This window comes from Scyliorhinus torazame, chromosome 4 (assembly GCF_047496885.1).
Source record: "Scyliorhinus torazame isolate Kashiwa2021f chromosome 4, sScyTor2.1, whole genome shotgun sequence".
NCBI classification, from domain to species: domain Eukaryota; kingdom Metazoa; phylum Chordata; class Chondrichthyes; order Carcharhiniformes; family Scyliorhinidae; genus Scyliorhinus; species Scyliorhinus torazame.
In genome coordinates, this window is record NC_092710.1 from 192,957,211 (window position 1) to 193,101,389 (window position 144,179).

At 43.9% G+C, this 144,179-nt stretch overlaps 1 protein-coding gene and 1 long non-coding RNA gene across 2 annotated transcripts; one reads left to right on the top strand and one right to left on the bottom strand.

The window, feature by feature from the left end:
* Positions 1–27,082: 27,082 nt before the first annotated feature.
* On the bottom strand, positions 27,083–31,165 carry LOC140410663 (uncharacterized). The gene is made up of 2 exons (XR_011940703.1): positions 28,120–31,165; positions 27,083–27,950 (listed from the first exon to the last, which is right to left on the bottom strand). It is a non-coding gene; the product is annotated as an uncharacterized lncRNA (long non-coding RNA).
* Positions 31,166–31,307: 142 nt separating this feature from the next.
* LOC140410665 (XK-related protein 6-like) lies at positions 31,308–102,002 on the top strand. Its single transcript, XM_072499046.1, has 2 exons — positions 31,308–31,897; positions 101,795–102,002. The coding sequence occupies exons 1-2, from the start codon at positions 31,347–31,349 to the stop codon at positions 101,868–101,870; spliced, it is 627 nt and encodes a 208-aa protein (XP_072355147.1). The 5' UTR covers positions 31,308–31,346; the 3' UTR covers positions 101,871–102,002.
* Positions 102,003–144,179: the final 42,177 nt, after the last annotated feature.

Consider the following 144,179-nt stretch of genomic DNA (forward strand, 5'->3'; position numbering starts at 1 on the left):
GTTTTTTTTCTTTTTTATAAATTTAGAGTACCCAATTATTTTTTTCCAATTAAAGGGCAATTTCTTTTGGTGTGGCCAATCCACATAAGCTGCACATCGTTGGGTTATGGGGGTGAAACCCACACAGACACGGGGAGAATGTGCAAACTCCACACAGACCGTGATCCGGGGCTGGGATCGACCCGGATCCTCAGCGCCTTAGAAAGCAGTGCTAACCACTGCACCACTGTGCTACCCCTCACCTGGGGTATTTTGTTCAGTTCTGGTTGCCTTGCTATAGGAAAGATGTTATTAAACTGGAGAGAGTGCAAAAGAGATTTACAAGGATGCTGCCAGGACCCAAGGGACTGAGTTATAGGGAGAGGTTTTGACAGACTAGGACTTTTTTCTTTGGAGCGTAGGAGACTGAGGGGGTGAGCTTATAGAGGTGTATAAGATCACGAGAGGCATGGATAGGATGAATGCACTCAGTCTTTTTCCCAGGGTTGGGGAATCGAGAACTAGAGTGCAGAGGTTTAAGTTAAAAGGGGAAAGAATTAATAGGGACCTGAGAAGCAACTTTTTTACACAGAGGGTGGGAGGTATATGGAATGAACTGCTGGAGGAAGTGATTGAGACAGGGACATTGACAACATTTTAAAAGGCATTTGGACAGATACATGGATAGGAAAAGTTTAAAGGGATATGGGCCATTTGAGGCAAATAGGGTTAGCTTAGATGGGCTTTTTGGTTGGCATGGACCAGTTTGGGCCAAAAGGCCTGTTTCCATGTCGTAGATTTTATGAGTCATGAAATGCTGATTCATATTAACTAACACATATTTTCCACAATATAGATTATCCAAATTATGAGGGCAGATTGGTGGCGCAGTGGTTAGCACTGCTGCCTCACGGCACCGAGGACCCGGGTTTGATCTCCCGGGTCACTGTCTGTATAGAGCTTGCACATTCTCCCCATGATTGCATGGGTCTCACTCCCACTACTCAAGGATGTGCAGGGTAGGTGGATTGGCCACGCTAAATTGCCCCTTAATTGGAAAAAAAAATTGGGTACTCTAAATTTATTTTAAAAATAAAATTTTAAAAAGGTTTAACCAAATTACACCCAATAACCACCCATATTTGCATATTTAGGTTTGATTGCAATCTACATCGTCAATAAATTTATTATTTTCCCTTTTCTTAATTCTGCAAATGTTGTCCCACGTGACACTGTTCCTTGACAGGAACATGATGCTGTTCAATTTTAAAACCCCAGCTGATGCCATTTGTACAATTATCACTGAATATTGTAGAATGAGGTCAAATAAATTCATGAACCTAAATTCCACCCCTTCCTCTGCACACTTGTCTCAGATCCACTCAGTACAGGGCGGCACTGTGGCACAGTGGTTAGCACTATTGCTTCACAGCTCCGATTCCTGGCTTGGTCACTGACCGTGCGGAGTCTGCACATTCTCCCCGTGTCTGCGTGGGTTTCCTCCGGGTACTCCGGTTTCCTCCCACAGTCCAAAGATGTGCAGATTCAGTCGATTGGCCAGACTAAATTGCCCTTAGTGTCCAAAAAGATTGGGTGCGTTTGCTGGGTTACAGTGATAGGGTAGAAGTGGGGTGCTCTTTCCAGGCGACGGTGAGCTGAATGGCCTCCTTCTGCACAGTAAATTCTATGATCTGCATCTTCAATTGGGTTGGCTGTTTCTGAATCCAATCTTTGGATACTGTTGTAATGACATGGTGACAAATGGTTGACTTCACAGCTTTTTATTTTACCGTATGTAAAAACAACAACACATAAGTTTTGTGTTTTTATTTTTCCATCCGTAAGTAATTCTCTTAAAAAGGTGTCACTTCTACATTTCCTGGATGGAATGGGAAATGGCAGAATGTGGAGAAGGTCAGTCAGCAACTGAAAGAAACAGGCAGGCTAATGCTTCACGTAAAACCCTTCAACAGCCTTGAAACTCCAAACAACAATTCCCACAAAATGGTTCATCTTTTTGCGTGTCAATACACTGAATATCTATTGCTGATTTAAACCAAAAACCAAACCATATGTTAACGCCTTTTCTCATTAACACTTTGATAAAAGGAGATGGTATTGTTAACTCCAATAGTAAAGGGTAATGTGCGGTTGCAAGTAGATTTTGTTTTTGTGAATAATTAAATTAGTTTAAAATACAAACACTGCAAATGAGACAGTTGTGTTTCGTAACAAGGCAAAGCACAGAGTAGGAGGATTTAATTGGAATTTCTGCATCAAAATTGGAGAAGAATGCAATGCATTACAATACACTATCTGAAGAACTGGTCGCTTTAAAACAGTGGGGTGTGATTCATTGTTGTACCATGGATAATTGGCTGCTCAATAACCATTACCAATTAAAAATGAGAGATGATTGTAACACAATATGCCATTTACTTCCTCTCAGTTTTCAGAACAGTACTTTGATGTCTTCTCCTTTAAAAATTGATTTTAAAGAAAAATCAACCTTGGGATGTGGGGGCCACAGGCAAGGCCAGCATTTATAATTCACTCTTCATTGCCCTTGGCCAGATGGTGGTGAGCCGCCTTTTCATAGACTGCAGAAGGCCATTCAGCCCATTGAGTCTGCATCGACCCTCCGAAGGAGCACCCCGCCCAGGCCCCTGCCCTATCCCCGTAAGCCCACCTAAACCTTTGGACACTGAGGGGCAATTTAGCATGAGAAATCCACCTAACCTGCATATCTTTGAACTGAGGGAGGTAACCAGAGCACCCAGAGGAAACCCACGCAGACACGGGGAGAACATAGAAACTGTTCAAGTGAAGACAAGCATCCAGCAGAGGGCAGTAGAGCGGAGCTGCTGATTGGCCGTTGCAGGGGAAATTTGCATACGTCCGTGTGCTCACCCTAACTTGGAGGTGTACCTGAAATGACACCCTAGCTGTTCAAGTGAAGACAAGCACACAGCAGAGGGCAGTAGAGCGGAGCTGCTGATTGGCCGTTGCAGGGGAAATTTGCATACGTCCGTGTGCTCACCCTAACTTGGAGGCGTACCTGAACAAGAGACCCTAGCTGTTCAAGTGAAGACAAGCATCGAGGGCAGGTAGAAGTGGAAAGTTGAAGCGTGGCGTCACAGCCTGCAGGTAAGGGATTGGCTGGTGACTGGTAAGTAGTTTTTATTTATATTCCCTCAGGTGTTATCGTGTGGGGCGCAGAGGTTCCTGAGTGATTGCATGCTGGGAAGGGGAGTGAATAACAGGTAAGCTCTTTCTTTCTTTTTTTTATCTAGAGGGGATGACAGGGAAGGTAGTGCAATGTTCCTCCTGCAGAATGTTTGAGGTGAGGGATGCACAGTGTCCTTGCTGATTTCATCTGTGGGATGTGCATCCATCTCCAGCTCCTCAGAAACCACGTTAGGGAACTGGAGCTGGAGTTGGATGAACTTTGGATCATTCGGGAGGCAGAGTTGGTCATCGATAGAAGCTTCAGGGATGTAGTTACTCCGAAGAATAAAGACAGATGGGTGACGATGAGAGGGGCTGGGAGGAAGCAGTCAGTACAGGGAACCCTTGTGGCCGTTCCCCTTAGTAACAAGTATACCGCTTTGGATACTGTTGGGGGGGGACTTACCAGGGTTAAGCCATGGGTACAGGTTTCTGGCACAGAGTCTGTCCATGTTGCTCAGAAGGGAAGGGGGGAGAGGAGTAGAGCATTAGTCATTGGAGACTCCATAGTTAGGGGGATAGATAGGAGATTCTGTGGGAACGAGAGAGACTCACGGTTGGTGTGTTGCCTCCCAGGTGCCAGGGTGCGTGATGTCTCGGATCGTGTTTTCGGGATCCTTAAGGGGGAGGGGGAGCAGCCCCAAGTCGTGGTCCACATAGGTACCAAGGACATAGGTAGGAAAAGGGATGGGGATGTAAGGCAGGAATTCAGGGAGCTAGGGTGGAAACTTAGATCTAGGACAAACAGAGTTATTATCTCTTGTTTGTTACCCGTGCCACGTGATAGCGAGACGAGGAATAGGGAGAGAGAGGAGTTGAACACGTGGCTACAGGGATGGTGCAGGAGGGAGGGTTTCAGATTTCTGGATAAGTGGGGCTCATTCTGGGGTCGGTGGGACCTCTACAAACGGGATGGTCTGCACCTGGACCAGAGGGGTACCAATATTCTGTGGGGGAAATTTGCTAATGCTCTTCGGGAGGGTTTAAACTAGTTCAGCAGGGGCTTGGGAACCTGAATTGTAGCTCCAGTATACAGGAGGTTGAGAGTAGTGAGGTCATGAGTAGGGTTTCAAAGCTGCAGGAGTGTACCGGGAGGCAGGAATGTGGTTTAAAGTGTGTCTTCTTCAATGCCAGGAGCATCCGGAATAAGGTGGGTGAACGTGCGGCATGGGTGGGTACCTGGAACTTCAATGTTGTGGCCATTTTGGAGACATGGATAGAGCAGGGTCAGGAATGGTTGATGCAGATGCCGGGATTTAGATATTTCAGTAAGCTCAGGGAAGGTGGTAAAAGAGGGGGAGGGGTGGCATTATTAGTCAAGGACAGTATTACAGTGGCAGAAAGGACGTTTGATGAGGACTCATCTATTGAGGTAGTATGGGCTGAGGTTAGAAACAGGAAAGGAGAGGTCACCCTGTTAGGGGTTTTCTATAGGCCTCCGAAAAGTTCCAGAGATGTATAGGAGAGGATTGCAAAGATGATTCTGGATGGGAGCGAAAGCAACAGGTTAGTTGTTATGGGGGACTTTAACTTTCCAAATATTGACTGGAAACGCTATAGTTCGAGTACATTAGATGGGTCCGTTTTTGTCCAATGTGTGCAGGAGGGTTTCCTGACACAGTATGTAGATAGGCCAACGAGAGGCGAGGCCATATTGGATTTGGTACTGGGTAATGAACCAGGACAGGTGTTAGATTTGCAGGTAGGTGAGCACTTTGGTGATAGTGACCACAATTCGATTACGTTTACTTTAGTGATGGAAAGGGATAGGTATATACCGCAGGGCAAGAGTTATATCTGGGGGAAAGGCAATTATGATGCGATGAGGCAAGACTTAAGATACATCGGATGGAGAGGAAAACTGCAGGGGATGGGCACAATGGAAATGTGGAGCTTGTTCAAGGAACAGCTACTGCGTGTCCTTGATAAATATGCATCTGTCAGGCAGGGAGGAAGTGGTCGAGTGAGAGAACCGTGGTTTATTAAAGCAGTCAAAACACTTGTCAAGAGGAAGAAGGAGACTTATGTAAAGATGAGACATGAAGGTTCAGTTAGGGCGCTCAAGAGTTACAAGTTAGCTAGGAAGGACCTAAAGAGAGAGCTAAGAAGAGCCAGGAGGGGACATGAGAAGTCTTTGGCAGGTAGGATCAAGGATAACCCTAAAGCTTTCAATAGATATGTCAGGAATAAAAGAATGACTAAGGTAAGAGTAGGGCCAGTCAAGGACAGTAGTGGGAAGTTGTGCTTGGAGTCCGAGGAGATAGGAAATGTGCTAAATGAATATTTTTCATCAGTATTCACACAGGAAAAAGACAATGTTGTTGAGGAGAATACTGAGATTCAGGCTACTAGACTATAAGGGCTTGAGGTTCATAAGGAGGAGGTGTTAGCAATTCTGGAAAGTGTGAAAACAGATAAATCACCTGGGCCGGATGGGATTTATCCTAGGATTCTCTGGGAAGCTAGGGAGGAGATTGCTGAGCCTTTGGCCTTAATCTTTAAGTCATCTTTGTCTACTGGAATAGTGCCAGAAGACTGGAGGATAGCAAATGTTGTCCCCTTGTTCAAGAAGGGGAGTAGAGACAACCCCGCTAACTATAGACCAGTGAGCCTTACTTCTGTTGTGGGAAAAATCTTGGAAAGGTTTATAAGAGATAGGATGTATAATCATCTGGAAAGGAATAATTTGATTAGAGATAGTCAACACGGTTTTGTGAAGGGTAGGTCGTGCCTCACAAACCTTCGAGAGTTCTTTGAGAAGGTGACCAAGCAGGTGGATGAGGGTAAAGCAGTTGATGTGGTGTATATGGATTTCAGTGAAGCGTTTGATAAGGTTCCCCATGGTAGGCTACTGCAGAAAATACGGAGGCATGGGATTCTGGGTGATTTAGCAGTTTGGATCAGAAATTGGCTAGCTGGAAGAAGACAAAGGGTGGTGGTTGATGGGAAATGTTCAAACTGGAGTCCAGTTACTAGTGGTGTACCACAAGGATCTATTTTGGGGCCACTGCTGTTTGTCATTTTTATAAGTGACCTGGAGGAGGGCGTAGAAGGATGGGTGAGTAAATTTGCAGATGACACTAATGTCGGTGGAGTTGTGGACAGTGCGGAAGGATGTTACAAGTTACAGAGGGACATCGATAAGCTGCAGCGCTGGGCTGAGAGGTGGCAAATGGAGTTTAATGCAGAAAAGTGTGAGGCGATTCATTTTGGAAGGAATAACAGGAAGACAGAGTACTGGGCTAATGGTAAGATTCTTGGCAGTGTGGATGAGCAGAGAGATCTCGGTGACAATGTACATGGATCCCTGAAAGTTGCCACCCAGGTTGAGAGGGTTGTTAAGAAGGCGTACGGTGTGTTAGCTTTTATTGGTAGAGGGATTGAGTTTAGGAGCCATGAGGTCATGTTGCAGCTATACAACACGCTGGTGCGGCCGCATTTGGAGTATTGCGTGCAATTCTGGTCGCCGCATTATAGGAAGGATGTGGAAGCATTGGAAAGGGTGCAGAGGAGATTTACCAGAATGTTGCCTGGTATGGAGGGAAGATCTTATGAGGAAAGGCTGAGTGACTTGAGGCTGTTTTCGTTAGAGAGAAGAAGGTTAAGAGGTGACTTAATTGAGGCATACAATTTGATCAGAGGATTGGATAGGGTGGACAGTGAGAGCCTTTTTCCTCGGATGGTGATGTCTAGCACGAGGGGACATAGCTTTAAATTGAGGGGAGATAGATATAAGACAGATGTCAGAGGTAGGTTCTTTACTCAGAGAGTAGTAAGGGCGTGGCATGCCCTGCCTGCAACAGCAGTGGACTCGCCAACACTAAGGACATTCAAATGGTCATTGGATAGACATATGGACAATAAGGGAATAGTGTAGATGGGCTTTAGAGTGGTTTCACAGGTCGGCGCAACATCGAGGGCCGAAGGGCCTGTACTGCGCTGTAATGTTCTATGTTCTATGTTCCACATAGACAGTCACCCGAGGTCGGAATTGAACCTGGGTACCTCGCGCTGTGAGGCAGCAGTGCTAACCACTCTGCTGCCCGTGAGGAACATTGACGCTGCACTTCATGAAGTTTCCTTGCCCCTATTTGACTTTATGGAATGAAACTTCATGGAGTCCCGAGTTGAGGACTCCCAGGACCACTTTACCATCTCTGGTGGGTCAGTCCTGGCGGTGTGACATGACATACCCAGCTATGATGATAGAGGAATCTGGGAAATTGGGTTTTGTGGGACAGCTCTCCAAATTTTGGCAGAAGTCCACAGATGTTACTGAGGAGGGATTTGCAAGGTCAACTGAGTAGGTTGTGCCGTTGTGGTTTTTGGTACCTAAGTCGATGTCCCGTGATCCATCGATGTTATTCTTAGTCAATATTTCCATAGCAGTGTGAGATAACCGAATGGCTTGTGAAGCCAGTTCAGAAGGCAGTTAAGAGTCAACTACATTGCTATGGATCTGAGCCACATAGGAATGCCATAGGATATGTATTGTTCAGATCAGTACAGAAATACAGAACGTATTTGATTAACAAGAGCTCCTCACCTCCATGCAGTTTAATGTGGTTGCCAGTTCAGAAACATCCAAGGACTGATTAAGATCCATTTCACCCAGAAAAAGCAAGCTACTGCCTGTTTACACTGTGCGTTTTCACAGTATTCATTCTTGGGGGTGGAATGAGGGCAGGTACTAAATTGCACCTTCCTGGTTCCTGGAAGTAGCAATAAATCCCAATAAATCAGCAGCTGCCTCCACTCGTGTGTGAGTTAGATGTCTGAAACCCAAAGTGTGCAGATTAGTTCAGGTAAAAGCATATCTGAACTTTGTGGATGTGTTTGGAAAGCCAGAGTGCTCTTTTGGAGAAGTAAGGTAGCCCGTTGGATATGCTCCCATGACACCTTTAGGCGAGGTAAGCTACCCATTGGAGAAGTTTGGTGCCTTTTTGGGGATTGTTAAAAGTAAGCATGATTGTGTGTAAAAAGTGCATAAACTCATTGGAACTCTCCAAGCTGTGAAAGACCATCAAGCTGCCAATAAACTGCCAAAGCTCTGTCAAAGAACTGGGTTGGAAGGGAAGGATATAATGGTTAATAGGAAACAAAGCAGCAGGTCAGCATGTGATGAGAAGGTGGCGGTTAATAGGATGAACAGGCATGTTCTAATGTTCTGATGACTACGGAAGGAAAAGGAAACGTAAAAAATCAAAATGTTCGATGACAGGGGATGAGGTTGAGAGTTATCATAGATTAACCAAGGAGCTCAGAATGTGTGAATAGCGTAGTACACAAGAAATTAATGTAAGGGAAAGACAAATCAGTAGGACATATTAAAAAACCTTTTACCTAAATGCATGTCGTATTAGGAACACGGTCAATGAACTGACAGCACAAATAGTGACAAATGGGTGTGATTTGGTGGGGATTACTGAAACATGGTTGCAGGAGGACCAGGACTGGGAATTGAATGTCCAAGGGAACTCAGTATTATGAAAGGATAGACAGGATGGAACAGGAGGTGGAGTTGCTTTTTTGGCTAAAGATGACATCAGGTCTGCATTAAGAACTGATATTGGCACTAAGGGTAAAGATGTTGAATCGATCTGGGTGGAAATAAAAAACAAGGGAAGGAGTAATTTACAGGACCCTGAGCAATACTTCCAAAGTGGGGCATAGTATAAACCAAGAAACAATGAGGGCTTGTCAGAAGGGCACAACAATAATCAAGGGTGATTTTAATATGCATATTGACTGACTAATCAAATTGTCATGGGTAGCCTCGAGGGAGATTTCATAAGAGTGTATGAGGGATTGTTTCTTAGAGCAATGTGTTATGGAGCCAACCAGGGAGCAGGCTATTTTAGATTTAGTATTATGCAATGAAGAAGGGTTGATAAATAGTCTTGTCATTAAGGATCCTCTTGGAAGGAGTGATCACAGCATGCTAGAATTTCAAATTCAGATTGAGCGAAAAAAGACAGAGTTCCACACTAGAGTTTTAGCATTGGGCAGAGGTAAGTATAGAGGCCTGAGGAAAGACAGGCCAAAGTAGACTGGGCACAAATAATTGAGGGTAAGACAATTGAGGAACAATGGCGGATGTTCAGGGAGATCACAGAATTATAGAATTTACAGTCCAGAAGGAGGCCATTTGGCCCATCGAGTCTGCACCAGCCCTTGGAAAGGACACCCTAATTAATCCCACACCTCCACCCTATCTCCAAAACCCATTAACCCCACTTGGACACTAAGGGCAATTTAGCATGGCCAATGCACCTAACCTGCACATCTTTGGATATTAAATACCTATCAATTAAAGTATATTCCTGAGAAGAATGGGAATTGTAAAAGGGAGGAAATCAAGGAAATCAAAAAGGCAAAAACTAGGGCATACCAGACGGCAAAAGCTGGAGGTCTGGGATAACCTTAAGGTTCAGCAAAAGGCTACTAAAAATAAAATCAAAAGAGCTAAGATGAACTATGAAAGGAAACTAGCAGTAAACATAAACACTGATACCCAAAGCTTTTGTAAGTATATAAAGGAGGAAGAGAATAGCTAAAGTAAATGTTGGCCCTTTAGAGGACGATGTCAGTGAGATAATAATGAGGAACACAGAGATGGCGGCGACACTGAACCAATATTTTGCCTCGGTCTTCTTGGTAGTTCACTAACCATCACCAGGGACAGTAAGAAGTCTCACAACACCAGGTTAAAGTCCAACAGGTAAACATGTATAGACAAAGTCAAAGATGCAAGACAATGCTTTGAATGCGAGCATTTGCAGGTAATTAAGTCTTTACAGATCCAGAGAGAGGGGTAATCCCAGGTTAAAGACGTGTGAATTGTCTCAAGCCAGGACAGTTGGTAGGATTTTGCAAGCCCAGGCCAGATTGGGGGGGGGGGGGGGGGCGGGGGGGGGGGGGGTGAATGTAATGCGACATGAATCCAAGGTCTGTTTTTGAAAACTCACCACTATTCTTAGAAGTCCCCCTATACCAAAAAGTGCCGACATTCTAAATGGTGATCAGGGATTCTCACTTCCCGACTCCGATACAGGCTTCAGTGGGTGATATTCAGGTCAAACTATGTTTTCAAGTTATCCCCCGCTATAACCCATACCTTCACCGAAGATTTCATCTACTTACCACTTAGTAGCATCGATCCGGGGTCCCGCATTGCTAAGTAAGTAAAGTAGATTTTGGAATAACCACTATTTCAGTTTAAATTAAGTTATTTTATTATTATATTTTTTCTTTTAAAAGCTGCAAATACTTTCTTTACAGAAAGGAAAAAAATCTTGCTTCTGGATCCTTCTGGTTGGTTGAAGGTAACTTCAGGCCCATCTTGACAATCAATCTTCTATTTAAAGTCTGGTCTTCTTTAGATGTATTCGCTGGTTAGCTCGGTTGCTATGTCCTATGTTTCCCATGTACCGAGCTGTGAGAGCTGACTCTGCAGGCTGACTCTGAGCTGACTCTGCCTACTCTTTAAATTGTAGTCTTCCTTAGATGTATTAGCTATTTTAGCTCGGCTGCTTTGCACTGTCTCTTTCCCAAGGCCGAGCTGACTGTAATCTGACTCTGCTTCTCCCTCGCTCCCTCTGAGCTCTGGTTCTCGTTCTGGTTCTGGTAGCTATCCCCTTTCTTCGGGTTTATATATTTTTCTAACAGTTATTAAGTTTTTATGACTTTATTGTAAAGTAACATTTTTCACTTTGATTGTAAAAAGTATCTTTGATCTAAACTTCTAATCCAACTAAGTATTCATTTTGACATGGCTTCATCTCATAGATCTGATTACATTGTGTCCTTTGTGATATTCAAAAATGCTTTGACTTCAAGAGGTGTGAATTTTAATTTGTGTAATTTCTATAGTTTTATTTTCCAATTGTGTCCTCAGCTCATTATTTTGACTTTGATTTTGGCTTTAAATTATGTTTCTCGTAGACTGATAGTCTCCAGTTTTCTTTAATTTATCTGGTATTAGCAAATTCTCACACCTAGAATTCTTACCAAATTCAATTGAACCTCATCCATTCTTTTCCAGCTGCTCACTAAGATAGTTACTTTCAATGAAGGTGTGAGCCATTGTTTTTGGCTTCATTCAAAATCCTGTTTGTCTTGTTTGCTAAGCCTGCTTGACCAAGGATATCTGCATTTTACAATCCTGCTCTGGCAGCTGCTGTTAACCCATTGTGGGATTTTTCCCTGTATCCTCTCATGTTTCTCTCAGACCAGATATTGCCAGACTTCCATGTTTCAAATGACACATCTTTCCATATTTTCAATAACAGGTCCCGGATGAGGCCGTACTCATGTGTGCGGAACTTGGCTATAAGTTTCTGCTCGGCGATTCTGCGTTGTCGCCCGTCCTGAAGGCTGCCTTGGAGAACGCTTACCCGAAGATCAGAGGCTGAATGCCCATGACTGATGAAGTGTTCCCCGACTGGAAGGGAACATTCCTGCCTGGCAATTGTTGCGCGATGTCCATTCCTCCGTTGTCGCAGCGCCTACATGGTCTCGCCAATGTACCACACTTCGGGACATCCTTTCCTGCAGCGTACGAGGTAGACAACATTGGCCGAGTCGCACGAGTATGTACCGCGTACCTGGTGGGTGGCGTTCTCACGTGTAATGGTGGTATCCATGTCGATAATCTGGCATGTCTTGCAGAGATTGCCATGGCAGGGTTGTGTGGTGTCGTGGTCGCTGTTCTGAAGACTAGATAGTTTGCTGCAAACAATGATTTGTTTGAGGTTGCACGGTTGTTTGAAGGCAAGTAGTGGGGGTGTGGGGATGACATTGGCAAGATGTTCGTCTTCATCGATGACGTGTTGAAGGCTGCGAAGAAGATGTTGTAGTTTCTCCACTCTGGGGAAGTACTGGACGACGAAGGGTACTCTGTTGGTTGTGTCCCATGTTTGTCTTCTGAGGAGATCGGTGCGGTTTTTTGCTGTGGTGCGTTGGAACTGTCGATTGATGAGTCGAGCGCATCTCCGTTCGTACAAGGGCATCTCTCAGCATCTGTAGATGTCTGTTACACTCCTCCTCGTCTGAGCAGATCTTGTGTATACGGAGGTCTTGTTCATAGGGGATGGCTTCTTTAATGTTTTTCGGGTGGAAGCTGGAAAAATGGAGCATCGTGAGGTTATCCGTGGGCTTGCGGTAAAGCGAAGTGCTGAGGTGACGATCCTTGATAAAGATGAGTGTGTCCAAGAATGCAACCGATTCTGGAGAGTAGTCCATGGTGAGTCTGATGGTGGGATGGAACTTATTGATGTCATTGTATAGTCGTTTCAGTGATTCTTCGCCGTGGGTCCAAAGGAAAAAAAGGTAATCGATGTATCTGGTGTATAACGTCGGTTGAAGGTCCTGTGCGGTGAGGAGGTCTGGTTCAAACTTGTGCATGAAGATGTTGGCATATTGAAATGCGAATTTGGTCCCCATAGCTGTTCCGTGTGTCTGGATGAAGAACTTGTCGAAGGTGAAGACGTTGTGATCCAGAATGAAGCGGATGAGTTGCAGAATTGCGCCTGGAGATTGGCAGTTGTCGGTGTTGAGTACTGAGGCTGTTGCAGCAATGCCGACGTCATGGGGGATGCTGGTGTAGAGTGCCGAGACGTCCATTGTGACGAGGAATGTTCCTGGTTCAACTGGTCCATGGGTGCTGAGTTTCTGTAAGAAGTCTGTCGGTGCGCGACAGAAGCTGGGCGTTCCTTGTACGATAGGTTTCAAGATGCCCTCGATGTAGACAGAGAGGTTCTCACACAGGGTCCCATTGCCTGATACGATAGGATGGCCTGGTGTGTTGGCCTTGTGTATTTTATTTTCGGGAGCAGTAGAGATCTTCAACACGGGGAGTACATGGGATGAGAGCACGTAGGGTGCTCTGAAGATCTGGATCCAAGGTCTTGATCAGTCTGTTGAGTTGACAGTTGTGTTCCTTGGTCGGATCTGCGGGTAACTGTCTGTAGTGTTCCTGGTTGTTGAGTTGTCGGTACACCTCTTTGCAGTAATCCTTTCTGTTCAGTATGACGGTGGCTCCTCCTTTGTCTGCTGATTTGATGATGATATTGTGGTTGGTCTTGAGAGCGCGGATGGCATTGCGTTGTACTTGGGTGACGTTCGGGGCTGTCTTGTGAATGCGACTGATGAATCTGGCATTGACGCGACTCCTGACAGCTTGAGCATCCATGTCGAGCCTAGGGCAGCGGCCTTCTGGAGGGGTCCAATTCGACTCTTTCCTCTTCGGTTCCAGTCGGGGAACACTTCAGCAATCAAGGGCATTCAGCCTCTGATCTTCGGGTAAGCGTTCTCCAAGGCAGCCTTCAGGATGCATGACAACGCAGAATCACCGAGCAGAAACTTACAGCCAAGTTCCGCACACATGAGTACAGCCTCAACCGGGACTTTGGATTCATGTCGCATTACATTCGCCCCCCACCATCGGCCTGGGCTTGTGAAATCCTACCAATTGTCCTGGCTTGAGACAATTCTCACCTCTTTAACCTGGGATTACCCCTCTCTCTGGATCTGCAAAGATTTAATTACCTGCAAATGCTCGCATGCAAAGTATCATCTTGCATCTTTGACTCTGTCTATATATATGTTTCTGGAACCTACCTCTTCATTCACCTGAGGAAGGAGCAGTACTCTGAAAGCTAGTGATTTGAAACAAACCTGTTGGACTTTAACCTGGTGGTAAGACTTCTTACTGTGCTCACCCCAGTTCAACGCCGGCATCTCCACATCATCACTCGGGAGGCAGTATTGAATAAATTAATGGGACTAAAGGCAGTTAAGTCTCTGGACCTGATGGCCTGCACCCTAGGGTATTAAGGGAGGTTGCAGCAGAGATAGTGGATGCACTGGTTATGATATTTCACAATCCCTTGATTCTAGTAGGGTCCCAGTGGATTGGAAACAAGCTAATGTGATGCCACGATTCAAAAAGGGAGAAAGGCAAAAAGTAGGAAACTATAGAGTGGGAAGGTTTCTGGAATCAATCGTTAAGGAGGAGATAACTGAACATGTGGAAAGAGAAAGCTCATCCCACCATTGTCAGCATGGTTTTATGAAGGTTAAGGCATGCTTGACAAACTTACTTGAGTTCTTTGAGGATTTAACCAGCAAGGTGGAAAATGGGGAACTCTGTATAATAATAATAATCTTTATTGTCACAGTCGGCTTACATTAACACTGCAATGGAGTTACTGTGAAAAACCTCTAGTCGCTACATTCCGACACTTGTTCGGGTACACAGGGAGAATTCAGAATGTCCAATTCACCTAACAACACGTCTTTTGGGACTTGTGGGAGGAAACCGGAGCACCCGGAGGAAACCCACGCAGACACAGGGAGAGTGTACAGATTCCGCACAGAGAGTGACCCAAGCCAGTAATTGAACATGGGACTTTAGTGCTGTGAAGCAACAGTGCTAACCACTGTGCTACCATGCCACCCATATGTATGTGGTATATTTAGACTTCCAGAAGGCATTTGGTAAGGTGCCACATAAAAGATTGAGTGAGTGAGAGAATTGTTTGGCATAGGTCATGTGAGGGGCCATGAAAGATGGGTTGAGGGGCATAGGTTGGGATAGGGCTATGAGAGACTGTTGGGAGTGGGTGGTGGGGCATGAGGTGACATCGATGGGGCATGTGTGGGAGGGGTGAGTGAGCAAGTTAAAATAACTTCAACAAAATGCTGGAGCTCAGAGACAGGCCTTCTGCTCAGTCCGTCTCAATCCGGCCCAATCGCCGCAATTAAAATGTTAACTTCCGGGCTTCATTTTCCCAGGTTGGGTTGGTGGAGTCGGAAAATGTTCTCTCTCTGCTCTCCCAACCTGAGAGCAAAAATTCGAGCCCAAGCATTAAAAAAGCAACCGTGGGCAGGATTTTCTGCACAACCCACCGCATGTTTCACGGTGGCAAAGGCTGGCGGTGGGATCTTCTGGTCCCATCGTTGTCAATCAGGTTTCCCATTGAATGCACCCCTCGCTGTTGTGAAACCCATAAAGGTGGTGCGCTGTCTGCAGGACCGGAAGATCCAACCGGAAAATTCCGGCCCATATCATTTGTGCAATGTGATGTTAATGTTTTGCCACTGGGGGGCAGGCTTTCTAGTATTTATCGATTACCTGTTCAAGAAGTAATTGAACAAACTTTGTGTCTATTCTGGATGAGGGTAAGATTAATCATGGGAATGCTATCCATTCTAACTTGCCACTGCTTTGTTACAACATGCGGATTGCAACTTACCTGCCATAAAGTTATGGATGTTGGTTTATTCACTAAAACATCCATGACTGTATTACATTGAACTGATGCATGGACAAGTACAATGCAAATTCCTGTAGATGGGAATGTAAATGAGCAAAACAACTGTGCAATCCAACCTTCACATTAATGAATTTGGAGAGATAGAAATGTTGTCATCATGGATGTTCATTCATACCATTTAAGCAAGTTAAAAATGTAAAAACAAATTCTGATCATGAGTGAATATGGCACATCAAGGTTCATCAGAACTAAATATTTTTTTTACGTTACACTACTGACCTGCTGAATTAATACAATGCAAACTTCTTGTGGTGTATTTCAGAAATAATAGATTAGATGTCGACATTATGTGCATTTTTAGGTGCTGAAAAACAAAGTACAATCTGTTGCTGAGTACTAGCAGTGTACCACAAAATTTCAATTTTTAAACAATGCAATGCAATAAATAAAACTAAACTCTCTGGTTAGTACCCTCAACAACCTAAAACCTATCATAACCACATCAGCAACTTAAGCAAATAGAAATGTATTGCTTGAAAGTTGAATCAGAAAGTAGAGAATCACTGTTTCAGAAGAAAGCATTAATCTTTAATATTATTCAACTTGCAAAAGCTGATGCAAAATATGGATTGCCATCTGTACAGCAACAAGAGAATACCACAATTCAGTAGTATGCTTAAAAACACGATCCCTCACATTTTATCAGACTGAATCTCAGTAATCCATTTTTGGTACAGGAAGTTGGTATCAAAGGGAATTTAGAAGTTTTGTATCCTTGATATTGATTGACTGTAATGTCACATTGGCCTGCCCTAGTTAATTGCTCTCAAAAACATTGGGAATAAAACCCTCTGTTTGTACAGCTGTATCTGCTGCCAGTCATAATATCTACACTATCAACATTGGGTTGCAGGCTGGAGTCTTCCTTTCTAACAAAAATGAACAATTATTTTAATCAACATTATTTTTCCTTCACTGTACTAATAATATACTAATAATAGAATGATCAAAAGGTAACAAAGTTATTTAACAAGCCAATAAGTTAAGGAACAGACCCAACAGTCAAAACAGTTTGGGACCAATGTCTTTGCTACACTGCAACTTGTCAAGTTGGAATCATATAGCAAAACACCTTTGAATATGCTGAATGCTCCACGTAAGTGTGTTTGTCATAGGTTTTATAACAAATTTGAACGACCCGATAAGTCACTAAATGAGTCTCTGTTCCAGACATTTACAGTGCAAGATGCCTGATCACTAAAATCTGATTTACTTGGGGAATGTATGGTAGTAATTGATCATATGGACCACAAATCCTCATAAAGTCTTAGTTGTCGCTAGTCCAAAATCCTTCAGTCGAATGTCTCATGCCAAAAAGGATTTCCAATATTTCTCAGTGAAAACACGATATTTATTTCAGTGGCTATCTTGCTATTAACCCATTCTTAAAACCTAACCAAGAAACGGTATTGAGATTTAGTAACAACTTAAATGTTAAATACAATTACTTTTACTATTTTTATCAAAAATGTGTGCTTCGTACACTGGCTTTGTAAGTTTGCCTGGGTATGAGCAGCAATGATGCCATTCAAAACCACCAGGAAACCTCATTGGTATTTGGCAATAACTGCATATAATAATATGGTTGGAGAAACTATACTGTAGAGAATTATAAAATGAATTTCTTTGATTCTCCAGCCATTAAAGGTTCTATTCATATTGGATTCGTAAAATTCTAGGTGTTTTGTGAAGAATAAAATTGAGCAGACATATAATTAGCAACTGAGTCACACAGTAGGCAATACAAATTATTATTTGGATATTGTGGTGCCACAATGTGCCATTTGTCTACTTTGCTGGGTATGGCACAGGTTCAGAATTGGTCTGTTTCAGTATTGCAGTATCAAAAATCAATTGCTACAGCAATAATTTACATTGTTTTCTTTACCTGAAAAGATGGTCACACTTTCTCAAAAATATAGTCGGATGAAAGAATTATCTCTAAGAAAGAATGAAAAGATTTGGATAATAAGAAATTATAATTTTAAATTGTTTCGAAATATTGCTGACACAGGAAAGGTTTCCGAAACCAGTGCTGTTTGTAAATATTTTTGGGAAGGCACATAATTAGCTGCAGGAACAACTGAGTTTCTGTTAATGTTATGCTTCAAATGTTATTCTGGTACAGATGGAAGCTTCAAAGCATTAAGCCTGTGATAACTGTAACACTGCTGCTGATTAGGTGAGAGTTTACTGAAGTTGCTATTGATTCAACAGTTACCATTTCTACTCCTTTTAAAAAAAAATTCCAATTAAGGAACAATTTAGCATGGCCAATCCACCTACCTGCATTTCTTTGGGTTGTGGGGGTGCAAACTCCACACGGACAATGACCCGGGGCCCGGATCGAACCTGGGTCGTTGGTGCTGTGAGGCAGCAGTACTAACCACTGTGCCACTGTGCTGGCCCACTATTTGTACTTGCAACCAAAATCAAATGTATTGTTACGATCCCCGTTTACCAAGTCAAGAAATTACCGGACAATATTTCACGTTTTGTAACTTTACATTAACATAAATCTGAATTAATACAAATTAAATATGAAAAACAGGAAAATCGGAGTCAGTACAAACTATAAATTACAAGTGGAGTAGAAGATACAACAAAGACTATCTCATGGAGGTAGCAGTTAGTCCACCTGCCTGTATGGTCCCAAGTTCCAAGTCAACCACACAGTTCATTCGTGGGGCAAAGTTTAGAGGAGATGTGTAAGGCAGGTTTTTTTCACGCAGAGGGTGGTGAGTGCCTGGAACGCATTGCCAGGGGAGGTTATGGAAGCAGCTACATTAATGGCTTTCAAAAGAACAAAGAACAACAAAGAAAAGTACAGCACAGGAACAGGCTCTACGGCCCTCCAAGCCCGTGCCGACCATGCTGCCCGACTAAACTACAATCTTCTACACTTCCTGGGTCCGTATCCCTCTATTCCCATCCTATTCATGTATTTGTCAAGATGCCCCTTAAATGTCACTATCGTCCCTTAATCCACCACCTCCTCCGGTAGCGAGTTCCAGGCACCCACTACCCTCTGTGTAAAAAACTTGCCTCGTACATCTACTCTAAACCTTGCCCCTCACACCTTAAACCTATGCCCCCTAGTAATTGACCCCTCTGCCCTGGGGAATAGCCTCTGACTATCCACTCTGTCTATGCCCCTCATAATTTTGTAGACCTCTATCAGGTCGTCCCTCAACCTCCGTCTTTCCAGTGAGAACAAACTGAGTTTATTCAACCGCTCCTCATAGCTAATGCCCTCCATACCAGGCAACATTCTGGTAAATCTCTTCTGCACCCTCTCTAAAGCCTCCACATCCTTCTGGTAGTGTGGCGACCAGAATTGAACTCTTTACTCCAAGAGTGGCCTAACTAAGGTTCTATACAGCTGCAACATGACTTGCCAATTCTTGTCATCAATGTCCCGCCCAATGAAGGCAAGCATGCCGTATGCCTTCTTGACTACGTTCTCCACCTGTGTTGCCCCTTTCAGTGACCTGTGGACCTGTACACCTAGATCTCTCTGACTTTCAATACTCTTGAGGGTTCTACCATTCACTGTATATTCCCTACCTGCATTAGACCTTCCAAAATGCATTACCTCACATTTGTCCGGATTAAACTCCATCTGCCATCTCTCCGCCCAAGTCTCCAAACAATCTAAATCCTGCTGTATCCTCTGACAGTCCTCATCGTTATCCGCAATTCCACCAACCTTTGTGTCGTCTGCAAACTTACTAATCAGACCAGTTACATTTTCCTCCAAATCATTTATATATACTACAAAGAGCAAAGGTCCCAGCACTGATGCCTGCAGAACACCACTAGTCACAGCCCTCCAATTAGAAAAGCATCCTTCCGGAGACTTCCGGGTGCGGCTATGCAGAGCTAGGTCGCATATTCGGTAGCTCCTGCTTGGAACGGACGTTTGGGCTCGTTACAGGGCCCCCACGGCATTTGTTTGCCATTTCCCGGTGTGGGAAGAAGGCTGCAATATTCCCCCGACAGTGTCCCCCAGGAAGGGTATGTCTCTTGGTTGCCAGACACGGCAGAAACAGTAAAAGATTTGGCTGCAACTGCAGGATAAACAGGGCCTCTTCCAGCATGCAGGCGGGGTAAGGGCAAGCTTAAAGCTGCAAGCTGACCTGAGGGCCTGTATCAAAGGTGAATTCTAGCAGCAGAGGGAACAACTGTGAAAAGATCTCATCAAGGCCACTGAAGGGACTTCCGGTTGCGGTGATGCCTAGCTAGCCGCACATTTCGGCGGCTACAGCTCCGACGGACCTTCGGGCTCTTTTAAGAGCCCCAACGGGGAATTTTTCGACGACGCAACCCGGTGTGGGGTGTGTGAGAAGGGAATCCCCCCCAAACGAAGGAGGAAAAAACCGGCGGCGGCGGCTGCAGCGCGAGGAATCGTCGACCAAAGGGTCAGAAAGAGAGAAGTACAAGATGGCGGCGGAGAAAGCGCAGGCGACATGGGGGCCTGAGCAGGATGAAACTGTGAGACGGTGCGTGGAGCTGCTGAAGAGGGAGGTGCTGACCCCGTTGCTACAGGCAATTGAGGGGCTCAAGGAGACACTAAAGACCCAGGAGACAGAGCTCCGCGTGGTGGAGCAGAAGCTGACAGATATTGAGGACGAGATCCTGGGCCTGGCGGTTAAGACACAGACGCACGAGGCACTTCATAAAAAGTGTACTGAAAGGATCGAGGCCCTAGAAAATGGAGCGCGAAGGAAGAACCTTCGGATACTGGGTCTCCCTGAGGGTGTGGAAGGAGTGGACTGTGGAGCGTATGCAAGTACGGTGCTGAGCTCACTGATGGGTGCTGAGGCCCCTACGGGCTCCTTGGAGGTGGAGTGGGCAAATCGGATTCCGGCGAGAAGACCAAAAGCGGGAGAACCACCCAGGGCGATAATCGTGCGATTTTACCGCCTTAAGGATAGAGAAGAGGTCCTGAGATGGGCTAAAAAGGTGCGGAGTAGCAGATGGGAGAATGCAGTGGTACGGGTATACCAGGATTGGAGTGCGGAGGTGGCGAGGAGGGCGAGCTTCAACCGAGCCAAGGAGGTGTTGCATAAAAGGAAGGTGAAGTTCGGGATGCTGCAGCCGGCAAGACTATGGGTCACGTATCAGGAGAGACACCATTATTCCGAGACGGCGGAGGAAGCATGGACCTTCATCAAAGAAGAGAAATTGGATCGGAACTGAGGGACTGATGCTGCAGGAAATGTTATTGTTAATGTTATGGTTGAAGTTAATTGAGAAGTAAATTGGGAAGGGGGGAGACATTGGGGAAATGTGGGCGCCGATGAGGGGGGAAAGACGGGACATAGTTGGAGAATGGGGAAGGGGAGGGGGAGGGGAAAGGGAGCTGCGCCATAAGAGGCGGGTCAGGTAAAGGGATGTTCCCGCGCCAGAAAGAATAAGGCGGGAAGACAGGCGCAAGGCGGATGGGAGTTCCCCACACGGGGGGGTCGAGGAGTGAGCAGGAGTAGCCGGGGTCAGTTGAAGTCAGCTGACTTACGGAAGTAATATGGGGGGAGCAATCATGCTAGAAAGAGATCTAGCGGGGAGGGGGGGAGGGAGGGGGAGGGGGGGGGGGACAACTGGGTTGCTGCTGCGGAAATCCAAAAGGAAATGGCTAAAGAGTGGATGGGCGGGGATGGTGTGCGACGCTGGGGGAGCGAGCGGGAGCGCGGAGGCGGGATATGGGACTGGCCTAGAGAAGGTAATGGCTAGTCAACACGGGAGGGGGGCAGGTAGCCCCCTAGTGAGGCTGATCACGTGGAACGTGAGAGGCCTGAACGGACCGATAAAAAGGGCCCGAGTGCTCGCGCATTTGAAAGGACTAAGGGCAGATGTGGTTATGCTCCAAGAGACGCACCTAAAGGTGGCGGACCAAGTTAGGTTAAGGAAAGGATGGGTGGGACAGGTGTTCCACTCAGGACTGGACGCAAAGAATAGAGGGGTGGCCATTTTGGTGGGGAAACGGGTAGCATTTGAAGCAAAGAACATCGTAGCAGATAGCGGAGGTAGATATGTAATGGTGAGTGGCAGGCAATGGATGTCGTGTTGGTTAATGTGTATGCCCCAAACTGGGACGATGCGGGATTTATGAGACGGATGCTGGGGCGTATACCGGACCTGGAGGTAGGAAACTTGATTTTAGGAGGGGACTTTAATACGGTGCTGGACCCGGGGCTAGATAGATCCAGCTCAAGGACCGGAAGAAGGCCGGCAGCGGCCAAGGTACTTAAGGGGTTTATGGACCAAATCGGGGGAGTGGATCCATGGCGATTTCTTAGACCTAGGGCTAGGGAGTTTTCCTTCTTCTCCCATGTTCATAAAGTGTACTCCTGGATAGATTTTTTTGTTTTGGGAAGGTCGTTGATCTCTAGGGTGGAAGAAGCTGAGTACTCAGCCATAGCGGTTTCGGATCATGCACCACATTGGGTGGACCTGGAATTAGGAGAGGAAAGGGAGCAGAGAACACTCTGGCGATTAGATGTGGGACTGATGGCGGATGAGGGAGTGTGTGCAAAAGTGCGGGGGTGTATTGACAGATACCTGGAGGTCAATGACGACGGCGAGGTCCCTGTGGGAGTGGCATGGGAAGCACTAAAAGCGGTGGTCAGAGGAGAGCTGATCTCCATTGGGGCCCACAAAAGGAAAACAGAGGCCAAGGAAAGGGAAAGATTACTGGGGGAGATTTTAAGGGTGGATAGGGAATTTGCAGAGACCCCGGAGGAGGAATTGTACAGGGAGAGGAGACGACTCCAGACGGAATTTGACCTTCTGACCACCAGAAAGGCGGAGGTACTGTGGAGGAAGGCACAGGGGAGGAGGTATGAATATGGGGAAAAGGCTAGTCGCCTGTTGGCTCATCAATTGCGAAAGAGGGCAGCAGCGAGGGAGATAGGAGGAATTAGAGACGAAAGAGGAGACACGGTGCGAAGGGCAGGAAAGATAAATGAGGTGTTCAAGACCTTCTATGAGGAACTGTATAGGTCTCAACCCCCAGAGGGAGAGGAGGGGATGCGGCAGTTCCTGGACCAATTGAGGTTCCCGAAAGTGGAGGAGCGGGGGGTGGTAGGCCTGGGGGCACCGATTGGGGTGGACGAGGTTATTAAGGGACTGGGAAGCATGCAAGCAGGGAAGGCCCCAGGACCAGACGGGTTCCTGGTAGAATATTACAGAAAATATGTGGACTTGTTGGCCCCGTTGATGATGAGGACGTTCAATGAGGCCAGGAAAGGGGGGACTCTACCCCCGACGATGTCGGAGGCGACGATATCGTTAATTTTGAAGAGGGATAAAGATCCGTTGCAGTGCGGGTCCTATAGACCCATTTCATTATTGAACGTGGACGCCAAATTGTTGGCAAAGGTACTGGCATCGAGGATAGAGGACTGTGTCCCGGGGGTGGTGCACGAAGACCAGACAGGGTTCGTAAAAGGGAGACAACTGAATGTTAACGTGCGATGACTATTAGGGGTGATAATGATGCCCCCAGTGGAGGGGGAGGCAGAGATAGTGGCGGCAATGGACGCAGAGAAGGCATTTGATAGGGTGGAGTGGGAGTATTTATGGGAAGTGTTAAGGAGGTTTGGGTTTGGGAACGGGTTGATTAGCTGGGTTAGACTTCTTTATGGGGCTCCAACGGCAAGCGTAGTTACAGGTCGACATAGATCGGAGTATTTCCGACTATATAGGGGAACAAGACAGGGATGCCCGCTGTCTCCATTGTTGTTCGCGTTGGCAATTGAACATGGCCATGGCGTTGAGAGACTCCAGGAAATGGAGAGGGGTGATTAGAGGGGGAGAAGAACACCGAGTCTCGTTATACGCGGATGACCTATTGTTATACGCTTCAGACCCAGCGGGGGGGATGATAGAGGTTATGCGAATTTTGAGGGGGTTCGGGGATTTCTCGGGGTATAGGCTAAACATGGGGAAGAGTGAATTATTTGTGATACATCCAGGGGACCAGAGTAGAGAGATAGAAGGCTTGCCTCTAAGGAAAGTGGAAAGAAACTTCCGATACCTGGGGATTCAGATCGCTAGGAGCTGGGGAACCTTGCAGACTTAATCTGACACGGTTGGTCGAACAAATGGAGGAGGACTTCAAGAGGTGGGACATGCAGCCTCTATCGCTGCAGGGCAGGGTGCAAGCAATTAAGATGATGGTCCTCCCGAGGTTCTTATTTGTATTTCAATGTCTCCCTATACTAATCACCAAGACCTTTTTTAATAAAATAGACAGGAGCATCACGAGCTTCGTGTGGGCAGGGAAAGTTCCGAGAGTAAGGAGGGGGTTCCTTCAGCGTAGTAGGGACAGAGGAGGATTGGCACTACCGAACTTGGGCGATTACTATTGGGCCGCCAATGTGGCAATGATACGTAAATGGATGATGGAGGGTGAGGGAGCGGCGTGGAAAAGACTGGAGAGAAAGTCCTGTAAAGGGACGAGTTTTGAGGCGCTGGTGATGGCACCGCTACCGATCTCACCTAAAAAGTTTACCACGAACCCGGTGGTGGCAGCAACATTGAATATCTGGGGACAGTGGAGGCGACAGAGAGGGGTGCGGGGAGCCCTGGTGGGGTCCCCAATCAGGAACAACCATAGGTTCGCCCCAGGAAGAATGGATGGAGGATTTCAGAGCTGGTACCGGTTGGGAATTAGGAGGGTGGGAGATTTATTTACAGATGGGACTTTTGCGAGCTTGGGAGCATTGGAGGAAAAGTATAAGTTGCCCCGGGGAAATTTCTTGAGATATATGCAGGTGAGGGCGTTTACTAGACAACAGGTGAGGGAATTTCCGTTGCTCCCGACACAGGGGATACAGGACAGGGTGCTTTCAGGGGTGTGGATCGGAGAGGGCAAGGTGTCAGAGATTTACCGAGAGATGAGGGAAGAGGGGGAGGAGTTGGTGGGCGAACTAAAAGGAAAGTGGGAAGAAGAACTAGGGGAGGAGATAGAGGAGGGTATGTGGGCTGATGCCCTAAGCAGGGTAAATTCCTCTTCCTCATGCGCCAGGCTTAGCCTGATTCAATTTAAGGTGCTACATAGAGCACACATAACGGGAGCAAGACTGAGCAGGTTCTTTGGAGTGGAGGACAAATGTGGGAGGTGTGGCGGGAGCCCGGCAAACCACGCACATATGTTTTGGGCGTGCCCGGCACTGGAAGGATATTGGAAGGGAGTGACGGGAGTGATTTCGCGGGTGGTGAAGGCCCGGGTCAAACCAGGCTGGGGGTTAGCTCTATTTGGAGTTGCGGAAGAGCCGGGAGTGCAGGAGGCGGAAGAGGCCGACGTTGTGGCCTTTGCGTCCCTAGTAGCCCGGCGCAGGATCCTACTCATGTGGAAGGAGGCAAAACCCCCCGGACTGGAGGCCTGGGTAAATGATATGGCGGGGTTCATTAAACTGGAGCAGATAAAGTTTGCCCTGAGAGGATCGGCTCAAGGGTTCACCAGGCGGTGGCAGCCATTTCTCGACTACCTAGGGGAACGTTAGAGGAAAGACAGATGACCAGCAGCAGCAACCCAGGGGGAAAGGGGGGGGGGGGAGGGGGGGGCGGTTAGTTTAGTTTAGGTCAAAGATAAAGGGGTTTTGTTACTTGTGTAATATTGTTAAAAATTTCTGTATTGTTATTGTTGTGTTTGCGTTGTAAGAGGGGAAAAATTGTTGTTTGGGAAAACATTTTCAATAAAACATATTTAAAGAAAAAGAAAAGCATCCTTCCACTGTTACTCTCTGCCTTCTATGACCTAGCCAGTTCTGTATCCACCTTGCCAGCTCACCCCTGATCCCGTATGACTTCACCTTTTGTACTAGTCTACCATGAGGGACCTTGTCAAAGGCCTTACTGAAGTCCATATAGACAACATCCACTGCCCTACCTGCATCAATCATCTTTGTGACCTCCTCGAAAAACTCTATCAAATTAGTGAGACACGACCTCCCCTTCACAAAACCATGCTGCCTCTCACTAATACATCCATTTGCTTCCAAATGGGAGTAGATCCTGTCTCGAAGAATTCTCTCCAGTAATTTCCCTACCACTGATGTAAGGCTCACCGGCCTGTAGTTCCCGGGATTATCCTTGCTACCCTTCTTAAACAGAGGAACAACATTGGCTATTCTTCAGTCCTCCGGGACATCACCTGAAGACAGTGAGGATCCAAAGATTTCTGTCAAGGCCTCAGCAATCTCCTCTCTAGCCTCCTTCAGTATTCTGCAGTAGATCCCATCAGGCCCTGGGGACATATCTACCTTAATATTTTTCAAGACGCCCAACACCTCGTCTTTTTGGATCTCAATGTGACCCAGGCTATCTACACACCCTTCTCCAGACTCAACATCTACCAATTCCTTCTCTTTGGTGAATACTGATGCAAAGTATTCATTTAGTACCTCACCCATTTCCTCTGGCTCCACACATAGATTCCCTTGCCTATCCTTCAGTGGGCCAACCCTTTCCCTGGCTACCCTCTTGCTTTTTATGTACGTGTAAAAAGTCTTGGGATTTTCCTTCACCCTATTTGCCAATGACTTTTCGTGACCCCTTCTAGCCCTCCTGACTCCTTGCTTAAGTTCCTTCCTACTTTCCTTATATTCCACACAGGCTTCATCTGTTCCCAGCCTTTTAGCCCTGACAAATGCCTCCTTTTTCTTTTTGACGAGGCCTACAATATCTCTCGTTATCCAAGGTTCCCGAAAATTGCCGTATTTATCCTTCTTCCTCACAGGAACATGCCGGTCCTGAATTCCTTTCAACTGACTCTTGAAAGCCTCCCACATGTCAGACGTTGAATTTACCCTCAAACATCCACCCCCAATCTAGGTTCTTCAGTTCCCGCCTAATATTGTTATAATTAGCCTTCCCCCAATTTAGCACATTCACCCTAGGACCACTCTTATCCTTGTCCACCAGCACTTTAAAACTTACTGAATTGTGGTCACTGTTACCGAAATGCTCCCCGACTGAAACTTCTACCACCTGGCCGGGCTCATTCCCCAATACCAGGTCCAGTACCGCCCCTTCCTTAGTTGGACTGTCTACAAAAGGCATCTTGACAAACACATGGATAGGATGATATAGAGGGATGCGGCACAAGGAAGTGTTGAGGGTTTTGGCAAAGGTTGGTATCATGACCGGTACAGGTTTGGAGGGCTGAGGGCCTGTTCCTGTGCTGTATTGTTCTTTGTCCTTTGTTCTTACAAGCAGAATTCCAGTCCCTTTCTTGAAAGGATTTAGCCAATTTTTTGCAGGCAGCATCTTCTACATGGACAGGGGGTCCGCTTATGCAATCGTATCCATATGGCACAGTTTGCTTCAGCCAGCAGAGACTTTTTTTAAAAATAGGCACAGTTCTTTCTGGAACATTCTGAACTCGCAGATCCTCTCTGTTCTTATCTACGTGCCACATGGTTTCTGTATTTTAACTCTCTTCCTGATGGTACTGATTCCAGGTCAAGCATCGCCAGGTCATATGGACCAGTATTTCTTCTTATCTAAAAATTACAGACGATTCCCTTGCAAACAATACAAACTCGTATAATTTATTTTTGAACATTTAAGACAATAAGTAGAGATTCTCACAATGTTTTAAAGTTTTCGTTAGTATTAGTGCTTACTGTCACATGATTGACACCACTATTTCAGCCACTGAATTATAATTTGTTGTGATTTCTGGCAAACAGTCTATTTTACAACAAACAAAATCTAATACATTACAGAAAACAGTGTCTATTTTTAAAAAAAGTCTCTGCTGGCTGAAGAACGCATGACTAAAACAACACCAATGCGTACCAATAAAGTCAAGATGATCACAAATGCATATGTACACAATATAAATTGATTGTTTCCCTAGCAAAATGCAAAGAGTGGTCAACAGTTACATACAATTTATAAATGTATGATGAATTCCAGTCACTAATAGCAGGATGAGTTGCACGTGTGATTGACAGGGAAGTAGCCAACCATTTCCATTCTGGTTGCAAATAGGGGTGCCACTATATTCAGCTAACACAATCTACTATTGTGAAGAGTTGAGGGGAAATATAAATGTAGATCTTTTATTGTTGTTGGCTTCATTCTTAGCAATGAGAATATTTGCTTTGGGTTTTTAGAAACCAAGCAAGATTATTTAAAATTTAAATTACTTGCTAAGTGATAATTAGCAGAAAAATTGATATATGTTCCTTAAATCACACAACTTCAGTTTTGCTTCGACTGTTATATTTTCAATATCTTCCCAATACGTTAGCGACCTTTAAGACTTATCTGGATAAGCACATGAACAGACGGGGTACAGAAGGATACAGGCAGTTGGTCTAGATAGGACACATGATCGGCGCAGGCTTGGAGGGCTGAAGGGCCTGTTCCTGTGCTGTATTGTTCTGTTTTCTTTGTTAATAATGAAAAAACACAAATATGTCGATAATATTTGGGAACTGAAGATTTAGCCAATAATTTAGCAGAATGCCTTGACTGCCAAGTGAGAATTTATGAATATATTCATCAATTGTAATTCATGAAAAGAAATGTAACTGCCAAATTATATTTAAAAACCAACCTTCAGACTGCTAGCTTCCATGGTGATCCACCTGTTCTCATTTCTCACTTCTGTGCCTTTTACACATGGCTTCGGTTGGTGTTTTCAGCTTCTCTCACACGTTTTGATCTGCTAATCTGTCTCTCGTTTAGCTTTCTCTTTCTTTTCTCAGCCCCTTCGCTCTTTTCATGTGCATGTAACAGAATAAATCGGAAAGAGAAAACAAAACCTGCGCTGTTCACTTTTACATAGATCCAATTCTTGCAGCATCAATCTCCTTTATCTCTCTGTTTCAGAAAGCATCTTTGATCCTGGATGAATTCAATGATTTTATTTTAGGTCTTTTAGATTAATTGATGGGGTGACAAGCAATTTTTAAAAAATGATTTGAGGACACAATTTATTGTTTTGAAACTGCTGGCAACCTGCATTGAACAGAGGTAAATTCAGCAATAAATGAGTTGAGTGGACGCTAGAAGAGGAGATATGTGCCTTTGTCACAAATAGTTCAAGTTACAGCTCTTTTTTTGTTTGAGCATTCAACGATAGAACTGCATAGAAACATCCAAGAGGTCAGGTTAAAAAAACAACAAATTGTTTTTATGTAGCATCTTTGGCATAGAAAACTGTACCGAGGTGCTTCACAGAGGAATAAATAAAAAATGACATCAAACCAAAGAAGCAGATATTAGGATAGGTAATTAAAAGCTTGGTCAACGAAATACGTTTGAAGGAGTGTCTTAATGGGAGAGAGAGCTGGAGAGGTCACAAGTTCAGGCAGCAAATTCCAGAGTGTTGAGTCCAAGATGGGGTAAAAGAAAATGGATCAGAGATCATAGAATATATATTGCAGAAGGAGGCCATTTGGCCCATCGAGTCTACACCAGCCCTTAGAAAGAGCACCCTACTCCATCCTATCCCCGTAACCCCACCTAACCTTTTTGGGCACTAAGGGATAATTTAGCATGGCCAATCCACCTAACCTGCACATCTTTGGACTGTGGGAGAAAACTGGAGCACCCGGAGGAAACCCACGCAGACATAGAAAGAACGTGCAGACACTGCACAGACAGTGACCCAAGCCGGAATTGAACCTGGGACCCTGAGCTGTGAAGCAACAATTCTAACCACTGTGCTACCATGTCGCCCACAAATGGAGATTTCCAAGACACCATAAAAGCGTAAAGAGCACAAGAAATAGATGGGCCTGGGTCATCAGCAGATATGTGAAAGATGATTCTGTGTAATAGATAATATCAGTCAAGGGAAGCATTATGATTGAGGAATAGGAGAGAGCCAAGATTGAATCTTTGGAACTCCCAAAGTGATGTTGGTAAAAAACGTCATTGCTTGAAATGCTTTGGTTAAGATTAAATAGACTAGACTTTAAGCAGCTGAGGGCAGTCCCACCAAGCTGAACCATGGAGAAACTTTGGAAAAAACAAAAAATTCTGGAACTACACAGGCCAGTCAGCATCTGGAAAGAGAAAATACAGGTTCAAATATCCAATGTAACCCGATGTTGGAGTAGCTCTGACTGAAGGATCACACCTGATGTGTTGACAAAGTAGTCCTGAAGCGTATAATGTGTCTTTTCTCTGTACTGATACTGGTTGACATGCTGTATATTTCCAGCATCTGCATTTTGTTTTAATTAATTGAATCATAATTTGAGTGACAATTGTATTGAGTTGTATCTATTAATTAAAGTTTGAAGGCTAATTAGAAATAGAGAAATAACTCTTTAAAATGACAGAACTCTAATGGTGCAATGTATACAAATGTCACCATAGTCCCAGAGGACCGTAGGCTGTTCTCCGCTTTGAGCGCTGACTGGTGGTGTTTTAACCTGAGGGTCACCACACTTCAGGTGAGGAGCAAGGTTGAGAAGGCAGGGCCTTCATGAACAAAACCCACGCTTTTGGCATCGCTCCCCATCACAAACCAGCTATCTAGCCAACTGAACTACCTGACCACCTGATTCAATGTATGATAGCACAAGGAGATACACGTCTGCCTTAGAGAAGGGGATAAGAATTTCAAAAATGTATTGTACAATACTCTCTTTACTCTATTCTATACTCTTATTCTACACCCTTTCCATAGGTTGTTCTACACTATGCCCACCCAAGCTTCCAGATCAGGTCTCTAACTGATTAACTGTCATTCATACATCAATTGGCAGGCCTCATCTCTGAATCGAAATGTTCAAGTCCTGCTCCAAGACTTAAAACATAAAATTCAAGGCTGACACTCCAGTGCAGCACTTGAGGGAGTGCTGCACTGTGGAGGCGACGTCTCTGAAATAAAATATTATATCAAGGTGTGATTAAATCAAAATATTCAATCTCCTTCCAAATAAAGAACAATATTAGGCTCGAAACATTAACTGATTTCCCTCTCCACAGATGTTGCCAGACCTGCATTTACTGTTTTTAATAATAAAGTATCGAAGTTGTTTTGTAACAAATTGCAAGGTGTGCAAGCTAGACAAGGAGCCAAGGTCAGAAAGTACAGCGAGTGAGAAAATCCTGGTCTGCAAAGCAGCAACTTGTTACTTTTTGCAGTCAGTCTTGCATGACTTTTGTCGCACACTCCCATCGCAGTTCCCACGATCTCTTACTGTATTTTAAGATGGCTCTGTCACCATCGACTGGTGCAAGGCTTTTAATCCGTTGTCCCGCAAGTATGAGGGAAGCGATTGTATCTTCGCAGTGCTTGGTGGGCGTTTAAGCAAATCAATGCCACAAGAATCACAGTCAGTGTAGTTCAACACGGAATGAGATATACCTTTTTAAAATAAAAAATCGACCTCGGGTGCATTTCGCAAAGAAAAAAACCTCTCAAAACGCGGCACCCTCCAACTTTGCAGTCTCCATTTTTCTGAATGGGAAAACACCTTGGGGGTTCAACGCAGTGCACTCGATGACAGTAAAGGTGTACTGGGGTAGGTGAGTTGGGGCTGCCCTGTGGACTCGGCTTGCTGCCACTGCGAGGGCGCGCGGGCAGGTTACAGGTGCGAATAGGGTGACTGGGTAACAGTGAAGTCCCTGAACTTGTTGTGGCTGATGACCCGACCTGCCCCACCCCCCCGGGGGGGTCTGAGTCTCCTTCACCGGCAGCCCCGCCCCCGGCCCCGCCCCCTCCCTGCGGTATCCAGGAAGTGAGATCAGCCGCCCCCTCCCCCCCCCCCCATTTCCGCTCGGCCGGGTAACCCCGGAAGCTGAGAGCGCCAGGCACCCGCCAAGATGGCCGCGAAATCCGACGGTGTGGGGGTTACCGGTTTCGCCCAGCTGCACAACCTGGACGAATCGGTGACCGAGGGGGGCGACGAGCAGCAGCTGGACGGGGGGCCGGAGGCCAGCAGCTCTTTCCACATCTGCCACTGCTGCAACACCTCATCGTGTTACTGGGGCTGCCGGAGCGCCTGCCTGAGGAGATCGCTGTGTAACCTGAAAGGGGGCGACCATCCCGTCCTGGACTGTCTCTGGATCGTTATCGCGCTGCTCGTCTTCTTCTCGGACGTGGGCACCGACCTCTGGCTGGCGGCCGACTATTACCTGAAGCAGGACTACTGGTGGTTCGGCTTGACGCTCTTCTTCGTGCTGGTGCCGTCCGTCCTGGTGCAGATCCTCAGCTTCAGGTGGTTCATGCAGGATTACGCCGGCGGGGGGCTCGGGGGAGTGGAGGGACTGAGCAGCAGGCGGCCCGGCGGCACCGGCTACAACCGCTGCTGCAGGACCTCGGTGTGGATCTGGCAGTCGGTCATTCACATCCTGCAGCTGGGACAAGTATGGAGGTATTGTGTGTGTGTGTTTGCGGAGGAGGGTGAAAGGGGAATTAAAACAAAATGTGTGCTTCTGGGGGGTGCGGAAATGTTGGTGGAAATGTCCCTGGGTCTAAATTGGTGGAGGAGGGTCCTCTCCATCGAGTAAATGGGGATCAAGGTAATGCAAGATTGGCTAGGAGGAGCGTTGGGCGTTCGTGTCCTCCTGCAGCTGGAACAAGTGCAAAGATACTGAGAGAGATGAGTGATGGATTTTTAAAAAAACCCCTCTCATCGCGGGTCTTGTCTGACCGAAGTCAATGTGTGGCTTCGTATCTATCAAAAACGGCATTCGAGTTTATAGTTAGCTGTTCTCACCACAGGTGCTGAACGCTCTGCAGTTAGCATAAAAATGGCGCAGCGGTGAGAATGAATCATATGAGATGATCGGTGCCCCCCCCCACCCCCCGTTCTAGCTTTTGGAGTATTATGGGATGACTTCCATTGAGAAATGCTCATTGATCCATGCAATCCTAATTGCGTTTACCGTAAATGGGTATTAATAATACATTTTGGAGGTGAGATGAATATGAAGGTAATGCGAATGCGTAATATTGCATCGGTCTCGGATTTGCCTTTTGGCGAATGGAGCAACGATGTTTCAAAATGAGTCCACAGCATTTAATCATTTAAAACCGGCGATTGTGACTCTTAAAAATTACATTGCTGTTATTTTGAGGAGGATTTGGACAGATTGAGCAAACGATTTGTGAATAGTCACAATGCATTTGATATAAGAATTGCAGTAAGTTATTTGCATTAGTCATTGACAGCATACTATTGGGACAAGAATGGCAGTACCGGGAAAACGCAATTCTCTGCCACAAATTTCGTTAGCTACAATGTATGATACTGATTATTTGCCCCAGAGTCAGGTGGGGGCATTACATACACAAGTTTAAAAAATTAAAAGTTTGATGGATATGTGTGAAAATGCATCATCCTGGCTGATTTCTGGAAATACGTGGGTGGCACACCCATTGAGAATAAACTAAAGAGCACTGCTGTTGTGTTCTTCGATTATTTCACGGTATATGTGGAGTGAGTGTGTGGGAAGAACATTCTGACTAGTTCTTTGAAATAATCAAGGTCACATCTGTGGAGGAGTGTCGTGATATCTTCTTATCATGTTACTTTGTATACAATATAATGAGTAAAGGGGATCTTCTATGAAGATATTAAAATTGTCAGACGTGTCTCGAGAGTAATGGGGCATTTTTACCGACTGAGTTGTATTGAGCAGTATATCTAGGAGAGGAAATGGCTAACTGTAGAATCAGCCATAGATGCACTGGACATTTTAGCATCCGAAAGTGAAATAAATTGAACATGACTGTCTGACAGTGTTCTGTGTTGCAACTACAACAATGCAAAAATTTGATCTGGACGTTTTGTGCAAATATTGCACTATCAGTATATCTTTCTGAAATGAAGCTGCCTTTGTTGAATATTCTGTTCCTGTAGGTAAGACAATTCAAATGAAATTGGAAGTGCTGGATTATGCATTGCATTTGTAGATAACATGGATTATCAAAGAATTTTGTGACTTGCATGTATTTTCTTTTCAGTTTAACGACTGAATCCTAAAAATAAATGTTGGTAGGACAATTTTTGGTGAAAGTGTGTTTTTCTCTTAGCGGTTAGATGCTACAGATATTTGAGTTCATCTTACTCCCAGTGATTTTTTTTTCCCTCAAGTAAATTAAAGGAGATAATTTGAGGGAGGGAAAGGGATTGTGGCTGGTCTCTGCTGAAGCCTCAGAAATATTTCTGTAGTCATGTCCACTCATGCTGCAGGTACAGGCTTGCTTTTATACCATGTGAATTTGCATTTGGCTGCTGTGCTATTATAGTTATTCTCTGCAGTAAACTTAACTATATGGGAGAATACTACATTCAGTACATTCAGTAAGAAGGCCTTGCAAATACTCTGCTGTTAATATATAGATGTTATAGATGACTCAAGTCTTTTAATGTGTAATCAACATTTTTTTCAATACTGCATGACTGAAGGGCTGTTGGGAAGTAGAATAATAGCGATTTATGCATTCACTCATATTATTGCTTGTATGTATGTATCTTAGCTGAACAGAACTGTTTCGAAGGTTTGTATCACGGTTTAAGTTACATTGAGTGCATCATTTGTTGGCTGCTTTGTGAAACCAGAATGTTGTCTTTTTTTAAATTATGAAATGACACTTTATTTTCAAGCTAATAGGCCACATGAACCGTGAGCCTTGATTCTTTTTGTTTCCCATCTTTCGTACGGGAACCATTCTTGTATACCATAATTTCAAAAATTATCAAAATGTATGGAGATAGTAATAATTGAGTAATTTCTCGATCTTTAGTAAGAATGATTGCCAATCTCAACAACAAAAAAGGAGGGTTTTGTGGAGATTATTTTAGCTATCTCTACATGGAGTAAGACGTGTTACCTTTCCTCCTGAGAGTTTCACATTTTGCATTGCTTCCTCCCATTTGGACCCTTGTGTGGATTTCTCTGATTTGCATGCTGGCAACACACCCACCTCAGTGCTTTCACTCTGCTCCATTAGCTCTCCTTGCCCCATAACCTGGGATCCTGATGCTTTTTCAAATCTTTTCATACCTTTATCCCGTCGAATTTGAGAGAACGTCTTTAGCTATATTTTAGGTTTTTGTGACTTTGGATTTATATTTGACCTCAGCCTTTTTATTCTGTTTCAGTATTGGAGGCCAATTTTTTTTCAGCCATTTTTTCAGCCACTGGAATTCTCATTCAAAAGCACTACCACTTGCTACATAGATTTTGGTCTTCATTGATTTTCTTGCCCCTAAACACTTTGTGTGTGTGTGTGTGTGCGTGCGTGTGTGTGTGTGTGTGTGTGTGTGACGAGAACTGTTATTTAAGCAACAATATAAGAATTCAAAATTATGTTGTTACTTTTGAGTTGGTTGGGTGAATGCTGATGAGTCCATTGACCCCCCCCCCCCCCCCCATCACTCGAACCCATCCCTTCTGTATACAAGCTTCTGTCCGATTCTTACTGCTGTCACTTACAGTTAATGAGAATCTTGAAATTGAATGAATGAGTTCTCTGCAGAATTTGTGTAAAATTTTTGTACTTTTCCAATTAATGGTGTACTAGTAAAATATTCTTCTTGATCGTCAAGTGACCACCTGGCTGAGCAGATACTATTAAATGGCTGCTGCATGTTTGACACTTTTTGCTTCTATATAAATCGAAAATTACATTTTTAATTGACTCACCAGACACAATTGCTAATATCAGTGTTGGCATGTTCTGCAAAGAAGTTCGGGTCAAGTCTAAGTTGAGGCTTACAATGCAGAATCTGGAATACAATGTGGAGAAATGTGAGGTTATCCACTTTAGACCGATTTCTCAAACGTACAGGTACAGCAAGCAATTAGGAAGGCAAATGATATGTTGGTCTTTATTACAAGAGGATTTGAGTATAGGAATAAAGATGTCTCACTACAGTTACGTAGAGCGATGGGTGTATTTAGTGCAGTTTTGGTCTCCTTTTCTAAGGTAAGGTATACTTGCCACAGAGGGAAAATGAGATGTGATCTCATTCAGGCACACAGAATTCCTATAGGACTTGACAGGGTAGGTGCAGGAAGCATGTTTCCCTTGGCTGGTGGCGAAAAGTGTGGTGAAAGAGGTAGGTTTTCTGCAAGCTCCTAAAAGAGGAAAGAGAAGTTTAGGCTGGCTATTTCCGAGATTAGAACTCCAAATGGCTGATGGCACATACATCATTGGTGGACCAGTAGAGTGGGCGGATGCACTTACAGCAAAAGTTAGAGGAATGCAGAGTTTTTGGAGAGTTGTATGACTAGAGGCGACAGACAGGGGGACCAGTCCATGAAGGGGTTTCAATATGAGAATTTTACATTTGAGGCTTCGGTGTTCTTCAAGTTTGATTGGAGAAACATGTTACTGATTCAGGGCTAATCAAACTGACCTTACGGAGGCTGTGTAAGATGAAAGTGTTATGAGCGTACTTTAGAACCTGATGGTTGTGCCTTTGAATGTTGTCCCTGTCGAGTACCACATAAAAATGGAGATTAGGAAGTGTAACTTTTATTTGGGTCTGTTCATAGCTGTAGAAGGGTGAAAATCTGATTGACGAGGCTCAAAAATACTGTTGCATAAAAGATGGGCACAAACTTTGAGCCAACAGCACTTCAAGGACTCGAGGACATACATACCTTGTCATGCACTTCTTGTCAGTTGTTTTGTGGCTAAATCTCCAAATATTTATGTTTATCAGTCAATTTGATCTGCATTAGCACTTCACTGTTCTAAGGTGACAAATTGACACTGTCACCCAACAGTAAAGTGTATGTTTATCCTTCCCATTGTCTATAGACAAGCTCATGATCGCAGGCACACTCTTTGGGATTGACTGAGAGGAGGTGATTCCCCAGGGGGCTGATTTAGCACAGTGGGCTAAAGAGCTGGCTTGTAATGCAGAACAAGTCCAGCAGCGCGGGTTCAATTCCTGTACCGGCCTCCCCGAACAGGCGCCGGAATGGTGCAACTAGGGGCTTTTCACAGTAACTTCACTGAAGCCTATTTGTGACAAGTGATTATTATTATAAAAGTAAAATGTAAAGTGCTTCATCCTAAATGTGTTGAGCACCTTCTGATGCTTATCTAAAATAAATCTAATCTTTTGTTTCTTCAGACTTGACTATTCCAATTCTCTCCTCCCATCCTCCATCTCCCACCTTGCATAAAATTCACCCCATTCAAAGCTCTGCTGCACTGCATGTCATACTTGTCCATCAGCAAACCTTGGTTTTTAAAGTTCATGTTTTCAGATCAGGTCCTGGCCTTGCCGTTCCCTATCTCTGCAGCTACCTCCAGCTTTGTGACTCTTGAATTCTGGCCAACTGTGCATGCATGATTATTCACTGCTCTATTGGCAGCCATGTTTTCAGCTGCTGAGACCCGTAGCTCTGGAATTTCGTTCCTAAATGTCACCCTCTCATCCTTTAAGACCCCCCATAGAACCGACCTCCATGATGCCTCCTTACAGGCCTCAATGCTGAAGTTTGCTTGATAATGCTCCTCTGAAGCGCCTTGGGTGTTTTACTATGCTAAAGGCATTGTATAAACGCAAAGTATTATTTTACGATTACAGGTAGAATTGAACAATTATTGCTCCAATTCTACCAAACTGTCATTATCTGTTTGGGGAACAGTGCTGTGTGCACATTGGCTGACCTATTATCGTATAGAATAGTTTCAGTGACTACTCTTAATTGCCTATGAAAGGTACGAGATGAACTCCTATATGTTCCTCAATGCACTTCTCTTCTTTCAAAGTGCCTTTTGTTCAGCAATGTGTATAAGGATTCCTTACTGAAAATTGCAACCAAGCATCGTATAATGCAAACCCTTTTACTGTTACCTCTTTCAGTGGAATTTATACATTGCATCATTGCAATCTCACGGCCTCAAGTACGGAATGAATTACCTTTTGAAGAATAGTCACTGTTACATAGCCAAAATGTTGTAAACTGATTTGAATACAAATGAGGCCTGGCAAACAGCAACTGAAATAAATGACGTATTCTGTATTTGTGATATTTCGAAGGGGAATTTTGGTCAGGATACTGGGAAAAGTTCTTTGAATTATTCCATTTTGTCTATTATATTCAACTGAGCCACCTATATTGGTTTCCGCTTCCTTCTAAAAATGACATTTCCTCAATACTGCATGAAGAAACATCAGAGGTAAGGTTCTCGTGTTCTGGTATAGTGCTTGAGCACACTAACTTCTGACTCGAGAAAGGATGCTACCAATTGAGCCAAGCTGGCACTTGGGTGCGAGGTGGATAATTACTGCAGCTACAGAGGAATTCTCAATTTACCTGAAGAGTTATTTGTACGGTACTAATGTGTCTCCGTTGCTCTGCTATAGATAATATTCTTTTAAGTCTAGTTCATATTTCCCAAAGATCAGTCTTGCCAGTATATAGTATATAGACCTCAAAATGACCTCAACCTCTGGTATCAGTGTAACTGCAATTCCTTTTTTTTGTCAGGAGTATTCTAGTTGCACCAACCTTCCTCAGTCTATACTTACCCAAGGCTTAAAATGGTTCATTGCAGGATCTTTCTAGTTGCTATTACCTTTCTTTATCTGTTACCTTTCTCCATGCTTAACTTTGGAGACTGTGAAACGTGTCTCAGCCTTTTCATAGATCATACAATTTACAGTGGGTACAGTGAGAAATAGTGACATAATGAAGATGACTCTTAAGCAGGCAATGGCTGGACAACAGGAGTGAGCATTCACAATACCAAGCAAAATAACAAGTTTTGCAGATGGTAATTTTCCAAGTTTATTCAGAAGACGCCATATTAGATTTTGGAATTAAACCAACATTGGATCACTCATTGGGTCATATTCTGCATCTTTTTGTTCGATAGTGGCAGCATTTGTTTTTTCCAGCATCCAAGGTCTTTGTGTCAATATATACCATGGCTACTTTGATTCTGTAATGTGGTGGAGTGTATCACAGGCTCAGGCCCAGACCAGTTATCAAGTCTGAAGCACAAGCTGAGAAGTTCATTCATTGACAAATCTCTTGCATGAACACTTACTTCTGTATTGCTGATTAATCTCTTGTGTTTTTCTGTTTTGTTCCTCTCCTCCTGTATCCATACAAAAATGTTAACTACTCTTTTAAAGATTAATAGCTAATTATTTTGTCCAATAATTGACTCTGCTGGCTACTGCCCGATGTTGGTTTTGAGATTGTGCAGGTGAGAAAACCTCTGGCTATACGTCTCTCAAATGGAACACCTCAACCATTCAAAGAAAAAATTGTCACCTGTGGTTTCAGACTTGGCTTACTGTAAATGTGCTCTCTCTACCTGTGGAAGTTTTCAATATCTGCTTCCATGCTTCTAACAGAAACAATGTCAGCTATATTTGCTGTGCATCTTCTGCTATTTGAGATAGATTCTAAGTTAAATTATTTGAGTTTTCAACATAAGAGGAGAAAGGGGAGTCTTGGGTCTTCAAGGGTGTTCAGTAAACTATTGTGGACAGATCCTATTGACTTGAGAGTGCCAAAATAATTTGGGTGTAACTGTCTCTCCAGACGCTGTAAATGGCTTCAGTTCCATTCTTCTGACTCTTGCACATTGTCGCCACTTAGCCCGCCTTTTAAAAAAAAAAACTTCCAAGACTCATCCTTTAGACCATTCTGTTCACCTTTTCTAATGTTTTTCCTCCCTTGCAAAGCATGTCTCGAGATCTTCTATTTCAAAGGTTCTATTGTGAAATCGCGATGATTCAAAGGACTCAAAATTCCGACTACGTGGACGTTGTCAACCATTCCCGATGGCAAAATAGCAAATCCCATTGAACGGTACCTGTGATGAGCCAAAATTCTGCACTGGTAACTCTGATTAGCCTAAATTGTCTGAGCTTGTCATGTGACCATGCTGATCAATCAGTGCAGAGTTAGACTGTACAAGAGCGGGAAATCGTGGAGCACTGGCAAGCAATCTTCTGGCATCGGGATCTCCCAGTGAAAGGATGTACAAAACCTGCGAGTGTGGCTAAACCTGTGAGTTTAAAAGTACTGTTGACCGGCGAGTGTGTGAACTGGTCACAGCGAATGGAAAACAGTGGTGAAAAATGGATATTGTAAAGGAGCAGGAGATTCTACCATCAGGCTGTCCACCATTATGAAACATAAGGTGAACATCTTGATAGAGTTCGGCAAACACACAATCTCTCCAGCAGTAATGAGGATAAGATGTCTGCCTATCCCAACGTTGTAGCTCTGCAAATGGGCTCATGGCAGCCTGAACAGTGAATATGCTCATTTCCGGTCCAATTCTGCAGGAAAGGGGAGTCACCCTGCCAAAGAAGCTACATGGAGTTCAACTACAGTAATGAATGGCTGGACCGATTCAAGACCAGCAATAGCATTGTTTTCTGCATCGTAAGTGGTAAAGATTCAGTGGTTACAGCAGCAATGACAGTTGTTGGCTCCAAAATATTGGCTGATGTCTTGACTGAGTATGCACCAGAAGACATTCTTAATGAAGATCTAACTGAACTGTTCTACAGCTCTTTGATGTTTAAAGGTGAAACATGTAATGGTTAAAAGTAGAGCAAGATAGGTCACTGATATGGTCTGCGCAAATATGGATGGAACCAAAATGTTGCCGCTTGTGAAGCGATGTTCACAAAGCCAGGTTGCTTTGCAAATGTCAAGACACTACCTGTGCAATACGAGGTGAATCAAATCGCCTGAATGACCTTCAGCGTTTTTTTGAGGTGTTAATCAGGAAGGTGAGCAAAACATATTAATGAAAAAAAATCATTATCATTATGGACAACTGCCCAGTGCACCTTGACATTTACTAGCTTAACAGTGTCAGATTGACATTAATGTCCCCCAACACAATGACAAAGCTCCAGCCAATGGATTGGGGTGATCAGGAACCTGAAAACACAGCGGGTCTTTCAGATTATCAAGGCCATCGATGAGAAGTAGAGTTCAATCTAACTGCACTAGATGTCATGTTTATAATGAAAAAGGTGTGGATGATGGTGATGGAAGCAACAGTTGCCAACTGTTTCCATCATGCCCACTAAGATTTGTTGTCCCCTTGAAGAGCTCTGGCTGGACCCTAAAGACCACCACGTTTGGGCATGGCCTCAAAGAAGGACGTCCAGTACATGACTAGTCTGGGGCATGACCAGAACATGTGGGTGTGGTATGCCTGGCCTCCCGGGCACCGTTCACTCTTGCCCTCCACCTCAGGGAAGAATCCGCTCATTCTAGTTCTAGTTAGGCCTGCCCTATAACCACCTTTAGCTGCATTGGGCTCCGCCCTATGCACACGGAGATGAAGTTTGCCCTGTGAGCGTCCTCTGATTTCCCTGCCTAGTTCTTCCTCCCATTTCTTTCTTGTCTCTTCTAGGGTTGAGCGTACCTCCTCTAATAGACGTCCATGCATGCCTGCACAGTCCCCCGCCTCTAGTTCCCCCATGTTCAGTAGTCTGTTTAATAACGAGTGTCCTGGTATTTGGGGAATGCCGTTGTTTCCTTGTGGCGGACGTTTTTGATCTGTATGTACGTTAGTTCGTTCCCTTTCAGGAGTTGGAACTTATCCGTGAGTTCCCCCAGGTTCCCTGCTCTGCCATCCGTGTACATGACCCTATCCGTCAATGTCCACTTGTCCTGTCTCCTCCGTTTAAAGGTGCCATCCATTATTGCGGGGGTGGACATGTGGTTTTTGCAGATGGGGGCCATGGTGAACATCTCGGTCAGTCCAAAGTACTGTTGCATTTGGTTCCATGTTAAAAGTGTGTCCACTACCATTGGGCTTTGAGTATCTGGCTGGAGGGAATGGGAGTGGGGTTGTGGCCAGCACTCGCAGCGATGTCCCTGTGCAGGAACTCTCTTCCATTCTGACCCACTCTGCTCGTGGTTCCTTGACCCATCCTTGTACCCTTTCTGCAGCAGCTGCCCAGTGGTAGAGCTGGAGCTTCGGAAGGGCAGTCTCTCATCATTGGTCAACTCTCTCATCCCAAGAACCAATCTTGTGAATGTTCGCTGTACCGCCGTCTCCCAGGCAAGTTGTCCTATGGAGATTAAAACTGCATACAGTACTCGTGGTTTTGTCTCACAAAAACCCTTTGTAATTATCGCGAACTCCTTGTTCTTGTACTCCAAACCTCTTGCAATAAACACCAACATGCCATTTGCCTTCGCAATTGCTTGTTGTACCTGCATGCTAACTTTATGTTTCTTGTGTGGGGACACCCACATCTCTCTGAATATCAACATTTACAAGTTTTGTGCCTTTTAAAAATAGTCTATTTTTCTATTATTGCCAAAGTGCCTAATCTCATTTGCTTCATTATACTCCCACCTTTCTACCCACTCAGTTAACCTGTTCACCACCACCTTTCAAGGGCAACTGGGGATAGGCAGTAAATGTTGGCCTAAGTAGCGATGCCCGCATCCTATAAATGAATTTTTAAAAATCATGTTGCTTTGTAGCTTCTTTGTCTTGTCCTCCTCATGGCTTACATTCCCAATTAGCTTTGTATCATCAGCAAATCTGGTCCATCACCGTCTGTCTGTTCGTCTGTCATTCATGTAGATTGTAAATATTTGAGGCCCCAACACTAATCCTTGTGACACTCCACTTGTTGCAGCTTGCCAACTTAAAAATGCCCCATTTATCTGGCTTATGAGACTTCCTGTCGGTTAACCAATCCCCTATCTATGATGTTAGATTACCCCCTACTCTATGAGCCTTTTACCTTTTTGTGTAACACCTTATCAAGTGCCTTCTAAAAATCACCTACCACCCTGTTGTTCCCTGTTTCTCTCCTTCCTTTCTTGAGTAACATTGTCACATTTATAAACTTCCAATCTGCTGGGATTGTTCTAAGGAACTTTGGAAAATCATAACCAGTCCACCCACCATCTATGCAGCTACCTCACTTGAATGTAGGCCATTGTGAATTGGAAATTTGTTGGCCTTCCCTCCCTTAAGTTTTTCTCTTAAGTTTTCTCTGATATTAGAGGCTCTTGTGAGCCTCACGGTTATCTCCTATTTATGTTGTGTCATATAATATATTTGATCAGCGGGATTAACCCGGTAGCCGTTTCATTATTAGTACATAGAGAATCATCTGATAAGATTTAAGATTGCTGCCTAAAAAATCAGAACCCTTAGACCACAGTACTAAATTTTGATCTTGCTTTGTTAAACCTTGTATTCTCGTGTCATTTTTGGATTATGACAATATCTCATGTAGATTTCAACATGTAACATGAATGCCATAATGTGTGTTATGGTACGTGCTTGGGGATCTTTTGGTACTAATGTGTAGAAACTGAAAAATAGTTTCATTTTGGATGCAGAGAAACATGACTTGGAGGATGGTTAGTTTATGCTTAACAAAGGAGGTTGTGGAGTGATAGCTCTGTTGCATTGCTATAAGCACATCCACCATGTGTCAATAAATAAGGCAGACTCACGATAACACCATAGAGGATTACATGATAACGTTGGGGAAACTTTTTTATTCCTCATGTCTTGATATGCCATATGTGACTGCAGCTTATTTGTTTTATTTGCTAGAGATGCAGAATATCCCTGCACTTGGTTTCTGGCGGAATGTCCAAGTGCACAAGCAGACTTTGGAGATAGTTTAGACCAACAGGTCAGTTTTCAAAGAGAGGGCAATTTAGCAAGATGCTGAGGCTTTGCTGCAGGCAGAAGTTGAACTGTAAGAGTTAAACCTCAGTCTTGTACTCCAGCAGGCCCATATTTCTCTGTTGTTTGAAGCTAGGAGTCGAGCAGAAAAGAGTACAATTGTCACTGTAACCCTAAAATGGCCTTGTCAGACTTTGTTGTACCTTAATGAGTAACTCATTAAGATTTTGCAGAGTTAGGATCATGGCCATTTCACTGCTCTTTTCAGCTGCCACTTGACAACTTTTCTGTTGATGGAGCATCCTAACTATGGAAAACTCATTTTGGTTATTGATACAGCGCAACATGGCATGTACTCACATGATGCAGTTTGGTGCCTGTCTCTAGAGTTTATGTTCAAAGTTTCCTCTGTGGTCTCGGGTGTGGAAGAACATGACTATTGCAGATCTTTTTGTGTTGAAGAAAGAAAAGGGCTTATGTAAATTCGATCATTGAAAAAGAATTAACATTTAAAAAAAATTGGTCTAACCAGATATTTGAATGCCTGTTGCTCGTGTTGCAATTCCAATTCTAGTATTTCTGGTTTGAAAAGTTGTTTTACTGTTAGAACAGAATCATTTTTTTTAAGCGACTTTATAATTGAATTGTAACCTTGAGGCGACCTAAGCAGGTGAGTAACTGGCGCTGTGTTGATTCTCATTTTGTTTGAAATCTGTCGTGAATAATGATTGCCATGCCTCAACCTTGGTCGTATTTGGGTATTCTGCAGAATGCCACCGTATTTTTGGAATAAAACATAAATGTCAAAATATTGGCCTGGTCATCAATTTATTCTCTGGACAGACACCTAACCAATGATGTTACAGTTCAGCTTAATTATTTCCTGGCAATTGGCTGCAGTCAATGTAAATCAAACTCTAGCTTGCTTTCCTGTCTTTGTACAGCTTTGTGGTGAGCTCCCTCATGCTGCACATAGGCATTCAAAATGTTAAAATATTAAAGCAGAGTAGGAATTTGTTTGGCTGTCTCATTAGTGCTACCGATGTTAATGTGTATTGAATAAATTTACCTTGTTCACTTGCGAATTCTGTGTGCATGCAGAAATGTGCTAATCTTCCTGCTTTGCTGCACACGTTTTCGTGTTACAATAGAAGGAGCTACACAAGTAATATATGTCTTGTATTATAGGTTCTATTCTGTTCGAATCCTGGAGCAAACTCTACAGTGTCACATAAAGCTGAGTGGTTGGCTCGTAGCTTTTATATCCACCTTGCCAGACATTGTAGATGGTGTATTGGCAGTTTTGATTTGTAACTTAGAAATAACTGCATTTATACTGTATTTCTGGCATTGTTAAATCTGCCCCAGTATGAATAGGGTGGGATACTCCAGTATCAGCAACCCCTTCCATATTTAATATGGTGATTGCTTAGCAATTATGATCATTAGATAGAATATACTCAATGTTTTATCACTGGACTTTCGGAATCTCACTGAGAATTAAAGCTGGCTGGAACAGTCATACTTACTGTTGCAAATTATTCTTGTCTCTCCTTCTGGTAAAACAAGCTTGAATCAAGCGAAGTTGTAATTGCAGAAGGCAGAACAGAGTGCCAGTTGGACCATTAACTTGATTTTAATGCTATAACAGGCATGAAATTCATCTGAGACATCTCTAGCTCTTTCAAACATGTCACAGCCTTAATTAATGACATCTGGCATGGTGCAAACAAGGTAAAACTTGCTTGTATGTTTTTGAACTTCATGTTAGAAGTTTGCTTGTTAATTGTACCTGGAGTTTTACCAGAAGTGGTCAGGGTTACAATTTTATATTAGTGATTTCAAGAACAAGAAATTGGTATGCTGCCTTGATATTGAAAAATTCAAGCATGTTTTAAATGCGCTATCTGCAATTTGGAAATCGTGCAAGCACCCAGGCCCCTTCTATTGCACAAAATTTAGTAACATGAATATGTGTGTGAAAGCAATTTTGCAACCTATTAGATCCACCATGTGCCTCTTGCATCCAACAGTTTGTGGGAGCTACTTTGTATTTATTTTAGTCAAGGAATATGGGCATCATTGGTGAGGTCAGTATTTATTGCCCATCTCTAATTGCCCTTGCGAAGGGGACGGTGAGCTGCCTTCTTGAACTGCTGCAGCCCATGTGGTGTAGGTACACCCACAGTGCTGTCAGAGAGGGAGTTCCAGGATTTTGACCCAGCGACAGTGAAGGAATAGTGATACATTTTCAAATCAGGGTGGTGAGTGGCTCAGAGGGGAACCGCCTGGGGCTGGTTTAGCACAGGGCTAAAGAGCTGGCTTTTAAAGCAGACCAAGGCAGGCCAGCAGCACGGTTCAATTCCCGTGACAGGCGCTGGAATGTGGCGACGAGGGGCTTTTCACAGTAACTTCATTTGAAGCCTACTTGTGACAATAAGCATTTTTCTTGATCAGATGCAAATTTACCAATCAGCGGAAAAGAAGCATTTTACATATGTGCTTAGATGGGGCAGTAGAGGCAGTAAAGTGGAGAGATAATGAACTAAACACGTACATGCCAAAAGTCAACACGCAGGTGAATAACATCAAAGGGAAATAAATTATGTATCTGTTGAACTCTAACTATAAGGAAAGATAGAGACCGCTAATATCTGAACTGTATCAAGTTGCAGATATAGTCTCCTTAAAGAAACAGCATTTTCCCCCCTAGTTCTGAACTATTTCTCAGACGTGGCCATCTTAATCTTGATCTGGTAATCGTTTGCTGGATTTAACTGGAAGTTACTTAAAATTGGATGTTGTTAACTTCTGGTGGCGGCCATGGAGTGAGCGGTCGCCCATTTGGTAGCTCCCGCTCAAGGTTTAATTTTTTGGTCCTTTCCCCATCTGAGAGGAGAACATTTGGATGGAAAGGTGTAGGAGTGCCAGGAAGTGTGGTGTGCCTGGTGGATGGATCCACAAACGAGGAGTGGGTCGCGAAGAAGGAAACTGTTGGAGTAGGAAAGTCTTTGTGCGCCACAGGTTAAGATGGTGGAGGGCAGAGGGCCTGCTCTGCCTGCCCAGTGGTCAACGGAGCAGCTGGTGGACTTCTTAAATGAGAAGTTCAGCCAACAGAGAAGGGAAGCCCTGAAGGTCCTAGCCAAGGTGGCAGAGCTGCTCTAAGCAGGGATAGACCGAGTGGAGCAGAGGCTGGAGTCCCAGGGCCAGGCGATCCAGAAAGAGCCGGAGGCGTGAGGGAGCACAAGGAGCTGCTCGCCTCGTTGGTGGCCAAGGTGAGGGTTGGTGGGAGGCCCAAAAGAGGCTGAAGAAGAAGTGGAAGATCTGGAGAACCATTCCAGAAGGCCAGATTTGCGGTCGTGGGGATGTCCGAAGGCATCGAAGGAGCAGAGGTTGGCTTGTATGTGGTCAAAATGCTGGAAAAGCTGATTTGGGGGGGGTGCTTTGACTGTCCTCTGGAGGTTGACCGAGCGCACAGGGTGCCGATGAAGAGGCCACAGGCGGGGGAGCGGCTCAGGGTGATGTACGTATTTGCACCGCTTCTTGGACAAAGAGAAGATTCTTCGGTGGGCAAGGCAAATGAGGAAGTGCACCTGGGAAGGGAACGAGCTGTGGGAATACAAGATCTGGGTGCAGAACTGGCAAAGAGGAGTTCTAGTTTTAACCGGGTCAAGGCTGCCCTCTTGAAGAAGGGGGTGAGATTTGGAGTGCTGCACCCGGCCTGTCTCTGGGTGACTTTCCAGAATTGAGGGCACTATTTTGGTACGCAAGAGGAGGCGATGGGAGTTTTTGAGGGACAGTGGACTGGCAGGATAAGGAGGTCATTGAACTTTTGAGGAGTTGTTTTCTTTTGGTCGTTTTTGGAGAGATGTGGCTCATTTCAAATGTTTTTGTTGGATTTGGTGGTGGGGTGCTGGGAGAGCATCAAGGGTGCTTTTTCAGTTTCTTGAGGGAGTGTGGATGGGTATCATGGGGAGGTCGGAGGCTTCGAGGCCTTGGGCGGATGCTGCCATGCTAGCTGGGTGGGCTCGTTAATGGGAGCATAGTGGGGGGGGGTGGTCAGGTGGTTGGTGCAGGGGAGGGGGTTAGGGTTGTTTTTTTTCGGGGAGGGGGTATATGGAGCTGAATGACAGGGAAGGTCACCGCTGCCACGCTATGGGAGGCACTGAAGGCAGTGGTTCGGGGGGAGTTTATTTCAATTCGGACACATAAGGAGAAGGCATAACGAAGTTTAGGGGGTAACGGTAGGCAGGGATTGAGTGATTTGGTGACCTGTTCATAGGGGGCAGCTTTGTGAAATTAGAGGACCTGAAGGATGAATACGAGCTGCCCAGGGGAATGGTTTTAGATACTTTCAGGTACTGGACCTCGTAAGGTTGGAGGTGCCTTACTTTCCCGGGTTGCCACTCTTGGGCTGCAAGATAAGGTGTTGCTGGACCAAGTTGGGGACCAAGGGGTAGTTTAATGTAAAATTATGTGTACAGAATCATAGAACCCAATGCAGAAGGAGGCCGTTTGGCCCATTGTGCCTGCACAGACCCTTTGAAAGACCATCCTACCTCGACCCAATCCCTTGCCCTATTCCTGCAACTGGAGCACCCGGAGGAAACCCACGCAGACACGGGGAGAATGTGAAAACTCCACCCAAGTTCGGAATTGAACCCGGGTCTCTGGCACTGTGAGGCAGCAGCGCTAACCACTATGCCACCCTGCCACCCCTATAGTCATCAGTGTACTTAAGTGTCATAGCATATTATAGTCCTCCTTGGCGCATGTGTGTGTTTGTTTGTTCCTCACTCGGTTGTACATTGTTCCTCACATAATACTAAAAGAACACACAACACCACTATGAACCTGTGTTCTACTTCTGCGTTTTGGGATGCCCTTGCAATTCACATCAGCGTGGTTCGTAACAGCACTTATCCATTACATGCCTGACTTTTGCCTTGTAGACTGTGGACAGGCTTTGGGGAGTCAAGAAGTTAGTTATTCGTCACAGGATTCCCAGCCTCTGACTTCGTCTTGTAGGCATAGTGTTTATATGGCTACTACAGTTCAGGTTCTGGTCAATGGTAACTCCCAGGATGTTGTTAGTGGGGCACTCAATGAAGATTATGTCATTGAATGTCATGAGGAGATGTCAGATTGAATATCTCAGCTTAGATATTGTTCATGTCTTGCGAATTTGGATATGGACTGTGGGTAAGTAAATTAATTGTCGCCAATTGTTGTAAGGCTTGACTGATAGCTTCCAGTTTTTCACTTTTGCCAAGAACTTTATTTGCTGCTTTTCTATATAGCTGACCTAAATGTAAAGAAGAAACAAATTAATGTCATCACTGTTCCTACCTAGGTTTCTGGAGTCGAGAGGGTCTAAGTGTTAAATCTACAATTTATTTTTACAGAGCATTACCAAGTGCATTGTGTTATTCAAAATGAACAGTTAACTATAGTTGGACTTAATTAAAATGGCGTTCGTAAGGGATTTTCTAGCAGAAGGTTTTGTTATATTCATTCGAGAATTCAAGTGTTGGTAGGTAGGAAGACACTGTCACACACCTTGAGTGTTGTTAAGTCTGTAACATGAGATGGATAAGATGATGACCCTCAGCTCAGTTAAATTCAGTTTAAAAAAAATCTTGTAACACAATTAGATTTTAGATCTTGCCCATCATAACTTAGTCTGTTTTTAAAAATAAATTTAGAATACCCAATTATTTGTTTTCCAATTAAGGGGCAATTTAGTGTGGCTAGTCCACTTAACCAACACATCTTTGGGTTGTGGGGGTGAAACCCACGCAGACACGGGGAGAATGTGCAAACTCCACACAGACAGTGACCCAGGGCCGGGATTCGAACCCGGGTCCTCCGTGCCGTCGTCCCAGTGCTAACCATTATGCCGCCATATTAATCTGTTTTGTTGAGAGCTGGGAGCTATTGAAGTGATCAAATGTAAATGTCTCACAATTCCTGTATTGGCACATTGTTATATCATGTTGGTTGAAGTGCTTCTTAAAGCATTACTGTTAATATGCTAAATAAACTTAGTAACAGCACTGCTGCTGGCCCATCTAGTTTCAGAGATTCACTGATGACATATCAACACTTAGTGCTGGCTGGAAGTATATGTTTGGCAACCCTTCCAAATTCCCCAAGGATTCATCTCTTTCACTGCTGTGAGCAACGTGAGAGAAACATTTCAAGGTCGGCATTTGCTGTTTCTTGGCACACCTTATTCTTTGCCAATCTTTGCCCAAATGAATGCAGTTGCTTGCTGCCAGTCCAGAATGCAACTTCATCTAAAGCTTCTCTGCTCACGTAGATGACCTCAGTGGCATGATGCATTCTTGGTATCCGGTGTTACCAATGCAGCCTCTATCTTTTTTGTTGCATTAGAAAGCGCTTCAGCAACAGAGGGAGTCAATTGAATGTGGGAACACATAATACTCAGTTTAAACAATCAAACATTGACTGAAAAATAATGAGTGACATTATCTCTCTCGTACTCATTGCTCAATGACTTCTTAAGAACTTAAATTCATACTACTGATGATCCCACCGCTGTGCTCTGTATGTCGAAGTCTGCACTGTTCCCAGCTCAGAGCTTTATATCTCGCTTCATGCCAAGTAATTGTATCCCTTTAAAGAAAATCTTGACTGTACCATGCCACCATCTCTTAACACTTATACTGAATCCAGCAAATGGCTCCTGTGTCACCTCAGACTTTCTGTTCACCTTCTTGTACTCTCTTGTTTCAATTGCATCTTTTTGTCTTTCTTATGAAATGAAGGTATATATATCTGCACTGTTTTTCTTCTGCTTGTATCCACCTTCTGCTGAAATCAAGCAGCACGCCTCCACATCCGCACTCCTAATTCCTTCCCAGGACCTCATTACTTTAGCACTTAATGTCTGTATTTTATGCATGTGCGTGTTCTTTAGATTTAGATTTATTGTCATGTGTACCGAGGTGAAAAGTATTGTTCTGTATTCAGTACAGGTTCCATACATGAAAAACATAGGATATATGGTAAATACATAGACATCGGATGAGACATATAGAGTGCTACAACAGTAGAGAAGATGTGTAGAGAGATCAGTTCAGCCCATAAGAGGACCATTCAGGAGTCTGGTAACAGCAGGGAAGAAGCTGTTTTTGAATCTGTTAGTGCGTGTTCTCAGACTCTTGCATCTTCTGCCTGATGGAAGAGATTGGAAGTGAGAATAACCCAGGTGGGAGGGGTCTTTGATTATGCTGCCCATTTGCCCAAGGCAGCGGGAGGTGTAGACCGAGTCAATGAATGAGAGGCGGGTTCGTGTGATGAACTGGGCTGTGGTCACACTCTTATGGTCTTGGGCTGAGCAGTTGCCAGACCAGGCTGTGATGCAGCCAGATAGGATGCTTTCTATGGTGCATCTGTAAAAATTGCTAAGAGTCAATTTGGACATGCCGAATTTCCTGAGGAAGTATAGATGCTCTTGTGCTTTCTTGGTCGTAACATCGACGTGGGTGGACCAGGTCAGATTGTTGGTGATGTGTGCACCATGGGAATTTGAAGCTGTCAACCATCTCCACCTCGACACCATTGATGCAGGCAGGAATGTGTACGATACTTGTGGTGAACCACTGTATTAGGGGATGTAAGGTAGGACCTGCACTACAGGTTCACCGGTAGCCCCTGCCAGCTGGCTCCGCCCACTAAGAACTGTATAAATATGCATGACCTCCATTGCCATGCCATTTCGCCAGCTGCAGCAGGAGGCCACGCATCTGACTGCAATAAAGCCACAGTTGTACCCAATCTGCGTCTTTGTGCAATTGATCGTGCATCAATTTATTGCAGTCCGACTTTTCCACAGAATGGATATAAGAATCAAACCCGATCGCCTGCAGCTGGATCCGCACTCGCCCGGCGCCAGAAAAGACTTTACTCACTGGCTAGCATGTTTTGAGGCTTACATCAATGCTGCGGACCCCACGCCAACTGAGGCTCAGAAGATAAACGTCCTGTACTCCAGACTGAGCTCCTGTGTTCCCGTTGATCCAAGACACCTCGAATTATGCAAAAGCAATGGAACTCCTTAAAGAACGCTATGCTCAGAAGGCGAACACACTCTTCGCCAGGCATGTACTCGCCACCCGCTCGCAACGACCTGGTGAGTCCATCGAAGACTTCTGGCGCGCCCTAATTCCACTCGTCCTGGACTGTGACTGTCAGGCCGTTAAGGCTGCTGAACATGCGAACCTCGTGCGCGATGCTTTCGTGACGGGGATTGCGTCGGACCGCATCCGAGAACGATTACTAGAAGGGACCACGCTCGAGCTAGCGGAGACGAAAACCTTGGCGCTCTGCATGACGGTCGCACCCCTTAATGTACAATCTTACCCCTTCCGCCACGCTGCCCACCCTCCTACCCCTTTGGACCCCGCCGACGACCTCCTCAGCTGGGGCCCTGCCTTCGCAATATGCCTGCGCCGCATGCCGATCCGTGCACCCTGGGGGTCCCCGCTGCTACTTCTGCGGTCAGCAGAAGCATCCCCGCCAAAACTGCCCAGCCCACACTGCCGTTTGTAAATCCTGCAGTAAGAAGGGCCACTTTGCGGCTGTGTGCCAGGCCCGTGCAGTCGCTGCGATTGCGCCCGCTATCGCCCCCTCCCAAACGCACAATGGGAACCGCCATCTTCTCCTCCTGGGGCCATGTGCGACCAACGGGCGCCGCCATCTTGTCCCCCTTCGGCCACGTGCGCCTCATGGGCACCGCAATCTTGTCCCGACCCCGCAATGTGCGCACTATGGGCGCTGCCATCTTGTCCCAACCACGTAATGTGCGCACCATGGACGCCGCCATCTTGTTCCCCACAGGGTCTCCGGACATCCCGAGATCGGAACCGCACACGCTCGACATCCGAAGCATCCGATTCCTACCCGCAGCTCGCATCGATGACGCTGGACCAATCTCGCCCGCACAACCTGGCCACCGCGTCGACGATGGTGAAAATCAACGGCCACGCGGCCTCATGCCTGCTAGACTCCGGGAGCACCGAAAGCTTTGTTCACCCAGATACGGTAAGGCGCTGCTCCCTCGGGGTCCATCCTGCCAATCAAAGGATCTCCCTAGCCTCCAGATCCCACTCTGTCCCGATCCGAGGCTTCTGTACAGTCACCCTCACGGTCCAGGGCGTAGAATTTAGTAACCTCCGTCTCTATGTCCTTCCTAATCTCCGCGCTGCACTTCTGTTGGGCTTGGACTTCCAGTGCAATCTCCAGAGCCTCATCCTCAAATTCGGTGGGCCCTTACCCCCCTTGCCGTTTGAGGCCTCGCAACCCTCAAGGTCGATCACCCCTCCCTTTTTGCCAATCTAACTGCGGATTGCAAGCCCGTTGTCACCAGGAGCAGATGGTACAGCACCCAGGACAAGACCTTCATCAGGTCCGAAGGCAGCGGCTGCTTAAGGAGGGTATTATCGAGGCCAGCAACAGCCCCTGGAGAGCCCAAGTGGTGGTGGTTAAAACTGGGGAGAAACACAGGATGGTCATGGACTACAGCCAGACCGTCAATCGGTACACGCAGCTCGACGCGTACCCCCTCCCACGCATATCTGATATGGTCAATCAGATTGCGCAGTACCGGGTCTTCTCAAACATTGACCTGAAATCCGCCTGCCACCAACTCCCCATCCGGAAGTCGGAACTTCCATACACGGCCTTCGAGGCGGACGGTCGCCTCTACCACTTCCTTAGGGTCCCTTTCGGCGTCACAAACGGGGTCTCGGTCTTCCAAAGGGAGATGGACCGAATGGTCGACCAGTACGGTTTGCGGGCCACCTTTCCGTACTTCGATAATGTCACCACCTGCGGCCATGACCAGCAGGACCACGATGCCAACATCGATAAATTCCTCGGCACTGCCACTCTTCTCAACCTGACCTATAACAAAGAAAAGTGTGTATTCAGCACGACCCGGTTAGCCATTCCCGGCTATGTAGTCCAAAACAGACTTCCCGGCCCGACCCCGACCGCATGCGCCCCCTCATGGAGCTTCCACTGCCCCAAGGCCCTCAAACGCTGCCTGGGGTTCTTTTCCTACTACACCCAGTGGGTCCCAAACCATGCGGACAAGGCCCGCCCACTCATTCAGTCCCTCTTGCAGCCGAGGCACAACACTCTTTCGCCCGCATCAGAGCAGACATCGCCGAGGCCGGGATGCGTGTAGTGGACGAGTCACTGCCTTTTCAAGTAGAAAGCGACGCTTCAGATGTCGCCCTTGCCGCCACTCTAAACCAGGCAGCCAGACCCGTGGCATTCTTTTCCCGCACCCTTCATGCCTCTGAAATTCGACACGCATCCGTCGAAAAGGAGGCCCAAGCTATCATTGAAGCTGTGCAGCATTGGAGGCACTACTTGGCCGGTGAGTGATTCACTCTCCTCACTGACCAACGGTCGGTAGCTTTCATGTTCAATAACATACGGCGGGGCAAGATCAAAAATGATAAAATCTTGCAGTGGAGAATCGAGCTCTCTACCTATAATTACGAGATTTTGCATCGCCCGGGTAAACTCAACGAGCCCCAGGCGCCCTCTCCCGAGGCACATGTGCCAGCGCACAAGTGGACCAACTCTGGGCCCTACACGACAGCCTTTGTCACCCGTGGGTCACTCGATTGTACCACCTGGTCAAAGCTCGCTATCTGCCCTACTCCGTCGAGGAAGTAAGGGCAGTCACCAGGGATTTCCAGGTCTGTGCGGAGTGCAAGCCGCACTTCTACCGGCCGGACAGTGCGCGCCTGGTGAAGGCTTCCCGCCCCTTTGAACACCTCAGCGTGGATTTCAAAGGGCCCCTCCCCTCCACCGACCATAACACGTACATTCTCAGTGTGGTCAATGAGTACTCCAGATTCCCCTTCGCCACCCCATGCCCCGATATGACGTCTGCCACCGTCATCAAGGCCCTCAACACCTTATTCGCCCTGTTCGATTTCCCCGCTTACATCCACAGTGACCGCGGATCCTAATTCATGAGCGACGAGCTGCGTCAGTTCCTGCTCAGACTCCAGCAGGACGACCCCCGGGGAAACGGGTAAGTAGAACAGGAGAATGGGACGGTTTGGAGGGCCGTCCAGCTGGCCCTATGGTCCAGGAACCTCCCAGCCTCTCGCTGGCAGGAAGTCCTCCCTGACGCTCTGCACTCCATCCGGTCACTATTGTGCACCGCCACTAATACCACACCCCATGAACGTGTTTTTACCTTCCCCAGGAAGTCCACATTCGGTGTGTCGCTCCCGACTTGGCTCGCTGCTCCAGGACCGGTCCTTCTCCGTAGGCACGTCCGACTCCACAAGGCGGACCCCTTGGTGGACAGGGTTGACCTGCTCTACGCCAACCCTCAATATGCCTACGTGGAGTTCCCCGACGGCTGCCAAGATACTGTCTCACTCAGGGACCTGGCACCGTCAGGTTCCACCCACCCACCCATGCACCCCCCTCCCACAGCGCCGCCAACACTGACCCCACCAGACCCCCCCCCCCCCCCTTTTCCGCATAAGAGGACGAAGAGGATTTCGGCACGCTCCCGGAGTTCCCTGATGGCTGGCCAGCATCAGCAATGCCACCACCGCCATCGGGGCCACCGCCAGCACCGACTTCGCCATCACTGTTACGTCGCTCCCAACGAAGCACCAAAGCACCGGATCGGCTGAACCGTTGACTGACTCCGGACCGTCAGCATGGACTTTTTCTTTTTTTCTTCTTAGCACTGTACATAATTACACTAATTGTATATAGTTTCACATCACCCCCGCCGGACTCATTTTTAACAGAGGGCGAGTGTGGTGAACCACTGTATTAGGGGATGTAATGTAGGACTTGCACTACAGAGTCGCCGGTAGCCCCTGCCGTCTGGCTCCGCCCACTAAGTACTGTATAAATATGCATGACCTCCAGTGCCCTGCCATTCCGCCAGCTGCAGCAGGAGGCCACGCATCTGACTAATAAAGCCACAGTTGTACCCAATCTGCGTCTTTGTGCACTTCCTGAAGTCAGTGACCAGTTCCTTAGTTTTGCTGACATTGAGGGAGAGATTGTTGTCATTGCACCATGCCACCTAAGTTCTCTAGCTCCCTCTTGTACTCTGACTCATCGTTTTTTGAGATCCGACTCAGTACAGTCATGTCATCAGCCTTGATATGAGTGGCAGGAAATATAAAAAGCCATGCTGAAGGCCTTTAATTGGAATTTTAATCCTTTTGAATCTTGCCACCGAATTTCACTGCTGTCGTTTTTCAGCCCTGATTTGTGAAGTAGAGTCGGTGGCTGCAATGTGAACTGTGAACATTACAGAGTAGGAAAACCATGAGTTTTATACCTGATTTGTGCTGAGAAGAAATGAATAAAAAATGAAATAAAAGCTGTTTTCCCCCCATTTTTTGTAAGTATAATAAATGTAAGCCGTTCCAAAGTAAGCAATTACTCTTGCAGCATGTTTCGTAACAATCTGTGTCATGTCATATGGGGGTCATGTCAACAAAGGTTATTCTTATACGCAAATGCAGAAAGAGTTGGTTACTATTACTGCAATTAGTTTTAATTGCAGTAATTACGTGAATTAGGTGGCTCATGATATCCAGCTGTGACAAACATTGTTACTGTGGTAAATAACACATTGCAGTGCTTTTTCTCAGCTGAATAAGAACATTTTTTAATGTTTTCATGTGCGGGAAAGTGGTGACTGATTTTTGTACAGCTTGAATGAGTAAATCAAGACAAATTGGTTCTGTATATTCTGGGACTTGGCTAAGTATAGAGCAGGTTACTTTAAAAAGTGACAACCCGAATATTTTCTTGTACATGTGTAAACACAGATCCAAATATAACACAATTTCATGCCTTTTAGGAATAAATCAGTTTCCCTTGAACTATTTAACTTTTTTGGAAAATTGAGTTACATGTTTGTGCTGTGTGCTTGACATGCATTTTTGCTGTACTTCTGGTGGCCAGCCATGTTGAGAATGGTCGTTCATTTGGCAGCTCCCGCTCGAGGCTGCAGGAGAAGGTGGAGGTCCTTGAGAACCGCTCCCGGAGACAGAACTTGAGAATTGTAGGGATGCCTGAAGGCATCGAAGGAGCAGGTGCTGCCACGTATGTGTCCAGAATGCTTGAAAAGCTGATGGGAGAGGGGGCCTTTGGCTGACCCTTGGAGGTCGACCGAACGCACAGGACACTAATGAGGAGGCCATAGGCTAATGAGCCGCTGAGGGCAATGGTGGTACATCATTACCGGTTTCTAGATAAGGACGTGATCTTGAGATGGGCGAGGCAGACGAGGAGATGCACCTGGGAGGGGAGTGATCTGCGAGTGTATCAAGACCTGGGCCTGGAATTGGCGAAGAGGAGGGCTGGGTTTAACTGGGTGAAGGCTGCCCCCTCTAAAAAGGGGGTGAAGTTAGGGATACTGTACCCGGCTCGCCTCTGGGTGACCTTTAATAACAAAGAGCACTGTTTTGGAACACCGGAGGACTGGTAGGTGAAGGAGGACATTGAATTGTGGAGGAGGGCTGTGGAGAGGAATGTGTTTTTTTTTGTGCTGTTCTCTGGTAATTCTTGTATTTTTTTTTTTGTTCAGTGGGTGGTTGGGGAACTCTCTTACTCCGAGATGTTTCGAGGCAATGAGAGGGTGAGAGTACGTTTTTGACTGTTGTTTTTTTTTTGTCTTCTGTTGTTTATTGTTGTACTGTTGTGAGTGGAGCTTGCAGGGGGGGGGGAAATCGGTGGGAGGTGGGGGCAACTTGGGCAGGGGCTGCCAGGCTAGCTAGTTAACGGTAGGGAAGTGGGGGTTGATCAGGTGGCTAGTGCAGTAGTGGGGGATGGGGTTGTTGTTTTTGTTTAGGGGAGGGGGGTTGCTGATGAAGGTGTTGTTGCTGTGACGTTATATGGGAGGGATTGGTGACGGTGGACATCTGGTGGTGGGCCCAGAGGGTCGCCTGGCACGGCTGGGGGGGGCTGGCCTAAGAAGGGGTATGGTTGACTGGCAAGGAGGGGTGCAGTGGTGGCGGGAAACTCCCTGAGGGGGATGAATGGGACAGTCAAACGGTCATGTGTTTCTGCGCATGTGAGGGGTTTGAAGGAGGATGTGGCCTTTTTGCAAGAGACACATTGGGTACCGGACAAGGCTAAGGAAAGGGTGGATTGGACAAGTTTTCCATTCGGGGTTGGATATGAAGACGCGTGGCGTGGCGGTGCTGGTCAATAAGCGGGTGGCGTTTGAGGTGGGGAATATTGTAGTGAATTTGGTGGGGGAGGCAGGGGTTGTGATGGTGAGCAGGAAATTGGAGGGGATGCCAGAGGTTCTAGTTAATGTTTATGCCACAAATTGGGGCGATGTGGAGTTTGAGGCGAGTGTTGGGGAAGATCCTGGACCTGGACTCGCACTAGCTGATTATGGTGTGGCGACGTTAACGTGGTCATTGACCCGGGGATGGTCCGGTCGAGTTCGAGGGTGTCGGCGGTAGTGAAGGAGCTGAAGGGGTTTATGGAGCGCATAGGGGAGTGGAGCCGTGGAGGTTTGGGGGGCCAAGGGCGAAGGAGTTTTCATACTTCTCCACGTGCGAGGTCTACTCGCGGATTGATTTTTTTTTGGGGGTGTGGGTAAGTCGTTGCTGGCGGAGGTGGTGGACTCGGGATATTCGGCAATCGTGGTCTCGGACCATGCCCTGCATTGCGTGGACATGCAAGTGGATCGGGGTGAGGGGGGCTTAGTGCCTGCAGTGGAGGTTGGATGTGGGGTTGCTAGCAGAGGAGGAGGGATTGTTGAAGGAGAGGCAGAAGCTCCAGATGGAGTTTGGGTTGGTGTCCACAGGGAAGGCAGTGGGGCAGTTGCGAAGGGCCAGAGGGGCAGTGTATGAGTACGGGGAGAAGGCTAGCCGGATGCTGGCCCACCAACTCAGGAAGCAGGAGGTGGCGAGGGAGATTGGCAGGGCAAAGGACGGCAAGGGTAGAGTGGTATTGGATCTGGTAGGGGTGAATGGGATGTTGAGGAGTTCTATAGGAGGCTTCATGAATCAGAACCCCCGGCTGAGGGAAAGCGAATGTGGGATTTTTTGTACGGGCTGAAATTCCCCAGGGTGGAGGTGGGTCTGGTAGAAGGGCTGGGAGTGCCTATTGGATTAGTGGAAGTGTCGAAGGGTATGGAGGAGGATCTGGTAGAAGGGCTGGGAGCGCCCATTGGATTAGTGGAGGAGCTGAAGGGTATGGGCAATGCAGGCATGGACGGCCCTGGGTCCGGATGGTTGCCCAGTCAAGTTTTATAAAAAGCTTTTGGGTGGCCTGGGGCCCCTGCTGGTGAGGGCATTTAATGAGGCAAGGGAGAAGGGTGAGCTCCCCCCTATGTTGAATCAATATCTCTGACCCTGAAGGATGGCAATTTGCTGGCGAAGATTCTGGCCTCGCGAATTGAGGATTGTGTGCCGGGGGTGATAGGCGGGGACCAGAAGGGAATTGTAAAAGGGAGGCACATGTCGGCCAATGCCAGGTGACTGCGAAATGTCATAATGATGCCCCCGGAGGGACGAGATGTGGAGGTGACGGTCGCGATGGACGTTGAGAAGGCCTTTGATTGGGTAGAGTGGGAGTATTTGTGGGAGGTGCTGAGGCGGTTCGGGTTTGGGCAGTGGTTTGGAGATTGGATTTGATTGTTGTACCGGGCGCTGGTGACGAGTGTAAGAACGAACCGAGTGAGTTTGGGGTACTTTAGGTTGTACTGGGCGACGAGGCAGGAATGCCCACTCTCCCCGTTGTTTTTTGCCTTGGCAAATAGAGCCACTGGTGATGGCGCTTATAGCGTCTAGGAGTTGGGAAGGGATTGTGTGTGTGGGGGGGTGGTGGAGCATAGGGAGTCCCTATATGCAAACAACCTGCTGTTGTATATATCGGAGGCATAGGAGGTATCATGGACATTTTGGTGAAATTCGGCTGGTTTTCGGGGTACAAATTAAACGTGGAAAAGAGTAAGCTCTTCCTGATTCAGGCAAGGGAGCAGGCGAAGAAGCTGAGCAAGCTGCCGTTTCAGGCTGGAGGAAACTAAATTTGTCTCAAGGGGGTCAATGGCAGGGTTTGCCTGGAGATGGAAATGGTTCATTGACTTCTTCCAGGACAGTTAAGTCAGCGGGAGGGAGGGGTAGGTGTAGGGTTAACAAGTGAAGGCAGAGAGGGTGGGGGGGGGGGGGGGTGATAGGGACAGTGGGATACAGTTGTTGGCTATTTATTGAGTTATGCTGTGTTCTCCTGTTTGTTATTTTTTGGTTATCTTTTTAATCTTGTTTGTGATTTTATTTGATTATTTATAAATGCCTTAATAAAAATATTTTTTTAATAACATGCATTTTTGCCAACTGTTATAACTTTAGCAGCGTGGACTTGTCAGTAGGTTTAGTATAAATGCACTCTTGTGCAAAAATTGCATGAGGTTGTACAGCAAATGACACGTGAATGAAAACAAAGATTAAAGGGTGGGCCAAATACAGTCAAAGAGAAATGTTTTGAAAGCTCAATTTGGGAACTGTTAAGGCGAAGGTGTTTAAGGAGCAGAAAATACTGCCAATGGTTCAACCAATTGCAAAGCTCAGTCTAAGGCTAGAGTTTCTCACTGGAATGAAGGAGGTTGAGGGGCGACCTGATAGAGGTCTACCAAATTATGAGGGGCATAGACAGAGTGGATAGTCAGAGGCTATTCCCCAGGGCAGAGGGGTCAATTACTAGGGGGCATAGGTTTAAGGTGCGAGGGGCAAGGTTTAGAGTTGATGGACGAGGCAAGTTTTTTTACACAAGAGGGTAGTGGGTGCCTGGAACTCGCTACCGGAGGAGGTGGTGGAAGCAGGGACGATAGTGACGTTTAAGGGGCATCTTGACAAACACATGAATAGGATGGGAATAGAGGGATACGGACCCCGGAAGTGTAGAAGATTTCAGTTTAGATGGGTAGCATGGTTGGCACAGGCATGGAGGGCCAAAGGGCCTGTTCCTGTGCTGTACCTTTCTTCTTTGTTCTTTGAGTGAATAGTAATTTGCACGGTAAAGGTAGGAGCACTAATGACAGTGATAAGGCATTTGAATCACAAGGTAACAAATTATTAAAAAGGAATATTTGAACCGATATAGGGAAGGAAACAGCACATAAACTTTAGCAGCATATCAAGGTTCTTCATGAAATGTCAGGCAATTGGTCAGTCCAGGTGAATGTGATACAGCTTTTGGGAGCCCAAGACAATGGTTTTGCTGAAATTGAGAAAATGTTGGTTCTTCCACATTATTATGGTGGAGATGAATTTGGTGAGTGCAATAACAGGGGTGAAGTGGCAATGATGACATATAGGTGTACTAAGTGTAAGGATCCTTCCTGTTGATTCTTCTATTTCCCCTTTAATTTTTTTGCAGTTATAATTTTGATCCATGGATGTTTGATGGACATGTATTTTTCAGTCAAGCAGCAGAGACTATGAGGAATTCAAAAAGTTACAACATAGTATTTTTGGTGCTAGTTTTCGAGCAACAGAATTCAGACTTTGTGGCATCTGAGAGATTGGGTGGGACTCTGTTTGATTGGTTGACTGGTGGCCAATGAATTGGCCAAAATGCTGTTTTCTGCCTGGTAACAGGTGATGATTGGGTCCTCTCTGAGTGGGATGATTTCCAGAGACCAAAGAAAAGCAGAGCTCAGTCCCAGATGCTCAAGGAAGAAGAAGTTGTCGGTGCCTGCTCTCCTCTCTTCCTCTCTCTCCAGAAATGCTCTGAGCATCTGTATTTCTGAACATCCAAGAGAACCTGAATGAATGAATGAATGAATGTAGAGTGAAAACCATTACAGATTGAAGACTGAGACTTAGACCTGAAAGCCTAGTTTGAAGGAAAATGTGTTTCAAGACAACCAAGACATCGGAAACAAAGACTTTTTATCCTTTTACTTACTATTTTCATCCTTTTATTTCTTTGTGTGTGTGTGTGTATAGAGGGTGGGGGAAAGTTAAAGTGGTGGGATTAGGTGTTAGATCACAGATAACCAGTTGTATTTGCTGTATATTTCATTATCAGTTTGTTATTTTAAACAAAAAGTAATCGTGATTAAATGTACACAACTGGTGATTGTAATTATTGGGTAGCCAAGAGCCAAAGACTGTTTAATTTTCTAAGAATTATTGGTTAATTCAATTGTGCTGTGACTCCGGTCAAGTGGGGCTGGAATTGACCAACCCCACCCCAGGGTGTCATAACATAAGAGAGTGATGGAATTTATTGTCTGTAAGAGCAAATTTGAAGTCTCGTAAATGTGATTCCTCCCTTAGTTTATTTTGCAACTAAAAACTGGAAAGTAGCAAAGACTGATTTTTTTTCTATTGGCCTTAAGAGTAACAAGCTGTTTAATTTTCTGAAATAGGATATGGAATCAACGAAGCATTTTAAGATTAATGTTTCAATAAAATGTAGCTTATTCTGACAAAATGATGCTCGAAATCTGAAATGAAACCGAAAATTCTGGGAATATTCTGCAGGTCTGGCAGCATCTATGGAGAGAGCAAGGAACAAAATCAGTATTTCAGGTCTGTGAAAGGTCACAGACCTGAAACATTAGCTCTGTTTCTTTCTTCACAGATGTTGCCTGATTTGGCATTTGGAGCATTTCATGTCTTTATTGTTTATTCCTGATCCCGGACTGTCCATTCGAAAGAGTTCCTGCACTATCGATAAACAATATGAGTATGAAATAAAGGAACACATTTGCCAAGATACTTGAGATAAAATTGGTCCTCTGTACTGATTACCGTGTGGAGCAGTAATAGGAGTCTGCACAGACTGGACTAATGCATTCAGAAGGATCCTCACAGCATTGTAACTTCTCGACCACGACCGCTAAGTTATGTTGCATGAGATGGACCAGTGAGTTTGACAAACACTGATCTAACTCGGGTATAATTTGAGTTTGGAGAACCATCTTGATGTAATTTATTGAAATGAGTAAATGACAGATTTATTTGGTTTTGCATAACCTGTTTTTCTGCATTATGCTGCTTGCATTCTATTGTGTGCTATCAGGATAGTTCGTCAAAATATTAGACTTTTTAATGAAATGTTGGAGACCTGCATAAGTGTTAGCTAATACATGTACCTAGTGAATTTACCACTTGAAAATGGCCACGTTATAGTGCTGATGGCGTTTCCTTCCTTTTTACGTGAAATCTTAATTTCTGTAGGATGTTGCATGGATGGTGAAATGCTGTGTCAAGCACTCGGATAACAATGAAAATGATTTTGTTTCACATGGGTTGCCTTTGATCTAGTTGTGTCCAATAATGTAACTCAAGGATAGATTAAAAAGAATTCTGTAGATGACACCAGCTATTCACTTTTCTTTTAATGGCTCTCCATGTTTACAATTAATGACTGTTCAAAAGATGTGTGCTTGATCTAATAGGATTCCCAAAGGTTTCAAATGCAGTGCCAACATGCCAAGATGTTTAATTGCAGCAATCTGTGTTTCAGTTTATTTTGCTGGTAGAGGTCCTTCTCATTTTAATTACAATTGTGAAAATCCTATCCCCTTACAGGCTTGGTGTCAGTAATTTTAATTGCACGTTAGCACAGTGGTTAGTGCTACTGACTCACAGCCCCAGGGACATTTCCGACCTTGGATGACTGGATGTGGAGTTTGCACCTTCTCCCCATGTCTGCGTGGGTTTCCTCCGGGTTCTCCAATTTCTTCCCACAGTCCTAAGATGTGCAGGTTAGGTGGATTGGCCATGCTAACTTGCCCTTCAGTGACCAAAAGGTTAGGTGGGGTTACGGAGATAGGGCGGGGGCACGGGCAAAGGTGGGGTGCTCTTTCAGAGGGTTGGTACAGACTCGATGGGCTGAATTGCCTTATTCTGCACTGTAGGGATTCTTATGACTTCTATGTGGCTTCTCTTCACTGAAGCAGCAGCTGTACATCAGAAGCTCGCCCAGAGTAGTGGAAATCTGGAACACTCTTCTTCCCCAAGAGCTGTTGAGGATCGATCAGTTGAAAATGTCAAAAGTTGTGAATAATTCTTTGTTAAGTAAGGGTATTTGTTAGCTAAGTTGGCTAGAGTGAGGTGCAGAATGAGGTCAACAATATGGGTGTGATATTTCCTGGAAACCTACCTCCTTGCCTTGCCCTATACTTTATGTGGATCAAACCCAAGGAGCTGTATGGTTTGTCCCTGTTCCCTTGTTCTGAGTTGCTGAAGTCACTATCTTGGTTTTTCATTTCCATCTTGAGGTTTGTTTTAATTAGCTGGTTTCTATTTAAATCCTGATTGGTTGTGTTGGGTGCCAAGCCACACATAACGTTAATATGACATCAAGAATTTGACACAAGCTGTAGAAAAGGACAGACTGTTCAGTACTAGCTTCATCAGTGACATAATTTTCTAAAACCTGTAATATGATAATGCTGATTTTTCTATTTTGGATATCTTAAAGCTCATTTATAGTTTGTGCTTGTGAATTGTTTCCCCTGAAATGGGCTGTACACGATTATATGTAGTCCATGTTTCCAATTATCATGGCCATTTCATATAACTGCTTGTGTACCAAAGAACATTTGTTATATTGTTTGGTAAAATGCAAAATAGCTCTTATTTTTTAGAAATACATGGAAAAATTCATCTGATTTCCTTATTAGACTTTATGTATGAATGTACATTAGTCACGTGTACATACAGAGTTGACACCCAACTGAAAGCTATCAAGCTTATCATTACTGGGACACCACGCTCAGCACCACTTCTGTGGTTCCCTTTCCTAGCAAACTTCACTCCTCCATACATCTGCCGACTTGCAATAAACTACAAAATGATAGGAATGGTTTGCAATGCCCCCCACCTGCCACTACATTCTGATATATACAGTCCACCAAGGTACAGTTTCATCAAGAAGGCTGATCTGGAAAAAAACACCCACATAGGACTTCAGTGCAAATTCCACCTGGACAAATTAATGGCAATCATTGGATGTGACAAACAAGGACTTTGTCTCAAACCTAACCCCAAAATTGCCTGGTTTTAACCTACCAAGGAAAGAGTGGTCCACCCGTAACAGGTTCAGGATCAGCCACGGACCATGCTTAGCCTACCGCCACAGAAGGGCCATTAGTGCCAGCCCTCTGTGCCTGTGGGAGAGAGCAAACTGTGCACCACATCATGGAAGAATGTCTAATCCACAGACTCAGTGGAGGCTTAGCCCAACTTGGTCTGTCTTTACTGAACAGTGTCCTGCTCTAGTACCTTTTAAGATCAGACTGCTTGGAAACTTTTCCATTTTTTTAACTTCCTCAACCAGCTACCTTTCAGACCTCTGCACTTGTTTTTATTTAACCATTACTCCATGGTATGGTGTTTCTTTTAGAAAAGCTGAGAGAGATGTTCCCCCTCTTGCCTTCTAAACCAACTGCTTCTAACAGAGCTGTGAGAGCTGCCTTCTCTCTCACTACCTATCCCCAGCTGCCCACAAATGAACTGAACTAAAACTAAAAGCTTCTCTACCTTAGGAGGCCCCGGTTGCTAAGCAACACCCACAGGCTTATGCCTTTTATTTATTCTTAATGCTGTAGCTCTCCCTAAGCAGAATAAAAACACAGATGAAACTTAACCAACCCCCACATACTAACACCATTGCCCAGCATGAATTTAGCTGCAAGTTTTACCTTTCCAGACACAGAAGCATTAAATTAAACCCATTTAAAACTACACCAATTTCTAACATTTACCAATAGATATATAAATTCCTTAAAACTACCTTTGTTTTCCTAACAATGCTTTGTTCTTCTGCCAGTACGTTCAAATGTGATGTACTTTGTTGCCTCAACTGCTTACATCACAAGGCAGACTTCTAACTATCTGTACTGTACATAAAACGTATAGTGGTCAGAATGCTTTCTCCAAAATCAACCCGTGTTTCAATGGACAAAACCTATGAATACAGTAATGGGAGTTTTACAGTGTGAATGGTTGGGATCAGGGAGGAGGGGGTAAAAAATATATGGACTTGCATTGATATATTTCTAATCTTAGGATGACTCGGAGCACTTCACTTTTGAAGTTCAGTCATTGTCTCCCAACTGAGTTGTGTGAGCATGATCCCACAAACAGCAGAATGATGATGACCAGCTACGCTGTTTTCAGATGCTGGTTGTGGATCTTTTGCATCTGCATGAGACCAAATCGGGCTTCAGTTTAATGTCTCGTGCATCTTGCACTTTACTGAATTTTATATCTTAAAACTCTTGTCTTTTTATGCAACTTGTTGCTTATTTATTAGGCTTTTTCAGTTAACTCACAGAAGCAGAGTTGGCATAAATGGGTAATTTTCAGGTTGGCAAGATGTGACGGGTAGTGTGGATCAGTGCAGGGGCTTCAGTAATTACAGTTTGTATTAATGATTTGAATGAGAGGATTGAATGCCGTGTTGCTAAATTTGCTCATGACACAAAGGTAGGAAAGTAAATTGTGATGTGGATATAGGGAGTCTGCAAAGATATATAGGTAAGTTAAGTGAGGGACTTCCGGGTGTGGCTATGCAGAGCTAGGTCGCATATTCGGTAGCTCCCGCTTGGAACGGACTTTTGGGCTCTTTACAGGGCCCCCACGGCATTTGTTTGACATTTCCCGGTGTGGGAAGAAGACTGCAACATTCTTTTGACAGTGTCCCCCAGGAATGGTATGTCTCTTGGCTAACAGACCCGGCAGAAACAGTAAAAGATTTGGCTGTAACTGCAGGGGAGAGAGGGGCCTCTTCCAGCATGCAGGCGGGGGAAGGGCAAGCTTAAAGCTGCAGGCTGACTTGAGGGCCTGTATTAAAGGTGAATTCTAGCAGCAGAGGGAACAACTGTGAAAAGATCTACCAAGGCCATTGAAGAAGCGGGGACGAGACTTCCGGTGGCGGCCATGGAGGAGTAGGTCGCGCATTCGGCAGCACCCGTCTGGAACGGACTCTCAGACCTTTCTCAGGAGTTTCCACAGACTTTTTGGGGCAGATTGGTGAAGCGAACACTGCCAAAAGGATTCCCTCTCGAGACTTCCGGTTGCGGCTATGCGGTGCTAAGTCGGCTCCCACAAAAACGGACTTTTGGGCTCTTTTCAGGGCCCCCAAGGGCACTTTTTCGACATTTCCCGGTGTAGGAAGGAGTTAATAATTGCTCCCCATCAGTATATGGCTTTAACTAAGAGCGGGGCGACAGAAAAGGTGGTGGTGGACCAGAAGAAGGGAGGGAAGAAGGACAAAATGGCGGCGGGCGGAGACCAGGCAGCGGGCGGAGGAGCAACAGGAGGGTATCCAGCGCTGCCTCAGAGAGATTAAAAAGGACCTGCTAGAGCCGATGAAGGCTTCTATTGATAAGCTGCTGGAGACACAGACGGCCCAGGGGGTGGCGATCCGAGAGGCTCGACAAAAGATCTCTGACAATGAGGATGAGATCTTGGGCCTGGCGGTAAAAGTGGAGGCGCACGAGGCGCTCCACAAGAAATGACAGGAGCGGTTCAAGGAGATGGAGAATCGGTCGAGGCGGAAGAATCTGCGGATTCTGGGCCTCCCGGAGGGGCTGGACGTGGGGGCCTATGTGGTCACCATGTTGAATTCGCTGATAGGAGTGGGGTCGTTCCAGGGGCCCCTGGAGCTGGAAGGGGCCCATAGAGTGTTGGCGAGGAGGCCCAAGGCTAACGAGCCTCCGCGGGTGGTGCCGGTGCGGTTCCATCGGTTTGTCGATCGGGAGTGTGTGCTCAGGTGGGCCAAGAAGGAGAGAAGCAGCAGGTGGGAGAACGCGGAGGTTCGGATATATCAGGACTGGAGTGCGGAGGTGGCGAAGAGGAGGGCCGGGTACAATCGAGCGAAGGGGGTAAAGTTTGGCATGCTGCAGCCGGCGCCACTGAGTTACCTACAAGGACCGGCACCATTATTTTGAGTCTCCGGAGGAGGCGTGGGCCTTTGTTCAGGCCGAGAAGCTGGACACAGACTGAGGGTCGGGATGGGCGATTGGGGACTGCGGTGGATATGTTATGCCTTTTTTTGGTTTGGGGGGGGGGGGGGGGGGGGGGGGGAAAGAAGAGGCTGGAATTCTGGCCTTTGCGTCCCTGGTAGCCCGGCAAAGGATTCTCCTTCAGTGGAAAGATGCAAAGCCCCCAAGCGTGGAATCCTGGATCAGCGATATGGCAGGGTTCATTAAATTGGAGAGGGTGAAATTTGCCTTGAGAGGGTCGGTACAAGGGTTCTTTAGGCGGTGGCAACCGTTCTTAGACTTTCTGGCAGAACGATAGACATTGGTCAATGGCAGCAGCAGCTCGGGGGGGGGGGTTTACTTTATTTTTGTATGTTATTTACACTGGAGGGTTTGAGGGGGTGTATACACCTGTTGTCTTAAGTCGGGGTGTTAATGTTAATTTATTATTTATGTGCGGGGGTTGGGGGGTTGTTTTTTTAGATTGTGTTTTGTACTTAACCCTGTTGGGTTCTTTTTTCTTTCTCATTTTGTCATTGATATTTTAAGAAAACCTTTAATAAAAATTATTTTTAAAAAAGTGGTAAGTTGAGTGAGTGGAAAGAAATTTACCAAATGGAGTATAACGTGGAAAAATGTGAACTTGTCCACTTTTGCGGCATGAATAAAAAAATCAGCATGTGATTGCAGAACTTTTGTGGTACAGCAGGATCTGGGTGTCCTGGTACATTAATCTCAAAAAGGTTAATATGCAGGTACAGCAAGTGATTAGGAAGGGAAATGGAATATAAAAGTAGGGATGTCTTGCTATAGTTTCATTGTTTAAACCACATCTAGGGTGCTTTGCATTGTTTATTTAAGAAAGGACGTAATTGCACTCTTAAGTAGTTCAGTGAAGGTTCATTAAACTGATTTCTGGAATGAGGGGGTTATCCAAAGAGGAAAGGTTGGACATGTTAGGCCTGCATCCATTGAAGTTTAGAAGAATAAGAGATGATCTTATTAAAGTATTTAAGATCCTGAGGGGACTTGACAATGGATGCTGAAAGGACGTTTCTACTTGTGGAAGAGACAAGAACTAGGGGATATGGTTTAAAAATAAGGAGCCTCCTATTTGGGGAGATGGGAATATTTCCTCTCTGGGTCATGAGTCTCTCTTAATAATCTTTATTATTGTCACAAGTAGGCTTACATTAACACTGCAATTAGGTTACTGTGAACATCCCGTAGTCGCCACATCTGGCGCCTGTTCGAGTACATTGAGGGAGAATTTAGAATGTCCAGTTCCCCTTAGTAAATCTTTGGGGACTTGTGGGAGGAAACCAGAGCACCCGGAGGAAACCCACGCAGACACAGGGAGAACTATGCAGATTCTGCACAGATAGTGATCCAAGCCGGGAATTGAACCTGGGACCCTGGCGCTGTGAAGCAACAGTGCTAACCGCTGTGGTACCCCTCCCCGATAATGGCGGAGGCAGGGTCATTGAATATTTTAATCGTTGAATTAGATCAATTCTTCATTAACGGGGAGTGGAACAGTCTAGGAGTTAGGAAGGAAAGGAGTTGAGGCCACAATCAGATCTATCATGACCTTATTTAATAATGGAGTGTACTTGAGGGGGTCAAATAGTCTATTGCTGCTCCAAATTTGTATGTTCATTTGTTTAAGAGTGATTGAATAATATGGAGATTATGAAAACTTGCCTGTGTTCTACACACAATGCTCTGCATTCATCTGCTTTATTATCTCACCAGGATGTCTGAAATTACTTCACCAAAGCATTGCATTTCAATTTCAGTCCCTGTCACTTGGGCAATGTTACCAGCAATGTTCAAAGCAATGTCCAACAAACAGTAAATGAGATGAGAGACTGGTAATTTCTATTTTGTGGTGGTTGATTGAGAGAAGAAAGTTGGCCACTATACTGGGGGAATTCCCTGCTCTCTTTTTAATGATCTGATAAGATCCTTTGCATTCAAATAAATCTTGTGCATGCCTGCAAGTTTAATGTCTCATCAGAAGGACTGTATCTCTGGAAATGTAGTACTGAGGGAGCCAGTGTTTGAGAACTCTTGGAAGGGCTGTTTATGGGAGTAATGAAAGAACAAAGGCTTTGAAGGGACTTTGATTGTGGGGTTTGTAAATGGGAGGTTTGGGTTGGGAGAAAAGGGTCTGCTAATTGGCTTGGTTTGAGCTTGATCGTGAGGGGAGAAATGCTACATTGGGGGATGGAATGGGTGAAGTGGTAGCTCAGGACAATGGAGATGCAGCAGCATGGGAAATTGCTGCACCCGCGGGCCTTATTTCAGTGATTCAAAGGCAGATGGTATACTGGGCAACAGGACATTCTGATCTGGCGATATTGCTGGATGAATTTATTGGGAGGTTACTTAGAAAACATAGGTTTTTAAGCATAATAGATGTGTACAGGCAGTAAATGTGAAACTTCCAGGAAAACTTTTATTTAGGTTTTTTTATTATGGAGGATATACTCATTCTGTAACCATATTCAATTGGCTGTGGAGCAGTTTGGGGTATCCTTGCATCATGCAAGGTGCTATTTTTTTTAAAAAGGAATTAAACTCGGTGCTGGAAAAACTCGACACGCCTGGTAACACTTTTGGAGTCATTTAACTCAAAATTCTTTCTCGCTCCACAGATGCTGCCAGACCTGCTGAGTTTTCCCAGCATTTTCTGTTATTATTTCCGATTTACTGCACCCATATTGTTTTCTCTGTTACATATAAATTTAAGTTCCTCCTTTACAGATGTTCTGCCAGGCGCTATCTATTTTCAGGGTCATTTGTTTTTAAATTAACAATTAAGTTTGAGGAAGTGTTGGAAGAAGGAAGTGCGGCTCTTATGAAATGCACCGTGTGTGTTATATGTCTGGATTTCCTGTGGCATTGTTTCTGATAGGTTGGAGGATATGGTGATTTTCCTGCTTGCCTGCATTATTCTTATTGCTGTTTCTGTCTTTTGTTCTGCTTTCTCTTTCCCTTCCTCTTGTCTTCTAACTCATTCCCCTTGTTGTGTTTTACTTTTATATCTGCAGTCTGCTAATTTCTGTCTCTTGCCAAATAAAAGATGATGTGGTGTTACTTGGTTCAGGAGGAGGTTGTTGAGACCTCAAGTAATGCACGGACAATGAGGTGAGAGGAAAAGCTAAGATAGAAGCAACACAAGTGATGTGATAAGTTACTGGTGCACTGCAGCATACACGTCTAGAGCACAGTGCACTTTGCTCCACTGTTTAATATGTAGTGTGAATTTTATCAGACTTCTCAAACCTAGATGAAAAACTGTTCATAAATTACAAATTTGTCAATTAATCATAAATTACTATTAGCCATCAAGTTTATTTGCAGTGGCATTGTCAGTTCCATATTTTAATCTGTGGGGCAGGAGCTTGGGATCGCTGAACAAATTGCTTATTAATAATCTTTATTGTCATAAGTAGGCTTACAATAGCACTGCAATGAAGTTACTGTGAAAAGTAATGCAACGCTTCAACTTCCTTTTAAAGTGAATTTAACCAAAACACACGTCTTATGCTAACACCATGAAAGTTAATGTAGTAAATACATTTGGATAGTTTTATAAATCTAAAGGATTGACTGATTCAAATTTCAGGCACCGTGCCACGGATTGATGTCGAGGCTTCTTTTGGTAGGTGAATTCCAGCTTTCAGCAACTTCCAGGAAAACAATAAATGTAGATTGTTTTGGATAATAAACCGTCATTTGCATAATGACAGAGGGCTGAAAGGAGATGACCTCCCAGTCTGCTTGCATGTGTGATGTTGCAGAGTACTTAGACAAGAATGTTTCAATTTTCAGGAAAATAATCTTCATGCTGAATGGGCCAAAGATATGTTAGTTTGGCCCTTTTAGGTTTGTTTGGCTTAGCTCTGATTCCCAGCGTATGAGATAATGTTGAAGAAACCATCAGGTCTGTGATATCCTATTGAGCTATTACTGTTTCATAACTGCTGCTCACAGCAGGTGCTTTATTGCACATTTTGGTTTCAGACCGCAAGGAGCATTGATCAGTTGCCTGGTGAAATCTTGTGGCAGCTACTTCGCTTCCCACTCATGATTAGCTGATAATTCTGAAAGATTTAGTGTCTCTGACAGCTCTGATACTTAATGGTTTGTTTCACTGTATGACAGATTAATTGGCAATTAAAATGTGAAGCTGTTTACATTTTAAGTTTACTGAAATTTGACATTTGAGTTGAAAACTTGAAATAATATTTTCAGTAGTATTTGCCATTGTAGAAGTTAATATAATGTAATATAATGTAAAGTTGAATAAAATAATGAAAATCTTTTTAACATTATGGAGTGAGCTGAACTGAGGTGTGGTTTGATTGACAGAAGATTGTTGCTATTAGTACATAATGGCTGTTCTGGAATGTGGAGAAACAGCTGCACCAGGAACTGATGTGTCACCTAATTTATGCTGGGATCATAACTGAGGAACAAAATATCTAAGTAATGGATTTTACATGAGGAGGAGGTCTTGTGCATTGGGTACTTCTCTACCTCTGAACCAGAAGCTCTGGGGTTTGAGCTGCAATTCAGGACTTGATGGCCACGGAAGATGCGTTCATAACGTCATCAAGCAGGTTGAATATCAATCTGTAAATCCTTCCAATTTGCCTGTGGCAGGTGGTAAGAGTGGGAGAGTAAGTCCTGGTCAGCCATGCTTGACATGGAGTGGTGCCCCTCAAGCTATAGCCTCTGGTGACAGATTCACAACCGGTTTCAGGAAAATGCTCTCCTTTAGACACCAGAAGGGAATCAAAAAGAAGATTTCACAAGCTAATGCATGCTCCTTTTTGAAGTCAGTCTGTGCGAGGACCAACTATATTTTGAAAAACTTCAGATCCAGCAATTTTCCCCACAGATGTTTTGCCCAAAACCGGGTACACGCAGACTCTCCACTTAAGTCCTTGGTTGCAGATTGACAGAGTCAAGGCAATAGGTTAGGGATACTGATAAGAGTCTAACAAGTTAGAATCAGCATTTAGCACTTTTGAAGAAGGAGATTCTCCCAGTAACCAAAAGAGAAAATGCTGGAAAATCTCAGCAGGTCTGGCAGCATCTATAAGGAGAGAAAATAGCTAACGTTTTGAGTCCCGATGACCCTTTGTCCCAGCTGAGATTCTCCCAGTATCCTGGTTAACATTTATTTCTTGACCAACACGACTGAACATAGCAATAGTAAAAGGAGGATAAGGTCATTCGGCTATTCGAGCCTGTCTGTTGCAATTCCATCTAACTCTGCCTTGAGATTATCCAATGACCCAGCCTCCACTGCTTTCTGGGGAAGAGAATTCCACACAAGGTGAAGCTCTGATAGAAACATTTTTTTCTCCATCTCCGACTTAATAAGGAACACTTTTTATTCTTAATCCGTGTCCCCTAGTTCTAGTCTCAACAAGAGGAAACAGCCTCCACCCGGTATCCATCCTAAGAAGTCCCCTCCGGATCTGCTATATTTCAATAAAAGCATTTGTCTATCTTCTAAGCTCCAGTGCATAAAGGCCCAACCTTCAACCTCAAATAAGCCCTTCATCCCACAAATGATTCAAATGAACCTTCTCTGAAATACTTGGAATACAGTTATATCCCTTTTCAAATAAGGAATCCAAAACAGTACATGGTATTCCAGATGTGATCACACCGAGGCCCTGTACAGGTGCAGTAAAACTTCCCTACTTTTATAATCTATCCCTCTTGCAACAAACACCAACATTTCATTTGCCTTCCGAATCACAAACAGATTACTTGCTCTTTTGCTTTCGCAAGTATCTGTCCCTACCTTCTAATAATGGCTACACTTCAGAAGTGCTTTGCGACTACCATGAAGTATACAGTGCAAATGCAAGCTGGTTCTTTCTTGCACTAGTAATCATACCAATGCTTGCCATGACAAGTTAATCACAAGGTGAGACGAAGGTCTTAGTTTATGTGGCAGCAGTAATCCCATATGTTGCTATTTACTTGGAGAATTGGATCTACAGCATACATTTCATAACACTGGAATGTTATGAAACTAGCGGTGCCTTCACAAGATCTTCCAAATCTGGTAACAAGAAAGATGGTCCAACAACTCCAACCTCTCCAAAGTTAACTTGCCCAACACCAAGGTGCTAATCACTCAAACCTAGCTCTGCTAGTTGGGACATGTAGTTTGTCATCAGACTCGCAAAGCAACTGCTCTTCATTGTGGCGCGAGGCTCATGGTAGTGCAGCAGAAATGCATTAGGGATGTCCTCAAATTAACTCTGAAGAGATCAAACACCCCTGTAACTCATGGTATCCCAGGCTTGTGACCAACCAAAGTTGAGAAGGTACTGAACATCGAGAGACTTGGTCAGGAACATGCAGAAATGAAGTCAAAATGTTGGAGGAGCACACCAACCTCCAAACAACCCATCCACTCAACCCTTTGAACACCACCTGCCCCTCATGGCAGAGTCTGTGCATCGTAGATTAAACTTATCAGCCACCAGAGGCTGCAAGAACGTGAAACTCCTAGGGCGAAATGAACACAGACCTTTCAAGTTGGTATGGCAGGTTCAGAAAGTGGTTAAAATGGCTTCTGGGATCCTGGGTTTTATAGAAGCATAGAATATAAAAGTATGGAAGTTGTGATGAACCTTTTATAAAAATAGTTTCAGCATCAACTTGGAATATTGTCTCAAATCTAGGCCTTGTGCTTTTAGAAGGATGTGCAGGTATAGAGGGGATGGAAAAGAATGGCTTCATGGATGAGGGAATACCTTTATGTGGTTCCATTGGAGATGCTGGGATTGATCTTCTTAGAGCAGGGAAGGTTGAGAGAAGATTTGATGTGTTCAAGATCATGAAGGATTGCAGTAGAGTAAATGGAGAGAAACTGTTCCCAGCTCCTCAATCAAAGGTGTACTGAACTAAACCACTGAGTGGATTCTCAACACACAATCAGGAAGGTGGCATTGTTTTGCCATCATTGCTTTTGCATGGAGAGAAACTGTTCCCATTCGCAAAAGGGTTGAGAGCTAGAGGTCACAAATTTAAAATTATTGGCAAAAGAATCGAAGGTGACATGAGGAAATATTTTTGAGATCCTGGAATATGGCTGAGTACCTGAAAGGGAAAAATATATTTGGGGCTATTTAGAGAAGGTTGGAGAAGTGAGACTAGCTATGTAGCCACCTGGGTTGGCCACTTCCCAACTTAAAATGGAGAACCGCAAAGACTGAAGGGAAATTCAGCCAACACAGGCAAAATTGAGCAAGTGCAGAAATAGTGTGTATTGAAACTTGCAAAAACCAGACAGCACTGAAACCAGCAGCCATCTGCATAGTAATGAGCGATTCCAAGGCACAATCGCAACACTTAAGGTGAATAAAGCCAAGCCAGACTCCTCGGCGCCAGCAGGAGCCAAGACAAAGGAAGGCCAACGGACATTTATGGACCGCCCAGCCATCAGGGAACAACTCCAGTATTGGAGAAATCGATCCAAATGATCGGAACGCAGTCCTATCATTTGGAACCAGGTACGTGGTCTGCCCCGAAGGGCGGGAAGCCCCTGGGGACTATAAAGTAAAGCCCCCAAGTTCAAATTGTCCTTCTTTGGCAGGGTCACTCAGCAACTTGAATCAACCCGCGAGAGTGACCTGCCTAAGCTGCCGCATCAACCAAGTAAGTCTCCAGTGAATGCTTGCTACGAGATAGGCGCTCCTAGCTACCAGTCCATACCAGCTTTTGAATCCTGCAGACTCAGGACCTGAACGAAAGGCCATTTGTTCCCCTGACCTGGTGGGCCAATTCCGCAGCTAAGTATAGGCCTTTTAGTGATAGGAATAGTCTAGAAAGTAGAGTGTATGCACGAGTAGTGATTTACTGTGTATAATAAATGTGTTTTGATTTGCATCTTACTAATTGGTGTGTTGAGTTATTGATCATTATTTGAACTTGAACCTCGTGGCGGTATCATAAAGATACCTGGCGACTCTAGAGCAAAGGTTAAACAAACAGAGCAAATTACGAATTAAGAGCCAACCAAAAGTTAGCAACAGCTAAGTTGCTGTCACAGAGAGCTGGCGTTGGTTGGCCAGGTTGAATGGCCACCCCCTGTGCCATAACCATTGCTTCTATCTGATTAATTACTTATACAAGAGATTTTTGTAAACATTGCATGAGCAAAATTAATAATATTTGAAATTACTCCATGTCATTCATGGAATACTAACACTGATTTGATGTCAGTTTAATGTGTCATGCAAGGGTTATTTTCCACCCAGCATGAGTTAATGGTGCTGGTAATAAACGGCACCATTATTTGTCGGGATCTTTTGTATTTACTGTAATATTTCTCATGCAAATAAATGCTTGAATTAAATAAAGTTGTAAAAGGAATTTAAGAGGAAATTAGATAAGCACTTAAAGAAAAAATTATTACAAGACACCAAAAGAAACTGTCTTTGGCATGGGATTAAAGCAGATAGCTTCAGTTTCACATAATGCAGTATTTGACGATTTCCTCTGCCTAAACTTCAGTTCTGTCAGTGACATCTTTGATATACTGCAACATGCCACAATGGATGAAGATGTAGTCTTGAAAAAGAACCACACCGGTATAAGTTGTCAGCTGACAGCTTGTTGATCAACCTGCTATAGCAATAAAATAAATGGTTCTTCATTCGCAATGATGACACCATTACCGTCAGGTTTTGCACAATTCTGGTTTGGACATATTTTTATCCCTTCATTCTTGTTGGGTCAACGTTTTGGAACTTCTTAACTAGCAAGCAACTTTACCAAACTTTGCCAAATTGCCTGCAGCAATTCACCACCATCTTATCCGAGCAGTTGAATGCCCACATCCCGATAATGAAAACTGTTGATGTATAGCTGAAGTTGTATTTTGCACCAATGTGTATTTAATTAGCAGCTTGATTTAAAAGTTTACAGCAACTGCAACATTAGAAAACAAGAAGTTGCATTTGTATCGATCCTTTTAAAACCTCGGGATGCCCAAAATGAAATACTTTTAAGTGTAATAATCACTATTGTAATGTGGGAAATCATGGCTAACAATTTGCACGCAGCAAAGCACCGAAACCCAACGATGTTATGATGACCAGATAATTTTGTTTTTAATGATGTTGGTTGAGTGAGATATTGGCCAGGGCACCAGAAATCTCTCGCACTGGTGCCATGGAATATTTTATGTTCACCTACGAGGGCATAGTTGTTTGACACCCACTGCAAAATTGATTGTGGTGTTGATATTGTAGATATTATGCTTTAATACCATTGTAACACCGGGAATAATATTCTCAAAGATTTCAGCATGCTAATCCTTTATTTGCTGAATCAATTGCTTTGTTGTATTTGGGGTGCTTGTTGTCGAGATGAATGGTAATATTCTTTGTCGTATATTGCAGTCATTTGGTATAGTGGGGACTGAAACCAGATTTGATTTCAGAAGCTAATAACATTTGCTGTAGGTTAGTGATCCTGCTTTCTGAAGCAGTATTCCAAGTCCCCATAGAGTTCAGTTCCTCTGACCTTGTGTGGAAAGAGCCTAACCTGAGTATCACAGCAAAACCATGAATGTGTTCCATGTCAATAGCAAATGTATCATTTTTTTTTAGGGCAGCAAGTGACGATATTGTCTTGTTGCTTGACTCTTCACTTACTGAATGTTCTTTATGAACATGATGGTCACTCTTGGTCAACGCCCCTCTAAAGTATCCTGGGGGTGGAGGAGGGGGATTCCAATTCTGTAAAAACAAAGATCATTGTAAACTCTTAATTTTGCAAATTACTTTTGCAGAAATCTTATTTTCATCTGTTAATCTACACATGGGAATGTTAGCAGCAGAAGGGGTCAGTTAATGTTACTTGGCTCTGTTCAATTCAGGCTCCCCTCAGGAGCTGATGTTGCATGATCTCATTTTTCATGCTTTCTCCCCGAACCATTTTATAGCTAAGTAATTATTCAGTTCTGTTTTGAATGCTGTAACTGATTTAGAATGACCCCACTTGTGGCAAATCATTTCATGTTTCCCAAACTACGGATGGAAATACCTTTTTCTTATTTGCGACCTTGCCACGGCTCTTCGTGTTCAAATTACTCCACAATTGAAAGTATCTGCTTATTGTATCTACTTTGTTTATAATTTTGAACATTTCAGTCAGCCACTCCTTTCGTCTTTTCAGTTTTGAAACTTTCTTTATAAGCCAAATCCTCATCTCTAGTACCATCATGATACATCTCCATTTATTTCCACTGGCTATTATACAGTTTGTGAGTAGCTCCAAAAGCAGCTATTTCGAATCTGGCTTAATGGGGATTGTGCTGCCTCCTTTTCTAAGGATAATTTTACATATAACCTAGCTGACGAGGTTATATGTAAAAGGGACAGTATGGTAGCACAATTGCTTCACAGCTCCAGGGTCCCAGGCTCGATTCCCGCTTGGGTCACTGTCTGTGCGGAGTCTGCACGTTCTCCCCATGTCTGTGTGGGGTTTCCTCCGGGTGCTCTGGTTTTCTCCCACAAGCCCCGCAAGACGTGTTATTAGGTGAATTGGACATTCTGAATTCTCCTTCTGTGTACCCGAACTGGCGCCAGAGTGTGGCAACGAGGTTTTTTTTCGCAGTAACGTCATTGCGGTGTTAATGTAAGCCTATTTGTGACAATAATAACAATTTGGAAAATCTCTGTTGGACTATGAAGTTTATAAGATTACCCAAGTTCTTGTAAATTTCATTGAATTGAATTGAGTTTGGACTAGCTGCTGCTTGTAAGGGATAGATTTGACACAACACAACTGGGGACAACCCCAGTTCCTTGAGTTGTTTGCAGTACTTATTGACCAGCTTGGCCACAATGCGGGTATGGTTTTCTGTTTTGTTAAGATCTCCTTTAGAGGCCAATAATTTTTAAAAATACGTTCAAACATTAGTTAATAGCTGAAAGATTTCATGTTTTTAAACTTTTACTATAGCAAATTACAAAACATGTTATTTACTAAATATTTTTTGTAGGCAATTTATTCTTTATCCCCTTTCTATACGTGTCACACATCACGCTCTGATAGAAATCCGATTTCTCTCTCGCTTTCCACAAAATTACAATTCTCAAGGCAACGAGTCCACCGTTGCACCCAACTTCCAATGGGTTCCCATTTCCCCCATTTTGCCTTGATGTGTAGTAACACATGACCATTTAGAAGCATTTCCTTCAATTTTCGACGAGCTCCTTAAATCCTTTGCCACGAGCAGTAAAGCCTGTTCTGATGATGCTTGCCTTGGCCCGTGTCAAGATGAATCTTCCGGAACCTTTACAAGGCTGTAGGATGCCTAGGATGCCTCTTCAAGTACCTCCCACATCTGGGTGTTGTAGCTCACAAAGCCAGACATCACCCCTTCCCTCTGCTGACCATACAGAACTTCTGCTGTTTGTCTGATGTTCATTGATTTGTCCGGAAGCCTTTAACTTGATCTGAATAATAACTTCATTTGTCCTCATCCTCGTGGCAACTTGGAAACATTAACCTTGCAAGGGCTGGTTTAGCTCAGTGGACTAGTCAGCTGGTTTGCGATGCAGAACAAGGCCAGCAGCGCAGGTTCAATTCCCGTATCAGCTTACCCGAACAGGCGCCGGAATGTGACGACTAGAGGCTTTTCACAGTAACTTCATACTTGTGACAATAAAAGGTTATTATTATTATTAGGTATATCTGCTCATTAGTTATTCTGGATCCCAACTCTATTTCATCTTAAGTAAGTTAATATTTTACAGCATAATTGTTTACAACCTGGTACCAGCAACATCTTTCTGGGACTTTGGGAGTCTCAAGAGTTAACTCATTGTAGAAATCAGAGACCGCTGCCATTGCCTCAATTTACCATGCACCTTTTTCTCAGTAAAACATTCTAAGCCTTCATTTGATTTCGAACAATCAAACCACTCAGGCTTGCTGTCAGGCAGACTTCATAACTTAACACATGGAACCCTTCAATTACCTGAAATTTAAAGCTACAGTTTCAAAATATGATCTCATAAACCTCATAATTGTTGCTCATATTTCAAATAATCCTTGATTTAGTATAAATTACTCTGTTTCAGAACCATTTAGTAGTATTATAAATCATTATGTAAATTTCAGCTAACCAGTTGGATTCGAAAGGTGATACCATAAGGGCATCTTCTCGTACCTGTTCAATTAGTATTTGTGGCTTTGTTCTATTGCATGCATGCTTGTTGTGCTTCTGAATTTTCCATATTGATCTAATCCTGCCAATGGAACATAACTTGAATATAATGCAAGTTAAAGATATAATAATTAAGTGAAATTATTATTTTCCGCCTACTCTACTTTTGTATTGATACTTTGTATTACATAGATAGGATATTCGACTGTCAGAGCAAAGCAAGGGTATGTATGTACTGAAGGCACTGTTGCTAAGTTTGCAGATGATACAAAGATCTGTAGAGGGACAGGTAGTATTGAGGAAGCAAGGGGGCTGCAGAAGGACTTGGGCAAGCTAGGAGAGTGGGCAATGAAGTGTCAAATGAAATACAATGTGGGAAAAGTGTGAGGTAATGCATTTTGGAAGGAGGAATTTAGGCATAGACTATTTTCTAAATGGGGAAATGCTTCAGAAATCAGAAGCACAAAGGGACTTGGGAGTCCTTGTTCACGATTCTTTTAAGGTTAATGTACAGGTTCAATCAGCAGTTAAGAAGGCAAATGCAATGTTAGCATTCATGTCGAGAGGGCTAGAATACAAGACCAGGGATGTCCCTCTGAGGCTGTATAAGGCTCTGGTCAGACCACATTTGGAGTATTGTAAGCAGTTTTGGGCTCTGTATCTAAGGAAGGATGTGCTGGCCTTGGAAAGGGTCCAAGGGAGGTTCACAAGAATGATCCCTGAAATGAACAACTTGTCGTATGAGGAACGGTTGAGGATTCTGGGTCTGTACTCGTTGGAGTTTTGAAGGATGAGGGGGGATCTTATTGAAACTTACAGGATACTGCGTGGCCTGGATAGAGTGGACGTGGAGAGGATGTTTCCACTTGTAGGAAAAACTAGAAGCAGAGGACACCATCTCAGACCAAAGGGCCGATCCTTTAAAACAGAGATGAGGAGGAATTTCTTCAGCCAGAGGGTGGTGAAACTGTGGAACTCTTTGCCGCAGAAGGCTGTGGAGGCCAATTCACTGAGTGTCTTTAAGACAGAGATGGAGAGGTTCATGATTAATAAGGGGGTTATGGGGAGAAGGCTGTAGAATGGGGATGAGAAAATATCAGCCATGATTGAATGGCGGAGCAGACTCGATGGGCCGAGTGGCCTAATTCTGCTCCTATGTCTTGTGGTCTTATGGTATAATTTTGTTGAGATTTCAATAACTTCTCTGAAATTGAGAATTTCAGAAATCACAAACTACAAAATGAGTTTATGAGCAGTGACCATAACCATGGTGAATGGATATATTTTCTCAATATATTAACTGATTCACACCATTTATTGCATCGTGACACCTGTAATTAAGAGCTAACCCGATTGCCTCTGTTAAAGCTGCATCACTTCTTCTTAGCCCCACCTAAGCTGCAGCTGCTGGTTTAAGAGCGGACTTTATTTGCTCCTGAATCAACTGTGTAAGCAGCTGGACTACTTCCCTTATGAAGAGCTACTGGACAAAATCATTCCTGTGCAATGTTTGTGATGCAAGGATTTCCAATTAGTTTTATTAGCTTGTGGTGTTAGTTTATGCTGAATATCTATTTTATGATATACTGCAGCTGGTATTTTGATGTGTTCCATGTCATTATTACATGATGGTTACACAAGCAAGTACCTTGAAACATAATTACGCTTTAGAAAAATGCACACGGGGAAGTTACGTTGCTTGTGTACTTGTCTTTCATTGATACCCGTTCAACCAGTTGTTTGTGGATCAGTTTCCTACGTTACAGCTGTGACTACTTCTCAAGCACTTAGTTGTCTGTAAAGTATGTCCTGAGAACCTGAAAGTTGCTAGATAGATGCAATCCTCTTTATTTCAATAATTGAAACTCTTAGTGGTTAAGTGCAAATCGTCTGTGATATCAGGCATGCTATAGAGGCATGTGATTCCTCTCTGGGAAACCTATTTTTCATTAAACATAGAAATACTACTAACTCTTCCAAGACGACAGTTTTTAGGACATTTTTTTGTTTTGAGCAGCAAGGTGGTGCAGTGGCTAGCACTGCTGCCTCAAGGATCTGGGTTCAATCACGGCCCTGGGTCACTGTCCTTGTGGTGTTTGCACATTTTCCCTGTGTCTGCATGGGTCTCACTCCCACAACCCAAAAAGATGTGCAGGGTAGGTGGATTGGCCATGCTAAATTGCCCTTAACTGAAAAGAAAATTAATTGGATACTCTAAGTTTTAAAAAAATTGCTCTTATTTCTGAATGTATACTTAATGGAAGAGAGTTGGAAAAATAGATTTATTTTAAAATGTGGAGGGGTACTGCAGGTGTCTTGGTGTTAAATTTATAACATCTTGAACAGTGACCTGGTCCCCAAACTGTCTTGAAATGTTACTCAACAAGTTTGTATTGAAACTCCAAAATTAGCCAGTACATAATTTTTGCCAAATTTGTGGTTCACATGCTGTGTTGAACATCATGCAACCACTTGGTGAAGGAGGAGGCCAAAAACCCATCTTCATTCAGTTTTAGATTTATTCACCAAGTGAGACATTACAAATGTTAGCTCCTAACTCTACAACCCATCACCATTGTTGATAAACGTTTCTCTATCCGAGTACCCAATAAACTAATTAACAAATAAAATTAACATCCCTTTAATGGGACACTAACAAAAAAAGACAAAACTTATCAAATGAAAGTAAAATAATATTCCTGGTGCTGATGATGCACTCCCGCCTTGTAGAATGTTTCTTGATGTAAAGAAGTCAGTGTTCAATGAGTGCACTCGCCTGTGGACACTTGACCTTAATTTATACAATTAACCCTGTCTTGTGTTGTGACTGTTTGAATTTGTTTCATGTCATATCCTGTTACGTCTGGTTCCCAGAAAATTGACATAATCACACTTTTAGACTTAAAATGCTGGAGGTTCATCAAATGCGTTTCTTGCAGCTCTCTCTGTGGCTGGTGGACTGCTCAGCACCTGATTGCAGTGCACCAGTAAGTTTGGCATCCCAGATATACATTCTCATAACTCAACATCCTGGGGGGTTAGCATTGACCAGAAACTGAACTGCACCAGCCATATAAATACTAAGAGCAGGTCAAGAGGTTGGTAATTCTGTGGCAAATAACTTGCATCCTGACTTCTCAAAACTTGACCACCATCTACAAGGCACAAATGAAAAATGTGATGGAATGCTCTCCACATGTCTGGCTGAGTGCAGCTCCAACAATACTCAAGAAGCTGCTTGATACCACCCAGGGCAAAGCAGCCCATTTGGTTGGCACCCCATCCACCACCTTTTAAAAGTTCACACCCTCTGTACCATCTGCCAGGTGCACTGCAGCAACTTGCCAAGGCTTATTTGACAGAAGCTTCTAAACCTGCGACCTCTACTGCCTAGAAGGACAAGGGCAGCAAATGCATGGGAACTCCACTACCTGTAAATTTCCCTCCAAGCATGACACCATCTGAACTTGGAACCATGTTGCAGTCCCTTTGCTATCGCTGGAACTCCTTCCTGTCAGCACTATAGGTGTACCTACTGGCCAATAATAACTGTTTATGGTCTGTAACCAGCAGAGGAAATAGGTTAGTTTGACTCCATTGCAGTGTTTCACCATTGTTTGGCATCTTTGAATTTGTCTATATATGTGTTTCTGGAACATACCTCTTCATTCACCTGAGGAAGGAGCAGCGCTCCGAAAGCTAGTGACATCGAAACAAACCTGTTGGACTTTAACCTGGTGTTGTAAGACTTCGTACCATATTAGAAGTAACTGTCTATCATTAAAATGCATTATATCTTGTGAGCTCATGGGAAAACACAATTATTGTTTTATATATGTTGAGGAACATAGTAACATTTCTCATTAAAGTTACTCTTGCACTAATACTGTTCATTTCATTGAATCATGCAGAAAAGAAGGAAGCACTGTGGCCCATCGTGCCTGTGTGGGTCTTTTAAAGAGCAGTCATGCCTAGTCTGCTGGGTTTTGTCCGTAACCTGGTAAGTTCCTAATCCTTAAGTACCTGGCCGACTCCCTGGTAAAATTAGTTATGGAATCAGCTTCCACCATCTTTTCAGGCAGTGTGTTCCAGACCCTGACAACTCAAAGAGTGAAAACTTTTCCCATTATTTCCGTTCTGGATCTTTTGCTAATGATTTTAAATCTAAGGTCTGTGGTTGTTGACCCACTGTCCAGATGGAATTGTTTTTCTCTGTCTACTCTTATCAAAATCTCTCTCCATCTTTAAGCCTCTATTAGATCATCTCTTGCACTTCTCTGTCCAAAGGGGAGCTGTCTTATCTCTTCCAACCTCTCCTTGTAACTCAAGACATCCTTGTAACCTCCTCTATATCTTTTCTAAGGCCTCTACATATTTTCTGGCGTGAAATCCAGAATTGCCTGCAATTCTCCAACTGAGACCTGAACCATGGTTTAGCGTGATCTCTTTGCTTCTATATTCTATGCCTCAATTTATAAACCATAGTAACCCATTTCTCTTTTTTTAACCACCACATCAGCTTGATCTGCCACCTTTAAGATTTTGTGTATATGGACACCAAAGTCTCGCTATTCATCTATACTTGTAAAAATCATGACATTTATGTCTTTTTTTGTTAAAAGAAATTATCTTTTGGTTTATAGGCTGAATCTCAGTCTATTGGTGTGTATATTCAGTCCACCAACTGAAGATGAGGAGAAATACAAAGGGGCATGTGATGCAATTAAACCAGAATACAGCAGCAAGGGTTCTCTATTTGATTCTTAGATCGTACTATTGTTGATCAAGATACCAGGAAAGTGAAGACAAACCTGAATCATAAGGTATGTGAGGTCTGCTTATGAGTGGTCAGTAAGGCTGGACCTGTGTCAAATATTTAATATAAAACCCAAACACGTATCCATGATCTTAACATTGGCACAGGCGATGCAAATTCAAAATTTGTAGATGGCCCAAAAATATGACTGTGGTTCACAGTGAGCAGGAGTGTAATTGGCTTCAGGAGGGTAGGTTAATAAATTGCGTAGACGTGCATCAAATAAATATTTGTTTTGGGAAGAAAAATAAGATTGATGATTTTCCACCTCATTTGTTTTCTTGCCTTGTGGGAAAGCAGTAGGTTTCCACTGAGGCAGCATAATTCAGGGCTCGAACATTCCTCGCCTGTTTTTGGCGGGCAGGAATGGTGGCGAAAGTCCTCAAACTAGTTTTATGCCGTTAGGGTTTAATGTTCCAATTGTCCCCAACCCCTGCAAATGACATGGGGTGTCGCCCCCCCCCCCCCCCCCCCCCCCCCAACCACAAAAGGTTGGGAACCCCATTACCATTCTCTTAAACACTATTAGTGGCCTTCCCCACTCTGTTTGCAACACCTTTTAACAAACGGGGAGCTGGTGAAGAGAAATCACTGGGGATGCACATGTACAGCCCCCGGGGCGAGAGGATCATTCTCAGGGCGGGGGCGTCCCCAATAAATCCAACCCTCTTGTGCAGTAAAGGGTTGTGTGATGTCACAGAAAAGGCAATTGATACCTCCATGCTGGAATGATGCTGACAAAAATGCAAGGGAAGATTTGGTTCTTCAATATGGATTTTTTAAAAATGGAAGTAGAATCTATGCTCTTTGGATTTAGATTGGGCATATATTTAATATTTCAATAATTCAACTTGCAATCCAATTATGCATGTTTATGTTTGGATGGGCCTTTTCAACAGAAGAAGGATTTTGATTGAGAACTTGAAGAGAAAAGCCACTGATGGTTAAATGGTTTAACAGAAAGGAGCTCAAGACAGATTATTGGCAGTCAATCCCATTTTGTCAGGGTGAAGAACATTATGTTTGAATGCTCTCTTTTTAAATTAACAGCTATCTGATTGATGCCCATGCCACACTCGCAACAGCTTAGAGCAGTTATTGTTTGGCACATAACAGCCAACTCTGGAGCCAACTGCATGTAATGTGAGTAATTTAGTTTAACAAAAAAAGAAGTGCTGTATGGGGCATCTTTTGTTAGATGAACTAAGAACAGTAGCAAGAACATGAATGGTAGAGCAGATTGGTAAAACTGGTTAGTTTAATAGGAAGGATCTGACTTGCATTACTACAAAGTAAATAGTGCAATCTCTCATGGATGATTGTGAATGTGCCAAGTACATGCATACTAGTGTCTTACATAACTTAACAAATATACTTCATGTTCAATATTAGCTAGGCAATGAAATCTCATTTGCTTTACCTATTATGCAGCTTTTAGCAAATAATTGACAAAGAAGCTATATCTCTATCGTGGTCTGTTCCCAGGCATCTGTTCAGGTGTAATTTGGGACAGCATTGATTTGTGAAGGGAAAACTTGTGTTTAACTTGCTGGAACTTTTTCATGTGGTAGCAGAGAGGTTGATGAGTATATGTTTGTCGATGTGGTGTATGTGGACTTCCAAAAGGTATTTGATGAAGTATCAGATAACAGACGTTTGAGCAAGTTACAGCTTTTGGAATAATGGATATGAATTGGCTAAACTCAGGAAACCAAGAGTAGTGGTTCGTAGATGTTTTTTAGACTGGAGAAAGATTTATAGTAGAGTTCCCCAGGGGTTGATGTTAGGACCTTTGCTCTTCCTGATGTGCATTAATGACCTAGACCTTGGGTACAGAGCACAATTTCAAAATTTGCAAACCATATAAAACTTTGAAGTATTGTGAACTGTGAATGGGGCAGTGTGGACCTTCAAAATGACAGACAGGTCAGTGGAATGGCAGATGAAATTCAATGCCGAGCTGTGCACAGTGATCTATTTTGGTAGGAAGAAGGCAAAGACACCATATAAATAAGATCAAGACAAAAAATGAAGGGGCAACTCGGTGCAGAACCAGAGGGACCTGAGAGTGGCTAATAAAGCGTACAATATCAGAGGCTTTATTAATAGAGGCACAGAGTATAACAGTAAGGAAGTTTTATTTGATATTGTCTCAAACACTGGCTTGGCCTTAACTAAAGTATTGTCCAGTTTTGGGTGCCAAACTTTAGGAAGGGTGTGAAGGCATTAGAGGGAGTGCAGAAACGATTGACAAGGCTGGTCCCAAGGATGAGAAACTTCAATTGCAAAGTTTGAACTGCTTTCCTTGGTGAAGAAAGGGTTGAGAGGAGATTTGACAGAGTTGTTCATAATCATGAGGGGTCAGCAGAGTGGATAGGGAAAAATGATCCACAACGGTGAAAGGCTCGAGAACAAGAGGGCACAGATTTAAAATAATTGGCAAAAAAAGAGTTGGCATCATGAGGAGTAACTTCCACACGATGAGTGATTAGGGTCTAGAATGCACTGCCTGAAAGTGTGGCGGAGACAGGTTCAGTCGAGGCCTTTGGGAGGGAATTGGATTATTATCTGAAAAGGAAGAATATGCAGGGCTAAGGGAGGGGGAGGCAGGTGAGTGGGGTTAGGTGAATTGCTCCTTTTGAGAGCCTGCACAGACATGACAAATTAAATGATCTCACTGTGCTGTAATTGGTCTGTGATTCTGTAAATGTACCTGGCATTTTATAATTCCAGCGCACAATGCTGCACTGGTCCATCTGGTCACCTAATTAGCCTGCAGCATATTGATTAGAAGTGTTTATCCCATATACATTTTCGTATTGTCTGTAAATTTAAATGTAGTTCCATTTAAGAACTTTAGAGGAAAAATGTACAGTCATCATCCAGTACAGAACCACGTGGAATTCTTGCAACCAGACCCTGGTCTGATTCCTATAAGAAACCAAAAATGCGGGAAATACTCTGGTCAGGCAACATCTATGGAGAGAAACAGAGTTAACATTTGGCACTTTATCAGAATTGAGAAATGATAGAAATGTAAAGCGGAAGAACAAAAGCAAAGCTCTAACAAGGTGGAGGATAAGGAGACCTTCTCCTTTATTTTATCTCTCCCCTCCTCCCTTTCACTTGCTCAAAACCCATTACATTTCTCTCTTCAGTTTTGATGAAGGGTCAGAGTTGATGAAACATTAACTCTTTATTAACATTAACCTGAAAGATTTTTCTTCTCAGATGCAGCCTGATTTTCAGCACTTGCAGGAGTTTGCTTTTGTCCCAGTTTGATCCATCCCTATTAATAACCGCTCTCTGCATATGTGCTTTTATCCAACTAATTATTTTAAAACCTGCATGTGAGCTAATTGTTTCTGATGGCAAACTGCGCAGTATTTAAGCAAATTATTTTGGAAATCTGAGTGTACTACATCAAATACCTTTGGGCTCATCCACGATTAGGTTTGTAATGCAGAACTTGTTTTTTTAAGCCACATTGGATACTCTTCATAATCACTGAAGTCTCCGAGCAATCATCTATCACTGCCAGAGTAATCTTCAACAGCTTTCCTACCACTTTCACTGGCTTATAATTTTTTTCAGTCAATTTCTTCCCATTTCTAAATAATGTAGCTACATGAACTGCCTTCATTTCATGGGAGCCAACCGTAGCTATATATTTAACTCCAAGCATGTTGTCATATCTAGTACAGACATGAAAATATTACAAATTTTAAAACACTTTTTAAAATTGACAGAACAGCTTTTAAGATGGCTGACAACATATCACGTGACTTCGCTTTATTAACTCCACATACAACTGAAACTCGAGCAGTGCTTCATTAAAATATGAACAATCCCAGACACTTGAGACTCGAGTCCTTTTAAGTTATCTGGGCTATAAAGCCATCCAAACTCATTGTTCTATTCATGAATGGCATTCAGGTAGTGGTTTGAATTGAGTAGGTCACTGCCTCAAAAGCTCTCTGCATATGAAAGGCTAAAATACAAGATGTGAAGAAAAATAACTCGCTACCCTTTTTTGGGAAAAAAAGATGTGGACTCATAATTGGCCATATGATTTCAGGTGGAGGCATTAGCTGCTCAGGTTAGAAACATCATCCGAAAGGCCATCAGATAAGCTGTTAGACAATACAGCCAAGGCAAAACAGCTATATCTTGAAAGAGAGAGAAGGAACCTCCTCCAATCTGTTCCAACTTCAAATTCACCTGAACCGGCTTCCTGGAAATTGAACTATAATAAGCATTGCAGCTTACTGGAATTCCTATAAGACACAGGAGCGTAATTAAGCCATTTGGCCTATTGAGTCTGCTCCGCCATTCAATGAAATCGTAACTGATCTGATATGATCCTCAACTTCACTTTCCCACCTATTCTCCATAACCTTTCATTCTCTCACTGTTTAAAAAAATCTGTCTATCTCATGTGATGAATGTAAGAAATTGTTATATTTTATGTTTTTTGCAGTAATGTTATTAGAACTTGGGTTAAGATACATACAGACAATATGGCTGCTACAGCTGTGATTAAGGTGTTATAATAGTGAGGTAATCATTGATTTGCAGGTGAAGTGTTCTGCTATTAGACCTTGAGAAACATTTACTTGTTTACAGATAGCTAGCTAATGGAATATTACATTTGAAATGTTTACATTTGAAGGAACCCGAGGGTGTAGATAATTTGAGGGATAGTGGTTTGGTCTTGGCTAAACCATGGTCCTGGCTAAACCAGTCAAGGAATATCTTGTAAGAAGAGACAAGAGAATACCTTCTGCTTTGGATGCAGTTGGGTACAGATTATGTAATTAATGGAAGGAGCCAGATCTACCTGAAAAGTCCGTTCGTCCCAGAATTCCTGAACAAAGGTGTTAATTTTGTCCTGAAAGGTTCTCTCCAAAGATTCTACAACGAGAAAAGCAAGTAGAAACCTGGTTGTTAACTTTATTCATGAGTGGTATTTGAAATATATATTGGTTTGATTAATTGGGATATAGTGGCAGGCTTAAGCAGTAAGTTAAGTTTTTTGCTTTCTCTCAGAATTGTTGTAACTGTTAATTCTAAAGCTATTTCCTTGTTGCTAATGTGGTGAATTCTGTGTTTTGTCTTAACATAAAAGATAATTATGGGATCGTGTTATCACGCCTGTGGTGCTGTAACATTTCCTTAGTTTTACAAAATGCAAATACTTGGTTCTTGTCCGTGATCCTAGTACTCTTAAACATATTTAATGACCCAGCCTCTACAGCTCTCTGCGGTAAAGAATTCCACAGATTCAATGCCCTCTGAGAGAAGAAATTTCTCCTTATCTCTGTCTTAAATGGGCGACCCCATACTCTGAGATTATACTCTCTGGTCTTAGACTCATCCACAAAGGGAAACAGCCTCTCAGCATCTACCCTGTCAAACCCCCTGAAAATCCTTTGTCTCAATAAGGTCACCTCTCATTATTTTAAACTCCAATGAGTACAGACACAACCTACTCAACCTCTCCTCATAAGAAAGTCCCTCCATACCTGGGATCAACCGAGTGAACCATCTCTGGATTGCCTCCAATGCCAGTATATCTATTCCTCTGCTTTTTAAAACCTCCAATTCAACTCAACTGAGAAACTAAGGGCATGCTGACTGAAATCTGAACAACTTGTAATTGTATTGTTTGCTTCTACATCTGTATCCCATCTTTGTGAGAGTGGGTGTACAGCATTGCATTAAAAACTTCCAGGACAAGTGTGACAATTTTTTGATTTAAAAAATGTTTACAAAAGCTTGCTGCTGAAATTTATTTTAAATGGGGCAGCCACTCTGAGGGGAAGTAAATACACACGAACCTCTCACATTAAAACATTTTGATCATGGACAATAATAAAACACACAATATCTGTCCGTGCCATGTATACCCCATACAGGATTGCAACAGAAGGCTGTTGAGCAGCAGAAAAACCATATAAACCTAAGGCTCACAATCAGTTTCATAGAATTTACTGTGCAGAAGGAGGCTGTTCGGCCCATCGAGTCTGCACCAGCGCTTGGAAAGAACACCCTACCCAAGGTCAACACCCACCCTATCCCCATTACCCAGTAACCCCACCCAACACTAAGGGCAATTTTGGACACGAAGAACAATTTATCATGGCCAATCCACCTGATCTGCACATCTGTGGGAGGAAACCGGAGCACCTGGAGGAAACCCACGCACACACGGGAAGGATGTGCAGACTCCACACAGACAGTTCTGAGACTACTGCACAAGGAACTAGAATGCTAGGATCTATTGCCAGGATGATAAAATACAAAACAAAACTAATATAATTGACACTAATAAAAATGGAAAATGCTGGATAAACTCAGCCAGTGCTAGCATCTGTGGAGAGAAACAGAGTTAACATTTTGGGTCCAAATGACCCTTCTACAGAACTGTATAATCAGCCTTGTGCCACACCTTGGTTGGGAATAGTTTAGAACATTCTGCCCACTTTAGTCCCCTCATGGTTACTTTAGAGCCCTGGAATAATTTGAGGCAACCAAAAAATTGGGACCTAGTTTCAATATCCTTAACGACCACAGCATGCTTAGATCAGGCTGTTTACTCTTGAAGTCACAAAAGGGTTGGAGACCTGGTGCTTGCGGCTCTAGAAAAGTGCAAATTTGGATTTCATTGTGGCCTTTGAAATAATAAACAAGTGCATTTGGTGTGTGTGGATGAAACATTTGAAAATATAGTTTTGTCTCAGTCAAGGAGTGATGTACTTGCAGTTGAGGCAGTTCAGATAACACTCACTAAGTTGATTCCTGGGATGAAAGTGTTGTTCTCCGAGGAAAGGTAGAGCAGGTTGGGCCTATTCTCATTGAAGATTAAGAGAATGATGTGAGCTTATTGAAACATTTAAGATTCTGAGGGGGCCTGACAAAGTAGATGCTGAGAGCAAATTTTAAAATGAGGGGTTTCTCCAGAGGTGGACTTGCAATGGAACACGAGGCCCGGCCAATGTGGCGGGGGTGGGGGGCCCATACTGTGTGTCCCCAAAAGTGTAAATCCGTCTCTGCTGCGAGACCTTCAGCGAGGTGAGGACGAAGCACTGACTATCAACCTCCAGGCTAGGGCTGAGGAAGGTGGCTGGGCAACCAACCAAAAAGAAGAGAGGCCACCAGGCCAGATGACCAGCAGTGGCAACCAGCCAGGAACACATGATCCAACGGTCAACATGTGCAGGAAAAGCAGCTCGCCGCGGAGCAGAGTGGACGATAAAAGCCGCGAGATCCCACTCCTCGGATCTGCTACATGGGGAGTTCCGGCAACCGGAGCTCCCCACTGTACAAAACGGGGCTATGTGCGGCCTCGGTCATGCGTTTCATGCTGAGGACCCTTATACAACGCGTGTCACGTTGAAAAGCCATGTGTTTCTCAGCACTGCGGAAGCACACGGCTAAATGCACTCGCTATGGGACTTAATAATAAAATAAATAATCTTTATTATCATAGTCGGCTGACATTAGCACTGCAATGAAGTTACTGTGAAAAGCCCCCAGTCGCCATATTCCGGCGCCTGTTTGGGTCACAGAGGGAGAATTCAGAATTCTCAGCTGATACGGGAATTTAACCCGTGTTGCTGGCCTTGTTCTGCATCACAAACCACCTGTGTAGCCCACTGAGCTAAACCAGGACTTTATTCCCATTTGGTTGAATCGAGCCCATGGGGGGGGGGGTTTGCACCATACCGATTAATGGGATAGACTGACTTGAAGGACCAGTGATTTCTTTCTCTTTGTTTTTACATGTTTGTATGTTAAATGGCAATGTATCTGGATCATCGCTCAGTGCGACACCACCTGTCTGCCTTGTCGTAATTCATTTTAATCCTTGTGCGTGTACATTGATGTGCCAAAGTAACGGGAAACTATTGGCCTCTAAGTGGAGGCAGACCTCTGTTTAAAAATAGAAGGGAAAGTTTGGATGTGATGGGGTTTGGGTGGGCATGGAAAGTGTGAAAGTATGAAGTTTAAATTCTTGCTTTTGTGCTATCATTCAAGCTTTCCAAAAAGGCTGAGGAATGTGTATTGCTGATATTTAAGCTGCCACCATTTAAAAAAAATTATTATTAAAATTAATTATGGCACAGATTGGCCTTGTAGAACCATTTTTCATGTCATTTGCTCACTTTAGTCAAGTGTTAGCAATTGTATTAACAATTTATTTGCAATCCTAAAATTCATAAACCACTATGGGATAATGCTAAGACTTGGGTGACAAGTAATGGCTGTCATGGGGAGTGGAGGGGTTAGCGAGAACTTGGGTTCTGAAAATAAATGAAAATCTCTTTGTCTGAGGCTCCAGATTATTTACTTCTTCCATCCCCTTGTGTTTTGCTCGAGGCACAGAATGATTAGTATTACCACAGGTCGAAAACGTTAAAAAAAACAAAGCATTTTTCTAGTTTTGGACCTTGCTACCGGGTAGCAAATGCCTGGAGCGAAGAGAATTGATGTGTTTTTTAACAAGACAGCTATCCCCTCAATCTGTTAAAATCTTTCGTACTCCATCCAGATTTGCTAGTTTTAAATGATTCTTCACAGTGTGTTCTGGAGTCTTGTCATGATATTATTCTACATTCTTCAGGTAATAGATCAAATAACTGCAGTTCTTTCCAGCCCACTACCACTGTGGGCTCAATTTACTCTTTACAGTTTCTCCATTTCACTACCACCTATGTGCAATGGATCACCCTCTGTCATTTCTGTTACCTTCTCATTACCAGACACACATTCCCCTCCCCTTCGGCATTTTGAAGGAATCATTCCCTCTGTAACAACCTGCTTCGTTCACTCGCTGCAAGTGCGCTCTCCTCTTCCCATGCAAGCACAGGAAATGCAACACCTGCCCTTTTAGGAAGGGAGTTCTAGGTTTTTGTGACGATGAAAGAACAGTGCTACCATTCCAAGTCAGGACTTTATGTAGCTTGGAGGAGAACTTGCAGATAATGGTGTTTTCAGCGTCTGTTGCCCTTGTTTTTCAAGATGGCAGCAATCATGGGTGTGTAAGCTGCTTTTGAAGAAGCCTTGGTGAGCTGCTGCAATATGTGTCACATGCTGCTGTGCACCAGTGGTTGAGGGAATTAATATTTAAGGTGTTCGGTGGGGTGCCAATCAAGCAGGCTGCTTTGTCCAGGATGGTATTGAGCTTCTTGAGTGTTCCTGGAGCAGAGCACATCCAGGCCAGTGGTGAATACTCCATCACAATCCTGCCTTGTGCCTTGTAGATAGTGGACAGGCTTTGGGAAGCTGTGACATAAGATATTCAGAACTCCCAGCCTCTGACCTGCTCTTCTAGTCACTAATATTGTGATTGGTCCAGTTCAGTTTCTGGTCAATGCCTTAGGATGTTGATGGTGCGGGATTCAGATTCATCCCATAGAATCCCTACTGTGCAGTAGGAGGCCATTCAGCTCATCGAGTCTGCATTGACCCTCCAAAAAAGCACACCTAGGCCCACCCCCACCCTATTCCCGTAACCTCACCTCACCACATCTTTGGAGACTAAGGGGCAATTTAACATGGCCATTCCACCTAACCTGCACATCTTTGGACTGTGGGGGGGATACCGGGCACTCGGAGGAAGCCCGCGCAGACACTGGGAGAAGGTGCAAACTCCACATAGTCACCCAATGCTGGAATCGAACTTGGGGCCCTGGCATTGTGAGGCAGCAATGCTAACCACTCTGCCACCATTTGAAAGTCATGGGGCGATGATTAGATTATCTTTTGTTGGAGTTGGTCAAAGGCAGTCACTCTCACTTCACCGCTGGGATTCTGCTCATTTGCCCATGTTTGGACCCAAGATGTAATGACATGAGGAGCTAAGTGCCCCTGGTAAAACCCAAACTAAGTATATGTGAGAAAGTTATTGCTGAATAAGTGTTGTTTGATAGCTCTGACGAGGGTGCCTTCCATCACTTTGCTCATGGTTGAGAGTTGACTGAAAGGCAATTGGCCAGAATGCATTTGTCTTGCTTTTTCACATTGTTGGGCAGATGCATGTGGATCAGGTTGGGAACAGGTTTGGCCAGTTCTGGAGCAGAGTCTCCAATACTACAGCTGGAATGTTGTCAGGGTCCATAGCTTTTGCGATATCCTGTGTCTTTGGTCATTCTTGATGTTGTGACGTTAATCAAATTGTTTGAAGACTGGCAACTGTGATGCTGGGGACCTCAAATGGCCGAGATGACTTATCCACCCAGCATTTCCAGCTGAAGATGGTTGTAAATGTTTCAATCTTGTCTTTTGCACTGATATGCTGGCGACCCCATCATTAAGGATGCGGGTGCTTGTGGAGCGGCCATCTCCTTTAGTTAATTGTCCACTGCCTTTAAAGACTGGAGGTAACAGAACCTGGAGACTTGATTTTATCCATTGATTGTGCAATTGCTTGCTCTGTCCATGCGTACTTCGCTGTTTAACATGCATGTGATTTGTGTTGTTGCTTCACCAGGTTAGCACCTTTTTTTTGGTTTATCTGTGCTGCTCCAGGCATGCTCTCCTGCACTCATTGAACCAGGATTGATCCTTTTCTTGCAGAAAGCTGGCATGAGTTCAACAGGCCACATGGCTACCCCCTGTATGTACTATAGTAATTCTGTGACATGATGTTTTTTGCCAGAGATTGTGACTGCCAGCTGAAGACAATCCCTGCATCCTTCTCTTGTGCTGTGAATTCTCAGCTTTAAAACATTAAGGAAATAAAAATGTATATAAAATAAATGCCATTCATTTGACATTTTCAAAATGATGGATGGGATGTTGGCCTACAATCCCAAAAGGCCTTATTAAAATATCCAAGGGCACCAGGTAGAAAACATGGAATTTTTCATGTTCAGTCACAGTAAATCAGTGACCTGATGTTATGTTATCCTTTAAGTTAAACTTTATATTTGTATGAGTGTATTCTGAGTTATTGTGATAAAGGTTGTGAGAATCTTGCACTAATACTGCAGGTGCTTTGTAAATTAAGCTTGAATCCAGAATCGGGGCCTGACTGACTTTAGAGTGAAGAGTGGAAACCCTGAGAAGAGAGAATATCGCTCTGCTTCACTTCAGAGTCTGTTCAGTTCTTGACGTTCAATTTTCACTGCAAAAATTTAATGCCATTGTTAAGGTGAAATCATTTCACACATTGGTGTGTATATTCCGTTCTCAGATTAATATATTTCAACATTAGATTTTCATGCCAGACCCTATTGACTTGCAAATTTAATTTTAAAGAAACATACAGGTTCTGATTTATGCATGCACAATTAAGTCAATTGTTTCAATAGGGCAATAATAAAATGTTACTATTAAGCATGTTTTAGAATGGTACAAAAGTGCCAATCTATTTCTTTTACTGGATTATAAATATATTTTAGGCTAGTATTTCTTATTCAAAAAAATCTTCCCCACTTAGTTTGCATTGATATTTGATGTGACTATTTGGCAAAAATATTTCCAGAATTTTTCAATGCAAGCATGATTAGTGTAAAGATTAAAGGTGGTACAGCAATAGAAGGAATACAATTTGAGGGACTGCATCTCTTAATGCGGACTTCACTTTTAAAAAAAAAAAAAAGAAGAGCCATATCAAGACTGACTCAAAGGAAGGGAGCTAGTTAGTTTATATGATTTGTTTCATTGTGATTTGAAGTTCAGACATATTGGGCGCGATTCTCCACTCCCACACCGGTTGGGAGAATCGCCTGGGCCGCCAAAATTTCCCGGGACGCCGGTCCGACGCTCTCCCGCGATTCTCCCAAGCGGCGGGAACGGCCCGGTCAAGTTTCGCGGGCCGCATGGCGCAGAATCGCCGGAGACACCGAAAATGGCGATTCTCTGGCACCCCCGCTATTCTGAGGCCCGGATGGGCCGAGCGGCCAGTCCAAAACGGCGGGTTCCCCCCGGCGCCGTCCACACCTGGTCGCTGCAGTCGTGAGTGGTGCGTGAATGCTGGGGGGCGGCCTGTGGGGGGGCGAGGGGAGGATCCTGCACCGGGGGGTACCTCAGATGTGGGGTGGCCCGCGATCGGTGCTCACCGTCCTCTCTGTCCTCACCGTCGGGCCGTCCTCTCTGAAGGAGGACCTCCTTCCTTCCGCGGCCCCGCAAGATCCGTTAGACATCTTCTTGCGGGGCGTACTTAGAGAGGACCGCAACCACGCATGCGCGGGTTGGCGCCGGCCAACCCGCGCATGCGCAGATGACGCCCATTATGTGGCGCCGGCCGCGTCATCTATGCGGCGCCGCTTTTACGCGGGCGACAGGGCCTGGCGCGTGTAGATGACGTGGCCCCGATCCTGGCCCATTGTCAGGGCCTGAATCGGTCGGGACCGGGGCCGTTTCGCGCCGTCGTGAACCTCGACGGCGTTCACGACGCGCGGCCACTTCGGCGCGTGAGTGGAGAATCCCACCCATTCGCTGCGATTTGATCCTCCGTTATATGAAGAACCACTGGCTTCATTGATTTTAATTACAGCAGCTGATGTATTCTGTTGGTACAGTGCTACACTGCTCCACAATGATATTCATTGGGGAGCTAGTTATTGCATGTACATAAATCAGACATGTCCATTCCTGCATGAGCAGCAAGGCTGGCATATGTTGTGCATACTTTTCTAATTTCTCTCTGTTGGGCCTAGCCTTATGTAGGTTCTAAAAATCTATTGCAGATGGTCAAAAAAGTGTCTACATTCAAAGGATTCTCCCAGATGACATTTAATTTTTTGTGACTCATCTTCTGTCTCCATCAGTACTTTGGCTGCAATTTACATGCCAGAAATATGATGGTGTGCAATAATATATTTATTGTGGTCACACAAGGTTAGCGGTGTACTTGCTTTTAATGTTTTGTGTGCAATATTTATGTTGTGATTAGTGTGAATATCTGTATGACGTTTAGATTTTGGACTGCCTAGTCAATGTGCTATCATTGCAGTGGTCATGTCTTTGCCAACATTTGAAATTGAAGCGTCTTATGTAAATATTAAAGTTGAAATCCTGCCTGTGATGTGATTACAGTCTTTGGCACATAGGTATTACTATAGAGTGAGTTTCTGAAGTTTCCCTCCAGCTCTGGTCATCTTTTTATATTTAAAAATCTTATCAACTGGCTGGAGAGCACCATGAGAAATTTTGAAACACACGGTAGGTTTAATATCATTATCAAATGTTTGTGAAGGCATTTTCATTTAAAGCATCTGAGGGTGAGCAGTGGGCCTTGGCAGTAGGGAAAAGATTGTGCTGAAGGAGGTTACATTGAACAAATTTTTAATCTACAAGTAGTCATTTAAATGGATGTATCTTCTTGATGCAAACAGAAATCAAAATAGTGCTACTGGGCTTTGTGCAGGAACATGAATTGACCCATCTACCCTGGAAAAAGAAAACCTTCAAGTAACTGATAATTTTGGTAATTGAGTTGCAGCATGTATCTGAAGTGAAAATTAAGAAATATTTCAGTGTCTTCCATTGTTTTTCCAATGTGTTTTTGCAATTGTTAGTTTCTGAAAATTTGATGTGACTGCAAGGTGCTTAATATGGATAAGGAATTATCACTTGAATTGTTCTGCAGTTGTACTCAACAATTATTGGAGAGAAGGAAAAGGAGGGCACATCAAGAATTGATTTGCGAACTGTAATTTGAAGTTTTTGTTGTCTTGGCTGAAACAAATGTGACTTTTGCGACAGAAATTCGGCAGCTTTTTTGTATTTCAATTGGCTTTAGTTGGTACAAATTGTGCACGCTTATTGAGGATACCCTTGTTGAATCTGTCTCTAATCTAGAATTTTGTTGCTTCACCAACTTCAGCCCTGTCTGCTTTGGGGGAACAACCTGCCTGTAAGTGTCTCTGCTACATCACAAAGGCGATATGCAATCACCTCACCCAGACCGTACACAACATAGAATAACAAGAACTAATGTTGTCTGTTAATTAACCTGAAGAATACAAAACCAGTGCTGATTTCAGTGTTGTAGATTGGTGTTCATTGTAATGCAGCAGAATAGTAAATTAAATTATTACATAGTTTCTGGAGATTGGTTTTGTTCTTGTTTACAATGAAGTTAAAGATACTTCTAGATTTCTCTCTCCTTCCCTTCCGAACATATTTCAGTGACTTCTAATGTTTTGTTTCATTTTGGCCAGCTGATGATGACTACAAAGCTGCCAGCAGTTCTCTTGTATCTTAGCTTTACTTTTTACACGTTGCATGCAAGCAGGATGTCATCAATGAACTTCATCTACCACAAGGCTCACTATAAGAAAGACAAGCATGTATTTATTTTGCACTTTTCAGATTCCCGGGATGCCCCAAAGTGCTTTGCAGGCAAAGAATTTAAAATTGTAGTCATTGTTGTTATGCAAGTATATTGCACATCAATTCGAAACCGAGATCTTGACTTTTTTTTTACAGTCAGTCCAAAGACAAAGGAGAACCAGTGGACATGATTTATTTAGATTTCCAGAAGGCCTTTGACAAGGTGCCGCATAGGAGACTGTTAAATACGTAAAGAGCCCATGGTGTTGAGGGTAAGATCCTGGCATGGATAGAGGATTGGCTGACTGGCAGAAGGCAGAGAGTGGGGATAAAGGGGTCTTTTTCAGGATGGCAGCCAGTGACTCGTGGTAAACCTCGGGTCTGTGCTGGGACCACAACTTTTCACAATATACATTAATGATCTGGAAGAAGGAACTGAAGGCACTGTTGCTAAATTTGCAGATGATACAAAGATCAGTAGAGGGACAGGCAGTATTGAGGAAGCAAGGGGGGCTGCAGAAGGATTTGGACAAACTAGGAGGGTGGGCAAAGAAGTGGCAGATGGAATACAATGTGGAAAAGTGTGAAGTTATGCACTTTGGAAGGAGAAATGGAGGCATAGACTATTTTCTAAATGGGAAGATGCTGAGGAAATCAGAGGCACAAAGGGACTTGGGAGTCCTTGTTCACGATTCTCTTAAGGTTAATGTACAGGTTCAATCAGCAGTTAAGAAGGCAAATGCAATGTTAGCATTCATGTCGAGAGGGCTAGAATACAAGACCAGGGATGTCCCTCTGAGGCTGTATAATGTCAGACCACATTTGGAGTATTGTAAGCAGTTTTGGGCTCTGTATCCAAGGGAGGTTCACAAGAATGATCCCTGAAATGAAGAACTTGTCGTATGAGGAACATTTGAGGATTCTGGGTCTGTACTCGTTGGAGTTTAGAAGGATGAGGGGGGATCTTATTGAAACTTACAGGATACTGCGTGGCCTGGATAGAGTGGACGTGGAGAGGATGTTTCCACTTGTAGGAAAAACTAGAAGCAGAGGACACCATCTCAGACCAAAGGGCCGATCCTTTAAAACAGAGATGAGGAGGAATTTCTTCAGCCAGAGGGTGGTGAAACTGTGGAACTCTTTGCCGCAGAAGGCTGTGGAGGCCAATTCACTGAGTGTCTTTAAGACAGAGATGGAGAGGTTCATGATTAATAAGGGGGTTATGGGGAGAAGGCTGTAGAATGGGGATGAGAAAATATCAGCCATGATTGAATGGCGGAGCAGACTCGATGGGCCGAGTGGCCTAATTCTGCTCCTATGTCTTGTGGTCTTATGGTATAATTTTGTTGAGATTCACAAGAATGATCCCTGAAATGAAGAAATTGTCGTATGAGGAACATTTGAGGATTCTGGGTCTGTACTCGTTGGAGTTTAGAAGGATGAGGGGAATCTTATTGAAACTTACAGGATTCTGCGAGGCCTGGATAGAGTAGACGTGGAGAGGATGTTTCCACTTGTAGGAAAAACTAGAAGCAGAGGACGCACTAAAGGGACGATCCTTTAAAACAGCGATGAGGAGGAATTTCTTCAGCCAGATGGTGGTGAATCTGTGGAACTCTTTGCTGCAGAAGGCTGTGGAGGCCAAATCACGGAGTGTTTTAAAGACAGAGATAGATTGTTTTTTAAACAATCAGGGGTTATGGGGAGAAGGCAGGAGAGTAGGGATGAGAAAAATATCAGCTATTATTGAATGGCGGAGCAGACTTGATGGGCCGAGTGGCCTAATTCTGCTCTTCTGTCTTATGTTCAGCCTTACTGTAGCATCCAAGTTCTGATCCGGCTGAAATCAGGTAGTCTAGCATATACCAAAAGTTGAACCCCAGTCTTTATGACAAGTGTGCATTATTTTTGTATTGGGCAATCCTTTTCGGGAGCGTTCTTCATTCTGTCTGAAGTTGCACTTGAGTATTACTGCCTCAAATGCTCCTGGACCCCACATTGCATTTGTTTTTAATTTTAATGAAATTTTTAAAAAACTCACCTGTGATCTGGAATACTTTGGATCTCTGTGGAGTCATGCTAGTGTTTTAGATGGCAGGTACAATTGTAATCTTAACATGGATGTTTGTGTCTTTGAGTGATGAGATGCATGTAACATCTGTATATTTTGTACATTTACTTGATATTCATGTGAAATTTGAAGGTAACAATTCCACTTTCTGCAAACAAATTTGTCTTCTCATTTATATATGAAATTCCTTGTATTAACTATAAAGTTGGCGAGCAAAACGTTGTTAGAAACTGGCTGCAAATTCAAAAATCTGGTACTGCTACAGAATATCCAGATAGCAAACTCTACACATGGTTATTTTTTGTCAATGGTATTTGAAAGTTTTTCAGGGAATTGCACATTTTCAGAAACGTAGTGTATTGTAGAATGTTAGAACACGTGACATTTTTCATCTCTGGCACCCTCATATCAGTGTGCCTGACCGTTCCAGTTGCTCGTTAAAATACTGTTAAAATACAGTATTGTATTGAATTAAGATGGTTAATTCAACATTCTGGTGCCAAGTTCAGTTTTGCAGCATTAGCTGGATTCTGGTTTGTGTAACCCTGTTTTGTGATGGGTCTTGTTAGATGGGATACTTTATAGCATGTCACATCCTGCACGAGGGTGTTGGAACCACCCAGATTTGTTTCGGCAGCATATGCAATAATTTCTGCCTTATATTGGCTGATGACAATATTAAACTAATATTAAAGCTGTAGGCTGGCACACATGGCTAGCTCAAAGAGGTTGCTTAGAGCTTGGAAAAGAAGGGAGAGTTGAATCTGGTGGTTGGAAAGATTTCAGAATTTTTTTTAGAAGTTGACTATTTTAATACTTTACAGCATTTATACAGGGCATCATTAAACCATAAACCATATAAAGCTTGAGTTTGTTGTTTTTATTATCCATTTGTGGTTGGTTACTAAATTTATTTCAGCTGGGCCTTTATGCCAAGTGGAACTTGATATTATGAGTGAAAGCTTAAAGCAGTGGTTTGGCTTCTGTTTATGTGCCCACATTGACAGCATAAAAGAGATTTATTTTGCCACAAAATATATGGAAAGCACTTGTGATTTGCTGATAGTAATGTTTTCACTTTAGACAAATGTATCTTTGTGAATTGCTTCCCCCAGAAACATTTTTTAGTCTTGAGTATTTTCATTCTTTCATCTTAGTTTTAACATTATTTTTATTTGCTTTAATTTGTCTCTTTAACTATTTCCTATGCCAAATTCATTTTAATTAATGTTTTTGTTTTCCCTTTTTCTCTCCTTTCAGGTTTTGCAGAGTTTCACTGATGTCCACTCATAAGAACATGATGGCCTTGTTTGTTTTAAAAGTGCAAGTGTTATAGGTTATACAAGACGTTGAATGGCAAATGGATATTAGGTGGTTGAGCATTCCGTAGTTGAAATTGAGGGTGTAAAGTTATTCCGAAGTTGCAATATATTACTTTCTACCAATAAATAACGTCATGATCCATAAATGCCTCCATTTGTCACTTCTGTGCATAAATTGACATATTCACTTGACCCTTTTCGAACTTTCACACTGATGATTTTGTTTTTAGACTATATCAGAAAATTTTAAAACTGAGTGGTTGGACAATTTGGGCAGCATCATGAAATGCATAAATGTAAGCGGCCAATGAACAATTTTCAAAGATGAGCTGAATTTTTAAGCTCTGGAACTTGGTATTGTAGTGCAAATTCTGAACCTCATTTCTCACGTTTTTTTTTAATCTGTCCATTTCCTTTGTGACAGCCTACAGTTCCAGATAGAACAAGCAAACTGGACTGTTAATTCAAAACTTTAATTTATTTTGGAAGGAATTTTAGAAAGTAGTTGGGTGGTATTTTTTAAACTAAGAATGTGGGGGTTAGATAGATTTCTTCCCATTTCCAAAACCATCAATGGTGAACCCTTCCACACGTGGCCCGAAGTTACCATAATGTCAGTTGGAATGGTGTGGTATGGACTTGCATTCTTTCATAAAGACGTTTAATTGATTAAAGTAAAGATTAGTTTGGAAGAAACTGCCTCTTTAGCTACCTTTTCTTCAGTTGTATATGATTTTACGGACAAAGTATGTGATTATATAAAGTTGTATAATTTATTCAAAAGCTGCAGATTTGTGATTGCTTTAAAAATCCGTTAGTAGTTGATTTCTTGAATTTCATAAAGTTGCAAGTATTTTAGAAAAATGCAACATTTTGGAAGTCATATCTGACACTTAAAAGGCTGATGTAATTGCATCTGCTTTGAAATGAAAGAAACATCAAACAGATTGACAGACTCCTTTTGAGTTCAATCACTCATTTGCAAAAGCAGAAAGACCTCTCAAATTGGCTAATGCCTAAACATTATTACAACATCTGTAGTCATGTATAAATATTGAAGACACTCAACTTTGATTATCCAATGTAGTCACTTTTAAAAATGTTATTCGCTTGTCAATTGATTGCATGTTTTCAAAGTTACTGGCAGTGGCAACACCAAGAATAAAGTGAGTATTGTCAAAATTCAGATAGGCAGAGAGTGAAGGATAGAATGCTGGAACCTAACCTTTTAGGTTTATTTATTTATAGAGAGATACATAACATACTGTGCACTTCCAACAGTCTGCTCCTGTCTAATATCCACCCCTTGAAAACCATAAATACCCAATTGATACAAAATTCTTTCTCTTCAAAAAACACTTTTTAAAAAAAAAAAAAAAATAATAAAATTATACGTGCAACCAAAATTTCAAACAGTTTGTCTCTTCAAGCGTCTTTCCATTTAGCAAGATCATGGCTCATCGTTCTACCTCAACTTCATCTTCCCACCATATCCTCATACCTCTTGGTTCCTTTAGTAAGCAATATTTTTATGAATCTTGGTCTTGAATGATGCATGTGACTGCTTTCGCAGTCCTCTAGGAAAGAGATGCCATTTCTCCTCATCTTACCAATGGGCAGGGGAATGGTACAAAGCCATAATGCATGTTCAGAGAGCTGGTGCAGATATAATGGGCCAAATGGTGGCCTCCAGCACCGCAATGATTCTTTAATAATAGTCTTAAATGGCCGACCCCTTATTTTGTGACTATTATCCTTATCCCTATTAGCTCCTTTAACTCCTCATCAAGCACACCTGCATCTTTTAGCAGGATTTATCAAGTAAGGTAGACAAGTTACCTATGAAAATAAAAGGTAATCTGCTGTTTCCCCTCATTTTCATCACCTGATTCAATTATGACTTGGCTAATACTCCTGATGAGAACCACCAGATTTTGTTAAGGGGATACAATAATGTCCTGACTAGGTAAATTGCAGATCAAATGATTTCCCCAAAATAATTGCCTTGTCGTGTTCCATGTCCAGTTTCACTTATGACTTTTTCATGGAAGTTTTTACTCAACAGCATAGCTTTTTCACCAGAGACTGCGTCCATAGTTAAATTATATCCTCCAGTTATTTTACATAGAATCTGTGATCACTGAAACAAAAGCAAATAATACTTATATATTTCATAACCTTATGTCGATCATCAATGCTTAGAAAGTTTAAAATATTTTAACTAATCTATTGTATTGCATACTGGAATTAGAAGATTCCAGCTCTGATTTTGTCACAATTCCACTTTGTTGTGCCTTATTGAAGGTTTATTGAAGTCCAGATATTACATGTACTGAATTATCCGTGACTACTATTACATTTTCAAATAATTCAATAATGGTGGTCAAATTCGAGGATTCTAGGAATATCTACAGTGCAGAAGGAAGCCATTCGGCCCATCGAGTCTGCACCGACCTGCTAAAAGAGCACCTTAGGAAATCTGTGTTGACCATTCTTTATTATACTTACTAGTTTCTGTATGTTTTTCTCTTTGATCTTTGAGAAAAGATTCTACCATTTTTCCTGCCATCAATGTTAAGCTAACTGGTCTTTAGTTCCCTGAAGTTGTTCTATCTTCCTGTAATATTAGTTGCCTAAGGTCCTTTTCCATTTAAAAAAATAAAATAAAATGAATATCTATGTAATAGCAATTCTATTATATTTCCCCTAGCCGATGCGTTTTAACCTCTCTAAATTTGATTAGTTTATCAATTAGTTCTCCACCCTCCCTTTATCGCCAATGTCTTCATATCTTTTTTGATCTCTGCTCCCACTGACCGCCTTGTCCAAAGTTCTCCTCTGATAATCTGTCCAACCTCCTCTTCATTCCTTGCACCATTTTAAATACTGTGTTCATTCTTGCCATTTCATCCTACAGGCACATTTAGCAATTGATCCTTTTTTCAGCATTTCCCTTTCGAATGTTTGATCACTCATGAACAAGTGTCAGGGCTGGTTTAGCACAGGGTTTATAAACAGGGTTTAGCTGGCTTTCAAGGCAGGCCAGCAGCACAGGTTCAATTCCCGTACCAGCCTCCCCGAACAGGCGCCGGAATGTGGCGACTAGGGTTTTTTTCACAATAACTTCATTTGAAGCCTACATATGACAATAAGCGATTTTCATTTTTTCATTTCATCAAGACTTCATTATAGATGATTGCATTGACATTGACAGAAAGATGACTTGTGGTTAGCATTTCATTGCTTCTTAATATTTGCCAATACATTTTGTTGTCTGTCTTGCCAAAACAACTGCACAAATGTCATGTCATAAATAGGACGTCACGGTGGCACAGTGGTTAGCACTGTTGCTTCACAGCACCAGTGACCCAAGTACTTTTCCCGGCTTGGGTTGCTATCTGTGCGGAGTCTGCACGTTTTCCCTTTGCGTGGGTTTCCTCCGGGTGCTCCGGTTTCCTCCCACAAGTTCTGAAAGACATTCTGAATTCTCCCTCTGTGTACCCGAACAGGCGCCAGAATGTGGCGACTAGGGGCTTTTCACAGTAACTTCATTGCAGTGTTAATGTAAGCCTATTTGTGACCATAAAGTTTGTAATTATTGTTACTTGTGGCAACAATGAAGATTATTATTATCAGTTGCATCTCTAAGTTATGCCTTTGGCTTCTTCACTTCATTTCAGCATCTTTCCCCCATCTGAGCTTTGTGCTTTTCCTTTAAAAGGTGAGGATTTCAAATTACCACAAACCCAATAATTTCATCTAAGCAGCCTTCCCTCCCCACTTCTCTTGACCTCGACACCCAGCAACTCCTCATCCTTGGTGATTTCAATCTTCAACTAAATGTCACAGTTAAATTTCCAAATCCTTCACCTGCCACTCAAATGCAGCAGCACCACTGTCAACTTAATCACTCGCTCAGCATTGTCTTTTGACGTCCCTAGTTTCCAGTAATATATTTACTGTCTCCCACCCTCGCTATTCCCACAATACAATCTCTTCTTCACTCATTCGTGGCCCAAACTTGAACAAACCTGGCATATATCTGACCAAAATATTAATTGCAGCATTTGTCAAGACTGATGTATAACAATGCTTCATTATCCCCAGCTGATCCCTAGCTATTACAGGATAATTCTGCTGTCCAATCTCAGTGACCGACTGGCACCTTAATCTGCTCACTCTTTCCATCCACATTACACATCCAATTGTGAGGTACCCATGGATTTTCTCATCACCAGAATTGAAACTATTCATACATCTGTCTTGACTTCATTCTCATGTTCCTTCCTATTTTCCACCAATTCTAGCCTTATCTCATCCTCATCTCATGTATCTCCTTCCCTATTTCTCCTCCCTCTTTCCCATTAAGATGTTGTAATTGAGATCCATCTCCTGCGTCCTTTATCCTTTCCCTACTCAACTCCTTGATCTCTCAACTTGCACCCATTTAAATGCTTGGTTTTTATTCATCTGCTCCCAATCTGAATTTTGCCAGTGCAAATCTAGCAATGGTTTGTTTTCGCTCCTTTGTACCGTCATAGCCAGAGACCTCCCAGGATCAACCACGTACTCCACCATGTACTATCTCCACTTCCTCACCTGATAGCAACTGTAGACATGGAGTCAGCTTGACTCTGTGCTGGGCTAGGGCAGCATATCGCACAGTGGGCAGCACTGTTGCTTCACAGCTCCAGGGTCCTAGGTTCAATTCCCGCCTTGGGTCACTATCTGTGTGGAGTCTGCAAGACCTCCCCGTGTCTGCGTTGGTTTCATCTGGGTGCTCTGGTTTCCTCCCACAAGTCCCAAAAGATGTGCTATTAGGTAATTTGGACATTCTGAATTCTCCCTCTGTGTACCTGAACAGACGCCAGAATGTGGCGAATAGGGGATTTTCACAGTAACTTGATTGCAGTGTTAATATAAGCCTACTTGTGACAATAAAGATTATTCTTATTAATATTCAGCAATATCTCTTTGAACTTATTGTTTGCTGCTCTTTGCCAACTTAATTGACAACATCTGCATTTGATTGAGTCTTCAGTTCAACATGAGAGAATTAAAAGCCATTCAATGGCCCCAGCTGCAAACTCCCCGGCTTCCCATGGGTTGAACCAGGCCATTTGTAGCTATGTTGTCCCACTCGATCCTTTTTAAAAATAAATTTAGAGTACCCAATAATTTTTTTCCTCCAATTAAGGAAGCAATTTAGCGTGGCCAATCCACCTATCCTGCACATCTTTGTGTTGTGGAGGTCAGACCCACGCAGACACGGAGGATGTGCAATCACCACACAGACAGTGACCCGGGGCCGGGATCAAACCCAGGTCCCCCGCGCCTTGAGGCAGCATTGCTAACCACTGCACCACTGTGTCGCCCTAGTCCTCCTCAATCCTCAACCAACTTTTAAACTCTATATCCTTTCCATCAACATTGCACTGCACCCACAAATGCACTGTCCCACTCAAGCCTATCTGACACTCAAACCCTGGAAGATGTCATTAACTGTCCAGTTCACCTCATTTCTCCAATCTGATACTGGATGACAAAAAATGCAGTTTCACACCCCAACTACATGAAAGAGAAGGGCAAGTGATCACTTTTTTGAACTGGGAGGGAATAAAAGAATCTGCTTCAAAGAAAACTTGTGGATGCAAGATCTTTGGAATGAATCATTCCAAGTTGAGTGGCAAGGTAGCACAGTTGCTTCACAGCTCCAGGGTCCAAGGTTCGATTCCCGGCTTGGGCCACTGTCTGTGTGGAGTTTGCATGTTCTCCCTGTGTCTGCGTGGGTTTCCTCCGGGTGCTCTTGTTTCCTCCCACTGTTTAAAGATGTGCGGGTTAGGTGGATTGGCCATGATAAATTGCTCTTGGGTTCGGTGTGGTTACTCAGCTAAGGGGATTGGGTGGAGGGATGGCCTTCGGTAGGGTGCTCTTTCCAAGAGCTGGTGCAGACTCGATGGGCTGAATGGCCTCCTGCTCTGTAAATTCTATGATCTACTTATGAGCCCAGGTATGCCGAAGTTCAAGTAAATGAAGTTGGGGAAAAGATTGAAATTGCAGGTTATTCCACACCCATTGGCCAGTGTTATATGGTAACCGCTCAAGTTTGATTTTCCAGGAAGAAGCTTCTCTGAACTTACAACAACTGTCAAAGATGGAACTTCACACGGATGGATTTCTGTGGGAGGTGTGAAATTACATAAGGGCCAGTATCCAAATGTGTGTAAATAACAGGCATACTATTTCAGGGTTGGAAGTCAGGAGCTTGTTGGAGGATAGAATTTTTTTATTCAGACAAGAATATTTGAGGAGAAAACAAATAAATTGTTCATTTTTTTTTGGAGGCGATTAATAGATTATAGAATGGGCTCTTATGCTGAATAATCTGCAAATAAAGAAAACATTCAATTGTAACTTTGCTTCATTTTATTGTATTTGAAAATCTCAGTTGTAAAAGAAAATCAAGAGCGTAACAAGCTAATAAGCTCTTTTTAGAAAAATATAGAAGTGTAGGAGATAAAAGAGAAGATTACAAAAAATGACACTATGCTGGGAAGAGTTTAATCTGTGATTCCAAAACATCATTCATAAATTGCAGTCCAGTATTGATTGTGTGCAAATAAAGATTACTTCACTTGAAGATTTATATTCGGTTACGTTACCTGAAAACAGAAAAAATTTGTATGTTAACCAAACGCATACATAAGAACCTTTTTAGGAAATTTTATTCACTGTTCCTTAGTTCATTTCTGATTTCTCGCTGCTCATTTTTTAAGTGTCTGGAACCCCTCAATTCCCTCGTATTGGACGGTAAGTGTTGTTTAATGTTTCATCCTCAATAAAAGACACCCATCTAATCTTTGTAACAATAAAGGAGTTAATTTTCATTGATTCAAAATTGACAAACACATGTAATTTCTAAGTTGGAGGATCAGTTCCAGAGGACCCAAGATCTGAATAAAGCAGATATTTGAAACATAAGGATAGTTTCAGAAATTCCTGTTGTGACTGGTAATCATTCCACATGTCGTAAATTAAAGGTACTTTGCATGCCGGTTTGGAGCATCAAAAATATAAGCTTGTAGTGTTTCTCATCTCCGCTTCCTTTCCCTACTTTGACTATGCTTGTGGAAACTGCTCCGGTTTCGGTATGAACAGCTGAAGATCTTGGTGTGCCCTGAGTTAGCTGAGCTCGAACTGTAGTGAAATGGGTGCTACAGTTGCTGTCATCACCTCATGTTAGGGAGGGAAGAAAGGAGAGTGCCAATTTAATCAAGCTGATTTTGTACTGAAGTTCCTTGGTGCAGCAAGTGTACCTAGCACCCGTGTCTTGTTCTGTATTAGATTATGTGATAGTGGTGAAAACAAGAGAATATTTGGAATCTTTTGCAAAGGGATATTTTTCACTTTCAAAGTGAGCTCTTCATATTTCACTAAGAGATTGAGTTTATGTGAAACCAGTTTTCTTTGTTCAAAGGGTCTTACTCCTCGAGCAAGGACTGCAACAGATGCATGGAAAATAACATGCCATTGACATCAATTTATATTTTTCATTTGAAAAATATTACATGGGACTTGAACATTGGTGGCAGGTGCCACTCAATACTGTATCTGTTTATCCTCCGACCTTAGGAGAGAACTGTTAAGAAATCTAAGGACGGTATCTTTCAAAGCCTGGAGTAATGCTATATAGTCGTTCCAATTGAAGATTGCTATCCCAAGCAACGTCATTAAAGGACTTCACTATTGTGGAATGAGAGTGTGGCAGTCAATCCTGCATAGCTATTTTTAGGTAATTAATTTTAATTGTGCCAATGTGGGCGGTATTGGATCAGGCATTTCCTACAGGAGCAGAGAGAAAGACTGTGTACTATTGGGGCTCATTTACTTGCGTTATATGAGGTTGCATAACACTGCATTAAAAAGACATTTATGACTACCTGCGTCACCAGCACTGGTACAGGCTGTGAATGATGGACTGTAGTCTGTTGCGAGGAAGGCTGCTCTTGACTCCCAGGCAATATAATGAGCATCTCTGCTTCACACCAGTGCTTGATTCTTGTAATGGCAAAAATTCCCGTTAATTCTTTTTGATTAGGCAAGATTGTGGAGCCTTTGGGCAGGATGTCACTGTTTCCAACAGGGTGAGGAAGGTTCAGCGGGAAGTGTGATGACTGTTCCTGTCCCTGCCATGTGAACATGGCAAATCAAGTTTTGAAAGACCAAATGGTGCATGCCTGGTGGAAAGGTGATCAGTTAGCCTTGGAAAGGCGGGCTCCGTGCGCAATCTGACATCTGGGGCAGGACGTTAGGTGGGAGAAGGGTTAGGCTGTGAATCACTAATATAAAGGGTTAACAGATGGGACATCATGATGAAGCAATGTCATCAGTCAATCATGTGTTAGCGACTCTTAAAGGAGAGGCTGGAACACCAAACTCAGGAACAACATGCCTACTCTAACCTGTTTATACTAGTACTGATAAATCAGTGCTACACAAATACCAGAGTACGACTACAGTCTGTGCAGTAACTTAGTACCACTTCTAGAATCTACACCAGATGGACCATCTCAGAAGATGGAGGCAACAGTGGAGAATACATCTGTGCTATTGAAGGGCAAGCGTGAAGCAAAACTCTATAGCAGCTCGTACTTACAAAATTGATGGAAGGAGGAGGTGCATTAGAGGTGCATTACCTGGTGAGCAGTATCTACCCCTACTACGGCTATTCGGCTGTCTCGTGGACCGGGGAGAGGCCAGAAGTGGGAACTATGGAAATGCCATTTGCTGTAGAAGCATCGTCAGTTTCTTTTATGATTGTAAGTCGGTTGCAGATGGCATTCTCGTCACAGGGAGTGGAGGAGTCCATCACGGACTTTGAGACCATTCTCAAAGCCGTTGACATTTATTTAGCATTAAGCGAAACTTAGTTAGGGAATGAGCATGTTATAAACATAGATCACAACAACCTGGGGAATTGATTGAATTATCTCAAAACCACCTTTTACGTGTAGCTAGTTTTTGTAGAAACGGGGTGCTGAAGAATTAGCTAATCTGTGATTGCTTAGTTTTGGGTGACTGAGACGAAAAGCTCTCTGACCTTCTGCAGACCAAAGATGGCCCTACTTTAGATCAGGTGGTCCAGTATGCCAAGCAGGCCGAACTTAGAAAGTTCAACCAGGCTGTAAGTCAGTGCGACTGCACATAACCCCATTGACTGGCGAGGCCCACAGGCAATGGCTCCACCCATAAGAAAGCCCATGAAACCAGTTTGTAGGGGCAGGAAACACCACACCACAGCATGTTTTGGCTACTTGCATTGTGCTGTAAAAAAACAACATAGATGGCAGGACTGCCCAGCAGGGGGCGTGGAATGCTCCCCATGTGGGAAGACAGCATTTCAAGTGTTTCTGCAAATCCAACAACTTCGGTCCAGCAGAACACCATGAAATATTTATGAAATATGCTCCATCCAAGAAATTGGAAATCAAGATAAAGAGGAAACTATACAGTTTCCCAGGGGAATTTAATGGCCTTAGTCCAGACTATTGGTCAGTTAAAGTGCAATTAAAGGTTTCAAAAGCACCTTTAATTGATTCTGGCGCTATTATGATAATAGCTGATGGTTTCATCTAGGTTCAGACAATACACCTTCATCCATCACACATCAAATTACAAGATCCAGATGACACAGACCTTCCAATTAAAGGCAGGATTATTGCTGCTCTTCATTGCAAGAGTGTGACAGATCATTGATTCCATCAATCAATCAACATACATCTGTAATAAGTGACAATGTTGGCATCTAGGAATCTTCGAAAAGACAGATGCTGCCCAGCATTTGAACAACCCAGTGTCATTCCTGGAACAATCTTCAACCTTTTGCTCAGAACGAGTGGAACCTCAGCCTAAAACAACGAAGCAAGTTTATTCAATCAGGAGTTTAAAGTTTTATTTTCACAGACATCATCCACTAGACCCCCGGTGGAAATTGAGGTTTTGAATCTGAGTTCATTATGAGATTAAGCCAGAGGTGACATATACAGAAGGCAGTGTGGCATCGGTGACTATCCACTTGAAGACCTGCTGGACCAGAATGGGCTCTTTCTGGAAGAAAGTGATGAGGGAAGAAGCCATTATAGCACTGAATGATGATGACGTTCTGGATGTGGTTCATCTTTCCAATTGATAGATGCATCTTATGAAGACTCTGATGCCTTTTTTGATGAATCAGCTGGGTTTCTAATGGCTAAGCAACTTTCAGATCTTTATTCCACTGAACCTACCCAGGTAATGCACAATCTTCCTCTTGTCCATGAAGGGTTTACCAGAGAAAACACCTTTCCTGGTTCCATGCTGGAGTCCAGAGAGGATCATACTCCCAAAGAGCTGGTGACTTGCAGGAATAAAATTCAAAGGACACCCTTACTTCAGTCCTAGCTGAATGCCTTCTTCCCGCTAGAGTCTTCTGTCAGCACAGAAGCTGAAGCAGGATGTTTAGTACCTCTGAAGCTGCACAATTCTGTACAGCAGTCTTGTCCCTGAGTTAATTGTCCACAGAAAATTTACCTCATTACAGAAGATGGTGCTTTTTTTATCTGAATATCCTCAGCAATTACTCTCATTACCCAGAAGCGAACAGTTCCGTACTAACAGTAGTGTGGCTCGCTTATCACTGCTGACAGAAAGTAGACAATCCTTCCGAAATGCCATGAAGAAATCATCTTTTCATCTTTTCCTGAAAGGCAAACAGAAATGTTGCCCTTTTTTCCTTCATTGTTTATGTTCATTGAAATCTCAGATTTTTCCATTCCTCTTCCGTCTTCGACGCAGCAGTGAATGATATGGCTGTGATAGTCTTCCCTGGAGTTGTAGATCACTTTTAATAAGTCTTTCCCAGTGTGCCTCAAGGGAGCAACACATTCTTCAGAGTGATGAGTTCTTCTCTGCTGGTCTCAAGGAGTCCTAAGGTCAATGCTCGTCTTCTCTCTTTCATTAGTCTTTTGTTGAAGTGTCCTCATTTTCATTGCAGTTCAGTTATCTTGACACCTACACTTTGCATGCCAGTAATGATGCTAAAAACACTGTCCTATTCTGATGATGATGTCCTCCAAGACGAGGAAGAAATCCTGCACATCTCAAAGATGTCTTCCCTCAGGGCTAACAATACTGTAGAAATCTGTAGTTGAAGGAAATGACTTCCATATTGTTGAAAATTAGATGGTATACTGGGGGGGGCGGCGGTTACAGGAGATGGAGGTGTAGCATTAAGGGTTAACAGATGGGATATTGGAACATAAGAATTAGGATCAGAAGTAGGCAATTCAGCCCTTCGAGCCTGCCCGCCATTCAATCAGATCATGGCTGATCTCTTCCTGGTCTCAAAGCCACCTCCCTGCCTGTTCCCCTTTAACCTGTTTTTCTTTTAATCAGAAATACATCCATCTCCTTCTTGAAATCATTAAATGATTCAGTCTCCACCTCACTATGGGGCAGCGAGTTCGACAAATTCACCACTCTCTGCGAGAAGTAGTTCCTCCTCATCTCAATTTTAAATCTTCAGCCTCACAAACTATATCTGTGACCTCTCGTTCTAGATTGCCCCAAAAAGGGGAACATTTGGTCTTTGTTTACTTTATCAATCCCTCTTCGTATTTAATATATCTTGATCAGGTACCCACTCATTCGTCTAAACACCATTGAGTGTAAGCCCAACCTGTTCAGTCTCTCCTCATACCCATTCATCTTTGGAATCAATCTGGTGAATTTCCTCTAAATTGTCTTCAATGCCACCACATCCTTCCTCAAATAAGGAGGCCAAAACTAGGCACAATACTCCAGATGTGGTCTCACTAACACCCTATACAATTGCAACAACACTTCTCTACTTTTATATTCCAGTCCTTTTGCAATAACCGTTAACATTCCGTTTGTCTTTTTTATTACATGCTGTATCTGCATACCAACTTTCTGCGATTCATGAACAAAGACACCCAGATCCTTCTGCCCATTTTGAATCTGCTTTCCACTCAGATATGTGCCTTTTTATTTTTTGGCCAAAATGGATAATCTCACACTTATACACATTAAACTCCATTGGCCAAATTTTGGCCCATTCTCCCAGCCTATCTATATCTGTTTGTAAACTCTTTACCTCCTTTTCACTGCCTACTTTCCCACCAATTTAATATCATCTGCAAATTGTGCTATGTTGCACTCTGTCCCTGATTGCAGATCATTTATATACATTGTAAACCATTGAGGTCCAAGGACTGACCCATGGTGCTAATATACTAATGTGTGATGTAGATGATGATGTAGCACTGATATTAGTCAGTCATGTGCTTCTCTTTCTCTCACTCTAAGAGATAGAGATCAGAACAACATGCCTACCCTGTAACCTGGTCAGATGGAGTACTAATAAACAAGTGTTATGCCAGTGCCAGAGTAATTACCACACCTAGAGCCCACAGATGAGAAGAACCATCTCAGAACATTTACAACCTCCAGTTTTAAGGCCTAACCTCTTGGTTTCTCCTTTTTGGAAAGCCAGCCTATAGAAAACTGAAGAAATGATGTCTGCTACCAGTCTAATGTTTCCATCTTCGCCAACAGACTGCTGCTGCATATAGCCATGGCTCTGTTTGCAGTCCTTTTCATCTACCCTTGTGCCGCCTCATACCTGGTGTAAATCACTCCCAATGCTTTCCCCGTGTGACAACCAGCAATGGACTGGGCAGTGTAAAATTGCAATCAATTGTCTCATTAACAAGCTCAATAGCTTGGTAATTTTCTTTACCAAAATGTTAGCTGGGTTCCCAATTTTGGCACCTTTCTAACCTTTAAAATCGGAGATTGGTGGAATGACATCATGCTGTATTTTGCATAAGCATGGAGGGTGCTGCAATTAGGCTGTAAAATCTGGCCTTATGTTTCTTCTTTAGGACAAATATGTGTTCAGTTCTCTTTGTAATTGCAACATCTGTTTTTGTTTCCAACATTCATGTTTTGCGAACAGTAATACTCCAGTGCCGGAGTTTTCTTATAGTTTGACGTGTTTGTAGTTCCTTTGGCTGAAACCGACATTCGGTTTGATATCCCATTGCAGTTTTTCTCTTGAAATTTTAGTGACACTCTGCATTAAGCCTTAATTTCAACAAAACAAAGTGTTTTTTCATTAATCTACATCTTGCTTCATAACCTCGTAAGTGTCTTTTGGTGTTTAGCTGAGGTGTTTTCTTCATCCAGTACACTTCTAGGCTCGTATAAGCATGCCAGTTCTCTAAGCTTCTGTTGACGTATCCTTTCTATTTTGAATTATTCTGTTAAAGGCTTTATTGTTTCATTTTGATTATTTGGGAGAAAGTGAAATCTTCTTCCAAGTTTTGAATGCAATTTTGTGCTTATCAAAATTTGCTTCTGATATGATGGCTTTGTTGTATTTCTGAACTGCAGCGAAGCAAATTTGACTCATCCTCCTTTGTGGTTTCCTATTTTTTAAATCTCACAAGCACACTAATTTGTCTATGCAAAATGACTGTTATTTCTGCTTCTCTATACCTATAGTGGAGTGTATTTGCACCAAAGTAGACAATTCACATGGTTATGCTTTATGAAGAGGTCCCAAAGCAAATATTGGGCAATCCAAAATGTAACTAGATCCATTTCATAAGACCAGTTGAAATGGCAGAGGCTGTTACTCTGACTATTTAAAAGTTGGATTCCTATCTCCCTTCTTTTCATGAATTAATCAGACCTGGATCGCAAGAGAGAAGAAAAATATACCAGTTCTGAATAAATTAATTTTCTTAGTTCTTCGCAAAATAAATGTCAGATTTCCTTGTAGTCAGACCAGCTGTGATAGCAGTTCCTCCCCACTATGTTACTTTTAACTGCATCCTACTGCTGTGAGTGTGATAGCACTTTAAGATAGAATCATAGAATCATAGAAGTTTACAGCATGGAAACAGGCCCTTCGGCCCAACCAGTCCATGCCGCCCAGTTTTTACCATTAAGCTAGTCCCAGTTGCCCGCACTTGGCCCATAACCCTCTATACCCATCTTACCCATGTAACTATCTAAATGCTTTTTAAAAGACACAATTGTACCCGCCTCTACTACTACCTTGTTACCAGATATTTTGATGAATCCCTTTAGTCTTGACTTACTTGGAGGTAGCTCTTGTATCATAGAAACTCAAGACTAGCACTGTGACTTTCTGCTCCTGCAATGATTCTTATGCCCTTCAGGTCTTGAATAATACCAGTTGCTCATTGGAAACTGCACTTTGTCTGTTTGCAAGCCACTTCAGAAGTGATGTAATTAACACAATGCACTTGAGCTGGGTTCAGATTCCAAATTAACAAACTAGATTTATTTATAGTAATTAAATGAGGAAGGTGATTACTGAGCAAAGTAAGCCATGATATTGTGACAGGGATAAAATATCTGTTCTCTGGCCATGGTGACACTGTGCCTACAATTTTGGTTTTGTTTGCCTGGACCATCCTGCTACCATACTCATTTGCTCTTTTTGTTTAACACAAGTTTAAATAATCTCTCAGTGTTTGAGTTTCTTGGAATCTAGAGTATACATTAATGATGTGATGCTTCCTCTAACAAATCTATATCTTGCTTGAATAATCCATAGGCCCCATGTCACATCCAAGCTAAGTCTTCCTCCCCAATTAACATCATAATTCTGTTTGGAAGCAAAAGACCCAAGCCAACTTCTATAGCCAAACATACTGTAGCCAGATTACAATCTGTGATGTCTTACCCCTTCTACACGTGAACTCCCCCTCCACTCTTTCCTTCCCACCCCACCCCACCAGTTTCTATTGCAGATACATTCCGAGTACAATGTCTGTAATTCAGATTTGTAGCCATAACTAACTTTATCTCTCTCTACACAGTGGCAGTACTAAGGCAACGTGCATATATATTGCATCTTGAATGTGATAAGATGTCCCAAAATATTTACTGACATATTACCATCTGAGCCACAGAAGGAAATATTAGGACAGGCAGCCAAAAAATTTGGTCTTATAAGTGGAGAGTCAGAGGAGAAGGAGAAAGGAATTCCAGAGCTTATTACTATTAAATGTGTCACAATGTGGAATATCTTGTTTATGCATAATGTCTTTGCACCATTTCTGATTATTATACCTGCTCCCGTTTTTTTTCAGTGCCACTGATAAAAAGTACATGGAAGGCACTGAACAAATAGAATTAAAGAACAAACCACTTTTGGATGGACACTATTACAAATGAAATATCTAATCAGATGGTGTTGGTGTTAATTTGGAGACTGAATATCATATAATTGCAAACATGGTATGAAATACAATGTCACATGAATTATCCAACATCTGATGTACACCATGACTTCTAAATTTTCTCTTCAATGAATGGACCATTCACAATGAGAGAGCAGAGACAAATTGTCAATTAGTTATTCAGTTTAAAGGAGGATACCTGGTTGACTTTGGTAAGATGCAGAGCATTTATTTCTGTGTTGATATGGAGTTTTTAATTGTTTTTGTCAGTCATGCAAACCAGGAGATTGTGTATAGATGCCTCATTTTAAACCCAACCTTTTAAAAAATTTGTTGCATTCATAGAAAGGTCAATCAGGCAATTGTAAAACAGATTGCCAATTCACTGTTGCCCATTTTACCCTGCCAGTGCTGACCTGCCTTGCCACCATGGTCATACACTCAGGTAATAAGGCTCTCTGTGACAAGTGATGAAAATTAAATAATAAAGTAGCAGGCCCATTTTCAGGCAGTAAACTTTGACTCTTAACCAAGAGTGGAATATGGCAATAAAAGCATGAATGGCTGAATCTAGTGTGCAGCCAGCCACAGACTGATATGATTTTAGGAATGTAACGCATTTCAGAGTAATGGCTTTAAATAATTAAAACTCACTCCTAAACATGATGAATGCAAAGCAAAAATATTGAAAACTTCAGCTTGGATCAAAGTATAGCCCAGGTTCTGCAATAATCGGGACAAGCACCTGAACGTGATGAGTTTCTATTTATATGTATGCGCTATATTATTTTCCTGCTTCATAAGATGGAGAAGGACTACCAATTTCATTCCATGTACATTAAACAGACATTTGGTAGGACTGAAAATATGTCCTGCAGAATTAACATTGGCCACAAGAAAAGAATGGTGACTTTTACCTACTGGCAAGTAGGAGTAGAAACCAGCAAGGAAATTAAAGATAGCATAATGGGTTAACCATAAGAAATGTGCAGTACCTTGGCATCTTGGAGCACGAGGTTGTCCAAAGGTGGGAGGAGAAGGAGGGAAGTGTAATGTAGTTAATTCAATAATTACCGGAACAGATAGCATCCTTTGTAAATTGAGTCCTGCATAGTACGCTGGTTATCTGGTGCCAGGATGAGATAATTCCTTGATTTTTTTTGAAAGTGTATTAGAGGGAGGGTTCAATCACTGTGGTCCAAAAACATAGGGTTGAGTAACCAAGAGGACCTGTTTGGAGAGTACTTGAAACTTGGAACCGAGTTAAAGAACATAGAAAAAAAAATACAGCACAGAACAGACCCTTCGGCCCACAATGTTGAGCCGAACCTTTGTCCCAGATTAATCATAGATTATCATAGAATTTACAGTGCAGAAGGAGGCCATTCGGCCATTGAGTCTGCACCGGCTCTTGGAAAGAGCACCCTACCCAAAGTCAACACCTCCACCCTACCCCCACAACCCAGCAACCCCACCCAACACTAAGGGCAATTTATCATGGCCAATCCACCTAACCTGCACATCTTTGGACTGTGCGAGGAAACTGGAGCACCCGGAGGAAACCCACGCACACACGGGGAGGATGTGCAGACTCTGCACAGACAGTGACCCAAGCCAGAATCGAACTTGGGACCCTGGAGCTGTGAAGCAATTGTGCTATCCACAATGCTACCGTGCTGCCCTTAAGAACAAATTAATCTACACTATATCATTCTACCGTAATCCATGTACCTATCCAGCTGCTTGAAGGTCCCTAATGTTTCCGACTCAACTACTTCCACAGGCAGTGCATTCCATGCCCCCACTACTCTCTGAGTAAAGAACCTGCCTCTGACATCCCCCTATATCTTCCACCATTTACCTTAAATTTATGTCCCCTTGTAATGGTTTGTTCCACCCGGGGGAAAAGTCTCTGACTGGAGGGCCGAAGGGCCTGTTCCTGTGCTGTACATTTCTTTGTTCTTTTGTTCTTGTCTATCTATTCCCCTGATCATTTTATAAACCTCTATCAAGTCGCCCCTCATCCTGCTCCGTTCTAATGAGAAAAGACCTAGCACCCTCAACCTTTCCTCGTAAGACCTACTCTCCATTCCAGGCAACATCCTGGTAAATCTCCTTTGCACCTTTCCCAGAACTGTACACAGTACTCCAAATGTGGCCTTACCAAAGTTTTGTACAGCTGCATCATCACCTCACGGCTCTTAAATTCAATCCCTCTGTTAATGAACGCTAGCACACCATAGACCTTCTTCACAGCTCTATCCACTTGAGTGGCAACTTTCAAAGTGTATGAACATAGACCACAAGATCTCTCTGTTTCTCCACATTGCCAAGAACTCTACCGTTAACCCTGTATTCTGCATTCATATTTGTCCTTCCAAAATGGACAACCTCACACTTTTCAGGGTTAAACTCCATCTGTCACTTCTCAGCCCAGCTCTGCATCCTATCTATGTCTCTTTGCAGCCGACAACAGCCCTCCTCACTATCCACAACTCCACCAATCTTCGTATCGTCTGCAAATTTACTAACCCACCCTTCAACTCCCTCATCCAAGTCATTAATGAAAATCACAAACAGCAGAGGACCCAGAACTGATCCGAGGATTTAAAAGGTTACAATCTGTGAGTTATTTCCCAAGCCATGTGCAATTAGCCTAGAGGTAAGCAGATTCAGGTGGTGAGCACATGGCTGAAGGAGGAATGTCAGAAGTGTTACAATCCCAGTTGGTATTACTACTGGACGAGAAGGACCCAGAATGGAGCCCTGGCTCAAAAGACTAACTTTTACTTTGTTCATCCACGTTTTCTAAATAAAAAGCCACAGGACTGCCAATTGGCTTTGAACAACAATTTGACTATAATACAACACTCCTTCACTCCCATTTATCTTCACATATATACACAGATTTAAAGGATCACACGGGTTACAAAATATTGTTACGAGAGGGAGATATAAGGACATTTGGTCCAGAAATGGGATCCAACATGGGGTTAAACAGACTGAGGAGGAAAAGAACCTGCTTAAAGACGGAGTCAGAGGAATATGCCCATACCTGGCCTGAGTTACGTTGTCCCATTCATAGAGGGATCCTTTTAAAAAAATGTTTCCAATTAATGGGCAATTTAGCATGGTCAATCCACCTACCAGGCACATCTTTGGGTTTTGGGGATGACACGAGGAGAATGTGCAAACTCCACATGGAAAGTGACCTGGGTCCTCGCCGTCCTCTTATTGTCCCATTCAGACTTAAACTCATTAATTGGGAACACACAGAATTCCCCTGTTCAGTCAGGGTGACTCACTCGAGGTCCATTGCCCTTTAGGACACTCCAGTCTGACCAGCCATTAGCCCATTACAGAGTCTGATGGCCTCTTTGTCCATCAATGGGAGGTTAGTTGCATATCAATAGCATAGTTCTGTTTTGTATAAATGGGAGTGGGAAATAAAACAGCCAAGGTAACGATGATAGGTTCATTCCAGGAGCGAACTCTGAAACCAAGGAACTTCTGTGGAGTTCTCCTCAAATCCGCCCACATGATTCTTACACGGTGAACCAACATTTCTCACTGGATCCCTGCTTCCATATACGTGATTTCAAATGTCACTCTCAAGAAGATAAGTGTTAGAATCTTGTTTCAAACAATACTTTTTCTCAACTTCCCAATAAGGATCCACTTCCAGGTTTTACAACTTTCCTTTCAGTATTCTTGAATGCATTCAAGTAAAGGGTAAAATGATGGGAAGGAGGATCTTAAAAGTAAGTGAGAGTAAGATTTGTCTTTGGGCACTATAAGGGCAAACTAAAATTCTAAAGTACTTAAAGTGAGAGAAATATGAATTGTGAGTATAGCATTAGGTATATGGGTAGATTAGAGTTTGTGGCCCAAATTAGTGTTCATATACAAACACATGGCGTTAAAGGAATTGCAGGCATACATTCAACTTGGAGGGTAGGGCATGATCTGACGGGAACTAAATATGTCCAGTTCTAGGGAATGCAGTAAAGGTAGAGAGGAGTAATCCGCATGATTAAAGATGAAATCACTTCATTGGTAAGTGAGGATATTATGAGAAGTAAACCGGTAGTGGAAACTTTATATGAGTAGAATTCAGTAGGACAGGATCCAAGACTATAGGGGGAGTTGTGTATGGTTCACCTAGCAGCAATTATGAAGTGGTGAATTGAGTAATCTTTGCATTTAAATGGATTTTAATTTTGATACAGATGGGGGAAGCAGATGAGCCCATGTGAGAAAATGGTGAATTTCTGGAATATATCCAAGATAATTTTACATAATATGTTGTAGTAAACAAGGGGACAGGCCTTATTAGAATTTGTAATGTTAAGAACCAAGCTGCCATTAAAAGCTAGGGTATTTGAAATCCCTGAGGAGAAGCTTGGAATGCCGGTTTCTAACCATTTTTTGCAATTTGGTATAATGTGAGGAAACAGATGAAGACTAATTAGGAATGTTCCAGTCTTGTAATAATTCAACAAACAAATCATTTATTAAAACACACACCGGCAACAATAAAAAAAATACACAACTACAAAAATGGCTGCGAGCAATATCATTAAATTGACACAGTTCCAAACCCCTCTATTTTTCTAAACTCAGAGCTAAATCTCCCCAACAACATTTCATAGATTTTAACACAATGGACAACATCCAGCAATAATTACCACACTTGGCACTTGTATCTCTTTTGCAAATTTCTTCCAGTTTAGAAAAGCAATAACTGACGGTTCAACAGAAGGCTCCAGGCAATGGCTTGTTTGGGAGGGAACATAGCTTATGGCTGTGTAAGGCTGTGATCTTGGACCAACTCAGCTCTCCACTTATACAATGAACTCTGCCATTGATATACTGCTTTTTCTTTTGATCTTTTCTCATCCGAACTACTTGCCTTAGACGTCTCAATGACATTTCTTACATGATCTCACCCTTTTAGAATCTAGGTGTGAAATTCACCCTCATTCTGTCCTTTGAACTTTTACCATCTGTGCTTTGAATTCCTGAAATTATATGCCCGATGTTATCCACTTTGCTTAGGTAAATCTGTGTACAATGTTGCTAGGCTAGTCCATGTAACAAGACCTTCAGTCCATTTGTCTCCTTAACCAGTTGCATTTTATTAGATTCCTTAATTTTCATTTCATCAGAACTTTTCGACAGTAATGAGTGATTAGACAGGATTTTTAAAAGCCTAACAGCGCACCAACGTTTGTTTCATAGTGCTCACAATATGATTGAGTTCAAACTCCGAGTGGAATTTTCCTAAAAATAAGCAGAGTGGTGCAGTGGGCAAGAAATTGGCGAGGAATCCGCCAGCCCCAAAAGGCAGCAATCCCCGCCGTATCATTTGGCTTGTAGCTGAAAGAAATATGAAAGGGTGAGTCCCAGGGCAACGCTGGGGGGGACAGTTTAAAGGACACCCCGATGGAAGAAATTAAAAATAGAACACCTCACCCCCCTTGCAACAACTCCCACCCTATGAACTCCATCCTCCTGACTCCCCCTCCCCCAATGGAATATTCATCCATGCAACATGACACCCACCCCCATTCCCCCTCCATGCACTGCAGTGCCTGGGCATGATCCTCTTTCTACCCCTGAGCGATGCACTCAACAATATGATTGATCAACTCCGAGTGGAATTTTCCTAAAAATAAGCAATAATGCAATCTGCGCTGGCAGATTCTACTCACCAGGTGCATGCTCTGGGTGACCTCTCAGAATTTGCCATTGTGAATGGACAATCTAACGGGAGGGGAGGGTGGAGGGTTAATCAGGCGTAAAGACCATGTAATGACTTGAATGTATTGAAAGGGGGATCCTGATGTCGAACCAGTGTAAGCCACGTTTTGGGATTCCCATGGGTTTCCGTCCCCGTCCCCCGCTGATCCTGCCTCCTGAAAACCATAAGACATAGGACCGGAAGTAAGGCCATTCGGCCCATCGAGTCCACTCCACCATTCAATCATGGCTGATTTCAACTCCATTTACCCGCTCTCCATAGCCCTTAATTCCTCGAGAAATCAAGAATTTATCAACTTCTGTCTTAAAGACACTCAACGTCCCGGCCTCCACCGCCCTCTGTGGCAATGAATTCCACAGACCCACCACTTTCTGGCTGAAGAAATTTCTCCTCATCTCTGTTCTAAAGTGACTCCCTTTTATTCTAAGGCTGTGCCCCCGGGTCCTAGTCTCCCCTGCTAATGGAAACAACTTCCCTACATCCACCCTATCTAAGCCATTCATTATCTTGTAAGTTTCTATTAGATCTCCCCTCAACCTCCTAAACTCCAATGAATATAATCCCAGGATCCTCAGACGTTCATCGTATGTTAGGCCTGCCATTCCTGGGATCATCCATGTGAATCTCCGCTGGACCCGCTCCAGTGCCAGTATGTCCTTCCTGAGGTGTGGGGCCCAAAATTGCTCACAGTATTCTAAATGGGGCCTAACTAATGCTTTATAAAGCTTCAGAAGTACATCTCTGCTTTTATATTCCAAGCCTCTTGAGATGAATGACAACATTGCATTTGCTTTCTTAATTACGGACTCAACCTGCAAGTTTACCTTTAGAGAATCCTGGACTAGGACTCCCAAGTCCCTTTGCACTTCAGCATTATGAATTTTGTCACCGTTTAGAAAATAGTCCATGCCTCTATTCTTTTTTCCAAAGTGCAAGACCTCGCACTTGCCCACGTTGAATTTCATCAGCCATTTCTTGGACCACTCTCCTAAACTGTCTAAATCTTTCTGCAGCCTCCCCATCTCCTCCATACTACCTGCCCCTCCACCTATCTTTGTATCATCGGCAAACTTAGCCAGAATGCCCCAGTCCCGTCATCTAGATCGTTAATATATAAAGAGAACAGCTGTGGCCCCAACACTGAACCCTGCGGGACACCACTCGTCACCAGTTGCCATTCCAAAAAAGAACCTTTTATCCCAACTCTCTGCCTTCTGCCTGACAGCCAATCGTCAAATTATGTTAGTACCTTGCCTCGAATACCATGGGCCCTTATTTTACTCAGCAGTCTCCCGTGAGGCACCTTATCAAAGGCCTTTTGGAAGTCAAGATAGATAACATCCATTGGCTCTCCTTGGTCTAACCTATTTGTTATCTCTTCAAAGAACTCAAACAGGTTTGTCAGGCACGACCTCCCCTTACTAAATCCATGCTGACTTGTCCTAATCCGACCCTGCACTTCCAAGAATTTAGAAATCTCATCCTTAACAATGGATTCTAGAATCTTGCCAGAAACCAGAGCAGAACATCCCCCCCCCCCCCCCCCCCCCCCCCCCATCCCCAGAGTTTTTGAAACAGCGACTAGGATTCTAGATTTGACAAAGGCTGACTTCAATGGGATAAAACAAAGCCTATCCATAGTAAACTGGGTAAAGTGGTTACAGGTAAAATAACAGACGATTACTGGGAGATTTTCAAAAAGAAGTTAAATGTGATACTGAACTAGTTTATACCGACAAGAGTAAAAAAAACTCTAGTTGTCAGAAAGACAGCCATGAATGGCTGAAGAGATAAAAGGCAACTTAAAACTAAAACAGATGCAAAAAAACAAAATATGGCATTGATCCTAGTGAATAGGAAAGATATAAAGAACACACAGGTTGATAAGCACAACTGCAAAAAAGAGAGTATGAAAAGAAACTTGCAAGGGATATGGTCATCAAAAACTTTTACAATTAGGTCTGTCGTAATGGTGACCCCTTGACAACTGATAATGGTGATATTTACAATGAAGATAACATTAAAAAAGTTAAAATAACTACTTTTCATCGAGGAAGGGGTCAGCATGTCAAATTTTCAGGAATATAAATACTGATTCAGGGGCAGGAGCTCATTCAAGTTAACATAAGAAAAATAGCAGCAATGAAGAAAATTATGCAGAGTGACAAGTGCCCAGGACCAGATCGTTTCTATTCCAGAATTTTAAAGGAAGCGGTTGAGAACATTGCAGATGCCCAAGCTATATGAAATTCCGATGTTCTGTCGATTTGTGAATGGTTCCTTTAGATGGGAAAAGAGACTCAATTCAGGGGATCGAAGCATAATATTGATCTGGTTAAGAAATTGGCTGAACAGCAGAAGGCAGAGATTAGAAATATAATGGACAGGTTCTCTATTTTTCAGAATGTAATCAGTGGTGTCCCACAAGTTTTTGCTTTTAGGCCTTATCTATTCACTGTATTCATTAATGATTTAAATGATGGGATAGAAAGCCAAGCATTAATCTTCCAGTGACACAGGGATGAGCAGCATTGTAAACAGTGTAAATAGACACACAAATTTCAAAGAGATTTATGGGTTAAACAAATGGGAATAACCATTACCAGAGGATTTCAATGTAGGCAAATCCCACTTTGGACCTTAAAAGGATAGAACAGAGTACTTTCTAAATGCTGTAAAGCTAAACACAGCGAATTTTCAAAGAGACTTGGGAGCCCAAGTACATTGATCATTAAAATGTAATGAATAGATGCAGAAAATAATCAAAAATGTTAATAGTCATTGACTTTGGTGGGACCAGAAGACCTGCCAATGTCTGATGGCAAGCTGCCTCAACCGTGGGAAAACCAGCCGCGGGGGAGCTGGAGAATTCTGCCCAATACGTGGGTCGGATTTCACCAGTCGTTCACTGGTGGCGGGATGCTCTGGTCCCTCCGGCAGCGCATCCCTGCCCGTGGATTTCCCAACGGTGTGGGGTGGCTTCAATGGCAATCCCCATTGACAGCCGCAGGAGCAGAGAATCCTGCTGCCAGCAAACAGCATGCTCCCTCCTGCTGCCGTGAAACACGCGGTTGGGAGGCTGGAGAGTCCCACCCATGGACTCCAAGGAATAAATTCTGTGAATTTCACAAGTTAGGGTTGTATTCCCTGGGACAGAAAGTTAAAGGATGATTTAGTCCATGTTTTCAAGATATTAAGGATAAAGAAAAGGTAGATGGAGAGAAACCATTTCCACTAGTTGGGAGAGTTGAGAATAGGAGGATTATTCTAAAAATGAGAACCAGACCTATTAGAAGTGAAGTTATGAAGCACATCCTTATGCAATAGTTTGTAGAAGTTTGGAACTCTATTCTGCAAGTAGTAATTGTTAATTTTCCAATTGACATTGGTAAATTATTGTTAGCCAAAGGTATTAAGGGTATGGGGCAAAAGGTGGGTATATAAAGTTAGTTTGAGACCTCCCGTGTGAATTTTTAGAGAATCTCTAAGGTGATCACAAAGGATCTAAGGACACCCTAAAAACACCCTTATGAGCTTCTGCATTGCGGGCAACCTCTGTTGGGAAAACACTGCATGTGACATCAAGTATGTTTGAGGACATTCCTGACAAACTCGCAACATCTGATATGCCTAGAGAAAGGACAGAGGTGATGTAACTGCAGAGGATCTTCCAAGCACCAACAATGACAATGTTGCCAATTCTGTGAACATCCGTGTCGATCCCATACTACTGGACTCTTCAGTCTTAAGAGGACCATCAGAAGATAATGAAATCATTTATAGTTTGGATATATGTGAACAACGAGGAATTTACCACGATTCAAATCAGCCAAGGTTTCAATGAATGTAAATTAATTCATGTATTATGTTGTTGTTGAAATAATTTTTCTAGGTGAAAGGGAACAAGAAAGAAGCCTTGTGTCTTCAGTTGCAGTATCAGTTAGTCTACTTTCAATATTGCTCTCCATTTTAACATTCTCCGCCCCTATTTACTACCAGTCACAAAGCTAGAAACCAGGAGTGAAGTTCTGATTTTTGATATCACATGTGAGCTGGGTTATCAATATCAGTTGCTGATTTAAATGATACATAAGTAGATTAATATTTTATTATGATCTCTGTAGAAATGGATACGTTTTAAAAAGAGAATCAAACTTCCAGTTCCTAGCTGAAAATATGACATCGCAAGAATTCACATTTTAAAACTTTTACTGCAATAAATGACCAAAAGCACAATTTTTAAAAATGTCGAGAATCCAATTTTTTTTTCCAATTAAGGGGCAATTTAGCGTGGTCAATTCACCTACCCTGCACATCTTTCTAGATTGTGGGGTGAGACCCACACAGACATGGGGAGAATGTACAACTAAAAGCACAATTGATTAAACATTATTTGCTTTTTGTAGACAGCTTATACTTTAAACTACAGAGAGAAACATTCCCTTTATGTGCTTATCTCAAATTGCACTCCATAGAATTACAATCCTTAAAGCAACCTTTCCATAGTTGCTCCGCACAAATTGGTTTCCTATCCCAGTTTCATTGAAACATTAAAAAATAGGAGCAGGAGTAGGCCATTGGCCCTTCGAGCCTGCTTCCCCATTATGATCATAGCTGATCATTCAACTCAGTAACCTGTTCCTACTTTTCCTCCTTACCCTTTCATCTGTTTAGCCTCAAGGGCTATATCTATCTCCTTCTTCAAAACATACAGGATGCGATTTAGCGGACTCAAGTTAAAGTCTGCTGAATGGCATGTTTAGCGGGGTGTTTCTCGGCGCCTGCAACACTGAGAAAGCCGCCACTTTTCAACGGTGTCTCACACTTCCCTTCCCTGATCACCTGGGGGCCTCAACTCCCCAGCGAGACCCCCGATGTGCCAGCACCACTGATTCACAACTTTACCCAAATGGTGCCCGCTTGAGGCCTCGCTGGTGAGGCCAATGAATTCCGGGCCCCAGGTGAATTGGACAACCTTATATTTAAATTAGCCTACTAGATCATTTAAATATGCTCTCTTGGATTTTGCAAAGCGTAAGCCAGATCCAGATCCCGCTACGCCTCATGATTTTGCTGAATCTCGCGAGACATTTTGAACGTCGTGAATCTAGATGCAGGCCTCTCGCGAGATTGAATGGCCTCATCCCGACTCCATGTTGGGCGCGACAAAGCCGCTGAATTGCACCCACAATGTTTTGGCGTAAACTGCTTTCTGTGGTAGAGAATTCCACAGGCTCACCACTCTCTGGGTGAAGAAATCTCTCCTCCTATCAGTCCTAAATGGTTTACACCGTATCCTTAGACTTTGACCCCTGGTTCTGGACTTCCCCGTCTTCGGGAACATCCTTCCTGCATCTACCCTGTCTCGCTAAGTAGTAGCTTTGAGCTAAATTCACCACCAGCAGTAAAGCCTGTTCCAATAATTCTTCTTCCCCCAGGCCAAAGTCTCATGAAATCTGTAGAAGGGTGCAGAATGCATTTCTTCAACTGGAGATTGTCTACTTGCCTCATTGTCTGTGGCACCTCACAAAGTCAAGCAACCTTTTTTCTGCTGACCACAGAAACCTCTGATATTCGTTGGGTTTGTAGGGAAGCCTGTACCTGATCTCAAAAATGGCTTCCCCATAAGATACATTAGCCTTGGTAGAAATGCTAATTAGTTATCCTTGATACCAACTCCCTTTCATCTGCACAATACCAACAACACCTTTCTGGGACACTGAGAAACTCAAGAGTCTACTCACACTAAACACAAGAGACTGCCATCATTGTCTCCAAGTACAAATGGATTGCACATTATTCTCAGTAAAATAATCTGTACCTTTGAACTCTAACAATCAAAACCACCCAGGCTGACTGCCTGGCAGACTGCAGAGCAGGTTAAATTACCACCTTAATTTACTCTAAATTGAAAGCTACGGTCCAAAAATATTATACTCTTTTACCCCTCATAATTGCAATAATTTAATGTTATTGGATTTTTTCAGACAGCTTTATATTGTTGATTGTGAAACACAGCAGCTCTACCATAGGCAGGTTTATACATAAACAGATATTTGATCATTTGAATCCCTTCTGCTCCAGAGTGACGAGTAATCTAAGAGCATGCATTTCAGAGCTCAGGCTTATGTAAAATTGTTAATTTGAGTTTGAACTCTAAACCCCTGTCATTGCACTATCACTTCGAAGATTGCCTATTTTTACCTCCATAACATTGCCTGATTTTGCCTCTGCTTCAGCTTATCTGCAGTTGAAACTCTCATCCACGTCTTTGACACCTCCAGCTAGACTTGACACCTCTGGCTAGACTTGACTATTCCAGTGTACTCCTGGCTGATTTCCTACCCTACATATACTTGAGTTTGTCCAAAACTCTGCTCTCTCTGTCCTTTCTTGCATTAAGACCCTTTCATATATCACCCCTGTGCCAACAGAACTACAACTGTCGCTCCCAGTCAAGAAACAGTTTGATTTTAAAATTCTCATCCTTTTTTCAAATTGCTCCATTCCCTATCCTCCCCTCCCCTATCTCTGTAATCAGGTTCTGCCCCATAGATACTCAAAATAATTGTGGTCTCTTGATTTTAATTGCTCCAGCATTGCTGTCTGTGCCTTGAGGGCAGCACGGTAGCCTTGTGGATAGCACAATTGCTTCACAGCTCCAGGGTCCCAGGTTCGATTCCAGCTTGGGTCACTGTCTGTGCGGAGTCTGCACATCCTCTCCGAGTGTGCGTGGGTTTCCTCCGGGTGCTCCGGTTTCCTCCCGCAGTCCAAAGATGTGCAGGTTAGGTGGATTGGCCATGATAAATTGCCCTTAGTGTCCAAAATTGCCCTTAGTGTTGGGTGGGGTTACTGGGTTATGGGGTTACTGGGTTATGGGATTACTGGGTTATGGGGATAGGATGGCGGTGTTGACCTTGGGTAGGGTGTTCTTTCCAAGAGCCGGTGCAGACTCGATGGGCCGAATGGCCTCCTTCTGCACTGTAAATTCTATGATACAAAGGCCCTAAACTCTGTAATTCCTTCCCTTAAATCTTTCCAACTCTCCACTTTTGTTTCTTAATACTCCTTTGATCAGGTTTTTGGCCATTTGCCCTAATATTGACTTATGTAGCGCAATGTCACATTTTGCTTTATGTTGCTCCTGTTGGATTGGATTGGATTTTGTTTATTTTCACGTGTACCAAGGTACAGTGAAAAGTATTTTTCTGTGACCAGCTCAACAGATTATTAAGTAAAAGAAAATAAAATAAATACATAATATGGCAACACAAGATACACAAAATGAATGAAATGAAAATCGCTTATTGTCTACATGTACCTACAATGTAACTACATAACACTGGCATCGGGTGAAGCATACAGGGGTGTAGTGTTAATCAGGTCAGTCCATAAGAGGGCCGTTTAGGAGTCTGGTAACAGCGGGGAAGAAGCTGTTTTTGAGCCTGTTCGTGTGTGTTCTCAGACTTTTGTATCTCCTGCCCGATGGAAGAAGTTGGAAGAGTGAGTAGGTCGGGTGGGAGGGTCTTTGATTATGCTGCCCACTTTCCCCCGGCAGCGGGAGGTGTAGATGGAGTCAATGGATGGCAGGCGGGTTTGTGTGATGGACTGGGCTGTGTTCACGACTCTCTTTTTGTCTCTCTCTTTCCTCAGTTAGGGTTCTACAATTATGCTCTTTCTTTCCCTTTGATGTTATTCACCCTGTGGAGTTGGCTTTTGGCAATTTCATTATTCCTCCACTGAATTTACCACATCTATAGTCCCATTGTTTTCTCAAATCATTGTTTTCCTCTAATAGGCAAATTTGCATCTCATAATTTCTCCAGAAGCCTGCCTCTAATCCACTCCCTGTTTTACTTTGTTTCTTTTTATATCTTAATTTTCCCCATTTCTTAACAGGCACAAAACATGCCTCAGAGGGAGGGATTTTAATGTTAATCCCCCAGAGTGGCTCAGGACAGTCACTACTGACCACACTGGCTGTGTTTTAAAGGATATAATGTGGAGGTGCCAGCATTGGACTGGGGCGAGCACAGTAAGAAGTCTTACAACACCAGATTAAAGTTGGTAGGATTTCGCAAGCCCAGGTCAGATGCGGGGGGGGAAAGTGAATGTAATGCGACATGAATCCAAGGTCCCAGTTGAGGCCGTACTCATGTGTGCGGAACTTGGCTATACGTTTCTGCTCGTCGATTCTGCGTTGTAGCGCGTCCTGAAGGCTGCCTTGGAGAACGCTTACCCGAAGATCAGAGGCTGAATGCCCTTGACTGCTGAAGTATTCCCCAACTGGAAGGGAACATTCCTGCCTGGCCTCATATCACATTACATTCACCCTCCACCATCTGGCCTGGACTTGCGAAATCCTACCAACTGTGTTGGTTTGAGACAATTTACACCTCTTTAACCTGGGATTACCCCTCTCTCTGGATATGTAAACACTTAATTACCTGCAAATGCTTGCATTCAAAGTATCGTCTTGCATCTTTGACTTTGTCTATGTATCTGTTTCTGGAACCTACCTCTTCATTCACCTGAGGAAGGAGCAGTGCTCCGAAAGCTAGTGATATGAAACAAACCTGTTGGACTTTAACCTGGTGTTGTAAGACTTCTTAAATGGTATAAGCACTGGACTGGACCTGTGACAGGCGGTGAGAGAATCAAAATGAGACAAAAGGCTTATTTGACTTCACCCGTACCAATCTACCTGTCACATAGGCACCTGTTCAACACAGTATCTGTAGGAATGTTCACTGCACATTCCTGTGGAAACAAAGCTGTCTTCACGCTGAGGATACCATCCATCATATTGTGTCGTACCAATACTGTGCTAAATGAGATAGATTCAGCAGATCCATCAGCTCAAAATTAGGCATTCAAATGATGCTGTGGCCCTTCAGCAGCAAAATTATATTTGATCATAATCTGTAACCTCGTTGGATGGGATATCCTAGCTCTACCATTATGATCAAGACAGGGTATCAACCCCAGCACAATGAGGAATGTTGGAGAGCAGGCGAAGGACAGGACGAGCTGCACCCAAAACTAAGATGTCAAACGAGTGAAACTGCAATACAGGTGTACTTGCACTATAAAGAGCATAAGCAGCATGCTATAGAGAGAGCTAAGTAATACCACAGTCATCTGATCAGATCAAAGCTTTGCAGTCCTACTACATCCAGTCGATACTGTTAGTAAAAATTAAATAACTGACGAGAGTTGGAATCTCCATAAATATGCCTGTCTGCCTCCCTCCATGATGGCAGAGCCCAGCACGTCAGTACAAAAGGCAAGGCTAAAACATCTTAAATTAGCAAAGTATCGATATCAGAGGCAACCATTGCTCAGCTTGAATTCTTGTCCTACCAACTCCATCCAGAAGTGCCGAGTGGATGATGCATCTCGGCTTCCTCCTGATGTCCCCAGTACCATCAGCCAATTCTCCATGCTTTTGAGAAATGGCTGTAGGCACAAAATAGCAAAGGTTATGAGCCTTGACAATATCTCAACTGTAATGCTGAAAACCTGTGATTTAGAACTAGCCACAGCCCTAGCCTAGCTGTTCCTATACAGATACAACATGACCCAATAAAATCTCAATTTGCCCTGTTCAAAGAAAGCAGGAAAATCCTACCAGACCATTAGCGCCTATCAGCCTACTCTTGATCATCAGCAAAGTGTGAAAGTTGTCACCGAAAATGCTATCAAGTGGAACCTGCTCAGCATTGCTCAGTTTGGGTTCTGCGACTACACGACTCCGGATTTAATTGCAACTTTTGTCCAAACATGGAAAACAGCGCTGTAGTCTAGCGGTGCAGTGACAGTGACTTCCCTTGGTATCAAGGCAGTATTTGACTGAGTGTGGCTTCAAGGAGGCCTGGTAAAATTGAAGTCAGTTGGAATCAGAGGGGGGAACTCGCCATTGGGCTGAGTCATACCTAGCATCAATGAAAATGTCTGTGGTTGGTGGAGGCCCATCATATAACCCCAGGCCATTGCTACAGGAGTTCCTCAGGGCAGTATCCCGGGTGCAACCATCTTCAGCTGCATCGTCAATGGCCTTCCCTCCTAGATAGTGTCAGAAATGGAGATGTTCAGTGATGATTGTTCAGTTCCATTTACAATTCCTCAGATAATGAAATAGTCTGTGCCTGTATGCAGCAAGACCTGGGCAACATTCAGGCTGGCTGACAGCAGTTGTACCAGGCGAACACCAACTCCAAGAGAGAGTCCAGCCACCTCCTCTTGATATTCAGCAGCATTGCCACCATAGAGATCCCCAGCCATCAATGTCCTGGGTTGCATCACTGATCAGAAACTGAACAGGACCCACCAAATAAATTCTGTAGCTACAAGAGTGAGTCAGAGGCTGGATATTCTGTGGTGAGTGACTCATCTCCTACCCCTCCAAAGCCTTTCACATCTACAAAGCAGAGTCTAGGTCGGGAATCAAATGGAGTTCTCTCCACTTGCCTGATTGAGTGTCACTCCAGCAGTACTCAAGAAGCTCGCAGCCTCCAGTTCAAAGTAGTCAGTTTAACTGGCAACCCATCCACCACCTTAAGCATTCCCTCCACCCAACAGCGGTGCACTGTGGCAGCAAAACACCAAGGCTCCTTCAACAGCACCTTCCAAACCTTGACATCTCGCACGATCTAGGATGAGAACAGTAGGCACATGGGAATGCCACCAACTATGTGTTCCCCTCCAAGTTGCAAGTCATTCTTTTTTTTAAATTTCCAATTAAGGGGCAATTTAAGCTTGACCAACCCACCTATCCTGAACATCTTTACGTTGTGGGGGGTGAGACCCACACAGACACTAGGAGAATGTCACACGGACAGTGACCCGGGGCCGGGATCGAACCCAGGTCCTAGGCGCTGTGAGGCAGCAGTGCTAAGCACTGCCCCACTGTGCCACCCAAGTTGCATGCCATTCTGACTTGAAAATATATTGCAATTCCTTCATCATTCTTGTGTTGCACTCAATGCCTCTTTGTTTTATTATTTTATTAGATTAATATGCAGAATTCTAGGTGCTCTAATTTTGTTTAATAACCCTTGTGTGGGACCTTATTGAAAGTCTTCTTAAATCCAAATACACTACATCCACTGAGTCCCTTTTATCTATTAGCTATTTACATCCACAAAAAATGCATTTCTGTCTGAATGTACACAATATTTGTAACAAGGGAAATTAATTCCCCTTCAAAAATCCATGTTGATTCTGTCCTATCCTACCATTATTTTCGAAGTGTCCAGTTATCACATCTTTTATAACAGAGTCTAGCAATTTCTGTACTACTGATGCCAGGCTAACAGGTCTGTAGTTCCCCATTTTCTCTCTCCCCCCTTTCTTAAAAGACTGGGTTACATTTGCTGACTTCCAATCTGCAGGAATCATTTCAGAATCTACAGAATTTTGGAAGTTGATCAATGCATCCACTATCTCTGCCGTCACCTCTTTCTGGGACTTGGATTATCGGGTGCAGGGGATTTATCAACTTTCAGTCCCATTAATGTATTGAGGCCCGTCAATTTCTCCAGTATTACCTTTTTACCAATAGTTTCTTTCAGTTCCTCTGAGACAAAAGAGGAATGCGCCAAAGAGCATGCTTTTTAAGTAACTTTATGAGCTAAATCCGGCAAATAATTACCACAACCAGGTTAAGGTGGCCACGTCTGGGAAATAGTCTTCGGGTTTAGCAAAGGAAAAAATGGTGGTTTCTTTCTTGCTGCAGTTCTGATGTTACCTGTCTCTCCCTCTTTTCTTAGTTAGGGTTCTACAGTTATACTATTTCTTTCCCTTTGCTATTTACCCATGGAGTTGGCTTTTGGCAGGTACGTGTCAATTATCATATCTCTCCCCTTTAAGTTACCGCATCTATAGCCTCATTGTTTTCTCTAATCGCAAATGTAAAATACTTGTTTTCCACTGATCAGCAAATTTGTATCATCATTTTTTTAGATGACTGCTTCAAATCAACTCCCTGTTTTACTTTGTTTTTTAAAATCTTAATATTCCCCCTGCTTAACAATTTATATTGTGCTCAACATCTAAGATCCTCTCTCATTAATCTAGTAATCTTATTATTTATTAACAGTGCTACCCCACCTCCTTATCCTTTTCACCTATCTTTCCTAAATGGCGAATACTCTTTGAATATTCAGTTGTCCTCCTTGGTTACCCTCCAGCCACATGTCAATAATGGAAGTTTGATAATACCCATTTTCTTCTATTTGTGCTGTCAATTCATTTCCCTTGATACAAGTATTGTGTACATTGAGGTAGAAAGTCTTTATTTGTGTCTTTTTAACATTTTTACATATTTTAACCCTATTTCATTCTGACCTCTGATTCAGCTGCCTTCCAATTTTGATTACTACTTTTCTTCCTACCACTACTAGCCTTTCTTTCCGAAAAAATTCTTTCATGGCATGGGCGTCGCTGGCTAGGCCAGCATTTATTGCCCAACCCTAATTGCCCTTGAGAAAGTGGTGGTGTGCTGCCTTCTTGAACTGCTGTAGTCCACATGGTGTAGACACACACACAATGTTGTTAGGGCACCCATCTCCCTGCCAAACTAATTTAAACACTCTCCAAAATGCTCTCAAATTTTCCTGCAAAGATATTGGTCCCAGTGTTACTAAGGTGTAACCTATCCTCTTTGCAGAGGTCCCATCTGCCCAGAACTGATCCCAATGCCTCATAAATCAAAAGCCGTCCTTCCTGCACCATCTCTCCAGCCACAAGTTCATTTGTTGTGTCTTCCTATTTCTGTATTTACCAGCTTGTGGCACTGGGATTAATTCTGATATTACTGTCTTTAAAAAGTCCTGCTTTTTAATCTCTTTCCTAGATCTCTCAAATCTGCTTTCAGGACCTCATTCCTCTTTCTACCCATTATATTCCCAACGATTTGGACCACAACTTCTGGCTGTTCACATTCACATGTAAGAAGGTTCTGCAGCTGCTCAGCAACATGTTTGACCCAGGCACCATCCTGAAGTCATGTTTATGGCTGCAGAAACATCTATCTATTTAATGTATCCTCTACTATTATTGCTTCTCCACTTTTCTTCCTCTCCCCCTTTGCAGCAGAGCTGTCCATGGCTCACAGCCTTGGCTCTGGCTGCACTGCTGAGGACTAATTGTCCTCACCAGTATCCAAGTAGAAAACCAGTTAGGGAGCAAGATGGACTCAGTGGATTTCTGCACTATCTGCCTGGTCCTCCAAGACTGCTGGTAGTCACCCATTCCCCCCGCCACCCCCCCCCACCCCTACACACACAGATCCGGATTCCTCTCTGCGCCCACACAGATCCAGATTCCTCTCTGCTCCCACACAGATCTGGATTCTTCTCTGCTCCCACACAGATCTGGATTCTTCTCTGTTCCCACGCAGATCTGGATTTCTGTCTGCTCCCACACAGACCTGGATTCTTCTCTGCTCCCACACAGATATGGACTCCTGTTTGCTCCCACACAGAACTGGATTCTTCTCTGTTCCCACGCAGATCTGGATTTCTCTCTGCTCCCACACAGATCCGGATTCCTCGTTGCTCCCACACAGATCCAGATTATTCTCTGCTCCCACACAGATCCGGGTTCCTCTCTGCTCCCACACTGATCCGGATTCCTCTCTGTTCTCACACAGATCTGGATTCCTCTCTGCTCCCACACAGATCCGGATTCCTCTCCCCTCCCACACAGATCCGGATTCCTCTCTGCTCCCACACAGATCCGGATTCCTCTCTGCTCCCACACAGATCCGGATTCCGCACTGCTCCCACACAGATCCGGATTCCGCACTGCTCCCACACAGATCCGGATTCCTCTCTGCTCCCACACAGATTCGGATTCCTCTCTGCTCCCACACAGATCCAGATTCTTCTCTGCTCCCACACAGATACGGACTCCTGTTTGCTCCCACACAGATCCAGATTCTTCTCAGCTCCCACAAAGATCCGGATTCTTCTCGGCTCCCACACAGCCCCAGATTCCTCTTTGCTCCCACACAGATCCGGATTCTTATCTGCTTCCACTCAGATCCGGATTCTTCTCTCCTCCCACACAGATCTGGATTTCTCTCTGCTCCCACACAGATCCGGATTCCTCTTTGCTCCCACGCAGATCCAGATTATTCTCTGCTCCCACACTGATCCGGATTCCTCTCTGCTCCCAAACAGATTCGGATTCCTCTCTGCTCCCACACAGATCCGGATTCCTCTCTGCTCCCACACAGATCCGGATTCCTCACTGCTCCCACACAGATCCGGATTCCTCTCTGCTCCCACACAGATCTGGATTCTTCTCTGTTCCCACGCAGATCTGGATTCCTCTCTGCTCCCACAGAGATCCGGATTCCTCACATTCTTCTCTGCTCCCATACAGATCAGGATTCCGATCTGCTCCCACGCAGATCCAGATTCCTCCCTGCTCCCACACAGATTCGGATTCCTCTCTGCTCCTACACAGATCCGGATTACTCTCTGCTCCCACACAGATCTGGATTCTTCTCTGTTCCCACGCAGATCTGGATTCCTCTCTGCTCCCACAGAGATCCGGATTCCTCACATTCTTCTCTGCTCCCATACAGATCCGGTTTCCCCTCTGCTCCAACACAGATCCGGATTCCTTTCTGCTCCCACACAGATCCTGATTCAGCAGTTATTCACCAACTAATCAACTTACAGTTTTCCTGTGACGTCTCCGTTTGATTTTCCTATACTCAGCTCCTGAAGATTTATGATTTTAGCTACCCACACAGATCCGCATTCCTCTCTGCTCCCACACAGGTCCGGATTTCTCCCTACTCCCACACAGATCCGGTTTCCTCTCTGCTCCCACACAGATCCGGATTCCTCTCTGCTCCCACACAGATCCAGATTCCTCTCTGCTCCCACACAGATCCGGATTCTTCTCTGCTTCCACTCAGATCAGGATTCCTCACTGCTCCCATACAGATCAGGATTCCGATCTGCTCCCACACAGACCTGGATTCTTCTCAGCTCCCACACAGATACGGATTCCTCGTTGCTCCCACACAAATCCAGATTATTCTCTGCTCCGAATCTGCTCCCACACAGATCCGGATTCCTATATGCTCCCACACAGATCCGGATTCCTCTCTGCTCTCACACAGATCCGGATTCCTCTCCCCTCCCACACAGATCCGGATTCCTCTCCCCTCCCACACTGATCCGGATTCCTCTCTGCTCCAACACAGATCCGGATTCCGCACTGCTCCCACATAGATCCGGATTCCTCTCTGCTCCCACATAGATCCGGATTCCTCTCTGCTCCCACACAGATCCGGATTCCTCTCTGCACCCACACAGATCCGGATTCCTCTCTGCTCCCACACAGATCCGGATTCCTCTCTGCTCCCACACAGATTCGGATTCCTCTCTGCTCCCACACAGATCCGGATTCTTCTCTGTTCCCACACAGATACGGACTCCTGTTTGCTCCCACACAGATCCGGATTCTTCTCTGCTCCCATACAGATACGGACTCCTGTTTGCTCCCACACAGATCCGGATTCTTATCTGGTCCACTCAGATCCGGATTCTTCTCTCCTCCCACACAGATCTGGATTTCTCTCTGCTCCCACACAGATCCGGATTCCTCTTTGCTCCCACGCAGATCCAGATTATTCTCTGCTCCCACACTGATCCGGATTCCTCTCTGCTCCCAAACAGATTCGGATTCCTCTCTGCTCCCACACAGATCCGGATTCCTCACTGCTCCCACACAGATCCGGATTCCTCTCTGCTCCCACACAGATCTGGATTCTTCTCTCTTCCCACGCAGATCTGGATTCCTCTCTGCTCCCACAGAGATCCGGATTCCTCACATTCTTCTCTGCTCCCATACAGATCAGGATTCCGATCTGCTCCCACGCAGATCCAGATTCCTCCCTGCTCCCACACAGATCCGGATTCCTCTCTGCTCCTACACAGATCCGGATTCCTCTCTGCTCCCACACAGATCCAGATTCCCCTCTGCTCCCACACAGATCTGGATTCCTCTTTGCTCCCACACAGATCCGGATTCCTCTCTGCTCCCACACAGATCCGGATTCCTCTCTGCTCCCACACAGATCCGGTTTCCCCTCTGCTCCAACACAGATCCGGATTCCTTTCTGCTCCCACACAGATCCTGATTCAGCAGTTATTCACCAACTAATCAACTTACAGTTTTCCTGTGACGTCTCCGTTTGATTTTCCTATACTCAGCTCCTGAAGATTTATGATTTTAGCTACCCACACAGATCCGCATTCCTCTCTGCTCCCACACAGGTCCGGATTTCTCCCTACTCCCACACAGATCCGGTTTCCTCTCTGCTCCCACACAGATCCGGATTCCTCTCTGCTCCCACTCAGTTCCGGATTCCTCTCTGCTCCCACACAGATCCGGATTCTTCTCTGCTTCCACTCAGATCAGGATTCCTCACTGCTCCCATACAGATCAGGATTCCGATCTGCTCCCACACAGACCTGGATTCTTCTCAGCTCCCACACAGATACGGATTCCTCGTTGCTCCCACACAAATCCAGATTATTCTCTGCTCCGAATCTGCTCCCACATAGATCCGGATTCCTCTCTGCTCCCACACAGATCCGGATTCCTCTCTGCACCCACACAGATCCGGATTCCTCTCTGCACCCACACAGATCCGGATTCCTCTCTGCTCCCACACAGATCCGGATCCCTCTCTGCTCCCACACAGATTCGGATTCCTCTCTGCTCCCACACAGATACGGACTCCTGTTTGCTCCCACACAGATCCGGATTCTTCTCTGCTCCCATACAGATACGGACTCCTGTTTGCTCCCACACAGATCCGGATTCTTATCTGCTTCCACTCAGATCCGGATTCTTCTCTCCTCCCACACAGATCTGGATTTCTCTCTGCTCCCACACAGATCCGGATTCCTCTTTGCTCCCACACAGATCCAGATTATTCTGTGCTCCCACACTGATCCGGATTCCTCTCTGCTCTGAAACAGATTCGGATTCCTCTCTGCTCCCACACAGATCCGGATTCCTCTCTGTTCCCACACTGATCCGGATTCCTCTCTGCTCCCACACAGATCCGGATTCTGCACTGCTCCCACATAGATCCGGATTCCTCTCTGCTCCCACACAGATCCAGATTCCTCTCTGCTCCCACACAGATCCGGATTCCGCTCTGCTCCCACACAGATCCGGATTCCGCACTGCTCCCACATAGATCCGGATTCCTCTCTGATCCCACACAGATCCGGATTCCTATATGCTCCCACACAGATCCGGATTCCTCTCTGCTCCCACACAGATCTGGATTCTTCTCTGTTCCCACACAGATCCAGATTCCTCTCTGCTCCCACACAGATCCGGAATTCTCTCTGCTCCCACACAGATCCGGATTCCTCTCTGCTCCCACACAGATCCGGTTTCCCCTCTGCTCCAACACAGATCCGGATTCCTTTCTGCTCCCACACAGATCCTGATTCAGCAGTTATTCACCAACTAATCAACTTACAGTTTTCCTGTGACGTCTCCGTTTGATTTTCCTATACTCAGCCCCTGAAGATTTATGATTTTAGCTACCCACACAGATCCGGATTCCTTTCTGCTCCCACACAGATCCTGATTCAGCAGTTATTCACCAACTAATCAACCTACAGTTTTCCTGTGACGTCTCCGTTTGATTTTCCTATACTCAGCTCCTGAAGATTTATGATTTTAGCTACCCACACAGATCTGGATTCCTCTCTGCTCCCACACAGGCCCGGATTTCTCCCTACTCCCACACAGATCCGGATTTCTCCCTACTCCCACACAGATCCGGTTTTCTCTCTGCTCCCACACAGTTCCGGATTCCTCTCTGCTCCCACACAGATCCAGATTCCTCTCTGCTTCCACTCAGACCAGGATTCCGATCTGCTCCCACACAGACCTGGATTCTTCTCTGCCCCCACACAGATACAGATTACTCTTTGCTCCCACACAGATCCAAATTATTCTCTGCTCCCACATTGATCCAGACTCCTCTCTGCTCCCACACAGATCCAGATTCCTCTCTGCTCCCACACTGATCCGGATTCCACACTGCTCACACACAAATCCGGATTCCTCTCTGCTCCCACACAGATCCGGATTCTGCACTGCTCCCACATAGATCCGGCTTCCTCTCTGCTCCCACACAGATCCGGATTCTTCTCTCCTCCAACACCGATCCATATTCCTCTCTGCTCCCACACACATCCGGATCTCTCTCTGCTCCCACACAGATCCCGATTCCTCTCTGCTCCCACGCAGATCCAGATTCCTCTCTGCTCCCACACAGACCCAGATTCCTCTCTGCTCCCACACAGACCCAGATTATTCTCTGCTCCCACCCAGATCCGGATTCCTCTCTGCTCCCACACACATCCGGATTTCTCTCTGCTCCCATGCAGATCCGGATTTCTCTCTGCTCCCACACAGACCCCGATTATTCTCTGCTCCCACACACGTCCGGATTTCTCTCTGTTCCCACACAGATCCGGATTCCGCACTGCTCCCGCATAGATCCGGATTCCTCTCTGCTCCCACACAGATTCGGATTCCTCTCTGCTGCCACACAGATCCAGATTCGTCTCTGCTCCCACACAGATCCGGATTCCGCACTGCTCCCACATAGATCCGGATTCCTCTCTGCTCCCACACAGATCCGGATTCCTCTCTGCTCCCACACTGATTCGGATTCCTCTCTGCTCCCACACAGATCCGGATTCCGCACTGCTCCCACATAGATCCGGATTCCTCTCTGCTCCCACACAGATCCGGATTCCTCTCTGCTCCCACACTGATTCGGATTCCTCTCTGCTCCCACACAGATCCGGATTCCTCTCTGCTCCCACACAGATCCAGATTCCTCTCTGCTCCCATACAGATTCGGATTCCTCTCTGCTCCCACACAGATCCGGATTCTTCTCGGCTCCCACACAGCCCCAGATTCCTCTTTGCTCCCACACAGATCCGGATTCTTATCTGCTTCCACTCAGATCCGGATTCTTCTCTCCTCCCACACAGATCCGGATTCCTCTCTGCTCCCACACAGATCTGGATTCCTCTCTGCTCCCACCGAGATCCGGATTCCTCTCTGCTCCTACACAGATCCGGGTTCCTCTCTGCTCCCACACTGATCCGGATTCCTCTCTGCTCCGGATTCCTCTCTGCTCCCACACAGATCCGGATTCCTCTCCCCTCCCACACAGATACGGACTCCTCATTGCTCACACACAGATCCGGATTCCTCTCTGCTCCCACACAGATCTGGATTCCTCCCTGCTCCCACACAGACCGGATTCCTCTCTGCTGCTACACAGATCCGGATTCCTCTCTGCTCCCACACAGATCCAGATTCCTCTCCACTCCCACACAGATCTGGACTCCTCTCTGCTCCCACACAGATCCAGATTCCTCTCTGCTCCCACACAGATCCAGATTCCTCTCTGCTCCTACACAGATTCGGATTCCATTCTGCTCCCACACAGATCCGGATTACTCTCTGCTCCCACACAGATCCGGATTCTTCTCTGCTCCAACACAGATCCGGATTCCTCTCTGCTCCCACACAGATCCGGATTCCTCTCTGCTCCCACACAGTTCCGGATTCTTCTCTGCTCCCACACAGATCCTGATTCTGCAGTTATTCACCAACCAATCAACTTACAGTTTTCCTGTGACGTCTCTGTTTGATTTTCTTGTACTCAGCTCCTGAAGAGTTATGATTTTAGCTACCCACACAGACCCGGATTCCACTCTGCTCCGACACAGATCCGGATTCCTCTCTGCTCCCACACTGATCCGGATTCCTCTCTGCTCCCACACAGATTTGGATTCTTATCTGCTTCCACTCAGATCCGGATTCTTCCCTCCTCCCACTCAGATCTGATTTCTCTCTGCTCCCACACAGATCCAGATTATTCTCTGCTCCCACACAGATCCGATTCCGCACTGCTCCCACATAGATCCGGATTCCTCTCTGCTCCCACACAGATTTGGATTCTTATCTGCTTCCACTCAGATCCGGATTCTTCCCTCCTCCCACACAGATCTGGATTTCTCTCTGCTCCCACAAAGATCCGGATTCCTCTTTGCTCCCACACAGATCCAGATTATTCTCTGCTCCCACACAGATCCGGATTCCTCTCTGCTCTCACACAGATCCGGATTCCTCCCTGCTCCCACACAGATCCGGATTCCTCTTTGCTCCCACACAGATCCGGATTCTTCTCTGCTGACGCACAGATCCAGATTCCTCTCTGCTCCCAGGCAGATCCAGATTCCTCTCTGCTCCCACGCAGATCCAGATTCCTACCTGCTCCCACACAGATCCGGATTCCTCTCTGCTCCCACACAGATCCAGATTCCTCTCTGCTCCCACACAGATCCCGATTCCTCTTTGCTCCCACACAGATCCGGATTCCTCTCTGCTCCCACACAGATCCGGATTCTTCTCTGCTCACACACAGATACGGTTTCCCCTCTGCTCCAACACAGATCCGGGTTCCTCTCTGCTCCCACACAGATCCGATTCTTCTCTGCTCCCACACAGATCCTGATTCTGCAGTTATTCACAGACCAATCAACTTACAGTTTTCCTGTGACGTCTCTGTTTGATTTTCCTATACTCAGCTCCTGAAGATTTATGATTTTAGCTACCAACACAGATCCGTATTCCTCTCTGCTCCCACACAGGTCCGGATTTCTCCCTACTCCCACACAGATCCGGTTTCCTCTCCGCTCCCTCACAGATCCGGATTCCTCTCCGCTCCCACACAGATCCGGATTCCTCTCCGCTCCCACTCAGATCCGGATTCCTCTCTGCTCCCACACAGATCCGGATTCCTCTCTGCTCCCACACAGATCCGGATTCCTCACTGCTCCCACATAGATCTGGATTCCTCTCGCTTCCACACAGATCCAGATTCCTCTCCGCTCCTACACAGATCCGGATTCCTCTCCGCTCCCACGCAGATCCGGATTCCTCTCTGCTCCCACACAGGTCCGGATTCCTCTCTGCTCCCACACTAATCCAGATTCCTCTCTGCTCCCACACAGATCCGGATTCCTCTCTGCTCCCACACAGATCCAGATTCCTCTCTGCTCCCACACACATCTGGATTTCTCTCTGCTCCCACACAGATCCGGATTCCTCTCTGCTCCCACGCAGATGCAGATTCCTCTCTGCTCCCACGCAGACCCGGATTATTCTCTGCTCCCACACAGATCCAGATTCCGCTCTG

What these genes read in the sequence shown, in the direction of transcription:
- LOC140410665 (XM_072499046.1), top strand. Translation starts at nt 31,347, where the DNA reads ATGGCCGCGAAATCCGACGGTGTGGGGGTTACCGGTTTCGCCCAGCTG. An exon ending in CAGCTGGGACAAGTATGGAG is followed by an intron (nt 31,898 to 101,794) that starts GTATTGTGTGTG and finishes CTCTCCTTTCAG; the next exon opens with GTTTTGCAGAGTTTCACTGA.